Source organism: Amblyomma mixtum, chromosome 10 (assembly GCF_055824585.1).
Source record: "Amblyomma mixtum isolate Tamu chromosome 10, ASM5582458v1, whole genome shotgun sequence".
Lineage (NCBI taxonomy): Eukaryota > Metazoa > Arthropoda > Arachnida > Ixodida > Ixodidae > Amblyomma > Amblyomma mixtum.
Genome location: NC_143021.1, coordinates 149,185,540 through 149,300,939, shown reverse-complemented (window position 1 = coordinate 149,300,939; position 115,400 = coordinate 149,185,540). Strand labels below are relative to the sequence as shown.

At 48.1% G+C, this 115,400-nt stretch overlaps 15 non-coding genes and 6 pseudogenes across 15 annotated transcripts; 20 read left to right on the top strand and 1 right to left on the bottom strand.

Moving 5' to 3' along the window:
• The first annotated feature begins 9,214 nt into the window (after positions 1 to 9,214).
• Positions 9,215 to 9,285, top strand: TRNAF-GAA (transfer RNA phenylalanine (anticodon GAA)). Its single transcript has one exon. It is a non-coding gene; the product is annotated as a tRNA-Phe (tRNA).
• Positions 9,286 to 9,356: 71 nt separating this feature from the next.
• On the top strand, positions 9,357 to 9,429 carry TRNAF-GAA (transfer RNA phenylalanine (anticodon GAA)). Its single transcript has one exon. It is a non-coding gene; the product is annotated as a tRNA-Phe (tRNA).
• Positions 9,430 to 23,448: 14,019 nt separating this feature from the next.
• On the bottom strand, positions 23,449 to 27,693 carry LOC149327326 (uncharacterized; annotated as a pseudogene).
• Positions 27,694 to 32,659: 4,966 nt separating this feature from the next.
• Positions 32,660 to 33,905, top strand: LOC149327325 (uncharacterized; annotated as a pseudogene).
• Positions 33,906 to 37,374: 3,469 nt separating this feature from the next.
• TRNAF-GAA (transfer RNA phenylalanine (anticodon GAA)) lies at positions 37,375 to 37,448 on the top strand. The gene has a single exon. It is a non-coding gene; the product is annotated as a tRNA-Phe (tRNA).
• Positions 37,449 to 42,482: 5,034 nt separating this feature from the next.
• Positions 42,483 to 42,555, top strand: TRNAF-GAA (transfer RNA phenylalanine (anticodon GAA)). The gene has a single exon. It is a non-coding gene; the product is annotated as a tRNA-Phe (tRNA).
• Positions 42,556 to 42,610: 55 nt separating this feature from the next.
• On the top strand, positions 42,611 to 43,836 carry LOC149327322 (uncharacterized; annotated as a pseudogene).
• A 993-nt stretch (positions 43,837 to 44,829) lies between these two features.
• On the top strand, positions 44,830 to 47,920 carry LOC149327321 (uncharacterized; annotated as a pseudogene).
• Positions 47,921 to 53,989: 6,069 nt separating this feature from the next.
• On the top strand, positions 53,990 to 54,062 carry TRNAF-GAA (transfer RNA phenylalanine (anticodon GAA)). The gene has a single exon. It is a non-coding gene; the product is annotated as a tRNA-Phe (tRNA).
• A 70-nt stretch (positions 54,063 to 54,132) lies between these two features.
• Positions 54,133 to 54,205, top strand: TRNAF-GAA (transfer RNA phenylalanine (anticodon GAA)). The gene has a single exon. It is a non-coding gene; the product is annotated as a tRNA-Phe (tRNA).
• A 2,959-nt stretch (positions 54,206 to 57,164) lies between these two features.
• LOC149327318 (uncharacterized) lies at positions 57,165 to 62,028 on the top strand (annotated as a pseudogene).
• An 11,595-nt stretch (positions 62,029 to 73,623) lies between these two features.
• TRNAF-GAA (transfer RNA phenylalanine (anticodon GAA)) lies at positions 73,624 to 73,696 on the top strand. Its single transcript has one exon. It is a non-coding gene; the product is annotated as a tRNA-Phe (tRNA).
• Positions 73,697 to 78,692: 4,996 nt separating this feature from the next.
• Positions 78,693 to 78,776, top strand: TRNAF-GAA (transfer RNA phenylalanine (anticodon GAA)). Its single transcript has one exon. It is a non-coding gene; the product is annotated as a tRNA-Phe (tRNA).
• A 6,582-nt stretch (positions 78,777 to 85,358) lies between these two features.
• Positions 85,359 to 85,431, top strand: TRNAF-GAA (transfer RNA phenylalanine (anticodon GAA)). The gene has a single exon. It is a non-coding gene; the product is annotated as a tRNA-Phe (tRNA).
• Positions 85,432 to 85,502: 71 nt separating this feature from the next.
• On the top strand, positions 85,503 to 85,575 carry TRNAF-GAA (transfer RNA phenylalanine (anticodon GAA)). Its single transcript has one exon. It is a non-coding gene; the product is annotated as a tRNA-Phe (tRNA).
• Positions 85,576 to 85,641: 66 nt separating this feature from the next.
• On the top strand, positions 85,642 to 85,714 carry TRNAF-GAA (transfer RNA phenylalanine (anticodon GAA)). Its single transcript has one exon. It is a non-coding gene; the product is annotated as a tRNA-Phe (tRNA).
• A 71-nt stretch (positions 85,715 to 85,785) lies between these two features.
• TRNAF-GAA (transfer RNA phenylalanine (anticodon GAA)) lies at positions 85,786 to 85,858 on the top strand. Its single transcript has one exon. It is a non-coding gene; the product is annotated as a tRNA-Phe (tRNA).
• Positions 85,859 to 91,024: 5,166 nt separating this feature from the next.
• On the top strand, positions 91,025 to 91,097 carry TRNAF-GAA (transfer RNA phenylalanine (anticodon GAA)). Its single transcript has one exon. It is a non-coding gene; the product is annotated as a tRNA-Phe (tRNA).
• A 4,949-nt stretch (positions 91,098 to 96,046) lies between these two features.
• On the top strand, positions 96,047 to 96,119 carry TRNAF-GAA (transfer RNA phenylalanine (anticodon GAA)). Its single transcript has one exon. It is a non-coding gene; the product is annotated as a tRNA-Phe (tRNA).
• Positions 96,120 to 101,175: 5,056 nt separating this feature from the next.
• Positions 101,176 to 101,248, top strand: TRNAF-GAA (transfer RNA phenylalanine (anticodon GAA)). The gene has a single exon. It is a non-coding gene; the product is annotated as a tRNA-Phe (tRNA).
• A 124-nt stretch (positions 101,249 to 101,372) lies between these two features.
• Positions 101,373 to 102,563, top strand: LOC149327308 (uncharacterized; annotated as a pseudogene).
• The last annotated feature ends 12,837 nt before the right edge of the window (positions 102,564 to 115,400 follow it).

Sequence of the window (115,400 nt, the reverse complement as noted above, 5' to 3'; positions counted from 1 at the left end):
ACACCTCACGTTACCGGAAAATGTTAACGCAAGTACGTTACCCGTTACAGTTCCGAAATGGTAACGAGTACGTTACTAAGTTACCGAAAAAAGTAACGCGTTACCGGTAACGCCGTTACTTGTAACGCGTTACCGACAACACTGGCCGAGAGCAACGTAGAGACCTTTCACTGCAGCCCCTTATAGAAGCAGCAGAGGGAGGAGTAGATTCAACCCAATTTATTATCAAAGATAGTATTTTGTTCAAGAAGAACTACTCTGTCGATGGTGCTGCCCTGCTTTTGGTCGTCCCGAAAAGTCTCCAGTCGCAAGTCTTGCACGCTATGCACGATGAAATCACGTCTGGTCATCTAGGCTTCTCTCGTACCCTCCATCGAATTCGGCAGCGTTTTTCTTGGCCGCAAGTTTATAAGACCACCAAGCAGTACGTTGCGACATGTGAACAATGCCAACGCCTTAAGGCACGAACCACCACGACGGCCGGTCCTTTGCAGCCCGTCAAACCACCCACTTCCCCTTTTGAAAAGATTAGAATTTACCTGTTTGGTCCTTTCCCAAAGTCTTTAGAGCGACGCCGTTGGGTGATTGTCTGCGTGGACTATCTTACCCGATACGCCGAAACCGCTGCTCTCGCTACCGCAAAGGCTGATGATGTTTCGTCGTTTCTTCCACTCTGCTATACTTGGCCAAGGCGCACCCCGGGCTATAATAAGTGATCGTGGACGGCAATTTACTGCTGATGTCGTGGAAGAAATGCTACGGCTCTGTGGATCAGACTACCGGCACTCTACACCGTATCACCCGCAGACCAATGGTCTTACCGAACACACCTACCGCACCCTGACAACTATGTTGTCCCTGTACGTTTCGTCTGACTATCGCAACTGGGACGCCGTGTTGCCATATGTGACGTACGCTTATAACACGTCAAATCATGAGGACACACACACAGAACAGTACGCAATGGGACAGGAAGAGCGTGCCTGTTTTTCCGTGCTTTTAATTTTTTGGAATGAACAACTACGAACTCGTACTAAAATAAGAAATCTGAAGTCTTGCGGTTTATGTAATTTAAAAATGTTTCTATAAAGCTTCACCCCAATAGGGACGAAATTGATCGCTGCCGGTGTTGCATATGAGGTGGTCACCCTGGGTCGCTGTGGTTCGACGCTTTAGAAACATAAGACTGAAGATCTAAAGGTCCCTGGTTCGATCCCGGATTACGGTAATGCTTCTTTTTTCTTTTCGTTCGAACACTGAGCAGAGTACCCACACAGCCGCCAATGGGGGTGACTCCGTGCCGAAATAGCTCAGTTGGGAGATTCTACTTCCGGCCACCGTTCGGTGCGGTCGCAGAATCATGGGCTCCAGCCACTCTATCTCCGTGGCTCCAGCGGAGCGGCGACAGCAGCCCTTGCCGGCCGCGGAAACAGGCTATATGTAAAAGGTGATAACGACTACAGGATTATTTTGCCGTGACTGCCCACCGGGCGTGTTGTGTTAGACACGGTTTTCTTGCATGGTAACGTGCGTGCGAGTCCCTTTCGGGTCGAAGATTTTCGTGAAGCCTTGGTCGAGACTGGTACGCTCCCCGACGTGGTGGCTTTGGGGGCGTATCAGGGGAACCACGTCTGGGCGGTGACTCTCAGTAGCGCGGAGGCAACGAAGCGCCTTCTCGCTTTTAAGGAGGTTCAGGTGAAAGACCGTCGGTGCATCATTATCAACCGAGAAGACCAACAGGCGAGACTGCACCTGCATTGAATGTTGCATGGCATGGCAGACGAAGACATAAGGACGGCCCTCGCGGCATTCGGAACAGTTACCGAAGTTACTCGGGAGCGCTGCCGGGTTCAAGGTTTCCACCAGAAAGGGTCGACTACAAGAGCCGTGCTCATGAAGCTGAAAGCTGGCATGAAAGTGCAAATAGTCGTGTGGACGTAATTGACAAGGACAAAGCGAACGAAAAGTCGTGTGGACAAAGCGAAAAAGACCTCCCGCACCAAATCCGAGTCGCGGGAGAGCTGGCTCTCGTTGTCGTGCCCGGAAGGCCAATGCAATGTCTGCGCTGTGGAGGCAAGGTCCACGTCCGCAGGGATTGCAAGGTACCGCCATGTACACTGTGTAGACGGTAAGGTCATGTTGCGGCGGACTGCGTGCGGACCTACGAAGCGGCGACAGGGTCGACGGTAAGGGACGAGTCGGTAGACCAGCTGATGGACGTAGACGAGGCTGAAGCGGCTGCGAAGGGTTCCGGAGGTGACGAAGGGCAGGCAGCGACGAAGCATTCATCGGTGTCTATGGTGGAAGAGAGCAAGGTGACTGACAGCGCGGAGACACAGACTACGGCTGCGGTATCACCTGAGACAGCTGAAAGAGCGTCAACTGAGGGTGGGAGCTCTCAGCTTGACGAGTCGCTGAAACCAATGGACTGTGAGGCCGCGACGCGAAAGGACAACACTATCGTAGCCAGTGTCTCCGACCCCGCAAAACACTCTCTTGCACACAATGAAGAAGACAAAGCGGCCGCGACTAAAGCAGAGGAGCCGCCTGCAAAAGCACCTCCAGTACGACGACCACCTTTCAAGCCGCGGCCAAATGTCGCGACGAAAAGACGGCCGGCCGACAAACCGGCACCGTAGCAGAGTGACCCTGGTCCACCCGATGACTCAGGGGCAAAAGACGGCGTCTAGCTTCGTGCTAGGCGTGAAGGGTAAGCACCATGCTTCTGGCCTTTTCTTTTGCTACCAAAATGTATTCGGAGTCGTGCCTTAATTTCGCCACGCTTAACGTAAGGGGTATGAGCGGGAAGCGAAAGCAGAGTCAAGTGCTCCGCCTTTTGACTGACAGAGACATAGATCTGCTGACTCGAACGCTTTTTTTCATCTGTATGAAGGGCGCTTATCAACACTGAAGGGCGCTTATCAGCGCTTATCAATCAAGGTCACTGTGAAACTGAAATGAAACTGCTCTAAATCCCTGCTCCAAGCAGTTCGCAACAGTTATCAAAATGCCACCACGTATAACCGAAGCGACAAGACTCCGAATTATAGGAATGTCATTGGGCGGTTCATCGCAGGAGGTTGCTAAAGCAACTGGAGTGGCTGGGGCTTCAGTGGGCAGAATCATACGTGCCTACCGGGACGAAAAAAGGAGCGGAGAAGCTCCTCGCTACCTCAATAGGAAAACAACAGAAGAACACTTGCAGATTGTTGCCTGCGCTAGTGATAATCCTTCCATAACAGCGGGTGAAATAAGGGCTACCCTCGGTCTAAATGTGTCAGACGAGTTAATTACGCAACGACTAAAGGAAGCAGGGATTAGAAACAGGATGGCTGCACAGAAGCCTCTACTTTCCGACAGTGCCAGAGCAAAAAGGCGCGCCTTAGCTCAAGAGAATCTGCAGTGGACCGTCGACGATTGTCGAAACGTCGCGTCTACAAATTAAAGCTCTCTCTGCACTTAGTGGGAGCAGAAACAAAAGGTGTACCGTCCAGTGGCTAAAAGGTAAATAATTAGACTTTTGTCTTTTGTCGCGTGGCTTGCTTTATTATATACCATATTATTATTTTGCTACCGACTGTCATTAATTGGGATTAAATGCTTCTTTTTTAAGGTATGATCCCCGTTACGTCTAGACCGTCAAGGCAAGTGGCCGAACATCTGTGAATGTGTGGGGGGTGATTACGAAGGATGGCCTCGGGCCTCTTCACCGCATTGATGGTCGGCTGTGCTCCGAAGTGTATACTGCAATCATTGACCACCAGCTGCTCCCTCATGTGCTTGATGGACCATACAGAGATGGATATTTCCTGCTGCAGCATGATCTTTCTCTGATCCACACGGCTCACCCAGTGAACGCGCACCTTGAAAACCTTGGAGGGATGACGCTAGATTGGCCGCCCAAGGGCGCGGATATGAATGTCATAGAAAACCTTTGGGGCATTTTAAAAGCCAATATATCAAAAATGGGCCTCCATACCGCATTTTCTGATGAATTGTGGGAGGCCATCAAAAGTCAGTGTGAAGAACTGAAGGCCGACAGCGACCTTGTACCGGCGCTCTACGACTCCCTGCCATGTCGCATGTCTGCCGTCCTCGGGCTTGGCGGTTATTCCAGCCGCTACTGAACGGCCTGTGAGCGCGCATTATTGTCCACACCATTTTTTTATTTTATAACGTTTCAGCAAGCATGCAGCGCATAATAAAATGGTTTACGACCTCATTTTTTGTTGTTTCGCTCAGATGCTGGAAAAGTGCTTTAATACGTTTGACAGTAACAAGCCCAGTTTTTACTAGCTTCTCTGTGCGGTGACATCCCATTATGTTTGTCATGTGGCTTGAGGTATGCGTGGTGACATTGTCATAACTGTTCTGAACTGCCTCGAGCAGGGCTTTAAAGCAGCTTCACTTCAGTTTCACAGCGGCCTTTTAGTATTCTCGCCACGCTGAAGCATGTGGAGTGTTGATAAAGGCCGATTCACACGACGGACCGTTCGCCCGCGGCCCGCGCACTACGTGTGCATACGTCAGCACTTTGAGGGGCGCGCTGTCGGCCGCCATCCATCCATGCATCCAGCGCGCCTCTCAAAGTGCTGACGTATGCACACGTAGTGCGCGGGCCGCGGTCGAACGGTCCGTCGTGTGAATCGGCCTTAAGCGCCCTCCATACAGATGAAAAAAAGCGTTCGTGTCAGCAAGTAACAAATGAATGATCCATGTTCTCCGGGTTATCGCATGATTGGGCGTGTTCGGCCTATCGTTCAGTTTTATTTCTTCGCTTGGTTGCTACAACGCTGTTCTTCGGAACGTAAAATGCGAGCGAAACCATTCGCCTACTCACGCTGCCTGCTCGTCGAAACGCGACAATAATGGGTGACGTCCTTAAGAAGTAACAGCCTAGTAGACGACGGGCCCAGCTGAGCGTGCTTTGTGAGCATGCGCTTAGCCTCAGCCTGTTTCCAACTTCGCCCCGTCATATGGCGCTGACGCACAGAAAAGTCGCCGCTCGCGCACGCCAGCTAATGATTTGGGCGCCGGTACTATGCAATTGTGAGCCATGCGATTGGCAACTCTGCTGGGTGTGTTGTGTTTGTGAAAAAGTTGCCGGGACCCGAAATACAGGCGTATTTTCCTTGTCAATCGGGCCGCTACGTAGTATGCGATTTTTTGTACTGCAACGTTATGTGGCGTGTGTTATGCATTTATGCGCCAAACGTAGTGGAAGACAGGGCAACGTTTTTTGGAGAACCGTCAACAGTATTTTCTTTCCGACAAACAAATAGTTTTCATGGGTGACTTTATCTGTGTTTTGAGCGCTCGCGATAAGAGTAGCACCCGTGCCTTCAGGGACAGAAGTACTGAGGTTTTAAATCGAATAATAGACGAATACGCCTTGGTAGATGTTGCCGAATGCTTAGAGGGCGCACGCGATGTGCAGTACACGAACTTTCAACGTGTCAGTCACGCGCGCCTCGATCGCATTTATATCCACTTGATTTATTACCGAAATGTCATAAGTACAATGTTTTGCCTGTGTCCTACTCTGATCACTGTGTAGTCGAGTGCTCTGTAGGATCGAAGAAGCGAAATAACAGCTTTTCGTGGGACCTATGGAAACTAAACTCTAACCTGCTAAGTGACAAAACTTTCACTGATACCGTAGTAGAAAAGATTAATAAAATAGAGAGGGAGGGAAAAAACGAAGTCGGGTTGCAGTGGGGACTAGCGAAACAAGACATTAAAATGAAGGCTGTAGAACAGTCCACCTTTCTAAGGCACGAAGAACGGTTACAAGAAAGGCAGCTGAAAGTTATGCTAGAAAAATTATTAGCTCAAGAATGCAAACAACCGGGCATATGCATGGAAGACATCAAGAAAAGAAAGCAAAAGCTGGAACTTATCGAAGAAAAACGTTATCAGGGAGCGCTAGTTCGGGCGCGAGCGGCAGATTTGGTCGCGGGAGAAACGCCCACTAAGCGGGCGCTTGGAATGGAAAAGGCGCACGCTCGACGAAACCAGACTCACGAGGTAGAATGAGCAGGCACTTTAGTCACTGATAACGATAGCATACAGCTGGCCTTCTTTGAGCACTTTCAGACAACCTTTGCGCAACATGAAGTCGACTCGAATGCATTTAGAGACGAGTTTTTGGAGGATATGCCACGGCTGGATGACGAGAAAAAAGAAATTTTATAGCAGCAGATTACGCAGCAAGAAGTCGAATGCGCTATAGAAGACCAAAACCCTGGAAAGTCTCCAGGCCTGGATGGTTTAAGTGCTGTTTTTGATAAAGTGTTTAAGAGTGAATTAACGCCTTCGCTGACTACATTATTTAACGAAGCCTACATTTGTAATGCTCTGCCTCCATCCTACGGTACGTCCGACACAGTACTCTTTCCTAAAACAGATGACGCGCAGAAACTTAAACTGGTTACAGCATATAGGCCCATCTCGCTGACGAACGTCGATTAGAAAATTTTTATGAAAGTGCTAGCTGCCAGACTTCAGATGGTAATTAAAGAAATCGTTGGCCCTCATCAAACGTGAGGCATCAAGGGGCGGTCTATTGCTTATAATATTCACAAAGCAAGAAGTGTGTTGGAGTGCTGTGACGCCATTGGCGCTCGTGTGGCAGTTCTCCAACTAGATTTAGAAAAAGCTTTTGACTGTGTTGCGCATGACATATTGTTTTCTATCCTTCACCATGTTAATTTAGGCACTGTTATCACTGAGGGCGTGGCCTTGGCGTGAAGAAATTGCACTACCAGGTTAGTTGTTAATAAATCGTTGGGGACCTCATTAACGTTCAGCGTTCTGTTCGCCAGGGTTGCCCCCTCAGTCCTCTTTTATTTTGTATCTATATAGAAACTTTGTGTAAGCACATAAGAAATAATGCTGTTCAAGGATTTCGGCTACAGACGGCTGAAGTCAGGATCCTAGCATATGCTGATGATGTTGCTGTTTTTGGCGTGAGTCACGATAGCATTCGTAACGCGGTCGACGGGGTAAAGCGATTCAGCACTGTGACGGGGAGCAGGGTTAACTGGGGGAAGTGTGTGGGGTTCTGGCATGGACAGTGGCCAGTGACACCGGAAAATTTTGCTAACGTGACCTGGCACACGACCCCTGTGAAATACTTGGGTGTCCCGCTGGAAAATGATCGCGACAGCGAACCGTATTGGACACGTCAGGTGCAAGAAACACGCGAAAAGGCTGAAAAGTGGAAAGCGTCCGATCTATCTATATTCACGAGAACCACAGTCTGGAATCTGTTTTTCATCAGCAAATTGTGGTATGTGATGCGAGTGATGCATTGTTCCCGAATTAATGTGCAAATGTTTCATCGTATATTTTTGCTGGTTTTGTGTGGGCCTCTAAATGGGAGAGGTGTACGCGAACCAATTTCTTCTGAAGAGTAAGGGATGGGGGACTCGGGCTTCGACATTTATTTGCGAAGCAATTGGTCAGTAGATTCCTGTTTTTGCGCGATGTGCGTGATCCTTTTCTGCGCACAGTGTGCCAAGTAAGGCTGGGTAGGGCTTTGCTAGACTTTGTGATTTCAAGTGAGTGTATGACGGGTGGCATTTTTTGGTTTCTTCATGGATAGTTGCCAGCGTCAGATTTTGAAATGCCAGATTTTCAAAAGAATATTTGAGTGATCTGAGCCGGAAAGATTTGTACAAGGATTTGTGTGACATCCTCTTTCCAGTGCCCTTGTACAGGGCTATGTACGGTGGAGGGCCGGGCTACAACGTATTGAAAACGGTAAAGAAAACGAAGGTACCACCGGGAGTCAAGAGTTTCTTCCTTAAATTACACTGTAGAACTTTACCTGGGAAAACATTTCTTGAGGCAAAACAGATATTTCTTCCTTGGGGGTCGCATTGCATCATATGCAAAAAGCTGGAGGCAGTTGATCACGTCGTTTTGCACTGTTGGGAAGGGGTCTATTTTTGGGACGTTTTGCAGAAGACTTTAAAGAAACAGCTTCCAATCCACTCATATGGAATAAGGTTCTTGCCAACCAAAAACGAGGATGGGGTTCCGTTAGACTTAGTCATGCTGGTGGGCCTCCACAGTATATGGCGCTCCCGCATGGCAGGATATCACTGTGACCCTGACGCACGGCCAGCCCGCATGTATTTTAGAGAAAGTATGCACAAGTTTCCAGAAGAACAAAAGCTAATAGTGGAGGTTCCTGAGTGGTTACCAAGGCTGGAACCCCTCGTAACTTTCCTGGCTAACTCTGTATACTGTATGTACAGAGGGCAAAATGCATGTCTAGAACGGCCGAACTGCGTGCTCCGGGCCGCTCAGAGCTACGTGCGCGACGTCTAGCGATATAACGCTTGGTTCGAGACGACGGAGTGTGGGCATGCGTGGCCAAACTGATAGCGCTGCCTGTCTTTTCGGGGCTCACAGGCGGCCGCGCCTTTACCTCCTGCTTTTGCCTTTAGTAGCGATGATTTGCGCTACCCTCTGCGAAAGGACATACGCGGCAGAGCGCACGCCACTGGCTTGTTTTTTTTACTTTCTTTTTGTGCTACGACAGCCAACCCCACCTGAGGCCGCAGTATGATTTCAATAATCACATGCCTATTTTGTCATTTGCCGAAGAATGCAAAATGGCAAACCTCGCTTCCTTATCTAAGGCTCGTAGCCGCAATGACGATGCATTACACCGGCGCGTATGTGATGCGGTGAACTGCTCCTCGCCAGAGCTGTGCAATTGCACAAAAAGAAAGTAAAAAAAAAGAAGCCAGTGGTGTACGCTCTGCCACGTATTTGTTTCGCAGACGGTAGCGCAAATCAGCGCTACAAACGACAAAAGCACGAGGTAAAGCCGCGGCCACCTGCGAGACCCGAAAAGACGGGCAGCGCTATAAGTTTGGCCACGCATGCCCACACTCCGTCGTTTCGAACCAGGCGTTATATCGCTAGACGTCGCGCACGCAGCTCCGAGCGGCCCGGAGCACGCAGTTCGGCCGTTCTAGATATGCATTTTGCCCTCTGTACATATTGTCATTGTTCTGTTTTGTAATGTCAAAGCCCTGCAATAAAGAAAAAAAATACCTCAGTTGGGAGAGCGTTAGACTGAAGATCGAAAGGTCCCTGGTTCGATCCCGGGTTTCGGCAATGCTTCTTTTTCCTTTTCGCTCCAACACTGAGCAGAGTACCCACACAGCCGCCAATGGGGGGGGGGGGGGGATGCAGTGCCGAAATAGCTGTTGGGAGAGCGTTAGACTGAAGATCTAAAGGTCCCTGGTTCGATCCCGGGTTTCGGCAATGCTTCTTTTTCCTTTTCGCTCCAGCACTGAGCAGAGTGCCCACACAGCCGCCAATGGGGGTGATTCCGTGCCGAAATAGCTCAGTTGGGAGAGCGTTAGAATGAAGATCTAAAGGTCCCTGGCTCGATCCCGTGTTTCGGCAATGCTTCTTTTTCCTTTTCGCTTCAACATTGAGCAGAGTACTCACACAGCCGCCAATGGGGGTGACTCCGTGCCGAAATAGCTCAGATTCGACTTCCGGCCACCGAGCGTGACGGACGTGTGTATCATGGGCTCCCAAGGAGTGGATTCAGCGGCCCTGCCGGGCCGCGGTATCAGGAGTACGATCAAACCGAACGAGGACTACCAGCTGATTTTGCCGCATTTGCCAACAGGTTCGACTGTTTTGCATACTGTTTTTATGCGAAGCATATTAACGCAGGTTTCGGGCCTTCGCGCGACGCCCGGCGGTGGCCACCATTGACCTTCAAGTGACTTTAAAGTTGGTCACGTGACATGACGTCACGTGATGACGTCACACCGGCTGCAGATGGGGCCTCATATCGCGCCGTCGGTCGCCTCCCGGCGGTGGCCACCATTGACCTTGAAGTGCGATCACATGATGTGACGTCACTATGATGACGTCACACTGGCTGCAGGTGGGGCCTCATATCGCGCCGTCGGTCGCCTCCCGGCGGTGGCCACCATTGACCTTGAAGTGAGATCACATGATGTGACGTCACGTGATGACGTCACACCGGCTGCAGGTGGGGCCTCATATCGCTCCGTCGGACGTCGCCCGGCGGAGGCCTCCACGCTGCGGTTCGCGCCGTCGCGCGCGACGCGGCGGCGGCGCCACCATCGCTGCATCACGTGATATGTGACGTCACGCCAGGGATGAGGCGGCGCGCGCCCGCCGTCGCGTCAGTCTCTGTGCCCGCAACCGCGCCAGCGTCTTTGCGCCGGGCGTGTATGCGGTCAAGATGCCTCCAAACGCTAAGGACATGCTTCGCATCCACTGGGCTTAACCTTGATAAGCGTCCAATTTTTTTTTGCATGGCGCCGTCCAAGCCAGGCCATACCGTGTTGAAAACTTTCGTGACGCTCTTGAGCGTGTCATTGCTGCCGAAAGTGGTTGTCCTCGGGGCATATCAGATGGATCATGTTTGGGCCGTGACATTCTGCAATGAAGAAGGAAAAAACAAAATGCTACAGGCGGAGGCGTTCAACGTCAAGGACCACCGCTGTGTGGTCATTGACCCACGCAACCAGGGCGTCAGGCTGAAGCTGTTCTGGCTGCTACACGGCGTGCAAGATGACGACGTGAAGGCAGCTCTGGCGGCTTTTGGAAAAGTGACCGACATAACTCGGGACAAGTGAGAGTCAAAGGCTGCGTCGACAAGTCGTTTACTACGCGCTCAGTGACATTGAAGCTGAAGGTGGGCGGTACCATCGAGGACTTACCGCACCAGCTGCGTGCTGGAGAGGACGTCGCACTCATCGACGTTCCTGGCAGAGCTCCGCTCTGCCTCCGGTGCCGCGGCACCGGCCACATACGTTGGGGGTGCCGTGTGCCACGTTGCGGGCTCTGTCGTCGCTTCGGCCACGACGACGCCCAGTGCGTGCGAACATATGCTAGCGTAGCTGGTCCTGGTCGTACGGATACTACCGAGGAGCATATTATGGACGAAGTCGACGCGGTAGAGGCGACCCGTGAGAGTCGGGAAGACGCAGTACCAAAAAGCATAGCCTCAGAAAAAGCAACGCTTCCCACAGAACATGAGGCTGCCAACTCAGCAGAACCATCTGCGCCTGACACCAGAACTGAGGCGGAGGCGGGAAAAGCAGATGATGCTATGGTAGGTGCACCTGAGACGGTTTTGGAACCGACCGACGAGAAGGACATTGACACGGAGATGCCCGCGGCGTCAACTTTGCCAGCGAAGAGGACGCACGACGAAGCTGATGACAAGGCGGCGAGCTGCGACGGGACGGACCATGAGGAACCTCTTCCCAAACGCCACTGTTCGACGTGCGGCCTACAAGCCCAGGCCGAACGTCCCTCCTGATCGTAGGACTTCGTCGGCTGTCCCTCCGCCTTAGCGGAGGTGCCTTGCAGGGTCTTTGTGTGGGTAACCCGGTCTTCGATCGGGTTCAGTGCTGACACCGCCGTACGTCTTTGCAAACTGGAAGGATTTTTGATGAGGTGAGCTACAAACAGATGTCACTTCGAGAGCGGCGAATCCCAACCATTTAGATGGCGTCTCAACTAATATCTAGCTTGCGTATTGCCACACTGAACGTGAGAGGTCTTTCTGCGCGAAGGAGGCAAAATCAGCTTAAGCGTCTCTTGTTCGAAAACGAAATCGATCTGTTGGCTGTTCAAGAGACAAAAATTGAAAGCGAAGAGTTGACAGATGCGATGGCTGAAATTTACCGTGCACAGTTCAGTGTTTGCGTGTGCCATGCAAAAGGAAAGTCGGGAGGGTGTCTAATTTTAACTCGAAACTGCAAAGTCGCCGTGGGAAGTGTATTTTCCTGTGAAAGTGGCCGGATTGTAGCATGCGATTTTTTCTTTTCTGGTGTAGAGTGGAGAGCTGTGTGTGTATATGCACCTAATAGAATTCCCGAACGAGATGCCTTTTTTCGCCGTGTTCAACCTTTCCTGCTGACAGAAAAGCGTGTACTATTGCTTGGAGATTTTAACTGCGTGTGTAGACCTGAAGATAGAACAAGGAACAAAGCCCTGCAGGACACGAGGGCCGAGCTGCTGTCTGAGATGATTAATGAAGCAGAATTGGAAGACATTGGCATTATAATGCAAGGTTCAGAACGAGCACAGTACATGCATTTCCAAGGCGTTAGTCACGCAAGGCTGGACAGAATTTGTTTCTTCTGAGGTTGCGCCCTTGTGTTCCCAGTACCAGACTGTGCACGTCAGCTTCAGTGATCATTCTTTAGTCGTGGTCACACTTGGGGAGAGGAAAAGGACTGTCAAGTTTAGTTGGGAATGATGGAAATTTATTGACACATTGTTGGAGGATGAGGAGTTTAGCAAGAAACTAAAAGACTCAGTCAAAAGCTTGTTAGAGAAAGAGTCAGGCTTTATACAAACATGGGAACAATTTAAATACGACGTGAAAGTGGCCGCTATAGAAAGAGCATGTGTTTTAAAGCGTAAGGAAAAAAGCAAGAAAAGGAACTTCGTACCGAGCTTGATTTCATGCTCAGCATGGAAGGCGTCAAGCCGCGTTTGTACAGACAAGAAATAAGAGACCAAAACTAAGCTTGAACTAATAGATGAAACGAAATGTCGAGGTGCTGTGATAAGGGCGCGCAGCGAAAGATTTTGGCTTGGGGAGACGCCCACAAAAAGGGCGCTCAGCGACGAAAAACAGTATGCAGTTTCGAAAGAGATAAAGGAAATTTGTTATCGCAATGACGTAACTTCCGAATCTGAGATGATTGAAAGGGCGTTTCTGGAATATTACCAAAACTTGTTCAGCCTTAAAACGCCTGATGTTGAACATTACAAAACTGCATTCCTGTCGCTAATGCCAAGAGTCGAGGGTGACCTGGCGCACGTACTTGAGGAGCCCATAACGGCAGCAGAAATCGAAGCTGCAATACAGCAGCTGAGCTTAAACAAGTCGCCTGGGCCGGACGGCCTCGGTGCCGCACTTTACAAGGCTTTGAAAACAGAAATGGCAATAGCATTGCAGCGCGTAATAAGCGAGTGTTACGAAAGAAAGTTAACTCCGCCGTCTTTTCGAACTTCCCACGTGGTGTCGATCCCAAAATCGGACGACCCGAGTAGGTTGCAGTCAGTTGAGTGTTACCGCCCAATAAGCTTAACTAACGTAGACTACAAAATTTATATGAAAGTGCTAGCCGGACGACTCCAAACAGTAATTAAAACCCTTGTTGGCCCACACCAGACCTGTGGCATAAAAGACAGATCCATTTTTACTAACATACACGTAGCTAGGAGTGTCCTTGAATGCTGTGATGCAACGGAGGGTCCTGTCGCCATGATGCAACTGGACCTGCATAAGGCGTTTGATAAAGTTGTGCATGAAATTTTGTTCGTGCTTTTGGAACATGTGAATGTAGGATGTATCATGACTGATGGCGTGAAAATGGTTTATGATGGCTGTACATCAAGGTTCATAATTAATTACCGCCGGAGTAATAGTATTCCTGTCTTGTCGTCAGTGAGGCAGGGTTGCCCTCTTTTACAAATTAAACAATGTGATCCCCAAGGTAGAAATAACTGCTTCCTTTCCAAGAATTCCTTTACTGGTAGTGTTCCGGTATGTAATTTAAAGAAAAAAGTTTTTGCACTTGGCGGCACCTGCATCGCCTTCACACGCTTAAGTACGTCGCGTCCGAGGCCTCCATTGTATAAGGCCCTGTACATAGGTTGTGGAAGAACTACATCGCACAAATCTTTATACAACTTCTTCCTGCTAACAGAAGATAAATATTCATACGAAAATCGAACAGACAGGAATCGAACACTCGCGACAACCTCTCTAAAGTAACCAAAAATACGTCCCGAGAAACTTTCGGTTGTGACAACAAAGTCCGGCAGTGCATTTCCGAGCCTTAATTGGCACACAGTGCGCAAAAACGGATCGCTTACATCGCGCACAAAACAAAATCTGCTTACAATCTGCCGCAGAAATAAGTGTCCCAGACTCAGGCCGCCATCCTTCACCCGCCTAAACAAATTGGTCCGGCTGCAGCGTTCCCAGTCCGCAGCCCACACAAAAACGGCAAAGATCCGGTGCAGTCTCTGTACGTTCATCCTTGCACAATGCAACACTTGCATCACGTACCACAGCGTAGACATAAAAAACAGATTGCACACTGTGGCCCTTGCGAAAATTGAAAGGTGTCGCCCTTTCCACCTTTCCGCCTTTTCACGCGTGGCTTGCGTCTGTGCTTTCCAGTACGAATCGCTATCGCGATAACCGTCCAGTGGGACGCCTAAGTACTTTACTGGGGTCGTCACCCAGGACACGTTTGCAAAATTGCCGGGCTTCGTTGGCCATTCACCGTGCCAAAGCCCCAGGGACTTTGACCAATTCACTTTACTACCGGTGATCTTGGTGAATTCTTTTACGCATGCCACGGCCTCGGTTATACCTTCCCGGTTCACTGTGAACACCGCGACATCATCCGCATAAGCCAGCAGCTTAACTTCTGCCGCCTGTAGCTGGAAGCCTCGAATTTTTTCCCTTTCCATGATATTCAAACAACGCTTCAATGTAAATGCAGAATAGAAGAGGGCTGAGGGGACAACCCTGGCGCACCGAACGCTGCAGGCTAATGGGGGCCCCCAAACTCTTATTTACAATTAATCTTGTCGTGCAGCTCCGGTACGCCAAGGCCACTCCCTCGCAAATAATGGACCCTACATTCACATGGTCGAGTATGCAGAACAGGATATCGTGCGAAGCACAATCGAATGCCTTCTCAAGATCTAGCTGAAGGATGGCTACACAGCTATTTGTGTTATCACAACATTCCAGCACACACCTCGCTCTATGAATATTGGAAACAATAGAGCGTCCCTTGATCCCACACGTCTGGTGGGGACCGACTATATCCTGAATTACTGACTGTAGTCTACGGGCTAAAATCTTCATGAAAACTTTATAATCTACGTTTGTGAGGGCGATAGGACGATATGCTGTGACCTGCTTTAACTTTTCTGCGTCATCGGATTTAGGGATTAGCACTGTATGGAATTTACCATAAGACGGGGGCAATTCATTTTCTTTGTAGGCTTCTTTAAAAACTGCTATCAGTACTGGCACTATTTCGTGTTTATATGCTTTGTAAAAAGCGGCGCTTAACCCATCAGGTCCAGGAGATTTTCCCAGGTTCAAATTTTCTATCGCTTGCTCGACCTCCGACGCAGTTATCGACAGCTCCAGCCTTTCTTTCTGTTCGTCATCTAATCGCGGCAAAGCGCCAAGAAACTTTTCCTTGAATGCGCTCACATCCACTTCTTGCTTTGCAAACAGCGCCTGATAATATTCAAGAAATGCCTGCTGGATATGCCCGCTTTCTCCAGATAACGCCCCGCCCCATTCAATCTGTTCAATGTGGTTTCGTTGAGCATGCGTTTTTTCCATTCCTAGCGCTCGTTTTGAAGGTGTCTCCCCATCAGCTATATCTTGCGCCCTAGCCCGCACCAGTGCGCCACGATAGCGTTCTTCTTCAAAGAGTTCAATCTTATTTTTTATTTTCCTAATGTCATCCATCCATTTGCCAGTCTCTTCGCTTTCTCTTTCGAGAAGTCTAGCTAGTAAAGATCTTAAATTGTCCTCCTCACGCTTCTCCTCTTGTCGTATGCAGCTTGACCTTTCGACTGCTGCTATTTTTATTTGTTGTTTGCAAAGTTCCCACTGCTGCCATACTTTCAGTCCCCGCTCGGCTTTAATTTACTGATTTCTTCGTTTACTTTCCTGCTAAAGATGTCGTCTGTAATGAGCTTATTATTTAATTTCCACATCTCCCAAGAAAGCTGATTTCCTCGTTTTTTGTCCCTATCCCACACTGCACTAAACAATGATCCGAAAATGATACCGGTACTGCATTGTAGCAACTGCATTTTGAAATAACGTTCGGTGACACATAAATGCGATCTAGCCGCGCATGGCTTGACCGTTGAAAATGTGTGAGTCTCACACAACGCTCGCCCTCTAAACATTCGGCCACATCATCGAGGTTGCACGTGTCTATAATTTCTGAGAGTACTTCAGTGCTTCTGTCCCTAAATGCCCTTGCACTGGTTTTGTCACAGCCTCTCAGGACGCAATTGAAGTCACCCATGACGATCAGGCATTTCTCACAACTGAAGTGCTTTTGTACGCGTTGAAAAAACGCTGTCCTCTCATCCACCGCATTTGGGGCGTACACACAAATGATGCGCCAATATGTTTTGTCGTACAGGAGGTCAACCAAAACAAATCGACCTGAAGGACACGCCGTATATGCCTGAACCTCAAGTCCCGGTACATTCTTTACAAAGATGACACAACCCGCAGACGTTCCTACAGCGTGGGCGACAACTGCAAAAAACCTTGACGTGAAACGTCGCACCATGCTCCCGGTCTCCTCTTTCCCGTCAATTTTCGTTTCCTGCACTGCCAGGACGTCGGTGTCGTGCTCAGTTAAAAGGCGGTACACCTGGCTCTGCTTCTTCTTACTTGCCAGTCCCCTGACATTAAGTGTACCGACTTTCATGGGGAACGCATGAGCCATTTTCATGCAGAAGAAAGTGGCCGGGAACATGGTGCTTACCCTTCACGTGTAGCGCTTGGCTAGACGACATCATTGACACCAGAGCCATCCGGTGCTGGTGCCAGGCCTGGCAGCGGGGGCGGCTTGTCAAGGGCTCTCCTCTCCGTCGACACATTTGGTCGTGGCCGGATGGACGACCGCCGTCCTTGGGTCGTTTTTGCCGGCGGCTCTTCGACGCTGGGGGCTTCCGCCTTGTCGTCTTCGGTTCCGGTCTGGGCGTGTGGCCGCTTCGCTGGGGCAGGGACGCCGGTCGTGCGGGCGCCGCTCTGGTCAAGGTTCTCCTCGGTCAGAGTCGCTGGCTCGGTTTCTTGGAGCGCTGGCACGCTTACTTCACCGCTCGACGCCTCCGTCTCCTTTCTAGTAGGTTCTGCCCCTTCAGGCTTGCGTCCGGCATCGCTGCTGGAGGGTCCCGAAGAGCCCGTCGATCCTGCTTGATTTTCGGGTTCCTCTATGCCTTTCGCAGATTCTTCGGCCTCGACTACGTCCATCAGGAGTTCCGCAGAGTCGTCTTTCGACGCCCCGCCCGTAGCCACCGCGTAAGTGCGGGCACACTCATTATCCGCGTGGCCGTACCGCCGGCATTTCGTACAGCGGGGAACCTTGCATTCACGCCGCACGTGGCCTGTACCATGGCAGCGCAAGCACTGCATTGGACGCCCAGGCGCTACGACAAGAGCCAACTCTCCGGCGACACGTACCTGGTGTGGCAGGTCATCCACTTTCAAGCCGGGCTTCAACTTCAGTAGGACCGTTCTTGTCGTTGAGCTCTTGTCATTGACGCCTTGTATCCGCCACCGCTCACGCGTAACGTCGGTCACTTTGCCAAACGCCGCGATTGCCGTCCAGATGTCGTCGTCGGCCACACCGTGAAGCATCCAGTGTAGCCGCAGCTTTACCTGCTGGTCTTCCGGGTCGATATTGAGGCAGCGGCGTTTAACTTGCAGCTCGTTGAAGGCGAGCAACTTCTTTGCTGCCTCCGTGTTCCGCAGGGTAACCGCCCACACGTGGTTGATTTTGTACGCCCCCAACGCGACAACGTCGGGGAGCGTACCGGTCTCGGCCAGGGCGTCACGGAAATCCTCGACCCGGAACGGCCTCGCTCGCACGTCGCCGTGAAGAAAAACGGTGTTGAAAACAACACGTCCTGTTAGCAGTGTCGGCAAAATAATCTGGTAATCCTTATCACCGCAGTCATCGATCCTGTTTCCGCGGCCGTCAAAGGCCGCTATCGCCGCTCCGCTGGAGCCCATGACCCTGCGATCCGTTCAGCTCGGCTGCCGGAAGCAGAATGACTCCGCCATGCCAGCTCGATGGTATGGAATGGACAAAGGCGCGTCTTGTCAATACAGTGTCTTCGTTCACTCCCATCCTCGTCCCTTCCCTTCCGGCGAAGTTTAGGTGTCCACCGAGATATGAGAGGCAAATACATTTCCTTTCCTCAAAAACCAATTTACCGACGAGCGAGGCGTAGAACCGAATGGGCGATGGCGTTCTATGGACTCCCTGGCAGCGTTGCAAGAAGCTATCGCGTTTCCATCTTAGAGGCGAAGCTTAACATCTTAACCACACATCAGTGACCGCACTTTAGGTCAAAAAAGTGCACCCCCCACCTTTGAATTTTGGCGGGTGTCCACCGAGATATGTGAGACAGTTACTGCGTAATTTTCTTTCCTCAAATACAATTTTCATTTTCTTCATTACGGGCCATCTTTGTCTTTCTTCTTTCACTCCCACTTCCTCCCTTCCTCTACAGTGCGGTTCAGGTGTCCACCGAGATGACAGAGAATTACTGCGCCATTTGCTTTCCTCAAAAACCGTTGCGTTCAAATGGCAAGGCATCGCGCCGATCGGGTGGTGGCGTTACGTCGACTCCCTGGCAGCGCTACAACACGCTGTCGCGTTCCACTCCTAACGGCGAAGCTTAAGCTTAAGCTTAATTAGCAGTTAATTAGTATTGAGGCATTAATCAGTAATTAACCATTAATTAGTGATTTGTCATCACTTAGTAATTAGTACTCAATTAGATGCGACGCCACCAGTGCCACAGAAGTAGTCAAAGTGGTGCGGAAAACGCTTTCGCCTCTACGCACTTTAGACAGTTAAAGTGCCCCCTGAATTTTTTGACTATGTTGTTTACACACACCGCTATCTTTAAAAAGCGCAAAAGGTCAAAAGGAAGGATATTTAATAACTGGAAAAGTGGTTTACTTGGCTCGGTATACTTGCTTTGCGTTACAATTCGGATAGCCCGTTTTTGTAATCGCCGTATAGGATCAAGGTAAGTATTGTATGTCAAACCCCATGATTCTATACAGTATGTTAAATGACTATTAATAAGTGCAAAATAAAGGGTACGCAGTGTTTGTGTGTGAAGACAATCGCGGGCCTGTAGTAAGGCGTAAGAGCCTGAGGCCAGCTTCGAACAGACGGCGTTAATCTGGTTTTTCCAGTGAAGATGTTCATCTAGAATGACTCCGAGATACTTAAATAAGTGTGTTCGTTCAAGTGAGTGGCCATTAATAAAAATGTTAATTTGGTTGCTATGGATGACTTTTCCTCTTGAGCTAAATACTATATATTTGGTTTTGCTTGAATTAATTGTTAGCTTGTTGGTAAAAAACCAGCTTGAAATTTTTTCAATTCAGTGTTTGTTTTTGCTTCTAGATCCTCATGGTTGTCAGCTGTAACAATGATCGCAGTGTCACCTGCATACATTAAAATATCCGAGCAACTTAGGACCTTCGGCAAGTCATTCAAATATAACGAAAATAACATGGGCCCTAAAACAGATCCTTGAGGAACCCCTGTCTTTAAATATTGAAGGCATGATGTAATGTTATTCATAATTACAGCTTCTTGACGGTTTTCAATGTAACTGGAAAGTAAGCGGTAGACTTCACCGCGGAATCCATAATGGTTTAACTTGTTCAGCATAATAGCGTGATCCACGGTATCAAACGCTTTCTTTAAATCAACAAATACAACGGCGGCCAGTTTGTTTTAATGTAATGCTGTATTAATTAACTGAGTCAAACTTAGGACTGCAGATGCCGTTGAATAGTGTTTTCGAAATCCATGTTGCTGTTGACAGATTAAGTTATACTTTTCTAAAAATTTGCAAATATTGTTAGATAGAATCTTTTTGTAAGTATTATTAATAACACTTAGGACAGAAATGGGTCTGTAGCTTGACGGGTTGGTCGGTCTCCATCCTTGTATACCAGGACAACTTTGGCAATCTTTAGTACGGAGGGGTATTTTGCACATTTTAATGAATGATTAAAAAGTTTTCATAATATGGGTACCAAGATATCAGTGTTTTTCTTAAGCAAGGGTGGGTAAATTCCATCCAGTCTGGTAGATTTATTACCTGTAAGCTGAGAATAATGGATGTAATTTCATCGGGTTCGATCTCAAACATTCCAAAAGTATTGAGAACTGGACTGGATGCAGTATATTGTTGTTGCGATTCAGGAAGTTGAGCAGCTAATGACGGGCCGATATTGGTGAAAAAGGAATTGAATATTTCTGTAGTATTGCGATCTATTCTCTCCGGAAGAACCCGGCGCAAACTGGGTTTGCCAGCGACTTCATTTATTATTTTCCAGACCTTATGTGTATTGCCGGAAGCCTGTTCAACGAGACGCGTGTAATATGCTTTTTTTACGTGCCCTCATCATCGACACGGAACTATTGCGCAGGCTCTTAAATTGGTTTAGATAGTAAACGTTATCTTTGTGTTGCCTCCACTTGGGGTACCATGTATCCTTTTCTTTTAGAACGGCCAGGATTGGCTCAGTCATCCAAGGGCATAGTGGCACTTCGTAAGAGCGAACACTAATATTTCTGCTGCACTTAGTAACCATTCGAGAAAGCGTGTCTATTAGGTTACTAAATTCTGTATCAACATCATCATGGTATATTAGGCTAGGGTCGACGGCCAATAGATTTTCATGCAGTAGTGCATAATCTATTTTAGATACATACTACTTGCTCTCACGCTCTGGTTTTATATCAGTGTCGACAGTAACAAAAAGTGGAAGGTGAGCGGAGCTGGGTTCACTGTAGACCTCAGCGCGTATCCCAGTCGGTATATTTGTTAATGCGTGATCAATAATAGATGAAGAGGAGGTAGTTACACGCGTCGGTGTATTAATCATGTTTTGGAAATTGTACGACGTTAACAGGTACACGTAGTCTTTGTGGCATTCAGAATTTGTATCTATGTTGAAATCGCCAACAATAATTATGCGTTCTGAGTGTGTAGTAAACGTTTCAAAAATTCCTTCAAGTTTATCAAGAAAGGACGAAAGGCTTGAATTTGGTGGGCGGTAAATAACTCCAACAGTGAATGAATGTGGCAGTTTTATGAACAGTGTTTCTATGTCTGTATGACTGAGGGTGACTGGCGCCAAAAGCGAGAAAGGTAGACCATTTTTGACAAAAAAGGCAACACCACCACCACGGTTTTTTGATTCTCTCGGATGAGATAGCATTAACATAGTCGGGAAACATAACATTCTCATCTTTTTGCAGCCAGGTTTCTGTAAGCGCTACAATATCAAAAGATTGGGAATATCTCGTCAAAGAAGCCACTAGAAGGTTCAGGTTCTTGCGGATATTAGAGTAAAATATTGACGTACATTTGTCACTGCTTAACAGGTCATCTTCTTCTATGACCATAGACATTGCAAGAGCAAACAGGTACTAAAACACAAGAGCATTGGTAATCAAACAATTTGTTCCAGGTCATCTTCACAAGTTATGTGCATTACTTTTGAGCTTTCTGTTTTTCTCATCAAGATTTTGCCTTCAGACACCCATGCGAACTTCCAGCCTCTGTCACGTTTCTTTCCAATAGCTTTGCCGAGCAAAACCTTTTTTTCCGGGCACAAATGTTCGTTGACAAAAACAGGATCGTTCTCTGGGAAGCCAAGCACCGAAGTATTTAGCCTGTTCTTTTTCGCAGCTTGCAAGATTCTGTCACGTGGGGACCTTGACTTAAACTTTACAATTACATTGGAAGGTCCTTTCGCCTTGGTTGGAACACGGTGCATCACGTCAATTTCCTCAGGAGAAAGCTCTACCTGTAGGTAGGAAGATATCTTTGTCATGACGCTACCGAGGTTCTCGTTATCAGATTCAGGGATACCTTCCAATTCAATGTTGTTCCTTCTGCTGTATTGCTTCAGTTCAACTAGTTGTGTTTTTAGCTCCTTCAATTCGCTCGTCAGCTTCTTGTTTTCTTGCTGAATTTCCAGATTGTTCTTCTTTACTTCTGTGAGTTCTAGCCTCATCGTTTTAACTTCTGTTCTGAAGTCCTCAAAGGCAGTGTTCATGAAACCAACTGATTCCTTCACTGCTGCTATTTCAGTCTGCACAGCATCACTAGAAGAGTTCAGCTTGTTTACTGCGACCTTGATTTCAGTAATGGCCTCCATAAATTTAAAAGTTATTTCCACTAGAACTTTAGGAACTTCTTTAATGCTTTTGGGAGCCTCATCTGCGAGTGTCTTAGCAAAGTTGTCAAGTTGCGTCGCCTCGTCGTCCCCCATTTCAACAAGTTTTCCGCAGACGCGTTCACAAATAACAAGAGGGCCCAGAGCAGTGCAGCAACCGTAAAATTCAATGAAATAAACTTTCACACGAAAGTGTGTATGCCCACCTGCATGAGTACAGCGATACGGTTAGCAGTTGCACAGACGGCTGCCAGCACCGCTCTGATGTGTCCGTCACAGTCGCTGGCTCCTTTTATCGGGTTGCTGGAGGGGCTTCGTGAACCTTCCGCGCAGGCGCGAATTTCCTGGCTGATTGCTTCTGCGGCCACTCTGCGTCCACGTTCCGAAATGCAGCGTTGGTGTTGCGTTGAGTAAGGTGGTCCTGCGCCGCTCGATGGAACCGTGTCAAAATGCCTGCATGAGTACAGCGATACGGTTAGCAGTTGCACAGACGGCTGCCAGCACCGCTCTGATGGGAACGAACCTAGAGTAGTATTCGACCAGTCCCAGGAACGATCGAAGGCTGGCTGCATTGGTGGGTGCCGGTGTATCCTTGATGGAAGCAACCTTTTCCTCCAGCGGAACAATACCACTTGCTGTGATCCTGTGACCCAAAAATGAAAGTTCCTGCGTATCGAAAATACATTTGCTTTTCAGTTTGAGTCCTGCCTCTTTAATGCGTTTAAGTACTGGTGCAAGATTATTTATGTGCTCCTGCCGGCCCCGCCCGAAGACTATAATGTCATCTATATAGAAGAGCTCGCCCTTACATCCTTGCAGGACTTTGGACATCATACTCTGAAATGCAGAAGGCGTGGAAGCCAGTCCGAAGCACACTCGTTTAAAACGAAAGAGGCCTTCGTGAGTTATAAATGCGGTCAAATCGTGGCTCGCAGGGTGAAGCATGACCTGGTGGTAAGCTGATGCGAGGTCTAGCTTAGAAAAATTTGTAGCCCCCACTAAACCATGCAATAGCTCTTCTGTATGAGGAAGGGGAAAGCTGTCTATTACGACAGCTTTGTTTGCTTGTCGAAGGTCTACACAGAGGCGAATACCTCCCTCTTTCTTCTTAACGACCACAATGGGTGACACCCATTCAGATGCCGCCAATCTCTCTATCACGTCCAGATTTTCCAACCGATGGAGCTCTTCCGAGACAAATGGTCGTAGCGAGAGCGGAAGGCGCCGAAGTTTGGATCGCACTGGCTGCACCGTGGATCGCGTTTTGACGTGATGCACAAAACCTTTCGCGAGGCCAAGGCCTGGCTCGAAAACAGATCCAAACTCGCCAGCTAATTCCTTTGGGAGGTTAATATCCTGCACGGCTTTCGTCGGGTCAGGGCGCTGTTCCCTTCGAGAATTAGAAGTTAGCGTCGTTTCAAGGCATTGAAGAGATGACCCATCAATCTGTAGACCGAGGGCCTTGATGGCATCGATACCTAAGAGTGAGGTGCATTGTTCTACGACGTAGAAAAGAAGGCTTGTTGTGCTAGCTTTGTACGTAACTTCAGCGAAGAAACAGCCACGAACCGGAATTGCCTGTTTTGAATAGTCCAGTAACCAAACAGTCGGGGCCAAAAGTCAAAGTCAAAGTCATTTTATTCAGGCAGCAGTAATAGGTGCCTAGGAGGCAGACATAAAGGCAAATTAATGCCTGACTCAGTGTCGGCCCCCTTCCCCCCTTCCCAAACACATCACTCAACAGCAGGTACAGTCAGATCGTTAAACAAAGTTTCGATCAACATAAAAGGAACCCATTAATACAGCATAGCATACAGGGCTAATTCATACTGCGAGGAAACAAACAGCCAAAATAAATCGCATGTAGTAATAGGCAGAGAAAATAAAGAAGCGGGAACAATAAAACATTCACAACAAAAACCATCTGGTGTCTACTTGGAACCCAGAAAAAAAAAGGAAATAGTCAAAATTGTGTGCTCAAAAAGAAATGTGTTAATGTTTCTTTTAAAGGCTAGAGCTGAAGAACTGTCAGTAATGATATTCATAACCATGGCGTGCTTATTCAAGAAGTCAGGAATCTGATATGTTAACTTTTGTGTTCCGTAGTTTGTACGAATCCTGTCTCTGTTATAAATGGTATGCCGGAGATTGTACATGTGTTCTTTATGAAGATATTTCTCAGTGAACGATGATGCATTCTGTTTGATTTGAGTGTATATAGCTAGTGCTAGTTTTTTACATAGGATGTTTGTGATAGTCAGGATTCGGTGTTTTTGGAATAACGGTGCTGAATGAGTTCGGCGTGGGACATTTTCTATTTGGCGCAGAAAATGTTTTTGTAGTACATGTAGGTTCTCTAAATTTGTTTTTGTGGTCGTACCCCATACAAGAAGACAGTAGTGCAGACGGGAGTGTATTAGAGCATAATACAATTGCTTTTTTAACCATGGCGGTAGCAAATCCTTTAGTTTATAGGTGAGCCCAATCGTTCTTGATATATCTGTTCGAACTTTTGAGACATGTGTAGACCAGTTTAGGTGTTCCTGAAAGATTACACCTAGAAATTTATGTGATGCAACGCGTTCAATTTGCTCATTGCCGAAGCGCAGAAGAATGTCTGACATACATTTATTTTTTGGTCGAAATACAATATATTTTGTTTTGTTCGTGTTTAGGGCTAGTTTATTTACGTCAAGCCACACCGATAGGTTACACAGCCAGACATTCGCCTGCCTCTCGATATCTACAATATTCGCACCAGAAAAAAAGGCGTTAGTGTCATCAGCATACAGGATAATTTGCGGGGTTAGTGGAATATTTATAATATCATTAATATATAACAGAAACAATAATGGACCAAGTATGAACCCTTGTGGTATCCCATATGCGATAACACCAATATCTGACTGCACTTTGCCTACCGCTGTGTACTGAAATCTGTTTGACAGGTAACTCTTAATTAAGTCGAGAGCAACACCCCTAATTCCGTAGTTGGGTAACTTTTGCAGTAAGATTTCATGTTTGATAGAGTCGAATGCTTTTTTGAAATCAAGAAACAATCCTACTGTGTACAATTTATGCTCAAAGTTATCTATTATTCGATCTTTAATGTATAGAAGGGCCGTCTCCGTTGACTTAGATTTTTGGAATCCATACTGTTGTTCTACTATGACGTCGTTGTGCTGGAAGTAGTTTAGAAGGCGTGTATTTATAACTTGTTCTATTATTTTAGAAAAGATTGGCAAGACAGAGATAGGTCTGTAGTTATTAAGGCTACATTTATCACCTCCTTTATGAACAACGGATACTCTTGCAATTTTCAGTTTATCAGGAAAGACACCCGAACTTAGGATCAAATTGCATATATGCGACAAAGGGCGGCTAAAAAGATGTGCAACTGATTTTATTGGTTGCGCTTTCAAGTTATCCACTCCGCAAGCACTACTGTTATTTAGCTTTTTTACTAGCGTAAATATTTCTGCCTCTGTAGTAGGAGTCAAATAGATTGAACCCGCAACAGCTGAACCCATATATGATTTGCAGTCAAGGTTAGAGCTATCCGCGTTGTTTGTATTAAATGCTCCTGCGTTTAGGAAGTGTTCGTTGAATTTATTTGCTAGCGAGGTTCCCGTATAAGTTGTGCCTTCAATACTCAATTCCTTGAGTTCTTTCTTCTGAGTATTTGACATGAGATGGTTTGCGGTTTGCCACATTTTTCTTGGGTTGTTGATGACACCTGCAAACTTGTTTTCGTAGTAGGAATGGCGCGCTTTTTTAATGTTATGTCCTAGTTTGTTTCTTATTTTCTTATATTGATTTAAGTAGTCCAGAGCTCTAGTTCTGATAAATAGAGCGAAAAGTCTATCACGTTCCTTGATTCTGTTTAAAAGTGCTCTGTTAATCCACGGCTTTCTTACTTTCCTAGTTTTCCTGAATTCTAATACTGGAAATGATTGTTTATAAGTGTTCTCAACTTTCTCTAAAAATAAATTGTACGCCATTACTGGGTCCTCTGAACAGTAAACGTCATCCCAATTTGTTTGCGCTGTTAGTCTTTCAAATATCTTGATTGTTTCTTCATTAATAACCGTGTACTGAATCCATGTGCGCGAGGGTCGCACCGTGTGCTGTGTAAGGTGTGTTAGAAAAATAAAGATCGGTAGATGGTCGCTCAGGTCCGCTAATAAAACACCAGAGTCAATATCGGCTGAGCTACAGTTCGTGAAACAAAGATCTAACAAGGTTCCAGAATTGTTTGTTACTCTTGTTGGTACATAAATGACATTTTCATACCCGTATAAAAGAAACATATCAGTAAGTTTTTGATTATTCAAATCAGGACAAAGAATGTCTACATTGAAATCACCAATGAAAACAACCGATGAGCTATATTGTATGCAGCATTCCAACATTTCTTCGAGAAATTCAAGAAACATAGACAGTGTTCCAGATGGGGGTCGGTATACTACCACACATACTATGCTCTCGCACTTTATCATAACCGTCTCAAAATGAGTACTTATTCGGCAATATTTTGAGATAACACTGCAACTTAAATTTTCCTTGACATAAACGGTCACGCCTCCGCCTCTTGTATTAGTACGAAAGTACTTGGCCTTCAAAATACTGCTTAAAAAGATCGTGTGTAACAACGGAAACTGACGACCCAGAATCTACAAGGAAAGTTATGTCCGCACGGCCAATCGAAACTGTGACGTGAACAGCGGAGCGAGCGGCCGACGTCACAGCCAGAATGCTCAAAACTTCCTCGCTAGGAGAATCTTGGCTGTCTACCTCACGCACCGGAGCGGAGCCTCGTTTCTGGCACACAGAGCGGAAGTGACCCATGACATTGCAATGGTGACAACGCTTGCTTTTGGCTGGACAGCGAACTGATGCTGCATTGTGCTGGGATGAACCGCAGCGGTAACAATGAGACTGGCGGTTGTACGACCGCTTCGAGCTCTCGTCGGATTCTGGTGTACGCGTAGGCGTATTTCCACGAGTATTTATGCGTCCTACATCTACAGAAGGAAATTCTTGCAGATCATTGTACGCCTGCTCAAACTGCCTTGCCAGTAGTACTGCTCTAGCGAACGGGAGAGACGATCCTTCAAGCAGAAGACGCTCGCGCAAGCTCCGAGACGAAATACCAGCACGAACTGGTCACGCAGCGAATCTTCTTCGACAGGAAAAGAGCATGTAGCAGAAAGCTCCCGCAATGCAGTGATGTACTCATTCACTGATTCACCAGCTTGCTGAACTCGCCTACTGAAACGATGCCGTTCGGCAACAACATTGCTTGTTGCCGAAAAATGAGCGTGCAGCGCGGCGACTGCGATATCGTACGACGATACTTCAGGCCTTGTGTCGCCTGTGCCCTTGCTATCTTCCGACGCTTGCTGAGTAGCAGTTTGCTCGCTGAGCTTGGCGTTGTACAACGATGGAAGTGATAATGTGTAAAATATGCGCTGACCTTCTACGCCGAGGCTGTGAAGAAGTAGTGCTTTGCGACGATCCGGCGTGCAGTCAGAGGCCCCCGAAGCAAGCAGGTAGTTCTCGAAGATGCGGAACCATTGCGACCACGCAACAGCAGGTCGACCAGGCACAGGCAGGAACGGGGGCGGCGGTGCGAGTCCAGAAATGCTCATGGCGCCGGAAAGCAAGCGGCGAAAGTCACGCCCCCCGAAATGATCCCGTCCTCGTCGCCAATGTTGTAGCGGCGGGTGCCCATGGGGTGCCGCCCAAGTACACGAACTGCTAGCAACCAAACAATCCCCCTTTATTGCCACATACAGTCATATTGTTACCGATGAACTGGTTACTCAATAAGTGGGCGAATCGTGAACGAAGAAGTGGCGGTGCGCTGAACGACGACGACGTTGACAGTTGGTAGCTGGGCCCTCGGTGTCTGAGGTGAGTGCTGGCCATCTCAGAGCAGCCGCCAATATAGACTTACCGCCGTAACATCCCTGTAACATCTTTTGGTGGAGGTCGCGGGTTCGAGCCGACATGCCGACGACCCGACGAGCCGACGAGATGACGGGCCGAACCGGCGAGATGACTACCGACCCGGCCCCTCCGTCTGCGCCTTCCACGCCAACTGTCGTCGTAGCCCACCCTCGCGACCCGGGCACATTCTGCGGTACAGATGACGTGGACGTCGAGGAGTGGCTCTCGCTTTATGAGCGTGTTAGCCAGCACAGCAGGTGGGACGCCTCGCTGATGCTGACCAATGTGATAATTTATCTTGCCGGCACCGCACGCGTCTGGTTCCAAACCCACGAAGCAGAGATTGTCACGTGGGATGCCTGCAAGCAGAAGCTCCGCGACCTGTTTGGGAAACCAGTTGGCCGTCAGCTTGCTGCCAAAAAAGAACTTGCAGCTCGCGCCCAAACGGCCACTGAATCATATATTACATACATTCAAGACGTCTTGGCACTGTGCCGAAAGGTCGATCCCAACATGACCGAAGACGATAAGATAGGCCACATTCTTAAAGGCATTGCCGACGATGCCTTCCACCTTCTTGTATGCCGGGACTGCTCTACGGTTGACTCCGTTCTGCAGGTGTGTCGACGCTTCGAGCAGGGCAAGCACCGGCGCATTGCACACCGCTTTGACCACCTGCCTAACACAGCTGCCAGTTCCACGTGCGAGGATTTGCCGACACTGAGGCAGCCTTCAAACCCCGACAACGAGACTCACATCGTGCGCCGTGAACTGGAGGCCCTGGCTTCTGTTACGACCAACGCGCCCTTGTCGGACAACACCCTGGCCACAATATCCCTTATTCAAGCTGTCGTCGGCCAGGAGGTCGCCAACTTGGGCATGCCCTCCAGCCATCGTCCCGTCGAACCTCGGAGTGCGAGCCCCATCTCTCCCGTGGTCGCTACTGCTACGGCCCGCAACACCTTCGTCCCAAGTTACACAAGGTATCGCAATCCGGATGAGTGGCGTACCCCTGACGACCGGCCGATCTGCTTTACGTGCTCGCGCGTAGGCCACATCTCTCGCCACTGCCGCAGCCGTTGGTCCGCATATACACATAGCGACACTGGTGCCTCTGGCGGCAGGTGATCCCCAAACCGGAGCCGAAACCACATATACAACAAAGCCCCGCATCGATGAGGTTATTCGTTTAATGGAGGACTTTGGTTCGGTGTCAGGAAGTCGGATTAATCGCTCTAAGAGTTGCGGTCTTTGGTTTGGTAGCTGGAGTACGACACCTGCTGAATGTGCTGGTATAACATGGACATGCAGGCCACCAAAGTACCTTGGCGTCCCTTTGAGTGCCTATAAGCATAGCGCACATTATTGGAAAGCGCTATGCTCAATCGTTTGTCCCCCATGGCCTCTCAATTTTTGGCAGGGCGACCGCCTGTAATTTGTTTCTCGCCACTAAAATATATTATGTACTGCAAATTATTCATTGCGCAAGACTTCCTATCCAGCGTTTTCACAGGGTTTTCGCTACTTTTGTGTGGGATTCGTCTTTTGAATCCATGAGGCGTGATAACCTTTTTCGGCCTGTAAGCGCTGGTGGCCTTGGTCTAGTTCACCTGTATGTCCGACAGATAGTGTCACGTTTCATGTTTTTCCGTGACACTACACACCCAATAGTACGCTCATTCCTGCAAAAAAATTTAGTTCATGTTTTACCCAACCTCACTGTGTCTTCCAATGTTTGTGACCGTCCGTGTTTGTGGGGCATAATGCAAGAGGTGTATTTGGCTGTCCGTTTCCTACTTGTTCGTTTTTCTCCTGAGTTCCTTTTTTTAGAGCGCAGCTCTTTGGCGTCCGTTCCTGGGTTTCGCGTCGGCGTCGGCGTCGGCGTCGGCCTCGTAACCAGCTCCGCCCCCAATGTCATGCTTTTCAATTGGTCGAAATGCTCGTGACGTCACAGTGCGCGAATTTCAAATGGGGCCAATTGTACTTTGGCTAGTAACCATGCAACCAATCAAAGGGATCGTATAGTGATGCTGCAACTAAGTTGGACTGAGTTTAGTTAATTGCTTAATTAATCAATTAGCCTAATTAATATAGAGGAGAATGAAGAGGTCAGAAGAAAAGAAAAGAAAGACGCGCGCCGCAGCGACAACAGCGTCCGCGGAAAGAGACGCTGCTGAAAAAAAAACATAAGTACGAAGCCGCGTTCCCTCCACCACCACGCACTTCCCCACTCAGTAAGACGTTGCTCGTTTCATATACGTTGTGTCGAACATCCTAGACAGTTCCAACAATTGACAGGTTAATGACAGAACACGATGGATAGAAATGCAATAATGTAAATATGAAATAGCCTAATTAACCTTTCTAGTTAGACCGCATAAATCTATAAAACCGAGAACGAAATTGGTCGAGTTGGGGAATCGAACCAGGGTCTCCGGAGTGCGATACGAGCACGCTAACCACTCCGTAATGCCAGCTGAATGGTTTGGAATGAACAAAGGCGCGTCTAGCTAATACGGCGTCTTCGTTCACTCCCATCTTCCCCCTTCCCCTTACGGCGAGGTGCAGGTGTCCACCCAGATATGCGAGAGAGATACATTTCCTTTCCTCAAAAAATAAATTTACCGTCCAGCAAGGCGTACAGCCGAATTGGCGATGGCGTTCTGTGGACTCCCTGGCAGCGTTGCAAGACGCTGTCGCGTTCCACTCTTACAGGCGAAGCTTAACATGTTAATCACACATCAGTAACACACGCAGACAGCCAATGGACGCGTCATTCGCTGGCAGCACTTGATTCATCATTCACAACCACATTCTTAACGTACGCTCCCTTGCCGCACATGCCAAAGACGTACACCACGATCACATTCTGCGCCATTCCTCTGTACTTTGCTTTGCTGAAACCTGGATGGATCCCGAAGAGCATCTCGAAATCATAGATTTCCTATACTGCTGTGGTGCTCGCAGAGACCACAACAGAGCGGCGGGAGTCGCTATCTACTTGCGCACAGGTCTCTCTGCAATACCAGTCGAAATGTTTGGCACGTCACATGAACTTGGCGAACTGTGCGCCGCAAAGTTGCCCAACGGCTTGCTGGTAGTAGCTGCCTACTTCGCCCCTACCGCACTCACGAAAGACGTCGTGCACTTCCTGCAACTCGCATTAACCGTCCATCGATCCACACCGATGTTAGTAGTGGGGGACTTTAATGTTGACATAAGGACAAACAGCAATTTCCTAACACTTATGCGGGAGAACATCCCGTTCCTCTCGCTCGTAACGCGTCCCACGGCTGTGACAACCTCGCGAGGCACTTGTATAGATCTCGTCTTTGAGAATCAAGCATTGGTGTACCAAGTCGAACATATATCAGTCTATTTCTCCGACCACAAAGCTTCCTTCATGACTGTCAAGAACTGTTAGTGGAATCTTTGTTAAAGGAATACGTGTGAAAAATAAAAAAAAACTCTGTGATAGCGCATACATGTGTTGCTCGATTTCTTTGTCTCAATCTATCGAAAAGGTGAAACAGCTTTTTGCTGCGCTCAAATTTCGCATTAGGAAGTAACGTAATCGTCGGTAATTTTTTAGTGTCGAGGGAAAAGTTGTATAAGGATTTGATTAGTATGCTCTTCCCTCCGCCCATGTACCGCTCTCTGTATTTTGGTTTACCTGGGCATGCCGTGCTCAAAAGAGTACGTAAGATGCCAGTCTCGCCGTGTACAAAGACCCTTTTCTTTAAGTTCCACACCGGTACGTTGCCCGTTAGAACATGGTTAGAGAAAAAGGGTATTTTTGTGTCTACCGTTAATTGCCGTCTTTGTGATGAACCAGAAACAATTGAGCATTGTTTCATCAGTTGCAAAGATGCAGTACCCTTCTGGGATATCCTGCAACGCACATTTAAAAAAAAGAATTCATCTGACTCCACATTCTGTTCGCTATCTCACTGCGCTGGCATTTGTTGATGAACCCCTGGACATGTTCTTTCTTATTGGACTGCACAGCCTCTGGAAAACCCGCATGATGGACACACACTGTGAACCTGTTGTGTCTACAAATGATCACTTCAGTCGAATGGTTCATCTAAGAGACGTGTATGCCCAGACTGAGTACGAACCGGAGTGGCACTCACTATTAGTGATGTGCTCTGCATTGCCCCTTTTCTAGTGCATGGTCTTTTCAATATGTATTGTTTAACACTGTTTTCATAATGGCTTGTATATAGTTCATGTACATAGAACATTACATCACTGTAATAAATACCATGTTGAAGAAAAAAAATAGCTCAGTGGGAGAGCGTTAGACTGAAGATCTAAAGGTCCCTGGTTCGATCCCGGGTTTAGGCCGATTCACACGACGGACCGTTCACCCGCGGCCCGCGCACTACGTGTGCATGCGTCAGCACTTTGAGAGGCGCGCTGGATGCATGGTTGGATGGCGGCCGACAGCACGCCCCTCAATGTGCTGACGTATGCACCCGTAGTGCGCGGGCCGCGGGCGAACGGTCCGTCGTGTGAATCGGCCTTTTCGGGAATCCATTATTTTTCTTTTTCGCTCCAACACTGAGCAGGATACCCACACAGCCGCCAATGGAGGTGCCGCCTTGCCGAAATAGCTCAGTCATTCTACTTCCGGCCACCGAGCGTGACGGACGCAGGATCATGAGCTCCGGCGGAGCGGCGATAGCGACACTTGCTGGCCGCGGTAACAGGTTTGCTACCGACGCAGATTGGGAATACGAGATAGTTTTGCCTACCCTGCCTACAGGACGTGTTGTTCTTAACACGGTGTTTCTTCACGGCGACGTGCGAGCGAGGCCCTACAGGGTGGAAGATTTTCGGGATGCCCTGGCCAACGCTGGTGCGCTCCCCGACGTCGTGGCGTTGGGGGCGTATCAGATTAACCACGTGTGGGCGGTGACGATGAGCACCTCAGAAGCTGCGAAGAAACTTGCTGCCTGCAAAGAGCTACAAGTGAAGGGGCGCCGGTGCAATATTTTCGACCCTGAAGATCAGCAGGTAAAGCTGCGCCTGCATTGGATGCTGCACGGGGTGGCTAATGACGACATCCGGACTGCGTTCGCGGCGTTCGGCAACGTGACGGAGATGACGCGGGAGCGTTGGCGTGTCCAAGGCATGAAGCAGAAAGGCTCGACCACCAGGACTGTGCTACTGAAGTTGAAGCCGGGAATTAAGGTGGATGATTTGCCACACCAGGTCCGAGTAGCCGGTGAGCTGGCCCTCGTTGTTGTCCCTGGGCGACCTCTGCAGTGCCTGCGTTGCCACGGCACGGGTCACGTTCGCCGCGACTGCAAGGTGCCCCAGGTGTTCCCTGAGCAGGCGCTACGGACACGTGGACGCGGACTGCCTCCGTACGTACGCGTCAGCTACCGGGCTCGGAAAGGCGAACGACACTGCGGAACTCATGGACATCGCCGAGGCGGAGGAAGCAGCCACTGGTAGGGACGAGGCGGGCAAGTCGGCTTCTACGCTTGCGACGTCTGGGACTCCCAGTGACGACACCAAAGCGGCCGACGAACCAGAGAGCCAACAGCCGACGGGAGGCTCCCTCGGCGTCTCCAACGAGACGTCAGAGAACGGGGCGTGCCTATCAGAGCCCGTGGTCGACGAGGGAAAGGACCTGAACGAGGACCACCACGAGAATACCGGCGCCCGCACAACAAGCGTCACGCCCCCCGTTACTACCCCGGCGAAGCGTCCCCATGACCAGGCCAGCCCCGAAGGGGACAAAGTGGTAGCACCCGGCGTCGAGGAGCCCGGCGTTCGTCGTTCCGGCCACGAACAAACTATGCGGCCGACAAACGGTACTCCTCCGCAGACAAGGTACTACTCGAGAAGACTTGATGTTCTTGCGCCGGATGATACCGGCGGCAACAGTGGCGTCTAGCTGCGCGCTAGACGTGGAAGGTAAGCACCATGCTGTTGGTTCCTTCCTCTTGCGTAAAAATGGCTCCCGCCTCCGCCTTTAGAGTCGCTACATTGAATGTGAGGGGCCTGGCGGCAAGGACAAAACAAGGTCAGGTGTACCGACTTATTACGGAGCGCGAGATAGATGTATTGGCCGTGCAGGAGACGAAAGTGGACGGCAACGAAGGAACCGACAGCATGGTGCGAGGTTTCACGACTAGATTTTATGCTGTCGTCAGTCATGCAGTGGGAACATCGGCTGGCTCCGTGCTTTTTGTAAAGAAGATGGCGGGGCTAGAGGTGCAGGCTTATTACTCGTGTGTGTCTGGCCGGTGTATTGCGCTTGATATTTGTCTGAACGGCACTGAGTGGCGCATTGTTACCGTGTACGCGCCGAATGTGGTTGAGGAAAGGGTTGCCTTTTTCCAAAGCCTCCAAGAGCGCCTTTGCACGGAGAGGCGGCTCAGTGTATTAGGCGACTTCAATTGTGTTCTTAATGCGCGCGATAAGTCAAGCATCCGGGGGTTTCGAGACAGGAGCACTGAAGTGTTGATGCGAATGATCGAGAACGGAAACCTTGAGGATGTGGCAGAACTTATTGAGGGTGCGCGGGCAGCGCAGTTCACTCACTTCCAGGGCCATGTAAAGAATCTTTAAAAATCAATGCAATAGAAAGGGCGACATGTATCCGTTATAAAACAAGACGAAGCTGAGCTAAGGGCACTGCTTCAAACGCTGATGAAGCAGGAATGCAAAGAGCCTGGGAAATGGATAGAAGATGTCAGGAAAACAAAACAAAAGATAGAGCTTATGGAAGAACAGCGTTATCGCGGAGCACTAGTGAGGGCGAGGGCGGAAGACACAGCTTCTGGCGAAGCGCCATCGAAACGTGCTCTCGGTCTAGAAAAAGCGCGCGCTGAAAGAAATCACATCGATAAAATAATTTGGGGGGGGGGGGGGGGGGGCATCTTATCGGCATACACTGACCACATCAAAGATGCCTTTAATGAATACTACCAGAGGCTTTTTTCATCGACTCCTGTAGACGAAGTAGCTTTACGCATCAGTTTCTTGGTGCAATGCCACGGCTTGACGAAGAAAGCAAAAAGAGAATGGAACTAGCAATAACTCACAGCGAGGTAGAGCACACGATAGATCAGTTAAACCTAGGAAAATCACCAGGACCAGATGTACTCAGTGCAGCATTCTATAAATAATTTAAGCACGAAATTGCCCCAGTGCTGTGTACAATGTTCAATGAAGCCTAGGAAATAAACGTATTGCCTCCGTCTTTTGGGACCTCCCATACAGTGCTCATACCTAAAACGGATGATATAGAGAAATTACAATTGGTTACAGCGTATCGACCGATAGCACTCACTAATGTGGACTACAAAATTTTAATGAAGGTATTGGCGCGAAGACTGCAGACAGTGATTTCGGATATTGTTGGACCCCACCAGACTTGTGGAATCAAAGGGCGCTCAATTTTTTCCAACATTCTCAAAGCGCGCAGTGTGCTTGAAAGCTGTGACGACATCATTGGGCGAGTAGCGATGCTTCAGATTGATCTCGAAAAGGCATTTGATTGTGTTTCCCATGAAATTTTGTTTACCGTTTGAGACCATGTGAACGTCGGTTCAGTTATCCGTAAGGGTGTCGTATCGAAACTGCACGACAAGACTGATCGTTAACAAGAGTCTGGGGGCCCCCATTAGCGTGCAGCGTTCGGTGCGTCAGGGCTGCCCCCTCAGCCCTCTCTTGTTTTGTATTTACATCGAAACGCTGTGCATGAAAATCATAGAAAACAATAGTATTAATGGCTTTAGGTTGCAAGCAGCTGAAGGTAAGCTGGTGGCCTATGCAGATGACGTTGCAGTATTTACGGTTGGTCAGGGGAGCATAAGTGAGGCTGTCGGGTGTGTACGCGCGTTCAGCGAAGTCACAGGTAGCGGGGTTAACTGGTCCAAGTGCCTTGGGCTCTGGCATGGATGGTGGCCATCCCACCCGGACCATTTCGCCAACGTACCGTGGGCGACGATCCCGGGCAAGTATTTGGGCGTTCTGCTCGATGCTTATCGCGATAGCGAGGAGTATTGGAAAGAGCAAACTAAAGACGCACGTGACCGAGCTGAGGAATGGAAAGGCACCAGCCTTTCAATTTTCGCCAGAGCTACAGTCTGCAATCTTTTTTTTATCAGCAAACTCTGGTATGTGATGCAGGCTTTGCATTGCTCGCGTGTGAATGTTCAGAAGCTACACAGGATTTTTGCAGTTTTCATATGGGCGTCCGAATGGGAACGTTGTAGCAGAACGAACCTGTTCCGGCGGGTAAAAGACGGGGGGCTAGGGCTAGGGCACCTCTTTTTAAGGCAGCTGGTGAACCGTTTTTTATTTTTTCGCGACGTCACAGACCCGTTCTTGAGCACCGTGTGCCAAGTGAAGCTGCGGCGATTGCTGCCGGAGTTTGTGGTATCCACAGAAGAGCTCTCTGGTGGAACTTTTGGTTACTACAAAGAGATTGTAGCGAGCGTTCGGTTTCTTTCGGCACGTTTTTCCACCGATTATTTGTGGAAAAGTAAAAGGAAAAAGTTGTACAATGATCGTTGTGATATTGTTTTCCCGGAGCCCATGTACCGCGCCTTGTACAGTGGAGGCCCGGGAGGGGATGTTTTAAAAAGGGTGAAGAAAATGCAGGTGCCACCAGGAGTAAAGACTTTCTTTTTTAGGTTCCCACTGGGACGTTACCAGTTAAAAAGTTTCTAGAGGGAAAGGATTTATTTTTACCGTGGGGATCGAACTGCTTAATTTGTAAACAGCCTGAAACGATAGACCATGTTTTCTTGCATTGCTGGGAAGGGGTTTATTTTTGGGACATGTTACAAAGGACCATAAAGAAAGAGCTACCACTTGACGCGCACGGAATTCGCTATTTAAGCACTGATAATGAGGATGGGGCACATTTTGGTCTCATAATGGTCTTGGGCCTCCACTGTATAGGGCGCTCCAGAATGGCAGGCTACCATTGTGACAAAGACGCACGACCGGCCCGAATTTATTTTCGGGAAAGAATGGACTGGTTTCCTGCCATCCAAAAAGCCGCTGCGGAGCCTCCCGAGTGGCTCTCAAGACTAGAGCCGTTGCGCATGTTGCGGGAATTTTAATCTGACGAAGCCAGTCTCGTGCCGGCTGACCACGACAGTGTCGTTTGTATATAGCGTTATGTGTATTTTTGTTGTGCAATGTCATGAGCCAAAGCCAGGCAATAAAGAAAAAAAAAGCCGAAATAACTCAGTTGTAGTTCAGAATGGCGCAAAAGACACACACACAGGAAAAAAGGGGATGACACAAAGGCGCTCTTTGTGTCATCCCCTTTTTTCCTGTGTGTGTGTCTTTTGCGCCATTCTGAACTACAATCATGAACCAACTAGCCCCAAAGCAAGTTCTTCTGCAACGTAGCTCAGTTGGGAGAGCGTTAGACTGAAGATCTAAAGGTCCCTGGTTCGATCCCGGGTTTCGGCCATTCGTTTTTTTCTTTTTCGCTCCAACACTGAGCAGGGTACCCACACAGCCGCTAATGGAGGGGCCGCCGTGCCGAAATAGTTCAGTTTGGAGAACGGTAGACTGAATATCTAAAGGTCCCTGGTTCGATCCCGTGTTTCGGGAATCTATTTTTTTCTTTTTCGCTCCAACACTGAGCAGGGTACCCACACAGCCGTCTATGGGGGTGCCACTGTGCCGAAATAGCTCAAATGGCGGACGCGTTCCTCGATGTTCTCCGTACAAAAGGCTCGATCGGCCTCCGGCCGAGGTACTGCTCAGGCTTATGCCGGCATTAATGACTACTGTATTGTTCTGCCCCGACTCCCAACCGGTAAGCTTGTGACCGACTCCGTTTTTCTGCATGCAGACCTTGCCGGACGCCCGTACAGGGCACAGGATTTCAGAGACTCGCTGCGAAACGTCGTGGACCTCAAAGAAATCAGCTCCATCGGACAATTCCAGATGTCTCACGTCTGGATGGTGACATGCAAATCTACGCAATCGAAAGAAAAGCTCGTGTCGTGCGGCGATTGTTGTTGACCCAGAACCAAAGGAGGTGAAGCTGAAGCTTTTGTGGCTTCCCGAGCGCTTGGAGGATTGCTTCATCCGCGAGGCACTTCAGGCGTACGGGAAGGTGACATCTATCTCGGCGGAAAATTGGAAATTTTCAGACATGCCGTGATGTCGTCCTGTCTCTTGCTGAAGGAGTTTGGTTAGTGACGTTCCGCATCAGCTGACTGTGTGCGGCATTCAGAGCCTTGTACTAATTCCGAGCAGACCACGTTTGTGTTTACGTTGCAACCGCGTTGGCCACATTCGTCGGCACTGTCGTACGGCGCGGTGTGACGACTGCCGGCGTTTCGGCCACACAACGGAGGAGTGCGTCGTGACGTATGCTGACAAGCTGCGGCATCGTGTGCGGCCCCCTGAGCACGCTCTACAGGAGCACATCATGGACGCTACAGAAGTACTTGACGGGACTGGGGACTTGCCAGCTGCCGTTGTAGCTGAGCCTTCGAGTGTCAGTGCGCCGGTTGTTCCCCAAAGTGCTGCCGCGGAGTGTTAAGAGCCGGCGGATGACCATGCAGCGCCGCCTCGGTGTGAGGCGTCGGATTCTGCTGCTGGTGGAGAACCAGTCGCCGTCCTTGAGGCCCCTACGGATACCACAGCGGACCCTTCGCCTCCTCCTGTCAATGCTGGCGAGCAGCTTCCGGATCAAGGCCGTCTTCCAGCGGATGCGGAACCCGGTTCCGCAGACGAGCCGCTTCAGAAGCGCCGTGCGTCCTGCGCTTCCGAAACGAGTGGCGATGAGGACCCGGTGCGCAGCACTCATCGCCGTCGGCGTCGTGCGTCGAGGCACAAGGAGCAGTGCCGACGTTCGCGGTCCAGGAGGCCTGGAGGTGGTTCTCAGGCGGCTTCGCCGTCTACCGACATGGACAAGGAACTGTAGGCATAATTAGTTACAGTCATCATGGCTGCTTCCGCAGAGTTAGTATCGGAACACTGAATGTACGTGGCCTTAGGTCTCGCCAGAGGCAGGCGCAACTCCGCCGACTCTTCTGCAGCAGACACCTTGATGTTATCGCCGTCCAGGAGACGAAAATTGAAAGTGAGGAGGATACTGAGGTGGCCCTGCAGCTCTTTTTATCAGAATATAATGTCCTCGTAACGCATGCTGTAGGCTTGTCGGCGGGTTGCTGGTTGTTTCTGCGCAAGACACTCCCCTGTTCGGGCTTGACCTATAATGTCGATAATGAGGGCCGGTTGATATGCTGCGATTTTCTCCTCTATGGAAAGCCATGGCGACTAATGAATGTCTATGCATTTAATACTGTATCACAGCGCATTACTCTTTTTGAATGCATTGCCAGCTTACTGGACTGTGACCGGCACGTTGTGCTAATGGGTGACTTTAATTGTGTGTGCTACCCAGTTGATCGCGCCGGTCCTGATACACCCAGGGATAGGAGCGGTGAATTTGTTTCTTGTTACGGAAGACGCAGGGCTCATTGATACCGGAAGTTCATGTCCTGGTTTCCGCTTATTCACACGCATTCAGGGCCATTCTCAGGCTCGCCTAGATCGAATTTATGCATCTTTTTCACTTGTCTCTAGAGGATTGGTCTTTGAGACTGTAACAGTTTCGTTCTCTGATCACTGCATGGTGGTTGCTCGCCTCGGAGGCAGTGCTTGTTCAAAATTTAGGCCGAAATGGGCGCTTTGGAAGCTGAACACCTCAGTAATTAATGATGAAGATTTTGTCATTCGTGTCCGCTCGCAACTGGAATCTTGCCTCTCGAACAAGATGCCGTGGTTCGCCGCTTGGGAAATATTTAAGCAGGACGTGCGTGCTACAGCTATAGAAATAGATTCCGTGCGGTTCTTTCACAGGAAACATCAAGAGCAGACACTCAGGAAAATTTGTACAATCTGTATGAAATGGAATGCGAAGCACCTGGCTTATATACGGGTGATTTAGTTGGTATCAAAAGTGAGTTACAAAGATTTGATGCAGAACGTTACCGGGGTGCCCGTGTTCGATCTCGTACCAAGCGTGATCTGCAAAGTGAGCACCCGACACGACAGGCTTAGCTTTATGAGCGCCGTCATGCGACTGCGAAGTTTATTTCGGGGATGATGTCCAATGGCACACTAGTGTCCAGTACAAATGAGGTGATGACCGTATTTGTAGATTATTACACAGAGTTGTTTAGTGCTTCACCTGATGTGCATAATTCGGAAATTTTGGCGTATTTCAGCACCTTAGTGAGCCCTTTATCGGAAGATGATTGTTCTGTTATTAGCGGCTCTTTCACGCAGGTAGAGGTAGAACATGCAATTTATCAGTTACCTGTCTCAAAAACGCCTGGTCCTGACTGCATTTCAAGCGAATTTTACAAGGCCTTTAAATCTATTCTCACTCCTGTCCTGCCGTGGGTCTTCACAGTGGGGCTCGATATAGGAGCCCTTCCTCAGTCTTTTACAAAAAGCCACACAGTCCTAATTCCGAAAACTACTGATGAAGGAAAACTGCGCTCCGTAGAAGGCTATCGGCCCATTACAATGTCAAAAGTGGATTACAAAATTTTTGCTAAAGTCTTGTCAAATCGCCTGCAATTCGCAATGTCGGTACTCATTGGATCTCACCAGACTTGCAGTTTGAGAGGCCGCTCCATACAAAGTAATGTTCACACTGCGCGGACAATACTTGAATATTCCTCCAGCTGTCATGAGCAGCTTGCCCTGCTTCAGATTGACCTTTCGAAAGCATTTGACCGCGTTCGCCATTCATTTCTGTTTTCACTTCTAGAGCGAGCAAACGTGGGTTTTACTGTACTTAAAGGGGTGCAACTTTGCTACAGCAACTGTTCAACACGATTAATCATTAATGGCCAGCTCTCGAACCCTGTGCCAATCCGCTCTTCCGTGAAGGAAGGCTGTCCGATGTCTCCTCTGCTTTTTGCTCTTTACCTGGAACCGCTTTGTTTGAGTCTTTTGCGTAACAGTAACATCCGTGGGTTCCCAGTTTTGGGTAATGAAGTCACATTGCTAGCATTAGCTGACGACCTTGCATTTTTCTCCATTGACAAGCCCAGCATTGATGATGTGTTGTCCACATTAAATCGATTCGGCATCGTTTCTGGTGCTCAAATGAATCGCTCCAAAAGTTCTGGCCTATGGTTTGGTTCATGGGGCACAACTCCACCTCTGTACACTGGCATAGAATGGTCTTGTGTGCCTTCTAAATATCTTGGTGTTCCACTTCATGCCTACAAATCCAGTGCCCATTACTGGAGAGAGCGAGTTCCGGCTTTTGAGCGTTATGCTCAGATGTTTGTACCGCATCGCCTCTCAATTTTTGGTCGAGCACAGGCTTGCAACACCTTTCTGGCAACAAGGATTTATTACGTACTGTAGGTCCTTCACTTCGCTAGAGATTACATACAGCGTTTCCATCGTATATTTGCGACGTTCATTTGGTCTTCCAAATTTGAGCCCATGCGGCGTGATAACCTTTTCAGGCCTGTTTGTGCAGGAGGCCTGGGCCTAGAGAACCTCTATGTGAGACAGTTGGTTGCCCGTTTCTTCTTTTTTCGTGCTTGTTCCCTTCCGATTATTAGAGCATTCTTGCAGGTTAACTTCATGACTCTACTTCCGAACTTATTAGTTTCTTCCAATATCACTGAACGACCCCGTTTACTAGGCTTTATGCAGGAAGTTTATGCCTCCGTGCGTTTTTTGACAGTTCGGTTTTCAAATGAGTATATACTCTGTTTCGCGCAAACATCTGTACAGGGATTTGATATCGATGCTCTTCCCACTCCCACTGTATCGTTCCGTTTACTTTGGGCTCATGGGTCATGAGCGAGTGCGTAAAATGCTAATTTCTCCTTGCACCAAAACATTTTTCTACAAATTACACACTGAAACTCTACCTGTCAAGACGTGGCTCGATAGGAAAAACATTTTTGTGTCTTCTGTAAACTGTCGCTTGTGCAATGTGCCTGAAACAATTGAAAATTGTTTTATAGACTGCAACGACGCGATTTTGTTTTGGGATGTGTTGCAGAGGACGCTACAGAAAGATTTTCTTCTAAATTCCTACAGTGTGCGCTACCTTGTTGTTTCCCAACCTTACTCGAACCCCTATGATATGATTCTTCTGATTGGACTTCATAGCCTTTGGAAAACGCGCATGCAAGACCGCAACGTTGAACCTGTTGTTTCGCCAAGAATTCACTTCAGCCGAATGCTGCTGCAGGTAACGGACATTTACGAAAAATTAGACTTTGTACCGGATTGCTTTCCTCTCCTGATGAGCTGTATATCCTTGCCGGCCTTTTAATTCTAATATGTTAGTATTATGTTTCTGCCACGTAGCGCCTACCAAGGTGCTCTGTAAATAGTTGTTTGTGTGTGTGTGTGTGTGTGTGTGTGTGTATACACACACATATTTGTATATATGTGCTTTCTATACAAAACCATGCAAATAAATACCGTAAAGAAAAAAAAAGCCGAGATAGCTCAATTGGGAGAGCGTTAGACTGAAGATCTGAAGGTCCCTGGTTCGATCCCGGGTTTCGACAATCCATTTTTTTCTTTTTCGCTCCAACACTGAGCAGGGTACCCACACAGCCGCCCATGGTGGTGCCACCGTGCCGAAATAGCTCAGTAGGGATTCTAAGTTCCGACCGCCGTGGCGAACGGACGTGCGATCATGTGCTCCGTGGAGCGGTATCAGCGGCCCAGCTTGGCCGTGGAAACAGGTCTCATGTATCAAGCCAACAGGATTACGAAGTTATTTTGCCCCGCCTGCCAAGAGGTCGTATCGTCATGAATACGCTTTTTTTTTGCATGCCGACGTTAGAGCCAGGCCCTACAAGGTAGAGGATTTTCGCGACGCACTTGTTCGTTTGGCACTGCTCCCAGAGGTCATTGCCTTGGGGGCGTATCAAATGAACCACGTGTGGGCGGTCACGGTCAAGAGTTCTGAAGGAATGAAAAGCCTGCTTGCTGCCCGTGACGTAACAGTGAAAGATTGGGAGTGCATAATTGTCGACCCCGGGAACCAGGCAGTGAGAATGAAAATTCATTGGTTGCTTTACAACGTTCAGGATGAAGATGTGCGGGAGGCCTTAGCGCCGTACGGCACAGTGACCGACGTCAGCCGGGAATTATGGCGTGTGCAAGGCGTCACGGACAAAGGTTCGTCAACGAGATCAGTGTCTTTGAAGTTGAAGCCTGGAATCACAATTGATGACCTACCACACCAACTGCGAATCGCCGGGGAGCAGGCACTGGTCGTGGTCTCTGGCAGAGCCCCGCTCTGTCTAAAGTGCCGTACTGTGGGTCATGTGCGACGTGACTGTCGAGTCCCGCGGTGCACGCACTATCGTCGCTTTGGGCAGGACGAGTCCCAATGTGTCAGGACTTACGCAAATGTCACAGGGCCCATGAGAAGAGAGGACGAGTCCGAACTACTCATGGACGAGGCTGAAGCTGAAGAAGCAGCTGGAGGAGCAAGTGCGAAAGCGGACCATCTAGCCACTACAACTAAGAGTGTAGAGGAGAAGCTCAGCGAGGATGCAACGAAGGAACTGGAAGCAGTGGTCGCCGCAGAAACTACAATTGACGACCGCGGCAAAGGAGACAAGGTCAATGCTGCGAAAGAGCCAACAGCAGGCGGAGACGTCGAAAAAATGGAGCTTACGCAGAAAGACACAAGCAGCGCAGCGGGAAAGAGGACGCATGAAGAGAGCGTTAGCGATGGAACGCTAGCCCCTTCAAGTGCGGGAGAGCCGCCAGCTAAAACGACGGGACAACGTCGGGCATCCTTTCGCCCCGAAGCCCAACCTCCCACCGGATAAAAGGCCGGCACCGGTTACACCAACGCAGTGACGATGGCTACAGCTCGGCTGTGGCAAGGGGGGAGAAAGACGACCGAGGAAGCCAGCGAGCATCGCGACAACGTGCAACGTCGTCGCTATGCCCATGGATTTTACGCAGTAAGACTGAAGGTCACTGGATTGGTCTTTATTCCGGCTGAGCATCAAGGTGAGCACCATGCGGTTTGTCTGGGTTTATCGCGTACATGATGGCCAGCTCAGCTACGGCACTTCGGTTTGCAACTATTAACGTAAGGGGTCTAGCTGCGAGGCGACGTCAGTACCAACTGTGTCGCCTCCTTCTGGGAAATGACCTTGATGTTGTGGCAATTCAAGAAACTAAGGTGGAAAGCGAACAAACGAACCGCATGGTCGACCCCTTCAGGAGCCGATACAACGTGTGTGTTTGCCACTCTGTTGGCACTTCGGGTGGATGTGTGCTTTTAATTAGAAACTCGATAGGTGCTACAGAAGAATCGGTGATTGTTTGTAATACCGGTCGTTTTGTTCTGTGCGATTTTTCTTTCTTTAATTTACAGTGGCGTGTAATCTGTTTGTACGCACCAAACAAGGACAATGAACGCAGTGCCTTTTTTAACGTGGTGGAACCGTATGTCAGCACTCGGCGATACACAGTCCTGATGGGAGACTTTAACTGTGTGTGTTCCCCAGATGATCGAGTATCTAATACGCCCATCCGTGATCAAAGCGCAGGGCGCCTGACGGCTATTGCCCAAGAAAAATCTCTTGAGGATATAGGCAGCATTTTGTCCGACGGTAGGAGACCACAATATACACATTTTCAAGGAGCAAGTCACGCTAGACTTGATAGAGCATACGTTTCCACGAGCCTTGTGTCATTGAGCAATAATTTCAAGTTAAGAGTGTCAGTTTCAGTGACCATAGGTTAGTGATGTTTGCCGTTGGAACGAAACGGAAGCAATCTCGGTTTATTGGGACCTGTGGAAATTCAACATGAAGCTTCTAGAGGATGAAACTTTCCAGAAGGTAATTACGAACAAAATGGATAGTTTACTTTCAGTGGCGAAAGGCAACGTCATAAGAGAATGGGAACTGTTTAAAGTAGAAATCAAAATGAGCGCCATAGGACGAGCTAGCGAACTTCACCATGAACAAAATGAAGAGGAAAAGGTGTTGCAACATCGTCTTGATGTGGTCATGGCACTGGAAAGTGCAGAGCCGGGGAAGTTCACGAAAGATGCTCGGGAAATCAAAAGCAAGCTAGAGGTAATTGATAAAGAAAGATACAAGGGGGCGGCCATACGGGCACGCGCAGAAAGACTGTGGTTGGGGGAAGCGCCGACAAAGCGAGCAATCAGTGATGAAAAGAGGCACGCTACGAAAAACGAGATAAAAGAACAACGGCAGATTGGGCGAGTTGGTGTTCCATGGCGACAAGTACATATAAAGTTGGCCTTCGCCCATAACGTGTCATCCAAGGCTCAGCCTGAGGACAGAGCAAGGTGTGTATCGGAGTGTGCTGATGCCGTAGCCAGTAGCAAGTGCCTTAAAAAGCGTGAGCATAGGTTACGTCCGTTGGTGGATTTCTTGTGTCAGAGGCGTTTGCGCGTCGTCCAGTCCGACAAAGAAGGCTTCTTTGTTGTACTTTCTGAGAAGCAATTTTCAGGTAAAGCATGTGATGCCATAAGGAAACATTTTAGAGGGACTAGAAAGGATCCGGTACAGAATAAGAAAAATGCCGTTTCATTATTGAAAGGCTTTGGGCTTCAAAGTCTGGCAAATAAAGTTAAGGTTCAGCGCCGTGTTTGTCTACTCCTCTATCTCGTACTGTTGTTTAGCGCTGTTTATATGTACTTGTCGCCATGAGATAAAAGAAATTGAGTACGGGAATGAAATCGTGCGCGATAGTAAGGCTATTCAACGCGCTTTCGAAGAATATTATCACGAATTACTGGGACACGAGACAAGCGTGGAAGACGGCTTTGCAAGCGAGTTCCTTCCACTGATGCCGGTATTGGACGATGAGGAAAAACATACTCGAGGCACCGATAAGCGTAGCTGAAGTAGAGCGAGCTATTGAGTTAAGCCCTGGAAAATCGCCTGGACCGGATGGTCTTGGTGCAGGGTTTTATAAAGCGTACAAAAACATCTTAGCTCATATTTTACGCTAGGTAATGGCTGAAGCTTACGAAAGCGGTATGCTGCCTCCATCTTTCCATAAAACTCACATTGTATTGATACCGAAAAGTGACATTCCAATGAAGCGTGTGTCAGTGAAAAGTTACCGTCCTATAAGTCTCACAAATGTGGACTATAAGATTTTTATGAAGGCCCTGGCGAGTAGGATGCAGAATGTGATAAAATTGATTGTAGGTCCGCATCAAACATGCGGAATTAAGGGCCGCACGATACAGACTAACATACACGTAGCAAGAAGCGTTCTAGAATGTTGTGATGCATATGATGGGCGGGTGGCCATGTTACAACTTGACCTCAAAAAGGCCTTTGACCGTGTGGCGCACACTGTTCTCTTTTCGATACTAAAGCATGTGAAAGTGGGCCGAGTGCTCCTTCGAGGTGTGGAAATGGCGTATGCGGGCCGCAACGCGGCCATAATTGTCAATAAGGAACTGGCTGAGAGTTTCACTGTTCGATCGTCAGTAAGACAAGGTTGTCCTTTGTCCCCCTTATTATTTGCTCTGTACCTAGAACCCTTTTGTCTCAAGCTAATGTGCAATGAAAGGGTAAAGGGATTTCAGTTCTTATCAAATGAAGTCAAGGTGCTGGCTTACGCTGATGATATCGCTGTATTTTGCAGCGATAAGGAAAGTGTGTCAGAGGCGGTGAAAGACGCGGAACGGTTTTGTAAATTGTCAGGAAGCCTGATTAACTCGAACAAGTGTTTCGGTTACTGGCATGGTGACTGGGACAGAGCGCCTGCGAGCTTTGAAAATGTTGAGTGGACAACATCGCCATAAAAGTATTTAGGGGTGCCGCTAGAGCATTATCGTGAACCTGAAGACTACTGGCGGGAAGAAACCCAGCGTTCTCGTACAAATACGGACAAGTGGGGCGGCCGAGACTTTTCCATTTTCGGCCGTGCCACTGTATGCAACCTGTTTGTTGTGGCGAAAGTATGGTACGTCCTTCAAGTACTGTGCGTGGCACGGACGAGCGTCCAGAAGATGCATAGAGTCTTTGCGGTGTTTATTTGGGGGTCGGGATGGGAGCGAACAAGTCGCACAAACCTGTTTCGTACTGTGGGAAGTGGCGGGCTGGGACTGGCACATTTGTTCTTAAGGCAAGTAATTTCGAGGTTTGCCTTTCTTAGGGACCAAACGGATGGGTTTTTGCTATCTGTTATGCAAGTGAGGCTGAAGGACGCTTTGCCAGAATTTATTGTCTTCCAGCAATGTTAAAAGTGCTAGAGTGCGAGGTTTTCTCTGGGAAGTCGTCCGTGCTTTTCAAACGCTTAAGGTTCGGTTTTCAATGGAATACCTCGCCGCTGTTCCACGGAAAAGATTATATAAAGATCTTGTCGATGTTTGGTTACCTGTACCTATCTACCGCTCCATATACTGTGTAGGCTCAGAAGGAAATGTCCTTAAAAGGGTAAAGAAGATGCCGGTTAGGCCAGCACTGAAAACCTTTTTCTTCCAGTTACAGACAGGGACACTGCCAGTGAAGCCATGGCTCCAGGAGAAAGGGATATTTGTCCCGTGGTCCGTAAATTGCATAATATGTAGGAAACCGGAGACAATCGAGCATATGTTTCTTGACTGTACTGATGCAGTTTTCCACTGGGACATTCTTCAGCGGACGCTCAGCAAGCAGCTACCTGTCACCCCCTATGGTATTCGTTTCCTTCCTGTAGAAAATGAGGTCTCATATGTTCATGGCTCTGAGACTGCACAGTATATGGAAAAACCGCATGGCTTTCAGACATACTGATGAAATTGTGAAATCTGTTAGAGAGTACTTCATTGAGAGTATATTGCATTTAAGAGAAGTATTGAAGACCCAGAAGGAGCAGCCAGAGTGGATGCCAGTGCTGGATCATCTTGCAGCACTTAAGCGCTTTTAATTGAATACCGTCAGCTGAATAGAGCATCACTGGCGGATTTTATCTGTTTTGGAATGTGAATGTTACGTTGAAATTTTGTTATGTGCAAAGCAGGCAATAAAGAAAAAAAAAGAAATGGCTCAGTTGGGAGAGCGTTAGTCTGAAGATCTAAAGGTCCCTGGCGCAATCCGGGGTTTCGGCAAACCATCTTTTTCCTTTTGGCTCCAATACTGAGCAGAGTACCCACACAGCCAAAAATGGAGGTGCCGCCATGCCGAAATAGGTCAGTTGGGAGAGCGATTCTGCTTCCGGGCACGCCAGTGAACGGACGCAGGATGCAGGGCTCCGTTGGAGCGGCTTCAGTGGCCGTGTCTGGCCGCGGTAACAGGTCTGCTGAACAAGAAAGTATGTATCAGGTTGTTTTACCAGGGCTGCCTACAGGGCGTTACGTTTTGAATACAGTTTTTTTGCACGCGGATATCTCGGCCCGCCCGTATCGGATGGAAGATTTCCGGGACGCGTTGGCTCAGCATTCTTTGCTCCCGGACGTTATCGCCTTGGGGGCGTATCGCATGAGCCATGTCCGGGCCGTCACATTCAAAGAAGCCGAAACAGTGAAGAAGATTGCCAGCATCGGTGAACTTCGTGTGAAAGAACGGCGCTGCCTGGTGATTGACCCTGCGAACCAGGACGTGCGTTTGAAGCTGCACTGGCTGCTCTACAACGTGCCGGACGAGGACGTGCGTGTCGCCTTCGCGCCGTACGGAAAAGTCTCTGAAGTGGCCCGAGAGCGCTGGCGAGTACAAGGCGTGTCGGAGAAGGGCTCAACCACCAGACTCATCACACTGAAGTTAAAAGCTGGCATGAAGCTTGACGACTTTCCGTATCAGCTCAACGTCGGCGGGGAGCTAGCGCTGGTTGTCGTCCCGGGCAGGCCTCCGTTGTGCCTCCGCTGTCGAGGTACAGGCCATATCCGCAAAGAGTGTCGGGTCCCTCGGTGCGGTGCCTGCCGACGGTTCGGGCATGAAGACGGCCAGTGTGCTCGCAGTTAAGCGAGCATTGCCGGTCCCGGGAACAGTGAAGACTCATCTGAGTTGCTGATGGACGAGGCGGATGCAGAGGAGGCAGCCAGGGCAACTGGTCAAGTTTTAGCTCAAAAGGCACCTTCGCTGACGCCTCTATCGAAAAAGAGTTCGACGACGAGCAGTGCTGTAAAGCCTAGTGGAGATGTGAGCCTTGAACCGAAGCAAGGAAGTGTTGACAAGGCGGAAGACGTGACGAAAGCCACGGCCGAAGCTCCGGAGAATGTGGAGGCTATCAGCACCGATGCCATGGACTTCAGCCAGGAAGCTGCTGGTCTTCCAGCCGGGAAACGCTCCCATGATGAGAGCGTCGGAGAGAAGCCGCTGCCTTGTGTGGGTGGTGGTGAGCCGCCGGCTAAAACATCGGGGATTCGACGCTCCACGTTGAAGCCCCCGCCGAACATCTCGGCCGAACGCTGGCAGGCGGGGAAACCGCCTCCGTAGCTGCTCAATGAGGTTTCGTGTTTTGTTTTTGTTTTTTTCCTTTGTTGTGGTGGGAAGTACCCAGCAGACAGTGTGCCTTGGTCCGGAAAGGCTGGCGAGGGACATTCGTGTGGTTTCCCGACGTCAGCACTCGGATTCCTGGATCAACGACCAAGTACGCTGCACACTGTGAGTTAGAAAATGTTGGACAATTTTGTAGAGTGGGCGCTGTACCTCAATGGCATTCTATTCCAAGTGCATGGCGATGAAAATAGATAAAGCTCTGCGCGTAGCAACTTTGAACGTCAGAGGCCTTTGTGCAAGGAGGCGCCAATGCCAGCTGAATCGTCTACTTGCTGACAACGCGTTTGATATAGTAACTGTACAGGGGACGAAAATAGAAAGTGAGGAAGCTACTGATCGTATGGTGTCCCACTTTCGTCCAGTCTTCAATGTTTGTGTTTGTCATTCTGTGGCACCTCGGGCGGGTGCGTTATTTTTATGCGCAACAATCTAGGCATTATTGTAGAGTCTGTTTTCGCTTGTACTAGTGGACGTCTTCTTGTCGTTGATTTTACTTTTTCTAATGTGTGTTGGCGAGTTATCTGTGTGTATGCACCAAACGTTGAAGCCGAACGCCGAGAGTTTTTCGATCGCCTTGAATATTATTTTGTTTGTGACAGAACCTTGCTGGTGTTGGGTGATTTCAACTGTGTTTTTGTAGCGGCGGACCCTATGAAGCGCCTGCGGGTGCGCGAAAAAAGTGCTCAATTATTGAATATTTTTGTACATGACCATTGCTTAGAAGACATCGGCGAAATGTTTACTTACGGTAATAGCCCTCAATATACACATTTACAGCGTGACAGCCATGCTAGGTTGGATAGGCTGTATGTGTCTTCGGAACTCGTGCATCTCTGCATGGACTATGATGTTCAGCCTGTTGCATTCAGCGACCACTGCCTCGTAATCGCAACCTTTGGTGAAAAAAAGAAACATACGTCATTTAACTGGCACTTGTGGAAATTTAATGCTAAGCTGTTGGAAGACGAAGATTATAAATTAAACTACAAATGAACTGCACAACTTACTAGAGACGCAGACTGACAGCTTGGCTGTTCAGTGGGAAGATTTCAAAGAATGGGTGAAACGTAAAGCAATACAAAAGAGTTGTCTTAATAAGCATAAAGAGAAAGAAAATTAAACTGAATTGAATGAGCAGTTAAAATTCCTGACCTACATGGAAAGTTCTGAGCCCGGCCTTTTTTGAAAGAATTGAGAGGAGTAAACACCCAGCTTGAACAAATACACAGAAAGGTACAAAGCAGCCGTCATTCGCTCTAGGTCTGAGAAATTTTGGACTGGTGAAACGGCGACCAAACGGGCTTTGTCCGACGAAAAGCGCTACAGTCGCCAGAAAGAAATCGCGCAGATAAGACACGGGGCTGAAGTTTCTAGCGACACGAAAGTTATCCAGAAGGTTATAATGCACCACTTTAACGGCCTTCTCGGAAATAAGCGGGAGATGGATGAAGCATTTCTGGTTCATTTTTTGCCCCTATTGCCAAGGGTTGAGGATGAAGTGAAGGTGCGCCTTGAAATGCCAATTAGTGTCGGAAAAATTGAATCCGCGATAGATGAATTGCAAAACGGAAAAGCACCTGGGCCAGATGGACTAAGCGCAAGTTTCTACAAAGAATTCAAATGCATGATAGCTCCGTTTCTGCTCAATGTGCTCTCTGAGGCGTACGAGCGCAAAAAAGTTCCACTATCTTTTACTACATCACACATTGTCCTGATTCCCAAAACAGATGACCCGGAGAAGCGCTTGTTGGTGGGCTCTTATCGGCCGATAAGCCGCACCAACGTAGATTGCAAGATATATATGAAAGTTCTAGGAAAAAGATTACAGGGCGTAATCAAAACATTGGTTGGACCACACCAGACTTGTGGCATCAAATGACGGAGCATCGCGACAAACATACACGTTGCACGTAGCATACTGGAATGCTGTGACGCCCTTGGGGTGCGCATTGCAATGATTCAGTTGGATCTTGCGAAGGCCTTCGCTCGGGTTTCACATGACGTTCTTTTTTGCATTCTTGACCATTTGAACGTAGGGCGCGTGTAGCGGAAGGCGTGAGAATGGCTTATGCGAACTGCAGCACGCGAGTAATCGTAAATAGGGAGTTGACGGACAGAATAGAAGTTAATTCTTCAGTGAGGCAGGGATGCCCTCTTTCGCCCCTACTGTTCGCGACTCACATAGAGCCACTCTGCTTGGCCATAATTAACAGTAACCGTATTTCCGGCTTTCAACTGCAGTCATCCCATATGAAAGTCCTCGCCTATGCAGATGATATTGCCATTTTTTGCTCAAACAAGGACAGTGTTACTGAAGTTACCAGCCTCGTCGAAAAGTACTGTCAACAAACTGGCTGCCTGATAAACTGGGACAAGAGCTGTGGGTTTTGGCACGGTAATTGGGATGATGCACCGGAACAGTTCTGTCGGTTGCAGTGGTCAAAACTGCCAACACAGTATCTTGGCGTGCCTCTGGAATGTTATCGGGATCCCAATGACTGCTGGAACGATGAAGCGTCAAGGGCGAAGGAGAAGGCCGACTCGTGGCAAGGGAGGCAGCTATCGATGTTTTCGCGCGCCTCTGTCTGTAATATTTTCCTTGTGTCAAAGATATGGTACCTAATGAATGTATTGAGTGCATCCCGAGACAATATTCAAAGGATTCACCGTGTCTTTGCTATTTTTGTCTGGGCGCCGACATGGGAGCGAACCAGTCGCACCAATTTGTTTATTCTTGTCAAAGGTGGTGGCCTGGGTCTTGTTCATTTGTTTTTACGCCAGGTTGTATCAGGATTTATGTTCCTCCGTGACCAGTCGGACAGTTTTTTGCGGACTGTTATTCAGCTGCGATTGCAGAGACTGCTTCCTGAAATTGTTGTGTCTTCGAGTGAGAATATGCGTGGTTCCGTCGTGGGGTACATGAGAGAGGTTGTACTCTCGTTCAAGCTTCTACAAGTGCGGTTTTCTCTTGGCTACTTGAGTAAAGTTTCAAAGAAAAAGCTGTATAAGGAATTAGTGGATGTAATGATGCCAATTCCTCTTTACCGAAGCCTGCACCGGGGGAGTCCAGGGCAGGATGTTTTAAAAAGAGTTAAAAGCATGCCAGTTAACCCATCTATGAAAACGTTTTTCTACCAGTTACATTCAAATACGCTCCCAGTTAAAACATGGCTGAACGAAAAGAGGATTTTCGTCCCCTGGACAACTAACTGTATCCTATGCAAGAAACCCGAGACAATAGAACACGTATTCTTGGATTGTTGGGACCCCATCTTTCACTGGGACGTCCTCCAAAGAACTATCAAGAAAGATCTACCCCTGGACCCCTACGGTATTAGATTTTTGCCCATCCAAAATGAAACAGGAGTGCCCTATGACTTACTGATGCTGGTCAGCCTCCACAGCTTGTGGAAAACCAGAATGCAGGTGCGGCATGCAGATATAAACGTGAGGTCTGTGCGAGAAAACTTCATTGCAAGTGTCGTGTGCCTGAGAGAAGTATACCGGGCACGAGCTGAACAGCCTGACTGGCTCTCTGTACTAGATGACTTGGCTGTATTGAAAAGATTTTAATCACCCTTGTATGAGCCGCATTGGGCTGAGGTGTTTTACATTTTTTTGTAATTTTGGTTCTGTGTCAAAATCGGCAATAAAGAAAATAGCTCAGTGGGAGAGCGTTAGACTGAAGATCTAAAAGGTCCCTGGTTCGATCCCGGGTTTCGGCAAACTATCTTTTTCCTTTTGGCTCCAACACTGAGCAGAGTACCCACACAGCCACCGGTGGAGGTGCCGCCGTGCCGAAATAGCTCAGTATACAAAGCATATATATACATATGTGTGTGTGTATATACACACACAAAAACAACTATTTACAGAGCACCTAGGTAGGCGCTACGTGGCAGAAACATAATAGTAACATATTATAACTAAAAGGCCGGTAAGGATATACAGCGCATCAGGAGAGGAAACCAATCCGGTACAAAGTCCAATTTTTTGTAAATGTCCGTTACCTGCAGCAACATTCGGCAAAAGTGCATTCTGGGCGAAACAACAGGTTCAACGTTGCGATCTTTCATGCGCGTTTTCCAAAGACTATGAAGTCCAATCAGAAGAATCATATCATAAGGATTCGAGTCAGGTTGGGAAACAACAAGGTAGCGCACACTGTAGGAATTTAGGAGAAAATCTTTCTGTAGCGTCCTTTGCAACACATCCCAAAACAAAATCGCGTCTTTGCAGTCTATAAAACAATTTTCAATTGTTTCAGGCACATTGCACAAGCGACAGTTTACAGAAGACACAAAAATGTTTTTCCTATCGAGCCACGTCTTGACAGGTAGAGTTTCAGTGTGTAATTTATAGAAAAATGTTTTGGTGCAAGGAGAAATTGGCATTTTACGCACTCGCTTTAAAACATCATGACCCATGAGCCCAACGTAGACGGAACGATACAGGGGGGGCGGGAAGAGCATGTAAATAAATACCATGAAAGAAAAAAAAAGCCGAAATAGCTCAGTTGGGAGAGCGTTAGACTGAAGATCTAAAGGTCCCTGGTTCGATCCCGGGTTTCGGCAAACTATCTTTTTCCTTTTGGCTCCATAACTGAGCAGAGTACCACACAGCCACCGATGGAGGTGCCGCCGTGCCGAATTAGCTCAGTTGGGAGCGCGTTAGACTGAAGATCTAAAGGTCCCTGGTTCGATCCCGGGTTTCGGCAAACTATCTTTTTCCTTTTGGCTCCAACACTGAGCAGAGTACCCACACAGCCACCGATGGAGGTGCCGCCGTGCCGAAATAGCTCAGTTGGTTTAAGGAAAGTTAGAGAAATCATGGATATGTTTAATAATAGTGAAACAGGATGTATTGAATCTTGGGAACGCCTTAAGCAGGAGGTGAAAATCCATACCATTGAGCGTTCAACCCTAAGAAAATATGAGGAAAAAAAAGAAGAAAAGCAACTGCGTGGGCTTTTGACGAATTTAGGGCTTGAAGAGGAAAAAACGCCAGGCATGTTCATGCATAATATAAAAGGCGTCAAAGTTAGGCTAGAAGCTTTAGATGCTCAGAAGTACAGAGGGGCAGCGATAAGAGCACGCACGGAAAAGTGGCTTACTGGTGAAATGCCAACAAAACGCGCGCTCTCAGATGAAAAGCGATACGCGTGGTCAAACGAGATATCAGTTATCGAATACAAAGGACAAACCCTCAGTAAACAAAGTGGAATTTCGAGTGCATTCGTGGAACAGTACCGTGAGCTGTTTGCCCGCAAAGCACCAAGTGGAGAAGGGTTTCGGGAAAACTTTTTGCCACTTATGCCAATATTAGGAAATGAGATTACTGAAGAACTAGAAAAGGAAATAAGTATTAAGGAAATAGAGACAGCAATTGATGAATTGAATGCCAGAAAGTCGCCGGGACCTGACGGTTTGACTGCGGCCTTTTATAAGAGCTTTAAATATGACCTTGCCACTATGCTCTATAAGCTTTTCAAAGAGTGTTTTGAAGTTGGTAGGCTGCCACCTTCGTTTAGCAATGCTCATACGGTATTAATTCCTAAGACAGATGACCCTGCCAAGCTGGTAAAAGTAACAAGCTATAGACCAATAACGTTAACAAACGTTGATTATAAAATTCTGATGAAAGTGTTCGCTAAGAGATTGCAATACGTCATAAAGGATATTGTAGGACCTCACCAAACGTGTGGAATAAAAACAAGAAGCATATTTAAAAATACTCATGTAGCACGCAGCGTGCTCGAGTGCTGCGATGCTTTAAATAAGAAAGTCGCTATGGTTCAAATTGACTTTGAAAAAGCATTTGATCGGGTCTCTCGTGAAATACTCTACTGTTTGTTGGAACATATTGGTATTGGCTCGGTTGTTCTCAAAGGGGTAAAAATGGCTTATGCATGTTGCTCGACACGCCTTATTGTAAACAAAATATTATCTGAAAGAATTGATGTGAGGGCATCTGTTCGACAAGGATGTCCACTCTCCCCACTACTTTTTGCAGTTTATTTGGAGCCTTTTTGTAGGATGATAACTGCGAGCGAGCACATCCGAGGTTTTAGGTTGGGAGCCTGTGAGGTGAGAATACTGGCATATGCAAATGATGTGGCCCTCTTTTGTGAAGACCACAAAAGTATTGTAGAAGCGTTACAAGTAACCGAAAGGTTTTGCAGGCAAACTGGTAGTGCTGTTAATCTAGATAAATGCCTCGGAGTCTGGCATGGACAATGGGACTTAGAACCAGAATCGTTCTGCGGGCTTCGATGGGCTACAACTCCCGGGGTTTATTTGGGAGTCCCGCTGGACAAATATGGGGAGAATACCAATTACTGGAATGATAAACCGGTAGAAATGCGGGACCGGACCAAAGGATGGATGGGCCGTAATCTTTCTATTTTTGCGCGTGCAACTGTATGTAACACCTTTCTTGTGGCAAAGATCATGTATTTACTTCAAGTATTATATTGTGCACGAACCAATATCCAAAGGTTTCATCGGGTTTTTGCGGTTTTCATTTGGGCGTCTAATTGGGAACGAATTCGCAGAGATAATCTCTTCCGGAGAGTAAAGGTCGGGGGACTGTCTCTGATGCATCTCTATGTGCGGCAGGTTGTTTTAAGGTTTTGTTTCCTGCGTGACCAAAATGACGCCTTTCTGCGAACATTCATACAAATCATGTTATCCAGTGCACTTCCAGAATTCATTGTCTCTTCGTGCAATGCTCGGCAGTACACAGTGTCTCGCTTCCTGCGAGAGGTTGTCTGGTCGTTCAGGTTTTTGCAAGTGCGGTTCTCTCTAGAGTATTTAGCGAATGTAACGCCGAAGCGATTATACAAGGATCTTATTGAACAGTTGTTTCCAGCGCCACTGTACAGAACCTTATACTGTGAAGGCCCTGGAAAAGACGTTCTCAGGCGAGTTAAAAAGATGACTGTTGCACCTGGCGTCAAAACATTCTTTTTCAAATTGCATACAGGAACCCTACCAGTAAAAAAATGGCTAGAGAAAAAGGGCCTTTTTGTTGCTTGGGGCTCGAACTGTCTACTGTGTAGAAAACCGGAGACGGTAGAACATGTTTTTCTGGATTGTTGGGATGCAGTGTTCTACTGGGATGTTTTGCAAAGAACCCTAAAAAAGGACTTGCCATTGACACCGCGCGGAATTCGGTACCTGACCGCTGAAAGTGATGTTTTACAGTATTTCCAGATTATGTTATTGGGCCTTCACAGCATTTGGAGGAGTAGAATGGCTGTTCGACATTGTGACTTGGATGCACGATCGGTATGTGATTATTTTGTGGAACATGTGTATAAATTAAGAGAAGTCTTGAAGCAACAAGGTTACGCTGATGATATATTGAGTCTGATGGACCAACTTGTGTTAATGAAAGTCCATTAGACACGGTTGTCTGCCAAGGGGCATGACAACTACGATATTTTACTTATGTATTCATTCATGCAATAAAGAAAAAAAAAGAAATAGCTCAGTTGGGAGAGCGTTAGACTGAAGATCTAAAGGTCCCTGGTTCGATCCCGGGTTTCGACAAACTATCTTTTTCCTTTTGGCTCCAACACTTAGCAGAGTACCCCCACAGCCACCGATGGAGGTGCCGCCGTGCCGAAGGAGCTCAGTATTCCACTTCCGGCTTTCGAGCGATGCGGTCGCGGGATGGATGGCTCCCACGGAGCGGTTTTTGCGGCGCAAGCCAGGCGCGGTAACAGGTTTCTTGCTTCTGGTGCTGATGATTATCAAGTTATTCTGCCAAACAAAAAACAATCCCGCTACGTCTTCGGCTGATTCTCCTGGTGCAGTTTCCAGCGTCATCTCTGACCAGCTCAGAATTATTGAATCGCGTTGTAATGACGCGGAAAACAGGCTGAGACGCTGCAACTTGCTTTTTTTCGGCCTTTCCGATGACATATCTGAGACACGGCCAAGTGCTGAAACGAAAGTGATTGACCTGTGCAAGAATGAATTGGACATTACAGTAGATTCATCGCAAATAGAACGGGCACACCGCATTGGTAAATACGACCCGGAAAAGTGCAGGCCAGTGATGGTAAAATTCACATTGTTTAACGACAAACAACAGATCATTGGGAACGGCATCAAGCTGAAAGGAACTAACTACGCTGTGCGCGAAGATTTTTCCTTTCAGACACGACTGGCTAGAAAGAAGTTGATCGAATTTGCCAAACCACAAAAAGTTCCGTACAAGCTAAATGTCGATAAGCTGAGAATAAACGATAGTGTTTACGTGTACGACGCCGCTACTGACACCGTAAAACTATCTTCCGCATAGGTAAGGTGTTGCTCGGCTACACGTGTCATCAGGAAAGAACGAACATCTTACCGCAATAACACCGCGCAATCGCAGCTCTCCTTACTTTTCACTAACATACGCAGCATTCTTCCTAAGCGCATCGAACTTTGTTCATACCTTGACAATTGTGAATGCGACATTTTAATACTAACCGAAACGTGGCTCCATAAAGATGTTAGGAACGATGAAGTCTTGCCTGATATGGACAGTTTCACTATCTACAGAAACGATAGGAGCGACAGAAGGGGAGGAGGGGTGTTGATTGCTGCTAAAAAGCATATAACTTCTTTTCCCGTTGATATTCCTAGTAAATTAGAAATTTTGTGGGTTTGCATCACATCGCCATCTTCCAAGCATCTTCTTGGAGTTTGTTACAGACCACCAGATAGTCCGCAATCACGCAATCATTCGTCTCCGATCTACATGATAACCTAACTGAAGCAAAACCTAAATTTCCAAAAGCAAGTATTTGTCTACTAGGTGACTTCAACTTTCCCGAAATTGACTGGCCGAGCTTAAGTTCGAGAACACGTGATAGCACTAATTTTTTTCAACTAACTCTCGATTTCTCTTTGGTCCAATTAGTCGAAAAACCTACCCGAGGAAACAATAAGCTTGACCTTGTCTTCTCGTCAGTCCCAGACAATATAAGCCCTATCTCTTATTCTGATGGCTTCAGTGATCACGAACTGCTTAATTTCACGATTTCCATGCCTTCATGCGCACGTGCACAAACACATAAACGTATTTTTGATTATAACCGCGCTGACTACAATGCCATTAATACCGGGTTACAATCCTTTTGTGACACATATCTTCCGACTTTTTCTTAGCGTTCGGCCAACGATAACTGGGTTTTGTTCAAAAATAGTTTACTGGAATTAGTACACCGTCATATACCACTGCTCACCCTCCGCACGAACGCGTCTAAACCATGGTTCAACAGGATGTTACATGCATTAAAAAACAAGAAAAAGCGACTTTTCAAAGCTGCCAAACGCCTTGGCACACCGGCTTCATGGCAGAAACACAAAACCGCCGAAAAAATATATTGTAGTGCCATCCGCAAAGCAAAGCTTAAATATTATTCCCATGACCTTCAATCCCTTATGACACACAACCCTAAAAAATTTTGGAAAACGATATCACCTATTGACACTCCGGTTCTTGTTTCGTTGTTGGATAACACTGGTGCTCCAGTTATAGAAGAAGAATGCCCATTTATATTTAATAATTATTTTTCTTCAGTGTTCACACAGGAAGACCATTCCACTACTCCACCATTAGTAGATGCCGATTACCAGTACATGAGTCCCATAGAAATAAGTGTCTCCGGTATTGCAACATTAATAAACAATCTCAAGATTTCGACTTCTGCTGGTATTGATGTTATTAATACAAAAATTCTCAAAAGCACAGTGATCCATTCAAGCAATATTCTCTTCCATATCTTTCGTCAGTCGCTATCAACTGGTGAAATTCCAAGGGATTGGAAAATTGGTAAAATTATCCCCATCTTCAAATCAGGTGATAAAACGAACGCGCAAAATTATCGCCCCATATCTTTGACATCTGTCCCATGTAAGATCCTCGAACACATCATCGTATCAGCAGTGGCGCAGCATCTAGATAGTAATAATTTCTTTTTTTCTAACCAGCACGGGTTCAGGAAAGGCTTCTCTTGTGAGACTCAACTACTGGAATTTACTAACGAGCTACTACACAACATGGACGAGAACTTCCAAACAGACTGCATATTCTTAGATTTTTCAAAAGCATTCGACCGCGTTGCGCATTCACGCTTAATAGGTAAAATTACTTCCCTCAACCTAGACTCACTAACTACCTCATGGCTAAGGAATTTCTTGTCTTTTCGTAAACAGTTCACAGTTGTTAACGGCCACTCATCTCCGTTTAGCGATGTTCTATCTGGTGTTCCTCAAGGAAGCGTCCTGGGCCCGTTGCTGTTCCTGATTTACATTAATGATCTGCCATCCAATATTACATCAACCATTCGCTTGTTCGCAGATGACTGCAGAATTTACCGCAAAATCCGATCACCTGCAGATCATCTTGCACTTCAAAGGGACCTCGATCATGTAACCGCTTGGTGTTCATCATGGCAAATGTCACTTAACACTGAAAAATGGAAGTTAATGACATTCAGCCGCAAAAAATCTAACTCTTCGTTCAATTACATGCTCGATAACAGCTTAGTCTCTCAGGTGTCTTCTTACAAATACCTCGGTGTCCATTTTTCATGTAACTTGTCCTGGTCCACTCATATACAGAAAATAACAGCTAAAGCATCCCGGACCTTAGGATACCTAAAACGGAATCTTCATGGAACTCCTGCTACTACCCGTAAGCTCGCCTATCAAACATTTGTTCGTCCGCAGCTCGAGTATGCATCATCCATTTGGTCACCTCACCAGGCTTAATTAATTAACTCTCTTGAATCAGTCCAAAACCGTGCTGCGCGTTTCATCTCCAGAAACTATGACCGTCAATCAAGCGTCACAAACATTAAATTATCGCTCTGTCTTTGTACCTTGCAATCACGAAGATTAATTGCCCTTGTCTGCTTATTTCACAAGATAGTCTATAGCACTAATCATTCGACTCTCCCTCTTGCCCAACCTCACCGCACCTCGCGCCGTTTAAACAAACATCTCAGCTTCAAACGCCTTTCAGGTAAAACCGTTGCATTCAATTCATCCGCTTTGCCGCAGGCTATTGTTCACTGGAATGGTCTTCCGGAACACATCGTCAATATTCGTGATCCAGCTTCTTTTAGGACCGAAATAACAGCCATTTTTTCTAATTACTGACGCGTCAATAACTATTGTATGTTGTTCTCATTGTTTGATGGTGAGTACTAACAGTCAGTTGGCATTGTGTAATGATGTTCTTATTGTTTTATGGTGAGTACTAACAGTCAGTTGGCATTGTGTAATGATGTTCTTACTGTCTAATGAGTACTAACAGTCAATCAGCATTATATAATCATGTTATTCATGCTCCTGTTATTACCCCTATTTATGTAATCCCCCCCCCCCCCTCACACAATACTCCATGCTTGGAGCCTGTGAGGCAACGTGAATAAATAAAAATCCGCCTACCGGTCGCATCGTCGCCAACACCGTTTTTATGCACGGTGAGCCAAGGGCCCGTCCGTACCGTGTCGAAGATTACCGGGACACTTTGGCCGAGCTCGGTGCGCTCCCCGACGTTTTAGCGTTGGGGGCGTACCAGATGAACCATGTGTGGGCGGTGACGCTGACAAGCGCCGATGCTGCCCAGAAGCGACTTTCCGCCTCCGATGTCAAGGTAAAAAATTGTCGCTGTTTGCTTATCGACCCAAATAACCGGGAGGTTCGCTTGAAGCTGCATTGGCTGTTTCACGGAGTTGCAGATGAAGATGTCCGTGTGGCATTGGCGCCCTATGGGAAGGTGACGGAGGTGACGCGAAAAATGTGGCGTGCCCTAGGCGTTACGGAGAAAGGTTCGACGACACGCACAGTGGCACTAAAATTGCACGCGGGAGTCAAGATAGACGACATCCCCCACCAGCTGAAGATGCCCGGAGAGTTGACCCTTGCCGTTGTGCCGGGCCGCGCTCCGCTTTGATTGCGCTGTAAGAGCACTGGGCACATACGTCGAGATTGCCAGGTGCCGCGATGCAGGCGTTGTCGCCGCTTCGGCCACGAGGACGACCAGTGCCCCAAGACGTACGCCAGTGTCGCGGGACCAGTGGATGCAATTGATTCTTCAGATAACCTAATGGATGAGGCAGACTCGGAAGAAGCAGCAAGGGCGAGCCTCAGCTCGGCCGCCGAGAAAGGCTCATCGGACACCGGAAAAGATAAGCACGCTGTCGTCGCCGACGAACCCGTCGCCGAGCTTCGACAAGATTGCCCAGATGTAGGGGGTGAGGGAGCGCAGACCAGCAGTGCTGACAGCAGCCTTTTCAACGTACCCGCTGTGACTCACAGCGAACCGGAGCCAATGCAGGGGACCGATACGGACAGTGCCAACTCAAGTGGAAAACGAGCTCACGATGCAGTTGAAAAAGTGTCGGGCCCTGGTGCGGTCGGGACGGATGAACCACCAGCCAAAACGAGTCCTGTGCGGCGCCCTCCCTATCGTCCTCGCCCGAATACTTCGGTGGAGCGGAAGAAGGCGGAGACACCGCCTTTGCCGCCTTGAGGGATTCTTTGTGCCAAGGCACTCAGCAACACAGCCCAGTTGTGAGGTAAGCGCCATGCCTCCGGTATTTACTCCGCCTTGAAAAAAATGGCTGAGGCTTAACTTGGTTAACGCTGGTCAGATGCGAAGCGTATTGATGGCTAGGCTTGGTAATACATGGCTTTCCTTGGTTGAATACTTGGTCATTTTAATACAACCACTAAAAGCCTTCGTCGTGGGGGAAGACAACGGCATGGCTACAGCGGAACGCCGACTAACCCCGAGACGCGCGTTGGGTGAGCGCCTGGATTGCCACGGAAGCCGCGTCCGCCTGCCCGGTGGAGCGAGCGTTTCACCTACACCGAGTGTGAACGCGCGTTCGAAATGCGCGGGAATGCCGCTCGAGGACATTCCGGTGTCTGTGCGATGGCATCGTTCTCCCTCTCCCTGCGCGTGACGGCGATCTGTCGTGACGTCATGTGTCACGTGGTATATCACGTGGTGTGACGTCACTGTACCACGTGGTCTGCACGGCGTGCAACCACAGCGACGGCGCGAGGTGGACCTCCGTCTTCCTCTGTCGTGACGTCATGTGTCACATGATATGTCACGTGGTGTGACGTCACTGTACCACGTGGTGTGCACATCGTGCAACCACGGCGAAGGGCTGTAGTGTACCTCCGTCTTCCTCTGTCGTGACGTCATGTGTCACGTGGTGTGCACGGCGTGTAACCACGCGAAGGGCTGTAGTGTACCTCTAGTAATATGCTTCGCATAAAAAAAAATCGTAATGGATAAGTCAATTCGTGTCGCGACTCTAAACGTTCGTGGGCTTGCCTCTAAGAGGAAGCAGAGTCAATTGTACCTATTGGTAAGCGACTTTGACTTGGACTTTGTAGCAGCGCAGGAGACAAAGGTTGAGGGCGATGTGGAAACCGAAGGCATTATCACTGATTCCTAGCGCGATACTGCGCTGTTGTGAGCCATGCCGTGGGTACTTCTTCTGGGTGTGTGCTATTTGTGCGAGAGAGCCTTGGTCCAAAAATTGAGTCTGTAATAACTTTACCGTCAGGTCGCCTTATTATATGCGATGTTTCATTGTTTTCTTCTAAGTGGCGTGTCATTTGTTTGTACGCGCCAACTGTGGCCGAGGAAAGACGTAAATTTTTTGAGCAGCTGAAACAATATATTCGCTGTGACAGGCTCCTAATTGTTATTGGTGATTTTAACTGCGTCCTTTCAGCCCATGATAGAACTAGCACCCGCCAATACAAAGACGCTAGCACCACTCTGCTAAACGAGATAATAAGAGACTGCAATTTGGAAGATGTGGCCGAATGTCTTGGCGGTGGGAGAGCTGCACAGTATACCCATTTTCAGGCATCCAGTCACGCTCGGCTAGATAGAGCATACGTGAGCCTTGATGTAATACCACTTTGCAGGCAATATCAAGTGAGTGCTGTTTCATTTAGTGATCATTGCTTAGTCAGTTTTGTAATAGGTAGTGCAAAAGAAAGAAAAAACAGTTTCGAGTGGCAGTTGTGGAAATTAAATTCAAAGATACTCAACGACGAACAGTTCATGGCGGCTATAACTAATCAATTTCAAGAAATGAATGTGATGAATAACAAGACAAAGAGCGAAAAATGGGAGAACTTCAAGCAGGCAGTCAAGATGAAAACATTAGAGCGATCGAGCGCTATATGCAGAGAAAAGCGAGAGGAAGAAAAAGTGATGCGCAGGAACCTGGAAAAATTGATAAGCGAAGAGTGTCGAATGCCCGGCATTTTCATGGACGATATTCGAGCGCTAAAGCACAAACTAGAGCAGTTTGACGTCGAAAGATACCGTGGTGCTCTGGTCAGAGCAAGGGCTGATAGGCTGATAGCGGGAGAAGCACCTTCAAAGAGAGCGCTGAGCTCAGAGAAGTGGCATGCACGGCGCAACCAGATAACGGAAATTGAACATAATGGAAAAGTTAGCGATACGGCGGAAGACATCGAACGCGCCTTCTACGAGCACTACCGCGCTTTTTTTGCCAATTTTTCTTTCGACATAGATCGTTTCCACAACGATTTCCTGTCATTGATGCCAAGGTTAGAGGACACAACGAGAGACATATTAGAGGCACCTATTTCAGCCGAAGAAGTGCGAAGCGCTATCGAAAGCATGCATCCGGGGAAATCTCCAGGACCAGATGGTCTGACTTCAGCCTTTTACAAATGTTTAAAAGGTGCTCTTTCTCCAGTGTTGGCGGACATGTACAACGAGGCATTCGATAGAAATGTACTACGCCCTTCTTTCTCGTCTTCCCACACGGTCCTCATACCGAAGTCAGAAGATCCAGTTGTACTGCGCAGAGTGACGTCTTACCGACCCATTTGCCTCACGAATTGTGACTACAAGATAATGATGAAGGTATTGGCTGAGAGGCTGCAGACAGTTATTCACGAGTTAGTGGGGCCGCATCAAACATGCGGAATTAAAGGCCGGACGATTTCAACAAATATACACATAGCGCGAAGTATACTCGAGTGTTGCGACGCAGTGGGTACGCGTGTAGCAATGCTCCAAATAGATTTGGAGAAAGCGTTTGATAAGGTGCCTCATGATGTTCTGTTGAGTGTTTAGATTATGTAAATGTCGGTAGAATTATAAGAGACGGGGTTTCCATGACGTACCGGGATTGCTCAACGCGGCTAATTATCAACAAGGTGGTGGGAGAGCGCATCCAAGTACAGCGCTCGGTGCGCCAGGGTTGCCCCCTCTCGCCGCTGTTGTTTTGTTTGTACATTGAACCCGTTTGTTTAAGTGTCATAAAGAGTGATTGTGTACGTGGTTTCAAACTGCAGGAAGCGGAAGTCCGTCTCTTGGCTTACGCAGATGATGTAGCGATGTTCTGCGCCGACACTGATAGTGTCGCGCATGCTGTCCAATGTGTAAAAAGGTTTTGTACTGTTAGTGGTAGCGCTGTAAACTGGTCTAAGTGCCTGGGATTCTGGTACGGGGATTGGCCGGCGACTCCAGCCACTTTTGGCAACATGTCTCCGCAGGGGGGCGTCTGCAGCATGCAGACGTTGGTGAGTGGCGACACCACGGGTTTAACCCGAGCATCCGCAGGAACATCCCCGCAGGGGGATGATGGTGAACAATGCATCACCACGGACCCGAGCATCCGCGCTTAGCCGTGCGTGGCATCGCCGTGTCCGGGGAAAAGGGGATCCTGGTGGTTGAGCCGATGCCGAGCGTTTGGACCCTTAAGGCCCCTCGGCGGAGGCAACACACCACTTTGGCCCCAGCTTCCTGTATACGGCACCTCCGGCCTGACCCGACCGGGGGAAATCGGCAGTCGCCTTTTCCTATCCTCCCCTCTATCTTTCACTTTCCTATTTCCTTTCTTACAACTTTCTTGTATCCTCGTCCCTTCTTAGTTTTTTCCTCTTTTTCCTGGCGGCGATGGTTAACCGTGTGTGACCAACTACCCTGAGTTGAGTCATATTAGGTTATAGTTAAGGTGTACAGCTGGCGTGGGCAGGACTTGCTCGCAAGTTCCTGTCCCGTCCCCTTGTTGGGCTCCATGGTGGGTGGCTGGCACCGTGGCCGAAACACACACATTTTTATGGCTTCCCTTACTTCAAGTAACGATCGCACTCCAAAAAGAGTGCGGACCGAAGACCTCACAGCCCAGTGCTTCCGAAAAACGAAACAAACTTTACCCAAATACCACGTCATCCACAGCGAAACTGAAAAAACTGCCAGAAAATTGTCGCCATTCATGGTGTCCAAAAGTCTGACCGATACTTTGAGCACGGGCTACAAGTTGTAAAAAATGCCTAGCGGTGACCTGCTTCTAGAAATAAAAGACAGCAACCAGCACTCCAAACTGTCCAGCATAGTTTCAATAGGAGACATCCCTGTTGCAATAACTGCTCACCGATCCTTAAACACCGTCCGTGGAGTGATATCCGAATTTGACTTTCTCGACCTCACCGAAGATGAAATGCTTGAGGGTCTCAAAGACCAAAACGTCACAAATGTCTTTCGTATCAAAATCAGGAAAGACAACAAAGAACTACCAACCAAACATCTCGTCCTCACTTTCAACTCCAGCACACTCCCCGAGTACATTGAAGTAGGTTACCTGAAGATCAAAGTCCGACACTATATCCCAAACCCGAGAAGATGTTTCAACTGCCAGCGATATGGCCATGGGTCGCTGAGTTGCCGTGGTCGACAAACCTGCGCAAAATGCGCATCACATGAACATGTGTCTGAAAACTGTGAAGCCGCAGCTCTGTGCTGCGCAAACTGTGAAGGAGATCATCCTGCCTACTCAAGGTCCTGCCCAAGATGGAAAACTGAAAAAGAAATAATTACACTCAAAACAAAAGAAAACATTTCATTCAAAGAAGCTCGTAATCGATTGTCACACAACATCAATACATTCTCCTTCACTGCAGGAACAAATTTTGCTGATGTGGTGCGCAGGGGCGGCACACCACACCGGTTTCCGGCCAATGCCCAGGCAAAGCCTGAGGCACGGCCTTCCCCGTCCCCGGCAGGCGCAGCCAAGGCTGCCCTGCCACCTCTCAAAAAGGGTCTGCCGGCCCCTCAGTCGGCTACCCGCAAGGCTTCCCCCAGTCGGGAGAGGCCTGCAAACCACACACCCGTGGGTTCCCCGCGGGCCTCCAGAGCCTCTAGCGAGGCGATGGACACAACGCAAACCTCGCCTCCGCTTCAGCGGCGGCGCAGCTCACTTGAGCAAAAAAGAAAAGACAAGAGCCCAGTAATGGCACCCCCAAATCCTCTATCGTAGCTTCTTTACTACACTCCCATAAATCATCCAACATTGCGTTCCTTATACATTGGAACTGCCGTGGAGTACTAAATAATTATTCTGACATAAAAGAACTTCTAAACACACTTTCCCCTGTGGCTTTATGCCTACAGGAGACAAACTTAGGTCCCAAACACAAGAATATCCTAAAGAAGTATCAAGTATTTCGGTGCGACCGAGAGCAAGCCAATAGGCTCTAAGGAGGTGTATCCATTATTGTGCAGTGTGGTGTTGCAACCCATGAAATCAAGATCAAAACCAAATATGAAGCTGTTGCAGTCACCATCCTCCATTTTAAAACCATCACCATATGCTCTCTATATCTACAGCCACATCTATCAGTAACACTTCATGACTTAGAAACACTTTTACAACAGCTGCCAGAGCCATATCTGGTAGTCGGTGATTTTAATGCTCACTCTAATTTTTGGGGAAGTACACAAACAGATTCTAGGGGTTATATTTTAGAAGATTTTATTCTAGCAAATAATCTCTGCCTGCTCAATACAGGCAAAAACACATACTGTTCTCCAGGCTCGGGAAAAATGAGCTGTATAGACTTATCTTTTAGTTCACCGTCTGTTTTTATGGATTTTAAATGGGATGTCCTTGACAACCCGTACGGAAGCGATCATCTACCAGTAGTAATCAGCTTGTCGTCATCACCATCAATCATCCCAACCAAACCACGTCGCTGGAAACTTCACATAGCGGATTGGGCGCTGTTTCGGGAAAAAGCCTCTCTAGAAAAAACATTTGCGGATCACCTTAATGTAGACGAACTAAATGAAATGATCACATCCTGTATAATTTCTGCGGCACGCCTGGCTATCCCTCAGTCATCTGGGGTGGTTCGACACAAACACAAGGTGTGGTATGGCAAGGAATGTAGAGAAGCGAGGAAGGTGCAAAATAAAGCCTGGGGAATTTTTAGAAGATACCCCACACACGAGAACCTTATAAACTTTAAAAAGGCGAGAGCCAATGCAAGACGCATACGTCGTAATGCCGAGAAAGCTTTTTGGAAAAATTACATATCATCCATAAGCAATTCAATCACAAGCAAAAAAATGTGGGAGCAAGTTCGTAAATTAAATGGCGACTTCTCCCCTTTTACAGTTCCTTTTCTTAGAGCACCTGATACACAAACAAGTATAGAAGAACAAGCAGACATCCTGGGTGAATATTTCTCACGTGTTTCCAGTTCCACACACTACACAGAATATTTTTAAGATACAAAAACACAGCTGAGAAAAATAGACTTCCAACAACTGGTTGCATAACTGAACCTTTCAATAGATTAATCACAATCCAGGAAATAAACAGAGTTTTATCTGCCGGCAAACAGACTGCCCCAGGCCCCGATGAAATACACTACGAAATGCTAGCACATCTTTCACAACCTTCAATAGAAGTACTTTTGAAATTTTTTAACAAAATTTGGACAGTAGGAAAAATTCCGGAAGCTTGGAAAAAAGCAATTATAGTGCCATTCCTGAAACCTGGTAAGCAGCCAACTTCCCCTGGCAGTTATCGGCCAATAGCTCTTACCAGCTGCCTCGCCAAGTCTTTTGAAAGCATATTAAATATCCGGCTAACCTTTGTGCTTGAATCTCGGGAACTCCTTGACATTCATCAGTGCGGGTTTAAAAAGGCATGCTCCACAACAGACCACTTAGTTCGCCTCGAAAATACTGTTCGAGAGGCTTTCATACACAAACAACACTGTCTCGCTGTCTTCTTTGACCTCGAAAAGGCATACGACACCACTTGGAGGTTCGGTATCCTTCGCGATTTAGCCGAGCTTGGCATCCGGGGAAGGATGTTGAACTGCATAAAAGACTTCCTATCCAATCGTTCCTTTCACGTCCGCCTAGGCTCAACCATCTCAAAGAAGTTTGTTCAGGAGAATGGAGTACCACAGGGATGCATTTTAAGCGCTACACTCTTTGTCGTAAAAATGAATTCGTTAGCCCAAATCATCCCAAAATCAGTTATGTACTCAGTTTATATTGAATTAGAAATATTATAGCGCAAACAAAGACACGGACAAAAAAGAGAGTAAACACACACACAAGCGCTAACTGTCAACTGAATTTATTCGGTGAAAGCCACACCTTTTATAGGCCGAAGGATCGTGAGAAAAAATGACAAAAAAACAAAACAAAGGTTGAGTCAGAGCCATCAAATCGCGAGCGCATGCGCGGGTAGACAAGGGCATCACACTTCGGTTTATCTTCCATCTAAGTAGCTGCATTAAAATAGTCAATCTCAGCCTGGAACAGAGATAAAGAAGGTTCGCTGATGCACTCGCTACCAAGTTTCTGAATGTGGTAGGCTTCTAGGCTTATCCGTGCTGTCCTGTCTTTACTTTTGCCAAGAACCTTTGTCTCCTCAAACCGGGCCACGCATGCTCCACACTTACTTACATGTGCAACAAGATGCTTGTATTTATCGCTTTTATTTTCTAAATTTAGGGCGTGTTCCCCTAGACGGTCGTTGACACAACGTCCAGTTTGTGTCCCTAGGCCCCTAGCCTAGCCCCTAGGCCAGAAGTTGTGCCCTACCTCCACAAAATCTCGCACAACCTCAAAAAAGTAGCTGGCAGGCATGGAGTACCAGTTTTGTTCTCGGCTCCCAACAAGTTGGGAAAGCTCTGTCCGCGCATTTGCAGTGCAAAAAAGCGCGAGTGCCTGAAAAAGCATCAGAAGCCGTTTGTAAGGTGTTCCACTGGAGTGGTTTATTCCATTCCCCTGTCTTGTGGAAAGTTTTATGTAGGCCAAACTGGACGTTGTGTCAACGACCGTCTAGGGGAACACGCCCTAAATTTAGAAAATAAAAGCGATAAATACAAGCATCTTGTTGCACATGTAAGTAAGAGTGGAGCATGCGTGGCCCGGTTTGAGGAGACAAATGTTCTTGGCAAAAGTAAAGACAGGAGAGCACGGATAAGCCTAGAAGCCTACCACATACAGAAACTTGGCAGCGAGTGCATCAGCGAACCTTCTTTATCTCTGTTCCAGGCTAAGATTGACTATTTTAATGCAGCTACTTAGATGGAAGATAAACCGAAGTGTGATGCCCTTGTCTACCCGCGCATGCGCTCGCGATTTGATGGCTCTGACTCAACCTTTGTTTTGCTTTTTTTTGTCATTTTTTCTCACGATCCTTCGGGCTATAAAAGGTGTGGCTTTCACCGAATAAATTCAGTTGACAGTTAGCGCTTGTGTGTGTGTTTCCTCTCTTTTTTGTCCGTGTCTTTGTTTGCGCTATAATATTTCTAATTCAATATGAACTACCAACTCGCCCAACAGGAAGTTTTAACTCAGTTTATGTTGATGACCTCCAGATCGCTTGCACATCAACCAACACATCAACGTGCGAGAGACAAATACAATTGACAATAAATAAACTAGCAGCATGGGAAGACAGAAACGGATTCCAGTTCTCTCCTCAAAAAACAGTGGCCGTCATGTTCTCTCTCAAACGAGGCCTTCAGAACAATCCCGCTCTCCACCTAAAGGAAACAGAATTACCGGTAAATGAACAGCACAAATTCCTAGGTATAATTTTTGATAAAAAGCTAACATTCCTTCCTCACATTAACAACCTGAAGAAGAAAGCTTCCCGATCCTTAAATGTTCTGAAGGTGCTTTCACGTAAACGGTGGGGGTCCGACAGGGCATGCCTTTTGCACATTTACCGTGCTCTAGTACGATCCTGTCTAGATTACGGGTGCATCGTGTATGGGTCAGCGAGACCATCATACCTAAAACGACTGGACCCCGTGCATAACCTCGGTTTACGTCTCTCAACTGGCGCTTACAGAACATCCCCCATAAACAGTCCCTATGTCGAAACAAATGAACCCTCCCTTACAAATAGAAGAGCTATACTGACATCTGCATATGTACTAAAAACACGTTCATTGCCAAAGCATCTGTGCTACCCCATAGTTACAAAATGCCAATCCAGACAACTCTTTAACAACAAACCACAAGCAATCAGACCACTACTCCTCCGTTTTGAAGAAATATGTGAAGAATTAGGTGTACTGGACACACTGCCCAATATTGCCCCGAGACCCCGCCCACTGCCACCTTGGTTCATCTTTCCCTCAGTATGTGATCTTACGTTGACCCACATACACAAAAATCGAAGTCCACAAGAATATATATTGCAGGAGTTCTTGGCATTAAAAGAAAAGTACGACAACTTCACAGAATTTTACACAGATGGCTCTAAAACCGCACACTATGTTGGGAGTGCAGTAATACATGAAAAAGAAGAAAAAATAGTTAGGCTACCTGAGTGAGCATCAGTTTTCACAGCAGAAAGTTATGCCATTGCTGTGGCAGTTAAAGAAATAATCACGAAAAATATTCCAAATAGTGTCATCTACACCGACTCACTCAGCGTAATTACACCACTCAACTCCAGAAATGCAGTTCAGCCTATAATAGGAGACATAATACATAAAATAATTAAAGCAGACACACAAAGACTTGTAATAAAGTTCTGCTGGGTCCCTAGTCATGTGGGAATCATGGGGAATGAAAGGGCTGATGCATGTGCCGCACGTGCTAGTAATGTACAAATAAAACAAGTAGATATACCTTATAACGACTGCATGAAACTAGTAAAAAATAAACTTAGAGGAAAATGGCAGGCCTCTTGGGACAACGAACTTAACAACAAGCTACATTTAGTAAAGCCTGTCCTTGGTGAGTGGAAGACCTGCGGGCATCAGGAGCGTTTTATCGAAGTGATTTTATGCCGTCTGCGAATCGGACACACACACATTACACACAGCTTCCTGCTTGCAAAACAAGAAAAACCAGTGTGCGAAAAATGTGGAGACGAACTTACAATTGATCACATTTTATTCTCATGTGTGAAACTTGAAAAAATAAGAAAAAAGTACTTCACTCAATTTTACAATGAACGCATTCCTTTTCACCCTGCACTGATTTTAAGCGACAATGCAATTGTTAACATATCGTGTGTTTTTAGCTTTTTAAGAGAAGCAGGTTTTCTCGACAGACTTTAATTTCTAGCTCAGAGCTTTGCTCCACTTTTTATACACCTCAGTCGTCTTCTCATTCCCGAGAAGAATGCTGAGGTTTTTACTTGAATGGTTGGGAGCCTCGGGATCCTTGCCCAGCCAAGGATTGCCACTGAGGTTACTCGACCTTCTTTTAAAGGTTTAATTCTCACATTTCCAAAATTTTTATTCCAGCACTACAGTGTAGCAGCAAATCAATTTTTAGGCTCTTTACACCATCGATTTTTTTTCGCTTTTTAGTAAAATGCTACAGAAATCAATTTTCATACACCTTGAGCTTGGCGCATGATAGCCTTAGATGCTTATGCGCCACTAAACCCAACACAACAACTTTTGGCAACATGACCTTCGTTAGAACTCCAGTCAAATACTTGGGTGTGCCCCTCGACTGTTACAAGGATAATGAATCGTACTGGAGGAGAGAAGTGGACAATCTTCGAGATAGAGCAAATAAGTGGAATGGGTGGAATTGGTCGATGTTTGCGAAAGCCACAATTTGTAACATTTTTTTAGTTAGCAAAATTTGGTACACCCTCCAACTCTTGCATTGCTCAAGGGTAAACATACAAAAATTTCATCGCGTGTTCGCCGTTTTCATTTGGGCATCATCTCGGGAAAGAACAAGCCGCACTAATTTGTTTTTGCGAGTTCGGAATGGAGGACTTGGTTTGGCGCATTTGTTTTTGAGACAAGTGGTCAATCGCTCCTTTTTCTTCAGGGATGTGAACCATCTTTCCTTCGTACTATCTGTCAACTTCGCTTGGGGATGCAACTGCCTAATATGGTTGTGCCCGTCGAAAGTTTGCCTTGCAGCGTCCATGGCTTTCTGCGTGAAGTCGTGATTTCGTGCAGCTTTCTGTCAACACGGTTTTCACTTGAATATCTGAGCGAAGTTAATGGGAAAAAGCTCTACAAAGATCTCTGCGATGTGGTTCTGCCCGTACCGTTATATCGGTCTCTTTACAGAGCAGGCCTTGGGAAGAACGTTTTAAAGCGCGTGAAAGCAGTGTCAATCCCAGCTGGTGTAAAGTCCTTCTTTTTTAAACTCCATACGGGAACTCTCACTGTAAAACCGTGGATGGTCGACAGGGGTTTTTTTGTTCCATGGGGTACACATTGTATAATATGCAGAAAAGAAGAAACAATTGAGCATGTGTTCCTGCAGTGTTGGGATGCTGTGTTCCTCTGGGATGTGCTCCAGCGTACCATCAAAAAAGAGTTTCCACTCGACGCCTATGGAATTCGTTACTTACCAATAGAAAGTGATGACGGAACCCCTTTTGACTTGATTATGTTAATGTGCCTGCATAGTATTTGGAAATGCAGAATGGCGGTTCGGCACGCTGATCCTGATGTAAGACCTGCACGACTGTATTTTAGAGAAAGCATCAGAAACTTTTTTGAGGAGCAAAAGTTGCAGGAATGTGTCCCAGAATGGCTGTCACGTTTGGAACCGTTATTGTCGATGAAGGACTTTTAAGTACGTCCGCACAAGGTGTGCGGTCGTTTTTAACTTAGTTGGTGAGTGCGGTTTGTTTTGTATGTATATGTGAATACCGGAAATAAAGAAAAAAAAATTGCTCAGTTGGGAGAGCGCTAGACTGAAGATCTAAAGGTCCCTGCTTCGATCCCGGGTTTCGGCAAACTATCTTATTCCTTTTGGCTCCAACACTGCGCAGAGTACCCACACAGCCACCGATGGAGGTGCCGCCGTGCCGAAATAGCTCAGTTGGGAGAGCGTTAGACTGAAGATCTAAAGGTCCCTGGTTCGATCCCGGGTTTCGGCAAACTATCTTTTTCCTTTTGGCTCCAACACTGAGCAGAGTACCCACACAGCCACCGATGGAGGTGCCGCCGTGCCGAAATAGCTCAGTTGGGAGAGCGTTAGACTGAAGGATTCTACTTCCGGACGCAGAAGCGAACGGACGTGTCTCGATGGGCTCCGTCGGAGCGGGTTCAGCGGCCCAGTCGGGCTGCGGTAACAGGATTTTGGACACTGCTGACCAGGATTATCAAGTGATACTGCCGCAACTGCCATCAGGTCAGATTGTTTTGAACACAGTTTTTTAGCACGGCGATGTGAGAGCGCGGCCTTTCCGCGTCGAAGATTTCAGAGACGCCCTTGCTAATCTGGGAGCACTCCTAGATGTTATCGCCCTGGGGGCGTACCAAATGAACCATGTATGGGCGGTAACTTAAAAGACAGCGGAAGCGGTGAAGAGCATGCTCGCTAAAGGCGACATGCTGGTGAAGGAGCGTCGGTGTCTCGTTATAAACCCGAACAACCAAGACGTCAGGCTCAAGCTTCACTGGCTCCTTCATGGAGTCAGCGACGATGCTGTGCGGGCTGCGCTGGCAAATTATGGCAAGGTAACTGAAGTTACCAGGGAGAAGTGGCGTATCTACGGCATTACCGACAGGTCGTCGACGACGCGCCTCGTCGCCCTGAAGTTGAAGGCCGGTGTCAGTGTGGAAGACCTGCCCCATCAGGTTCATGTGGGCGGTGAGCTGACTTTAGTTGTGGTACCGAACCGGGCACCCTTGTGTTTGCTCTGCAACAGTAAGGGCCATATACGGCGTGATTGCAAAGTCCCACGCTGTTCTCGATGCCGGCGCTTTGGTGACAACGATACGGACTGCGTTAAAACCTGCGCAACCATCACCGGTCAGCCGAAAAAGAACGGTGTGACCGAGCTCGTTATGGATGACGAAGACGCTGAAGAGGCTTTCAGAGGGGCTGGGAATGTGTCCGTGCAGTCTCCAACGGGCGACAAGGCTGAAGCCACCGAGGACACTCAAGGCGCCGTCAGCAAAGGCGACCAACAAGATCAAGGCAACACCACCCCCTCGGGGGCGGGGACTGCGAAAGAAGACTCCGGCAAGGAGTTGGAAGTAGTGTCGACGGGGGGCTGGTGGGATGGTGAGCAAACCATGGACACCACAAGTTCAGTGCCAGGAAAAAGAGTGCACGAGGAAACAGTCGTCGCGGGCGACAACGCCGACGTGGAACCGCCTCCCAAGACGTCTGCTACTCGGCGGCCGAGTTTCAAGCCCAAGCCGAACATTCCACCCGACCGCAGAGGGGGCGGCACGGAGCCCTGGTAGCAGCGTGGGCCAGTCTTTTTCCTGCCCACGAAACTACAATTAGCGTGCATCATGGAGCTGTGTCAAGGGCCAAAACAACGACGAGGACTACTATCTTGCTGCGGGGGCGGAAAAGTCGAGTGCCGCGGTTTTCAACACCAGCGGCGTACCTCAGACTGTCGAGGTAAGCTCCGTGCGGTCCTTGAGTCCTAGTGTAAATATGGCAGCGAACTTTAAAAAATCCCTTCGTGTAGCAACATTGAATGTTCGGGGCTTGGCAAGTAGGCGAAGGCAGTGCCAGGTTAGTAGGCTACTTATCGAAAACGAGCTGGACATCGTTGCTGTGCAAGAAACGAAGGTCAGCAGCGAGGACCAAACGGACCGCATGGTGCAGCCCTTTAGAACTCATTTCAATGTTTGTATAGCTCATGCGGTTGGAACATCGGCGGGATGCGCGCTCTTTGTACGTAACAGTATTGGGATTTTGGAGGAACAAGTCACTGTTTGCGAAAGTGGCCTTTTTGGTATCCTGGATTTTTCATTCTCTGATTTATTGTGGCGTGTTGTGTGTCTTTATGCGCGTAACAAAGAAACCGACCGCAGAATTTTTTTTGAAAACCTCGAGCAGTATTTGAAAACAGAGCGACATGTTATATTTATGGGAGACTTCAATTGTGTTTGCAGGCCAGAGGACCGAGCTAAAGTCCGTACTCTAAAGGATCAAAGTGTGCATGTTCTGGATGAGCTCGTAGAGGAGTACGACTTAATAGATGTTGGCTGCATGTTATCACCCGGCAGTCAGGCACAGTTTACTCATTTCCATAGTGAAAGCCATGCCAGGCTCGATCGAATATACATATCGGTGCATCTGGCACCGCTCTGCGAAAACTACGAAGCCATTCCAGTATCCTTCTCTGACCACTGCATGGTTTCCTTCACCTTAGGATCAAAATTAAAGGAGGTGAGATTTAATTGGGATTTATGGAAATTTAATGCCAAACTTCTGGACGACAACAGCTTCGTTTGCGAGGTAAATAATTTACTGAAGTCATTGCATGTGTCTGGAGCCGAAAGCTGGTTGGAAAGGTGGGAAGGTTTCAAAAATGACGTAAAAATGAGAGCTATTGAGAGAGCAAGCATACTAAGACGCGAAGAAAAACAAAGAAAAGGAATTGCACAGCCAGTTGAAACTATTGCTGAACATAGAATCTGCGCAGCCTTGTTTATGCATGAACCAGATAAAGGAAGTTAAAAGAAAGCTAGAGCAGGCCAATGAAGATAAGTACCGAGGGGCCGTTGTGCGGGCACGCACTGAGCGATTATGGATGGGTGAGGCGCCCACTAAGCGGTCACTGAGCGATGAAAAGAGCTATGCCTCGAAAAAAGAAATACAAAAAATAATGTACAGAAATGAAAAACATCTGATCCAGACAAGATAAAACGTGCCTTTTTTGAGCAATATCAAGCTTTGCTGGGACAGGAGCAAGTGAAGAAGGACGGCTTTGAACGTGACTATTTCCGATTAATGCCCAAATTAGATGAGAGTGAGAAGGAAAGACTTGAAGCTCCAATCAGTATAACAGAAATACAGAAAGCAATTGACCAGTTAAATGCCGGGAAGTCCCCTGGGCCCGACGGCCTGGGTGCAGCTTTCTATAAAGCCTTTAAAGATGAACTAGGTCAGGTCCTGCATAGATTAGTCGAAGAAGCCTATGAAACAAAGCGATTGCCGCCATCTTTCAAAGCTGCCCATGCTGTATTGATTCCGAAGTATGAGGACTCAGCAAGGCTACTTTTGGTGGGGTCTTATCGGCCGATAAGCCTCACCAATGTAGACTACAAAATCCTTATGAAAGTTTTAGCGAGAAGGACACAGAGCGTCATTAAAGACCTAGTGGGACCCAACCAAACTTGTGGAATACAAGGACGAAGTATTACGACCAATATACATGTGGCGAGAAGTGTTTTGGAGTGTTGCGATACTTTTGATGGACGAGTTGCGATGATGCAGCTCGACCTAGCAAAAGCTTTTGATCGAGTGTGCCATGAAGTGCTTTCTAATCTCCTAGAATTTGTGGACATAGGAAGTGTTATTACAGAGGGAGTCAAAATGACTTACTCTGATTGTGCAGTGCGAATTATTATAAATAAGAATCTCACCGAAAGAGTGCCAGTGAAATCGTCTGTGAGGCAGGGCTGTCCATTATCCCCGTTGCTTTTTGCTGTATACCTAGAGCCGTTATGCTTGAGCATGATACAGAACGAAAGGATACGCGGTTTCGCGCTGGAAGCAACGGAGGTAAAAATGCTTGCGTACGCAGATGATGTCGCTATTTTTTGTAGAGATAAAGAAAGCGTTCAAGAAACTGTTAGAGTGGCGGCTGATTTCTGCGCTAAAACGGGGTGCCGTGTTAACTGGGGGAAATCATCTGGATTCTGGCACGGCGAGTGGGATCAAAAGCCTGAAGTATTTGCCAATGTGCGATGGACAGCGCTGCCCTCAAAGTACTTGGGTGTACCACTTGACCAATACAATGACACTGAGGAATACTAGAATAGTAAAATAGAGAATCTCAGAAGGAAAACGCTAGCATGGAACGGCCGGAACCTATCTATGTTCACACGAGCAACTGTTTGCAACCTTTTCTTGGTTGCAAAAGTGTGGTATGTCTTGCAGGTATTGTTCATGTCGCGCGTAACCATACAAAAAATACATCGAATCTTTGCTGTTTTCGTGTGGGGAAGCACATGGGAACGTACGAGTCGGACAAATATGTTTCTTTCGGTTCGAAAAGGGGGAGTGGGGCTTGTGCAGTTGTTTATCAGACAGATTGTGTCGCGTTTTATTTTTCTGCGAGACCAGAATGATCCCTTTTTGTGTACTTTTGTGCAAGTACGCCTGCGCAATGCTTTGCCTGAGTTTTTGGTGTCCTGTTCTGATAAAAGAACGACGGCTGTAAGAGGATTTTGGCCCGAAGTTGTACGGCTTTTAACATGCTGAAAGTGCGGTTTTCTTTAGATTATTTAAGTTATGTGTCGAGAAAGAAACTGTATAAAGATTTGTTGGATGTCATGCTGCCTGCACCAGTGTATCGACAGCTTGGTTGCGGAGGCGCAGGGGAAGATGTTCTGAAAAGGGTGAAACGTATGCCAGTAAATCCTAACGTGAAAAGTTTTTTCTTCAAACTCCTTACTAACACTCTGCCAGTTAAAACCTGGCTAGAACAAAAGGGCATTTTTGTGCCATGGACGGTTAACTGTACGCTCTGCAAAAAGCCTGAGACAGTCGAGCATGTGTGTATGGAATGTTGGGATCCGGTATTCCATTGGGACATTTTACAAAGGACAATAAAGAAAGACCTGCCAATCACGCCGTATGGAATCCGGTTCTTAGCGGTAGAAGATGACCGAGATGTACCTTATGATCTCATCATGCTACTGGGCCTCCACAGCATATGGAAAACCAGTATGTCGGTGAGAAATGCCGATGTAAACATTCGACCTGTAAGAGAAAATTTCATTGAAAGTGTTGTGCGTGTGCGGGAATGTTACCGAGCCCAATCGGAGCTACCCGAATGGCTTGGCGTGCTGGATGAACTTGCAGCCCTCAAGAAGTTTTAAACAACCACGTTGACCGTAGGCCGGTTCACTTGTTTTAGCGGTTTGTTTGTGTGTTTGTTTGTTATCATTGTCAAAACAGGCAATAAAGAAAAAAAATAGCTCAGTTGGGAGAGCGTTAGACTGAAGATATAAAGGTCCCTGGTTCGATCCCGGGTTTCGGCAATCCATCTTGTTCCTTTTCGCTCCAATACTGAGCAGAGTACCCACACAGCCACCAATGGAGGTGCGGCCGTGCCGAAATAGCTGTCATTCTACTTCCGGCCACCGAGCGTGACGGACGGAGGATCATGAGCTCCAGCGGAGCGGCGATAGCGGCCCTTTCCAGCCGCGGAAACAGGCTCGAGGACAACAAAGATAGAGAGTACCAGATTATTCTGCCAGCTTTGCCCACCGGACGCGTTGTTTTTAACACGCTTTTTTTGCTCGGCGATGTGCAGGTTAGGCCATACAGGGTCGAGGATTTCCGCGACGCCCTTGCCAACGTCGGTGCGCTCCCCGACGTTTTGGCGTTGGGGGCGTATCAGATCAACCATGTGCGGGCTGTCACGTTAACCAGCACAGAAGCAACAAAGAAGCTGGCGGCGTTCAAGGAACTGGATGTTAAAGGTCGCCGCTGCCTCATCATCGATCCCGAAGACTAACAAGTGAAGCTGCGACTCCACTGGATGTTGCACGGCGTGACAGATGATGACATCCGGACGGCTTTTGCTGCTTTTGGGAATGTGACCGAAGTGACCCGGGAGAGGTGGCGAGTTCAAGGCGTCAAGGAGAAGGGGTCCAGCACGAGGACGGTGCTCCTGAAATTGAAGCCGGGCATCAAGGTAGATGATTTACCGCACCAGCTGCGAGTCGCCGAGGAATTAGCCCTTGTCGTGGTGCCTGGGCGGGCGATGCAGTGCTTACGCTGTCGAGGCACGGGACACGTCCGCCGCGAATGTAAGGTGCCCCGATGTTCAAAATGTAGGCGCTACGAACATGAGGAGGCTGGCTGTGTGCTCACGTACGCTTCGGCCGCGGGACCTGGAACGAGGGAGCGGTCGGCGGAGCTCACTATGGATGTAGTCGAGGCAGAGGAGGCGGCAAAGGGAACCGGAGAAGCGCGTATGCAGGCACGGGAGACAGACTCGTCGGGGGACTCCGCACGAGACATCAATGCTGCCAGCGATGCGGGGAGGAGTGACGCTACACCTGACCTCCCTAGTTCAGACGAAGAGACGTCACCTCAGCCGGCAGACGACATGAAGCAGGATAACGGTGAGGAGCACCCGGACACCAGCGGTACTCGTTCGCCAAGCGTCACAGCTCCAGCCAAGCGACCCCACACACAGACCGATCTCGAAGGTGAATAGGCAGCAGCCCCCGGTGTCGACGAGCCGCTAGCAAAAACAGTCCAATCCCGGCGGTCCGCACTACGTCCGCGGCCAAACCTTTCTTCGGAGAGGCGTGCAGCGGATAAAGCGCCCCCGCTGCCAGTTCAGCCGCTCGCTCCAGACGGAGGCGATTCCAACGACGGCGTCTAGCCGCGCGCTAGACGAGGAAGGTAAGCACCATGATTTCAGTCTTTTCACTCTTTATGAAAATGGCGTCTGAAACCCCTTTGAGAGTAGCCACGTTAAATGTCAGGGGATTGGCAGCAAAAAAGAGGCAGAGCCAAGTGCACCGCCTGCTAAGTGACCATGATATCGACGTGCTTGCCGTGCAAGAAACAAAGGTTGATGGGGACGAAGAGACCGGGAGCATGGTGCAACGTTTCACGGCTAGATTTTACGCCATTGTGAGCCACGCGGTGGCTCGCAATGCCTGGACAAAAGCTGCCTGGACTGATTGTACAGGCTCACTACTCATGTCTGTCAGGACGGTGTGCTGTAGCCGATTTTGCATATTCCAATGCTGAGTGGCGCATTATTTGTGTGTATGCTCCTAACATTGTTGAGGAAAGAGCAGTGTTTTTCGAGAATTTTATGCAGCAGTTAAGTACGGAGAGGCAGGTTGTAATGCTGGGCAATTTCAACTTGTACTGAATGCTGGGGACAAAACCAGCACACGCGGCTTCAGAGACAAGAGTACTGATGTGCTGTGCCAGTTAACAAGCGAGTGGAACATGGAAGATGTGGCTGAGTACCTGGGGGGAGCGCGTGCCGTACAGTACACGCACTTCCAAGGTTCGAGCCACGCGCGCCTTGACAGAATTTACGTGTCGCTGGATTTGATTCCTGTATGCAATGAATACGAAGTTGTGCCCATGACATTCACGGATCACTGCTTAGTGAAATGCGTATTCGGCACCAAAAAACGAAGGAATGCATTTAGCTCGGAGTTATGGAAATTTAACAACAAATTGCTCAGTGATGAAGCCTTTGGACGGGTTGTACTGAATGAACTCATTAAAGTAAGGCCGGGCACATTGTACGAAATCTGGAAGCAATGGGAGATGTGCAAAGAACAGATTAAAATAAAAGCCATTGATAGGTCCAGTTGCCTGCGGTACCAGGCGAAAATTAAAGAAACGCAGCTAAAGGATTTGCTGGAAAAACTACATGAGCGAGAATGTAAGGCACCCGGCAAATGGATAGAAGATTTTCGGAAAATAAAAGAATAGCTTGCGTTGATGGAAGAAGACAGATACCGAGGAGCGTTAGGGAGGGCAAAGGCGGAAAGTTGGAACATGGGCGAGACGCCCTCGAAAAGAGCACTGGCATTGGAAAAGGCTCATGCAGAGAAAAATCACATTGATAAGATTGCACGGGGCGGCATGCTATCGTCAGATGACGAACATATCAGAAAAGGCTTCTTCCGATATTATCAGCAGCTTTTTAACAAGCAGGAGGTCGACATAAACGTGTTCAAAGAAAAGTTTCTTATGGCTATGCCACGACTAGACGAGGACACGAAGAAAAGATTAGAGATGCCAAGCACAGAACTCGAGGTCGAAAAAGCAATCGGTAGTTTAAATATGGGAAAGTCGCCTGGGCCAGACGGCTTTAGTGTAGCTTTCTATAAGGGGTTTAAGAACGAAATAGCGCCAATATTGACTGCGTTGTTCCAAGAAGCCTACGAAATAAACAGATTGCCGCTGTCATACGGGTTATCTCACACTATTCTAATTCAAAAGACAAATAACGAGGAAAAGCTCCAGCAGGTCACAGCTTACAGGCCAATTTCCTTGACTAATGTCGATTATAAAATATTAATGAAAGTGCTAGCAAGGAGACTGCAGTCAGTAATTCAGGATATTGTCGGCCCTCATCAAACGTGCGGGATAAAGGGGAGATCAATTATGACTAACATACACACGGCAAGATCGGTTCTGGAGTGTTGTGATCTGACTAATGAATGTGTGGCCATCCTCCGACTAGACCTCGAAAAAGCATTTGACTGTGTAGCCCACGAAATTTTGCTGAGTATTCTGGACCATGCGAATGTAGGTTCCGTAATTCGAGAGGGCGTGACCATGGCGTACCGCGGCTGCACTACGAGATTAATTACAAACAAGAGTCTGGGGGCCCCCATTCGGGTGCAACGTTCGCTACGCCAGGGCAGCCTCCTCAGTCCACTTTTGTTTGCCATTTACATAGAGACACTATGTTTGAACACTATTAAGAACGATGCTGTTCAAGGTTTTAGGTTGCAGGCAGCTGTAGTCAAGTTGATTGCGTACGCGGATGACCTAGCGGTGGTTGTTGTGAATCAGCAGGGCATACGGGAGGCGGTTGTGTCTGTTGACAGTTTCAGGAAGGCAACCGGAAGTAAAGTGAACTGGGCAAAGTGCCAGGGACTTTGGCATGGGGGTTGGCCATCAACCCCAGATCTTTTTGCAAATGTGACTTGGGTAACTATCCCCCCAAAATACCTAGGAGTGCCACTAAATTGCTACCGGGACAGTGATGCATATTGGAAAGAACAAGCGAACGAACTACGGGAAAAATCAGATAGATGGAAGGGGCACATTTATCAATATTTGCAAGAGCGACGGTGTGTAACTTGTTCTTTTTAAGCAAACTGTGGTACATCATGCAAGTGTTGCACTGTTCCCGGGCAAATGTACAGAAGATACATCGCATTTTTAGCTGTTTTTGTTTGGTCCTCGACCTGGGAACGGTGCCGACGGACGAATTTGTTTAGACATGTGAAAGATGGTGGCCTTGGGCTAAGACATCTGTTTCTGCGCCAGCTTGTAAACAGGTTTTTCTTTTTCGAGGTGTGCGTGAACCTTTTTGAGAACTATGTGTCAACTAAGGTTGACCCGTGTTTTGCCTGATTTTGTTGTGGGAACAAATTATTTTTCCGGAAGAACTTTAGGTTACTTCAGGGAAGTTGCTGATAGCGTTAAATTTATTGTTGTGCGTTTTTCGACAGAATATTTAAGTGACGTGAAGCGGAAAAAGCTATACGCAGATCTGTGTGATGTTGTTTTTCCAGTGCCAATGTACAGAGCTTTGTACGATGGAGGCCACGGAGGCGATGCTCTGAAAGGAGTAAAAAGAATGCAAGTACAGCCAGGAACCAAAACTTTCTTCTTAACTCTTTCCTTACCACGCCAATGTGCTTCGATCACCGGTGATCGAAAAATTCGAAGCGCTACGGCAGCGCGACCGCGGCCGCTACGGACTTGCTGAGTCATTCGGTTTGTTGTTCACACATTAAACTTCAACTTCCTGTTTAGTTTATATTTTTGCCAAAAAGCGGCAATTTTTGAGACACGCTTGAAGTTGGGTGTGCGGCGTCGGGCGCTCCGAACAAGCCGTCATCATCGGGAATGGCGCTCGCTCGAAAAAACCCGGTTCCACTCAATTCCGCTGCGTTTGCACCACATATTTTTGATGTATCGATTAGCACGGACCCTGACGACGATGCTGTATCGTCAGGTATTGTTTCGAAGCCCAAACTGGGGCAACGAGAGCCCAGAACGCTCGCCTGTGCGTTCAGATTCCTCGTTCCGGTCTGTTTGTGCGAACCGAAGCTCCTCATTGTAGCCGTTACGGTGATGTGGCGCCATCTAAGTTGTTCTCCAGAGACTACAGTTTCGGTTTCTGCGTAGAGAGCAATTTTCCCACGACGCGCGAATTTTTGAAACGCCCTTGAAGCGGAGGGTACGGCGCGGACGCTCCGTGCATGGCGTCGGGCGCGCAGACGGCGCGCGCTCGGAAAAACCTTGCTGCGCGCAATTCTACTGCGTTGACTGCAATTATTATCTATGCTACGAGTAGTAGAGTCTCTGGTGACGATGTTGCATTGTCGGATTTTGGTTCAGACGCTGTAACTGCGCAAACCGATCCCGGAACGTTGGCCTGATAGTATCGCTTTCTTTTTCCTGTCCGCTTGTGCGGGCGCATCTGGTTTGTTGTTCAGACGGTTAGTTCCATTTTCGGCCTAGTTCGTAATTTCCCCGCCAGTCGTGCATTTTTGAAGTGCCCTTGGAGCATAGGCTTATTGCGACATAATACGCGGTGAGGATGGCGTCGCGTCGAGGTCGGGCGCTTCGCGCGCTCGGAAGAGTCCCGCTGCACGTGATTCTCCAGCCTCTGCAGCTGATTTTCAAGATCCTCCGAGCAGCAGTGCCTCGGACGAAGATGTTGTAACGTCGGATTTCGATTCTGCAGCTACATCGCAGCTATACTTATCGCATACTATATATCGCAATATCACACCTATACTTGTTGTGTTTTATATATATTTTTTTAATTTTTGACGTAAATTAAATAAGTTTTGATTTGTATTTTTTAAACCACGCTTACCAAGCTTTCGTTTGGCGCATAACATTACACTTCCAATTTTTTTTTGTTGGACTGTAAAAATCATATAAAGGGCACTCTCAAACGAGCCTTTTCAAGAGGCATGAAGAAAAAAAATTCTAGCTCGAAAACTATTCAAGTTATAATTTTCAAACTTTAATGCCATATTTTAGAAAGAATTTGAATTGTTTTGTAGTTTCTAGAATTTTTTTAGTACAAGTGTTTGGAAAGTTATTCTCATATAAACACAAAACTTTTTTTCTTTTTTACTTTTTGTTGTGTTTACTGATTTTGTTTCACAGCATTTCAAGCAGAATATGTGTTCAAATAAATTTCATTATAAAGCGCATTCTATCTGAATTATTGTTATGCATTTTATATAATTTTATCTATCACATCTTTTCTAAAAAAAAATTTTGTCTGAGACATGTGAAAAATGGTCGTTTTTCCCGTGGTAAGGAAAGAGTTTTAAAGTTACATACAGAAACATTATCAGTTAAAAGGTTTTTAGAGGGATGTGGTTTATTCCTACCGTGGGGTTCGCATTGGCTAATATGCAAGTGTCCCGAAACAATAGACCATGTGTTTCTTCACTGTTGGGAGGGGGTGTTTTTTTGGGACGTTTTGCAACGAACAATTAAAAAAGAGCTGCCGCTTCATCCCCACGGTATCAGATATTTGGGAATTGAAAACCAGGACGGGTTCCCGTTTTATCAGGTGATGCTCTGGGGCCTCCATAGTATATGGCGCTCCAGAATGGCGGGGTATTACTGCGATTCTGACGCGAGACCAGGCCGCATGTATTTTCGGGAAAATGTACGTAGATTTGTGGAAGTGATGAAACTGCAAGCATGTGTACCCGATTGGCTACCCAGGATGGAAAATTTGACTCTGTTGAGAGAATTTTAAACTTGACAAGGCAATCCAGTAAGATCTGGAAGGTTGCTGGTTTTCAATGTTTTGGTGTCTGTAGTTTTTGTGTTGTTTTCTTGAAGGCAATAAAGAAAAAAAAAACGAAATAGCTCAGTTGGGAGAGCGTTGGACTGAAGATCTAAAGGTCCCTGGTTCGATCCCGGGTTTCGGCAATCCATCTTTTTCCTTTTCGCTCCAATACTGAGCAGAGCACCCACAAAGCCACCAATGGAGGTGCGGCCATGCCGAAATAGCTCAGTTGGGAGAGCGTTAGACTGAAGATCTAAAGGTCCCTGGTTCGATCCCAGGTTTCGGCCATCTTTTTCCTTTTCGCTCCAACACGGAGCAGAGCACCCACACAGCCACAATGGAGGTGCGGCCGTGCCGAAATAGCTCAGTTGGGAGAGCGTTAGACTGAAGATCTAAAGGTCCCTGGTTCGATCCCGGGTTTCGGCAATCCATCTTTTTCCTTTTCGCTCCAACACTGAGCAGAGCACCCACACAGCCACCAATGGAGGTGCGGCCGTGCCGAAATAGCTCAGTTGGGAGAGCGTTAGACTGAAGATATAAAGGTCCCTGGTTCGATCCCGGGTTTCGGCAATCCATCTTTTTCCTTTTCGCTCCAACACTGAGCAGAGCACCCACACAGCCACCAATGGAGGTGCGGCCGCGCCGAAATAGCTCAGTTGGGAGAGCGTTAGACTAATTTCATTTCCGGCCACCGAGCGTGACGGACGTGCTATCATGAGCTCCGTTGGAGCGGTGTCAGCGGCCCAGCAGGGCCGCGGAAACAGGTTTTTTGCCCAAGATTCCCAGGTTTATCAAGTTGTATGCCGCAATTGCCAACAGGTGCGTCCGTTTTGAATACCGTCTTTCTTCAGGGTGATTTGAAAGCCAGGCCTTTTCGTGTTGAAGACTTTCGCGACACGTTGGTTCGCCTCGGAATGCTCGCCGAAGTGCTAGCTCTGGGGCGTTTCAGATGAACCACGTGTGGGCGGTCACCTTCAGTAGCCCAGAAGCGACGAAGAAAATTCCGCGAGCTGGCGAAGTGAAAGTGAAGGAAAAACGATGCCTTGTCATTGACCCGACCAACCAGGATGTGCGGCTGAAGCTGCATTGGGTGCTGCATAGCGCCCCGGACGAAGATATTCGTGATGCGCTGGCCCCATACGGGAAAGTAACCGACCTGTCTCGGGAGTGCTGGCGCGTTCAGGGCATTGCTGACAAGGGCTCTTCTACCGGCACAGTCGGCTTTAAACTGAAGCCCGGACTGACCCTCGAGGACTTGCCTCATCAAGTACGTATTGCTGGAAGCAATGCCCTACTAGTTGTACCAGGTAGGCCGCCTTTATGCCTAAGGTGTCACAGTCGAGGCCACATCAGGCGAGAGTGCCGAGTGCCGCGCTGCAGCTTTTGCAAGCGCTACGGCCATGATGAGAGCAAGTGTTCTCGAACGTACGCAAACGTAACAGGACTGGGCGCAAGCAACGAAGTCCAAGCTGAGCACCTCATGGACCAGGCCGACGCTGAAGAGGCGGCTGGTGGCCCGACTGTGCCGCCTGCTCAAGACGCCACTAGACCGCTTCCTCCCGCGAAAGAAGAGGCCCAGAGTGCACCAGCAAAGGAGGCTAAGCCGGGGAGCGCTGCAACGTCCACCAACGACTGCCCCGAAAAGATGACTAGCGCCTCGCCTACTGCAACCGTCACGCAACAGGGGACTGAAGACGTTGTGATGTCGAGCGTCGGTGCCACGGCAGCGAAGCGACTTCACGACGACAGCGGCAACGAGGCGCACGAAACCAGCAAAGAAGTCGGCGGGGAGCCGCCTGTGAAAACGACGCCCACCCGACGATCAACATTGAAACCGGCACCCAAAATTCCGGCCGAGCGTCGGCCCGAGCGGATGCCGTCGGCGCTGCCGCCGACGTGACCCGCGGCCAAGTGAGTGTGTCGGGCTTGCCGGCGAGCGACAATGGCTAGTGTAGGGACGCTTTCTTGCGGCGACTTAATAAGCGCCGCCTCAATGAGCCGAAGGGCGCAAACGACTGTGCAGGTTGTTGGAAATGCGAATAGTGCCGATAGTGAAGGGGATACTGTTTGGTTCGAATGCTTCTTTAAGGAAAGATGGCAGTCAACCTAGAAACAAGTTTACACGTCGGCAGGCTCAACGTGCGCGGCTTGTCTAATCGTAGGAAACAGTACCAACTTAGCCGACTTTTTATGGAGTGCGACTTAGACATAATTGCTGTTCAAGAGACGAAAGTTGAAAGCGAAAAGGCAACGAACCGCATGGTGGAACCTTTCAGAGCGAGATATAATGTGTGCATTTCTCACGCTATTGGCACAGCGGATGGGTGTGCGTTATTTGTTAAAAATTCCATTGAAGCGATTGTAGAAAGTGTTTATGCTTGTGACAGTGGCCGCCTCATTGTGTGTGACTCTATGCTGCATGCCAATAAGTTCCGAGTTATTTGTTTATATGCTCCAAATAGTGCAAGTGAACGGAAAATGTTTTTTGAGAGTGTTGATCGGCACCTAAACAGTGATGCAAGGATTATTGTCATGTTGGGAGATTTTAACTGTGTGTGCAGTTCAGAAGATCGAGCGAGACAGGCACCCGTTCGAGATGCGAGTTCAGTGTTTCTGAGCGAGTGTGTAGAGGACCGAGCAATGGCAGATGTTGGTTACTTTATGTCGAATCCTACGTTACAGTACTTTACCTATCAGCGACGAGGCAGCCTTGCCAGATTAGACCGAATTTATGTTTCCGCAACACTGATGCCTGTGTGTACCAATTATGATGTCAAAAACGTTTCTTTTAGTGATCACAGTCTGGTCACTGTGACGTTGAGTCCGAAAAAGCCACCGAAATTCAACTGGGATCTGTGGAAGTTCAATGTACAGATTCTTGATGATGGTTATTTTCTACAGAAAATGGAAGAAAAAATGAGCGACGTGCTTGCATGCAGGATGCAAAGCTACACTGAGGCGTGGGAACTATTCAAACAAGAAGCGAAAATAACTGCCATTGAAAGAGCCAGCGTACTGCGCAAGAATAAGAGTAAAAAAGAAAATGAACTGAAGAAAAAGTTGGACTGCTATCTGAGCGAAGAAGCTTCGTCGCCGGGTCGGTTTGTTAAAGAAATAAAAGAAGTGAAGAGCGAACTTGAGATAATCGACGTAGACAGATACCGAGGAGCGGTAATACGCGCGCGTTCTGAAAGATTGTACATGGGGGAAGCCCCGACTCGACGGTCCATGTCAGACGGAAGGAGCTACGCTGCACGCAACGAAATAAGAGCGATAACGTTCAGAGAGACAGTTGTGCGAGACAGTGAATCGATAAAGTGCGCTTTCGTAGATTAATACTGTGAACTGATTGGCAAGGAACCAGAACTCGTAGAAGGATTTGAAACAGAATTCTTAAAGCTCATGCCAAAGCTAGAAGAAGAAGTGAAAGAAAGCTTAGAGGCACCAATTACCATAACAGAAATAAAAAGTGCTATTGACGAGTTAAGCACCGGAAGAGCACCAGGGCCGGACGGGCTCGGTTCGGAATTTTATAAAGCTTTTAAAGAGAAGGTTGCAATGGCACTACACTGTGTGATAGAAGAAGCATACAACAGAAAAGAATTGCCTCCGTGTTTTAGACATAGCCACGTGGTACTGATTCCCAAATCTGATGACCCTACTGCGCTGTTGTCTGTGCGCGCGTACCGACCGATAACGCTGGCCAACACAGATTATAAGATTTTCGCGAAAGTATTAGGTAAAAGACTTCAACGGGTAATACAACAGCTAGTGGGACCACACCAAACATGTGGCATTAGAGGACGTTCTATCCAAACAAATATACACGTGACCAGAACTGTTCTAGAGTGCTGTGATGCGCATTTCTGGAAGGTGGCAATTGTTCAGTTAGATTTAGAGAAAGCTTTCGATAAAGTCGCCCACAAAGTCCTTTTCAATGTCTTGAAACACGTGAACGTCGGCAAGATACTTCTAGAGGGGATAGAGCTATGTTACGCAAATAATTTTACCAGAATTATAATAAATAAGACATTAACCACTCCAATCCAAGTGAAATCGTCTGTTAGGCAAGGGTGTCCCTTGTCACCTCTATTATTTTCATTGTTTCTTGAGCCCTTTTGTTTAAGCATTATAATGGACAAGGATGTTACCAGTTATAGTTTTTGTTCAAGCGAAGTTAAGCTTTTGTCATACGCGGACGACATTTTGGTCTTCTGCGCCGACAAACCCATTGTCAGCAACGCAGTAAGAATGACAACAAAGTTCTGGAGGATGACGGGAAGCAGTGTCAACTGGAGCAAATCAGTTTGTATTTGGCACGGTGAATGGGGCGTCACGCCGGCTGTTTGAAAATATGCAATGGTCGCACTCACCAACAAAGTATCTCGGAGTGCCTCTGCAGCACTATAAAGACACCGAGGAATACTGGAAGCACGAAGCGGAACGCATTAAGGAAAAAACAGCAAAGTTCGGAGGGCGTGACCTCTCTATATTTGCGAGATCAACCGTGTGCAATCTGTTTCTTGTAGCAAAGATTTGGTATGTTCTGCAGGTCATGTGTGCGTCAAGAGCGAGCATACAAAAACTGCACAGAGTGCTTGCTGTGTGCATGTGGCGTTCAACATGGGAGCGCACGAGTCGCACCAATCTGTTTCGCGCAGTGAAGAATGGAGGGCTGGGTTTAGCCCACCTGTTTTTGAAGCAAGTCGTTTCCAGGTTTCTGTTTGTGCGAGACCAAAGCGATGGATTTCTGCGGACAGTCATTCAAACGAGACTGCGTGATCATTTGCCGTTTGTGTTGTGTCATCTACTCTGGCCAACGGGCCAAGTGTGCGCGGATTCTTACGGGAGGTTGTTTTGTCTTTCCGCTTTCTTCAGGCACGTTTTTCAGTAGAGTACCTGAACAACGTCACCCGGAAGAAACTGTACAGAGATATGGTTGATGTGTGTATGCCAGTGCCATTGTATCGTTCAGTATATCCACATGGAGGGGGTAAAGATGTTTGGAAGAGGGTAAAGCGGATGCCAGTTAGGCCATCTGTAAAAAGCTTCTTTTTTCAAGTACACACTGCGACGCTCCCGGTCAAGCCGTGGCTCGAGCAAAAAGGCATCTTCGTCCCGTGGACTGTAAACTGTTAGCACTGTAGAAGACCGGAGACCATCGACCACATTTTTTTTTAGTGTTCGGACGCGGTTTTTCTATGGGACATTCTTCAACGCACCATAAAAAAGGACTTGCCAGTCACGCCGTACGGCATCCGCTTTCTCCCTACCGCTAATGAAGGAGGGGTGCCGAATGACATGATTATGACCCTGTGCCTCCATAGCATATGGCGCACTAGGATTGCTGTGCATCATGCCGATCTGAACCCAAGACCCGCCAGAGAGTACCTTATTGAAAGTGGTGCTTTCATACGTGAAATGTGTAAAGCAAGCAGTGACCAGCCAGACTGGCTGCCGCTGTTGGACGCTCTTGTCAATTTGAAGCGCTTTTAAACACCGGCGCATGCCAAAGAACTGCAAGCGCCTTTTAAATTGTTCCATTTGTGTATGTATTGTTGCTGGCCGAAGAACAGTCAATAAAGAAAAAAAAAAGAAATAGCTCAGTTGGGAGAGTGTTAGACTGAAGATCTAAAGGTCCCTGGTTCGATCCCGGGTTTCGGCAATGCTTCTTTTTCTTTTTCGCTCCTACACTGAGCAGAGTACCCACACAGCCGCTAATGGTTGTGACTGCGTGCCGAAATAGCTCAGTTGGGAGAGCGTTAGACTGAAGATCTAAAGGTCCCTGGTTCGATCCCGGGTTTCGGCAATGCTTCTTTTTCTTTTTCGCTCCTACACTGAACAGAGTACCCACACAGCCGCCAATGGTTGTGACTGCGTGCCGAAATAGCTCCGGGATTCGACTCCCGGCCACGGAGCGTGACGGACGTGTGTATCATGGGCTCCCAAGGAGCCGATTCAGCGGCCCAGCCGGGCCGCGGTATCAGGAGTACGATCAAACCGAACGAGGACTACCAGCTGATTTTGCCGCATTTGCCAACTGGTTCGAGTGCTTTGCATACTGTTTTTTTGCATGGCGACGTCCAAGCCAGGCTATGCCGTGTTTGAAACTTTCGTGACGCTCTTGAGCGTCTGTCATTGCTGCCGGAAGCGGTTGCCCTCGGGGCATATCAGATGAATCATGTTTGGGCCGTGACATTCTGCAATGAAGAAGGAAAAAACAAAATGCTACAGGCGGAGGCGTTCAACGTCAAGGACCACCGCTGTGTGGTCATTGACCCATGCAACCAGGGCGTCAGGCTGAAGCTGTTCTGGCTGCTACACGGCGTGCACGATGACGACGTGAAGGCAGCTCTGGCGGCTTTTGGAAAAGTGACCGACATAACTCGGCACAAGAGGAGAGACAAAGGCTGCGTCGACAAGTCGTCTACTACGCGCTCAGTGACATTGAAGCTGAAGGTGGGCGTTACCATCGAGGACTTACCGCACCAGCTGCGTGTTGGACAGGACGTCGCACTCGTCCACGTTCCTGGCAGAGCTCCGCTCTGTCTCCGGTGCCGCAGCACCGGCCACATACGTCGGGAGTGCCGTGTGCCACGTGGCGGGCTCTGTTGTCGCTTCGGCCACGACGACGCCCAGTGCGTGCGAACATATGCTACCGTAGCTGGTCCTGGTCGTAGGGATACTACTGAGGAGCATATTATGGACGAAGTCGACGCGGTAGAGGCGACCCGTGAGACTCGGGAAGACGCAGTACCAAAAAGCATAGCCTCAGAAAAAGCAACGCTTCCCACGGAACATGAGGCTGCCAACTCAGCAGAACCATCTGTGCCTGACACCAGAACTGAGGCGGAGGCGGGAAAAGCAGATAATGCTACGGGAGGTGCACCTGAGACGGGTTTGGAGCCGACCGACGAGAAGGACATTGACACGGAGATGCCCGCAGCGTCAACTTTGCCAGCGAAGAGGACGCACGACGAAGCTGATGACAAGGGGACGAGCTACGACGGGACAGACCATGAGGAACCTCTTCCCAACACGCCTTCTGTTCGACGTGCGGCCTACAAGCCCAGGCCGAACGTCCCTCCTGATCGTAGGACTTCGTCGGCTGTCCCTCCGCCTTAGCGGAGGTGCCTTGCAGGGTCTTTGTGTGGGTAACCCGGTCTTCGATCGGGTTCAGTGCTGACACCGCCGTACTTCTTTGCAAACTGGAAGGATTTTTGATGAGGTGAGCTACAAACAGATGTCACTTCGAGAGCGGCGAATCCCAACCATTTAGATGGTGTCTCAACTAACATCTAGCTTGCGTATTGCCACACTGAACGTGAGAGGTCTTTCTGCGCGAAGGAGGCAAAATCAGCTTAAGCGTCTCTTGTTCGAAAACGAAATCGATCTGTTGGCTGTTCAAGAGACAAAAATTGAAAGCCTAGAGTTGACAGAAGCGATGGCTGAAATTTACCGTGCACAGTTCAGTGTTTGCGTGTGCCATGCAAAAGGAAAGTCGGGAGGGTGTCTGATTTTAACTCCAAACTGCAAAGTCGCCGTGGAAACTGTATTTTTCTGTGAAAGTGGCCGGATTGTAGCATGCGATTTTTACTTTTCTGGTGTAGAGTGGAGAGCTGTGTGTGTATATGCACCTAATAGAATTCCCGAACGAGATGCCTTTTTTCGCCGTGTTCAACCTTTCCTGCTGACAGAAAAGCGTGTACTATTGCTTGGAGATTTTAACTGCGTGTGTAGACCTGAAGATAGAACAAGAACAAAACCCTGCAGGACACGAGTGCCGAGCTGCTGTCTGAGATGATTAATGAAGCAGAATTGGAAGACATTGGCATTATAATGCAAGGTTCAGAACAAGCACAGTACACGCATTTCCAAGGCGTTAGTCACGCAAGGCTGGACAGAATTTGTTTCTTCTGAGGTTGTGCCCTTGTGTTCCCAGTACCAGACTGTGCACGTCAGCTTCAGTGTTCATTCTTTAGTCGTGGTCACACTTGGGGAGAGGAAAAGGACTGTCAAGTTTAGTTGGGAATTATGGAAATTTAATGACACATTGTTGGAAATGAGGAGTTTAGCAAGAAACTAAAAGACTCAGTCAAAAGCTTGTTAGAAAAAGAGTCAGACTTTATACAAACATGGGAAAAATTTAAATGCGACGTGAAAGTGGCCGCTATAGAAAGAGCATGTGTTTTAAAGCGTAAGGAAAAACAGCAAGAAAAGGAACTTCGTACCGAGCTTGATTTCATGCTCAGCATGGAAGGAGTCAAGCTGTTGTTGTACAGACAAGAAATAAGAGAGACCAAAACTTAGCTTGAACTAATAGATGAAACGAAATATCGAGGTGCTGTGATAAGGGGGCGCAGCGAAAGATTTTGGCTTGGGGAGACGCCCACAAAAAGGGCGCTCAGCGACGAAAAACAGTATGCAGTTTCGAGAGAGATAAAGAAAATTTGTTATCGCAATGACGTAACTTCTGAATCTGAGATGATTGAAAGGGCGTTTCTGGAATATTACCAAAACTTGTTCAGCCTTAAAACGCCTGATGTTGAACATTACAAAACTGCATTCCTGTCGCTAATGCCAAGAGTCGAGGATGACCTGGCGCACGTACTTGAGGAGCCCATAACGGCAGCAGAAATCGAAGCTGCAATACAGCAGCTGAGCTTAAACAAGTCGCCTGGGCCGGACGGCCTCGGTGCCGCACTTTACAAGGCTTTGAAAACAGAAATGGCAATAGCATTGCAGCGCGTAATAAGCGAGTGTTACGAAAGAAAGGTAACTCCGCTGTCTTTTCGAACTTCCCACGTGGTGTTGATCCCAAAATCGGACGATCCCAGTAGGTTGCAGTCAGTTGAGTGTTACCGCCCAATAAGCTTAACTAACGTAGACTACAAAATTTATATGAAAGTGCTATCCGGACGACTCCAAACAGTAATTAAAACCCTTGTTGGCCCACACCAGACCTGCGGCATAAAAGACAGATCCATTTTTACTAACATACACGTAGCTTGGAGTGTCCTTGAATGCTGTGATGCAACGGAGGGTCGTGTCGCCATGATGCAACTGGACCTGCATAAGGCGTTTGATAAAGTTGTGCATGAAATTTTGTTCGTGCCTTTGGAACATGTGAATGTAGGATGTATCATGACTGATGGCGTGAAAATGGTTTATGATGGCTGTACGTCAAGGTTCATAATTAATAACCGCCTGAGTAATAGTATTCCTGTCTTGTCGTCAGTGAGGCAGGGTTGCCCTCTTTCCCCACTGCTTTTTGCACTTTACTTGGAGCCCTTTTGTTTAAAGCTGTTAACTACGCAAACATTCGAGGTTACGCCTTTTGTCATAATGAAGTGAAGGTATTGGCATATGCAGATGATATAGCAGTGTTCTGCAGAGCCCAGGAAAGCCTGCAAGAAGTGTTGAGAGAAGCCGTAAATTTTTGTGATGCAAGTGGCTGTGCGATAAGCTGGCAGAAATGTTTTGGTTATTGGCAAAGAAAGTGGCAGGCCACGCCAGAAGTATTCTGTCGAATGAAGTGGGTAGACACGCCAGGAAAGTACTTCGGCGTGCCTCTAACCAACTACATAGAAAGCAAAGAATATTGGGCCCATGAAACCGAACGAGTCAAAGCTCAGACAAGCAAATGGGGCGGTCACAACTTTTCCATGTTTGCAAGAGCTATGGTGTGCAACATGTTTTCAATAGCGAGGATTTTTTATGTTCCGCAAGCGTTAACTTTGCCAAGGACTTTAGTGCAAAGGTTGCACAGAGTGTTTGCAACATTTATTTTGTCGTCAACATGGTAACGTACCAGCCGATGCAATCTGTTCCACAAGGTGCGCAACGGTGGGCTAGGGTTATCAAATTTATTTCTGAGACAGATAGTCACTAGATTCTTTTTCTTGCGTCAAGATAATGATTTTCTGCGAACTGTTATACAAGTGCGATTGTCAGAATCAGTGCCTGATTATGTTGTGTCATCCATGTCTGTAGGTCGGAGTGGGTTAAGGGCTTTCTTGCAAGAAGTTGTTGCAGCAGTCCGTATTCTTCGGTCAAAATTTTCCGATGAGTATCTAACCATTGTAACAAGGAAAAAGATGTACAAGGACCTGTTTGATGTGTTTCCAGTGCCTGTTTATCGCAGTGCATATCTTCTGGGTCCCGAAAGGGATGTGCTAAAAAGAGTCAAAAGTCGGTGAAGCCGTCAGTGCATTCTTTCTTTTTTCAATTGCATACTGGAACGCTCCCAGTGAAGCCATGGTTGCAAAGCAAAGGCCTTTTTGTACCTTGGTCAGTAGAGTGTCTTTTTTGCAAAAAAGTGGAAACTATAGAACATATCTTTCTCGACTGTCATGACGTTGTTTTTCTTTGGGATGTTTTGAAACGCACACTGAAAAACGATTTCCCCCTGACGCCTTTTGGAATACGCTTCCTACCATGTGCAGAACCAGGTGAAGTGCCTTGCGACCTGCTAATGTTGCTCTGCATGCACAGCCTATGACGTACGCGAATGGATGTCAGGCATGAACATGTTGTGAAACCGGCTCATCAGTATTTCATTGAGAGCATCATGTATACTCACGAAGTTTTCGGACAGCAAACTCCTCAGCCTGAGTGGCTGCCTGTCCTCGACCAACTAAAATCTTTTAACCCATTTTATCATCGTGCACTAGCTAGAAACTGACCAGTGCTTTTATTGTCATGTCATTGTATTTTTGTTTTGTTTGCCCGGCCAAGTCGGTAATAAAGAAAAAAAAAGCCGAAATAGCTGAGCTGGGAGAGCGTTAGACTGAAGATCTAAAGGTCCCTGCTTCGATCCCGGGTTTCGGCAATGCTTCTTTTTCCTTTTCGCTCCAACATTGAGCAGAGTACTCACACAGCCGCCAATGGGGGTGACTCCGTGCCGAAATAGATCAGTGATTCTGCTTCCGGCCACGCCAGTGAACGGACGCAGGATGCAGGGCTCCGTTGGAGCGGCTTCAGCGGCCGTGTCTGGCCGCGGTAACAGGTCTGCTGAACAAGAAAGTAAGCATCAGGTTGTTTTACCAGGGCTGCCTACAGGGCGTTACGTTTTGAATACAGTTTTTTTGCACGCGGATATCTCGGCCCGCCCGTCTCGGCTGGAAGATTTCCGGGACGCGTTGGCTCAGCATTCTTTGCTCCCGGACGTTATCGCCCTGGGGGCGTATCGCATGAGCCATGTCTGGGCCGTCACATTCAAAGAAGCCGAAACAGTGAAGAAGATTGCCAGCATCGGTGAACTTCGTGTGAAAGAACGGCGCTGCCTGGTGATTGACCCTGCGATCCAGGACGTGCGTTTGAAGCTGCATTGGCTGCTTTACAACGTGCCTGACGAGGACGTGCGTGTCGCCTTCGCGCCGTACGGAAAAGTCTCTGAAGTGGCCCGAGAGCGCTGGCGAGTACAAGGCGTGTCGGAGAAGGGCTCAACCACCAGACTCACCACACTGAAGTTAAAAGCTGGCGTGAAGCTTGACGACTTGCCGCATCAGCTCAACGTCGGCGGGGAGCTAGCGCTGGTTGTTGTCCCGGGCAGGCCTCCGTTGTGCCTCCGCTGTCGAGGTACAGGCCATATCCGCAGAGTGTCGGGTCCCTCGGTGCGGTGCCTGCCGACGGTTCGGGCATGAAGACGGCCAGTGTGCTCGCAGTTAAGCGAGCATTGCCGGTCCCGGGAACAGTGAAGACTCATCTGAGTTGCTGATGGACGAGGCGGATACAGAGGAGGCAGCCGGGGCAACTGACCAAGTTTTAGCCCAAAAGGCACCTTCGCTGACGCCTCTATCGAAAAAGTGTTCGACGACGAGCAGTGCTGTAAAGTCTTGTGGAGATGTGGGCCTTGAACCGAAGCAAGGAAGTGTTGACAAGGCGGAAGACGTGACGAAAGCCGCGGCCGAATCTCCGGAGAATGTGGAGGCTATCAGCACCGATGCCATGGACTTCAGCCAGGAAGCTGCCGGTCTTCCAGCCGGGAAACGCTTCCAATGATGACAGCGTCGGAGAGAAGCCGCAGCCTTGTGTGGGTGGCGATGAGCCGCCGCCTAAAACATCGGGGATTCGACGCTCCACGTTGAAGCCCCCGCCGAACATCTCGGCCGAACGCCGGCAGGCGGGGAAACCGCCTCCGTAGCTGCTCAATGAGGTTTCGTGTTTTGTTTTTGTTTTTTCCTTTGTTGTGGTGGGAAGTACCCAGCAGGCAGTGTGCCTTGGTCCGGAAAGGCTGGCGAGAGACATTCGTGCGGTTTCCCGACGTCACCACTCGGATTCCTGGGTCAATGACCATGTACACTGCACACTGTGAGTTAGAAAATGTTGCACAATTTTGTAGAGTGGGCGCTATACCTCAATGGCATTCTATTCCAAGTGCATGGCGATGATAATAGATACAGATCTGCGCGTAGCAACTTTGAACGTCAGAGGCCTTTGTGCAAGGAGGCACCAATGTCAGCTTAATCGTCTACTTGCTGACAACGCACTTGATATAGTAGCTGTCCAGAAGACGAAAATAGAAAGTGAGGAAGCTACTGATCGTATGGTGTCCCACTTTCGTCCAGTCTTCAATGTTTGTGTTTGTCATTATGCTGGCACCTCGGGCGGGTGCGTTATTTTTATGCGCAACAATCTAGGCATTATTGTAGAGTCTGTTTTCGCTTGTACCAGTGGACGTCTTCTTGTCGTTGATTTTACTTTTTCTAATGTGTGTTGGCGAGTTATCTGTGTGTATGCACCAAACGTTGAAGCCGCACGCCAAGAGTTTTTCGATCGCCTTGAATATTATTTTGTTTGGGACAGAACCTTGCTGGTGTTGGATGATTTCAACTGTGTTTGTGCAGCGGCGGACCGTATGAAGCGCCTGCCGGTGCGCGAAAAAAGTGCTCAACTATTGAATAGTATTGTACGTGACTATTGTTTAGAAGACATCGACGAAATGTTTACTTACGGTAATAGCCCTCAATATACACATTTCCAGCGTGACAGCCATGCTAGGTTGGATAGGCTGTATGTGTCTGCGGAACTCTTGCATCTCTGCACGGACTATGATGTTCAGCCTGCTGCATTCAGCGACCACTGCCTCGTAATTGCAACCTTTGGTGAAAAAAAAACATACGTCGTTTAACTGGCACTTGTGGAAATTTAATGCTAAGCTGTTGGAAGACGAAGATTTCATAAATGAAACTAAAAATGAACTGCACAGTTTACTAGAGACGCAGACTGACAGCTTGCCTGTTCAGTGGGAAGATTTCAAAGAATGGGTGAAACGTAAAGCAATAGAGAAGAGTTGTCTTAATAAGCATAAAGAGAAAGAAAAGGAAACTGAATTGAATGAGCAGTTAAAATTCCTGACCTGCATGGAAAGTTCTGAGCCCGGCCTTTTTTTGAAAGAATTGAGAGGAGTAAAAAGCCAGCTTGAACAAATAGACACAGACAAGTACAAAGCAGCTGTCATTCGCTCTAGGTCTGAGAAATTGTGGACTGGTGAAACGCCGACTAAACGGGCTTTGTCCTACGAAAAGCGTGACATTCACCAGAAAGAAATCGCGCAGATAGGACACGGGGCTGAAGTTTCTAGCGACACGAAAGTTATCCAGAAGGTTATAATGGACCACTTTAACGGCCTTCTCGGAAATAAGCGGGAGATGGATGAAGCATTTCTGGTTCATTTTTTGCCCCTTTTGCCAAGGCTTGAGGATGAAGTGAAGGTGCGCCTTGAGATGCCAATTAGTGTCGGAGAAATTGAATCCGCGGTAGATGAACTGCAAAACGGAAAAGCACTTTGCCCAGATGGACTAAGCGCCAATTTATGCAAAGATTTCAAATGCATGATAGCTCCGTTTCTGCTCAATGTGCTCTCTGAGTCGTACGAGCGCAAAAAAGTTCCACTTTCTTTTACTACATCACACATTGTCCTGATTCCCAAAACAGATGACCCGGAGAAGCGCTTGTTGGTGGGCTCTTATCGGCCGATAAGCCTCACCAACGTAGATTACAAGATATATATGAAAGTTCTAGCAAAGAGATTACAGGGCGTAATCAAAACATTGGTTGGACCACACCAGACTTGTGACATCAAAGGACGGAGCATCGTGACAAACATACACGTTGCACGTAGCATACTGGAATGCAGTGACGCCCTTGGGGTGCGCATTGCAATGATTCAGTTGGATCTTGCGAAGGCCTTCGCTCGGGTTTCACAAGACGTTCTTTTTTGCATTCTTGACCATTTGAACGTAGGGCGCGTTGTAGCGGAAGGCGTGAGAATGTCTTATGCGAACTGCAGCACGCGAGTAATCGTAAATAGGGAGTTCACAGACCGAATGGAATTTAATTCTTCAGTGAGGCAGGGATGCCCTCTTTCGCCCCTACTGTTCGCGACTTACATAGAGCCACTCTGCTTAGCCATAATTAACAGTAACCGTATTTCCGGCTTTCAACTGCAGTCATCCCATATGAAAATCCTCGCCTGTGCAGATGATGTTGCCATTTTTTGCTCAAACAAGGACAGTGTTACTGAAGTTACCAGCCTAGTCGAAAAGTACTGTCAACAAACTTGCTGCCTGATAAACTGGGACAAGAGCTGTGGGTTTTGGCACGGTAATTGGGATGATGCACCGGAACACTTCTGTCGGTTGTAGTGGTCAAAACTGCCAACGCGGTATCTTGGCGTGCCTCTCGAATGTTATCGGGATCCCAATGACTGCTGGAACGATGAAGCGTCAAGGGCGAAGGAGAAGGCTGACTCGTGGCAAGGGAGGCAGCTGTCAATGTTTTCGCGCGCCTCTGTCTGTAACATTTTCCTTGTGTCAAAGATATGGTACCTAATGAATGTATTGAGTGTATCCCGAGCCAATTTTCAAAGAATTCACCGTGTCTTTGCTGTTTTTGTTTGGGCGTCGACATGGGAGCGAATCAGTCGCACCAATTTGTTTATTCCTGTCAAAGGTGGTGGCCTTGGTCTTGTTCATTTGTTTTTACGCCAGGTTGTATCACGATTTAGGTTCCACCGTGACCAGTCGGACAGTTTTTTGCGGACTGTTATTCAGCTGCGATTGCAGAGGCTGCTTCCTGAAATTGTGGTGTCTTCGAGTGAGAATATGCGTGGTTCCGTCGTGGGGTACATGAGAGAGGTTGTACTCTCGTTCAAGCTTCTCCAAGTGCGGTTTTCTCTTGACTACTTGAGTAAAGTTTCAAAGAAAAAGCTGTATAAGGAATTAGTGGATGTAATGATGCCAATTCCTCTTTACCGAATCCTGCACCGTGGGAGTCCAGGGCAGAATGTTTTAAAAAGAGTTAAAAGCATGCCAGTTAACCCATCTATGAAAACGTTTTTCTACCAGTTACATTCAAATACGCTCCCTGTTAAAACATAGATGAACGAAAAGGGGATCTTCGTCCCCAGGACAACTAACTGTATCCTATAAAAGAAGCCCGAGAAAATAGAACACGTATTTCTGGATTGTTGGTACCCCATCTTTCCCTGGGACGTCCTCCAAAGAACTATCAAGAAAGATCTACCCCTGGACCCCTACGGTATTAGATTTTTGCCCATTCAAAATGAAACAGGAGTGCCCTATGACTTACAGATGCTGGTCAGCCTCCACAGCTTGTGGAAAACCAGAATGCAGGCGCGGCATGCAGATATAAACGTGCGGTCTGTGCGAGAAAACTTCATTGCAAGTGTCGTGTGCCTGAGAGAAGTATACCGAGCACAAACTGAACAGCCTGACTGGCTCTCTGTACTAGATGACTTGGCTGTCTTGAAAAGATTTTAATCACCCTTGTATCAGCCGCATTGGGCTGAGGTGTTTTGCATTTTTTTTTCTAATTTTGGTTCTGTGTCAAAATCGGAAATAAAGAAAAAAAACAAACAAAAAAGCGAAATAGCTCAGTTGGGAGAGCGTTAGACTGAAGATCTAAGGGTCCCTGGCTCGATCCCGGGTGTCGGCAATGCTTCTTTTTCCTTTTCGCTCCAACACTGAGCCGAGTACCCACACAGCCGCCAATGGGGGTCACTCCGTGCCGAAGTAGCTCAGTGATTCCACTTCCGGCCACCGAGCGTGACGGACGTGTAATGACTAGCTCCGTCGGAGAGGCTACAGCGGCCATGTCTGGCCGCGGAAACAGGAATTTTGGCTCGGACAGCGAGTACCAGGTTGTACTGCCTAGTTTTCCTACAGGGCGTTTTGTTTTGAACACAGTTTTCCAGCACGGGGACATCAGTGCTCGCCACTACAGGGTGAAAGATTTTCGAGATGCGCTCGCTCAAGTTTCGCTCCTGCCGGAAGTTATCGCCCTGGGGGTGTATCGCATGAGTCATGTGTGGGCCGTAACCTTCAAGGACGCCGACGCTGTGAAGAAGATTATCAACATCGGTGAGCTCAAAGTGAAAGGTGCCCGATGTCTTGTGATAGATCCTGCAAACAGGGACGTCCGAATGGAGCTACATTGGCTCCTACACAGCGTACCGGACGAAGACGTGCGGCTTGCCCTCGCTCCGTTCGGGAAGGTGACGGACGTCACAAGGGAGCGATGGCGTGCACAAGGCGTGTCGGACAAGGGTTCAACTACGAGGCTGGTGAGCCTTAAGTTGAACGCCGGCGTCAAGATGGACGACTTGCCCCACCAGGTGAGCGTAGCCGGAGAGCTTGCGCTAGTGGTCGTGTCGGGCAGGCCTCCCCTTTGCCTGCGCTGCCGCGGCACAGGCCATATTCGGCGTGAGTGCAAAATCCCACGTTGCGGTGCTTGCCGTCGTTTCGGGCACGAGGAAAGCCAGTGCGCTCGGACGTACGCCAGCGTCACCGGACCATCGACCAGTTAGGAGACGACAGAGCTGCTCATGGATGAGGCCGATGCGGAGGACGCATCGAGCGCGGCGAGCGGGCCAGTGGCGAGCGAGACCGCGTCGGCTGCTCCTCGGGAGGTTGAGTTGGAGGCGCAACTTTGCCCTGTTGACACTCCGTCGCAGTCGCCTCCAGCTCCTGCACAGGCTGACGATGTCGTGACGAGAGATGCGACTGCAAAGCCTGGGGACTCTCCGGTGAGCGCCGCCTGTGATGTGGCTGAGCCCATGGACATTCCACCAACAACCAGTGTCATGGCCGGAAAACGGGCGCATGACGACAGCGCACGCAAGGAGCCGCAGCAGGATGCCAGTCGGGGTGATGAGCCTCCCCCTAAAACGCCAGGTATGAGGCGAGCGTCCTACAAGCCGCGGCCGAACATTCCGGCCGACTCATGGCAGGCGGGGAAACCGCCTCCGTAGTTTTGCACTGTAGAACCCGAGCTGGGGCGTGGGTGGTTTGTGGTGCGGGCGTGATGATAGACACCATGCGATAAGGGCCTTTTTTTCACTCGATATGGCTATAAATCTCACGGAAGCACTGCGTGTAGCAACTCTGAATGTACGAGGCCTCGGGGCAAGAAGGCGACAATGCCAGTTGAGTCGCCTTCTTCTAGAGAACGATGTGCACTTAATACCAATTCAGGAAACTAAGATTGAAAGTGAGGAGGCGACGGATAGAATGGTGTCTGTTTTCCGTACGCATTTCGATGTATGCGTGTGTGACTCTGTTGGCGCCTCATGTGGCTGTGTTCTCTTCATTCGGAATAACATTGGTATCACTGTGCAGTCTTTGCTCTCCTGTGAAAGCGGCCGACTTCTTGTCGTTGATTTTGTGCATTGCGGCCAGAATTTCAGGGTTATTTGTGCCAGGGTGTCGAACCGGAACCGAACCCGAAACCGGAACCAAACCCGAATTTTCGCCCGGAACCGGAACCGAACCGAACCCATATTTTTTTCGCCATCTTGGAACTGAACCCGAACCGGAACGATTCAAAGGAACCGTTCCGACCCGGTTCGGGACCCGGTTCAGCCCCACTTTTTTGCATCCCGGCATACCTCATGTTTACGCACAAAATGAGATGATCTAGCGCATAGATTTACCCATCCGTAGATCTCTGCACTGGGAAGTGCGAAAATGGTACCCAGTATATGCGACAGCAAACTTACAGGAAGTCTGGTGCCTGTGAAGAAGCCTAATTGACGTTTCTGTAATGTACTACCGCCAATTCTAAAGATTTGTACGTCAGGTTTATGTGAAATCTTGAGTTACTACTCCCCTTTTACATATTTGCGTAAATATTTAATCAGATTGTTAGGACTGCTCGAACTCAATAAAGTACTACAGACACCAAATTTTTGCTTGCGTGATTTCTTCTTTCAAACAATGCGTTAGACATTGGGGTACATGGAGCACCCCGTGGTGTTCACCAAACACATAATAAATAATTTATATTTGAATTTCTTCATGACCCTGTTTCGGTTTCACCAGCATAACGGTGGCTGTGACGTGTAGTGGAAATTAGGTCGCGTGAGGTGCAATAAAACGGCAATATAACTGCTGACACGTCGTTCGTTGTAAATATAGGTCTTGGAGCCGCCGGCTGATTAAAGTCCTATAGTGAGTATAAACAACATATCAGCGTTTGTATTAGTTTTCTCGTGCCTCTCGTGACCTAATGTTGAACTCACGTCACAGCCATCATTCGGTTGATAAAACCGAAACAGCATGAGAGAAAAAATATTTTCTAAATTATTTATTGGCAGTAGGGGAATACCACACGGTGAACCATGTATTCTAAAAACTATGGCGTCATTTGAAAGGAGAAAACACGCAACAAAACTAGGTGTCTATAATCATTTCAGCACCGATTGAGAATGCCTTCATTTTATTTGCGTCATTTCCCACAAATAGATGAAATATTAGCGCGAGGACCCAACAACGTTGTGATGGTGGTTTTTGAGGAAAGGAAATGGCGTAGTAACTGTCTCACTTCTTGATGGACACCTGAACCATGGGTGAGAGTGAAAGAAGAAATAGAAACAGGCGCAGTAGGGGAGGGCTCAGCAATAATTTCTACCAGCTGGGGATCCTAAACGTGCACTGACATCGCACAGCACACGGTACCTTTTGCGTTTCGCCTCCATCGAAACGTGGCCCCCGGGTCCGGGTTCGAACCCGGGTACACCGAATAAGTAACCGAGTGCCCTAACCACTGAGCCAGCGCCGTTGGTAGTGCAACATTTACTTTTGTAGGCGCTCATTGTCTCTGACAGCAGGTTCTAAATAAAACCCCTCACGATGGGTCTGTAGGGCAATACAGGAAAAAAAATGGCTCAATGGCTGTCGAGCTCGGCTGCTGATTCGAAAAATACAAAAACCAATGAGTTCTGTCGCACGTTGTAAATCCCCAGCTGGTGTCGTCAATCTGGAGCCCGCCATAACACCTTCTATCCTATAGCCCCAATGTCTACTCGACACGTTAAACCCGAGATATTGCTACTAGTGTTAACAAAAGAAGAATGTATAAATTGGTGCAGTTTCTTTTTTTTTAGAATCCGCATATTCTTGTTTGTGCGCGACGGAAATATGCAACGAAAGGTGGCCCTTGGCAACGGTGGAGATGTACTAATAAGAAAAAAAATTAAATACCGATTGCATAAAAGGGCAATGCGGAAATACATGCGCTCGCTGGCATGCGATAGTGATTACGCCCAGAAAGATGCTGCGATGAAATGTAACTGCGATGAAGTGATTTCGTTATGCCGATTTGCTGAAATCATTCTGCTTCAAAGAAAAAAAATATCTGCCAGTCGCCAGCGCGCGGCTCAAAGCCTCATGCCAGCATAACTCCCTTTCTCCGCCCGCATATGGAAATTCCAGACGGTGCACACGTCAAGAAAGGGGAACCAATCAGGAGGTTGAACTTGCGCAGCATATTTCTCCTGCATTAAAGTGCATTGTTATCTGAACAGTGACCTCGTTGAACGCGGCGGTTCTGCGTGTTCATCCATCATGCGGGTTTTCCACACGCTAAACAGTCCTATGAACACGAAGAGTTCGCACGGAATTCCGAAGTTTTTCATCGCAGCCATAAATGTTATAATGAAATGTGTGATGTTAATGGGTTTTTTAAGAGAATGCTTAAGTATGTCTCAAAAGAACACATCATCGCGACAAAAATATCATTTTATTGCTCAAATTGATTCTCGTTGCTCGCACAGGTAGAAATCCACTCACCACAGCACAAACATCCATTTGGCGTGAAGGTACTCTCTGTTGCAAAAGTTTACAGCCCACCACACCATTGAAATAAACGGCGCGGTGGGCTGTAAACTTTTGCAACAGACGGTACGTCCTAGCATGTAAGGCCCGTGTCTGAAGCGTGAAGAAGGTTTTTGTGGCCGATTGAATCTACAGTCGAGCCCACTTCTAACGAACCTGACGGTCACGCGAGCTCAGTTCGTTATATCTGATGTTCTTAGCAAGTGGATTCTTCTTACAACAGCCAAAAACACTAAGGCCGCTAAAAGTGGCGCTTATTTCTTATAAAACTGCGGCCTACTTGTGCAAAGCAGAGCCTGTCGCAGCTCTTTCCAGGCTATCTAGGGCGGTCATTTAATCCTCGTCGAGACCTTGCTGCCAACTATCAAATTCAGGGACGGGGTATCACTAATCATGGATGAAGTGTGCATGGAAACTGGTGGCAGGTCGGCCACATAATTGAGATTCCTGGCAGTAGGGAGAGCTCGCGCTTGGTGTTCAACGTCTCCGTCAGAGCAGGAGCTTCTGCGATTTTTTGGTCCGCAGGAACATAGTTATCCGAGGAAATATCTGGTCGGCTATGGATCCACGAAGCGCGTTGCCACAAATCTGCATGTTCCTGGTCACGCGTGTTTTCGAGCTGCTTCTACCGTACCTTGGCTGATGCAGCGACGAAGTAGCGCAGCGCTTGTGGCGCAGAATGCATCCGTTGCACTGTCCGCTGTATGACAAGGCCTGCACATAGTAGCGGCGCTAAAGATGGAGACGACTGGGCAGGCTATGCATGCCACGTGACCGGCATGGCCGGTAGGGATTTCAGAATTGTGAAATCGTTGCTGTTAGTTGATCTGCGACCATGGTCAGTAGCTTCGCTTTCGACGATGCCCCTTTCTCACGCGCACCGCGCTTCTTCCATTCGGGATGTTTTGCCGAGCCAGCGAACGCGTAGGCAATGATTGCCCTCGTAGGCCATCGACGCGGGTTTGGCCGGCGTTTACTTACTATTTCAATAGAGAGTTATAGCATATCGTTACCGTGTTTACTTCACCGTTTACAGTGTTACCGGATGCCGGACTTTCCGGTTAACGCTGCGCACGCCAGTGCCCCCTTTTAATTCCATTTCTGGGTTGACATGTTCTTTCCTGGGCGGTGTCGTGAAGTTTGAGAGGCGCTATTTCATCTGTGTGCTTAGCGGAAGAACTACCTCTACAACTTCGGGGTAGTTCACCGTGCCACCTCGTTCGCTGTAACCCAGGGGTGTCGCCAGAGTTGTTCGCTGTATCTGCGACGAATTTGCGTTGCCCTTATGCATATTTTCACAGGAGCACCACACCCGCTCGTAATATGCGAGCGTTCGTTATATGTGCGGCCATTAAAGTGGGCTGCACAGTACATCCGCTCATGATACACTAGTATCAAGAAAGTCTAGGTAAGGCTGTATATCTAAGGGTAGAGGAAGTAATGACCGATCGCAATATTTGCCATCTGCCTTGTGGAGAGGCCGCACAGGTAAGTAACAGCGAAGAGTGAGAAAAGCGAATGAATCAGCACAAAGCTTTCTCGCGAGCATGTCCGGAAAGTACAGGCGAGCACTTAGTCGTCTATTAAGCACAGCTGCCAGAAAGGGGTTGTTTGTAGCTTTGAAAATAAATGGCTGAAACAAGTTGGTGGAAAAATGGTGCAGGCCAGATTAACCACTCTTTATTACTTCATCAAGGGCGCCAAAAATTCTGTTGGCACAACGGTTGCATTTGATAGCGCCCCAGGAAAAGTCCACAAACATTCTATGTAGTGCAAGTATTTCTACTTCCTCGCACAATGCTGCACTTGCAAGAATGTTGCAGCTCAACGTCGCAATGAAGATATTGCCAATTTGTGTCCGTGCAAAAACTAAGCTTTCTCAACCCATCCAAGCGTGTGTTTTTTTATAATACTCTTTTTATCAGAAAAAAAGAGGTTGACGTCACCATATTAAGCCAATGTCGTAATTTCTTATTGCATTATAGTGCGAAGCCACGATTAGCTGTGTTTTTGAAGATACTGAGCTATAGGGGCTCGGTATTCACAAAGGTGATGTCGAATAGGTGATTTAAATAAAATATATTTGCTAAGTTGTGGATCTTAGGGAGAGCCAGTGCTCCCATGAGGCTCTCGTTGGGCGGCGGATGGGCGGTGGACGGACTCTCGCACATTTTTTTACCATGCTATAGTGAAGGATGTGGGGACTGGCAAGTCGGTTTCGGGGCGACGGAAAGGTCTCTGTATGCAGGTGCCGCTGCATGACAGTTTCGTTTCTTAGTAGTGCGCGGGAACGTACAGGGCGCGTGCGGCGGCAATTTTGGGGTCCTGTAAGTACACTGCGAACAATAAGGTCCCAACTGACTCAAGCTTCAGGGGAAACCTATTACTCGCGCGACGGGGTCTCCCAAACTGCTCAAGCAGGAGGGCTTTGTAGATGCAAAATCCACCGGCTTTTCGCCTTGCACCTCATAAGGTGAATTATAGCGTATACATAGCCGATTGTCATTAATTTCAGGTTCATTTCATTTTGCGGTTGTTGCCGTAAATTCATCCTTTTGCTGTGGACCATAAAATAAAATGGGTAAATTGAGAACATCTCGCATTAAACAATTTATTCATGCTTAAGTAACGCACTAAACACGGCAAAAGGAAGGCAGGAGACGACACGAGCGCTGACTAAGAACTGGTTATTTTTTCTGGGAAAAGTATATAAAGGCGCAGGACACAGGGAACAACCCCAAAAAACAAAACAACAAAGGTTAAAACTTAAAAACCATACTGCGGATGCACGTCACATTCGAGTAATGATGTCTTTTTCAATGAAATTCGAAGACTATCTTCCATAGTAGACGGCACTCATATCTCCTGAACCTCACACAATTGCCATGAAAGCCTGACTCCTTATCTACAAAATAGATGATGAAGCAGTACACTCATCTGCTTCCTTCCTGATCATAAAGGCCTCGACCAACTCCCTACAAATGCAAACAGGGTTATTAAACAAGACACTTGTCTTCTTTACTGAGGGAAGCAATTGTGGCACTCGCGGCAATGCAAAGCCAAGTTGTACGACACCGTTGCTTTTTTCACCCATCTCTGATGTTCGAACAAATGCCCACTGCTTCCCCACTTAGAAAGACAAGTCTCCTGTTTATTCACCCTGATAGAAATTGTAGGGAGATGGTAGAGGCCTTTATGATGAGGAAGGAAGGAGATGAGCGTATTGCTTCACCATCCATCAATTTCGTAGATAAGGAGTCAGGCTTTCATGGCATCTGTGTGAGGACCAGGAGATAGAGGAGTGCCGTCTACTATGGAATATAGACTTCGAATTTTGTTGAAAAAGATGTCATGACTCGTCGACTATGATGTGCATGCGCAATATGGTTTTTTAGTTTTAATATTCGTTCTTCTGTTTTCTGGATTGTTCACTGTAACCTGCGCCTTCAGATACTTTTCCGAGAATGTAATAACCAGTTGTTAGTCAACGTCTGTGTCGTCTCCAGACTTCCTTTTGTCCTTTTTACTTAAGCATGAACCCTTACCAACTAGCCCAGTTTTATGTTCTCGTAAACAAATATTTGCATATTTTTATTTTGTATATCGATGTGCCAGGAAAAAGAAAACGCATAGCAAGGTTGACTGAAACTCACTTGCGTTCTAATTTTTTTGTCCTGAACCCGTTTGAACCCGTTTGAACCGGTTCGAGAAGTCCGAACCGGTTCGAACCGGAACGGAATGGCCCTCTGGAGCCGAACCCGGAACTGAACCCGAAAGGCGTGAACCCGAACCCGAACCGAACCCGAAAAAATCCCGGTTCGACACCCTGATTTGTGCGTATGCGCCAAATGTAGAGACCGACCGGGAAATGTTTTTTGAGCGCTTCCAGACATATTGCCACGCGCCTAACGCGCCGCTCGGCCTCCGCGCTGAGTCGAAGACGACGACGAAGCGGCGGTGGGCTCTCGTGGCGCGCTGTTCTGTTCTGTGCCGTGGAAGCTGGCTCCATAATTAAAAAGAAGGCTCCCGGTCTTGGGTTCTTCTCGACGTCTACCTTCACGGCTCTTCTGGTCGTGACACTGGTGGAGGTGCGGCCGATGCTCCCTACTCCTGAGGACGACTCGACGCGTCCGCCTCTTGTGACCACCCCTGTCCATCGTGCCAGCCGGAGGATCCGAGGCCTGTCCCCCGAGGCCCTCCCTTTTGTCGGTGAGCCCTCGACTACCCCTACACTCATGGCGACGCCAATACCCGCCCTGCCTCCGACTGTCCCTACAGCCAACCCCACCTACCTCACTCTTCAGACCCCACGAACGCCTAAGCCCTTTCACGGTGACCTGTTTGAAGATGCCGAAGATTGGTTGGCGCACTACGAACGGGTTGCGACCTTCAACTGCTGGGACGCCGCTACAAAGCTGCGTAACGTGTATTTTAGCCTTGAGGACTCTGCACGCACGTGGTTCGAAAACCATGAGGCTACTTTCTCGACGTGGCCGGACTTTCGACGTCAGCTCCTGAGTACGTACGCCAACAGCGACCGCCGGGAGAGCGCGGAGCGTACCCTGTCATCTAGAATTCAGCTCCCCAATGAGGGTGTTGCCATGTACGTCGAGGATGTGACGCGTCTTTGTCATCGCGCCGATCCGGCAATGCCTGAAGAAAAAAAGCTGCGGCACCTCATGCGCGGCGTAAAAGACCAACTCTTTTCCGGCCTTGTGCGGAACCCGCCCAACACCGTCGCAGAGTTTCTGGCCGAGGCCGTGCACATGGAGAAATTGCTGCAGCAGAGATCCCAACAGTACGCCCGGCAACTGCGTCCGTCGTCGACACTGTCAACGTTGGACCGGTTCGAACATGATCCCAGGCCGAATCCGGACTCCCTTCGTGAACTCATCCGTTCAGTGGTCCGCGAGGAGCTGCAGCACCTTCAAGGAACCTTTGCCCCTCGCGTCGATTCCGTCACCAGCGTCATCCGCGAGGAAGTCCGGCAGGCCCTCAGAGCACAAGACGCTGCAGTTGTGCCGGCGCCGCAACCGACTCCATACGATCCCGCGCCGTATCCGACTCCGGTCCAGCCAGTCACGTACGCGGACGTCGTCCGCCGCGCGGCCTCATCTCCTGGGCCTTTGCCTTACACCGCACCATTGGTCGCGGTACACTCTGCTCAGCCTACTCCTTTCTGGGCGGATCGGCGCCTGGCACCGCGGAAGACTGACCTCTGGCGCACCCCAGATCAACGACCGCTCTGCTACCACTGTGGTGAGGCCGGCCATCTCTACCGGCGGTGCCCCTATCGCGAAATGGGACTACGCGGATTTCCCGTCGACAGCCCCCGTCCACGGCCTGGAGAGCGCCCTCAAGACATCGCCGAGTACGTCACCCGCCAGCGTAGTTCACCGCCTCCTCCGCGCCGCGAGTCGCGATCGCCTTCTCCTCGCCGGTCTTCCCCCTCTGGGCTCCGTTTCGCCTCAGGACAACGCGGTTCCTCGAGCCCTCGTCGGGAAAACTAGCTCCGGCGGCCTTTAGAGGCGAGGCCGCCGAACGCCGATCCGCCGCAAAGCATCCACCGCCGCAGCAACCGAATAGCCCCGACGTCGGATGCCGCAACGCTGCACAGTTTTCCCCGACGCGCCTTCCGACTCGCCGCGATGCCGTAACCCCTATCGCCGATCCGCTTCCGCCGCCGCACCGACCCGATCGCCCCGACGCCGAACGCCGCACCGCCGAAGAGTTTTCCCAAACCCGCCGCTTGAATCGCCCCGACGACGCAACCCCAGTCGCCGACCTGTTCCCGCCGCCGCTCCGACTGAGTCATCCACAACAGCCATCGACGGGCCGCGCTGAAGGAAGGGTCTCTTTGGATATCCCTGTTCTCGTCGACACAAAGGAGGTCAGCGCGTTGGTCGATACGGGCGCAGATTACTCTATTCTTAGCGGACGGCTGGCGACGGCCCTGAAAAAAGTGACGACACCCTGGGATGGCCCCGACATACGTACGGCCGGCGGACATCTTGTCGCACCACTCGGTATGTGTGCGGCCCGGGTTACGGTCCGAGGCTGCACATTCGTTGCCACTTTTCTCGTTCTGCGCGAATGTTCTCGCGATGTCATCCTTGGCATCGACTTTCTTCGCGAGCACGGTGCTATCATAGACCTCCCGAATCGCTTGGTGACATTTTCTACCGCAATGGCCACAGAAGAACCTGCGCACCAGGGTTCTCGGTCCGCCCTGCGAGTTGCCGACGATACCGTTACGGTGCCACCACGTGCCAGCATTCTCGCAAGAGTTACCTGTGACGAGCCACATAGGGGACTGCGGGTTGTCGAGCCTAATGTCTCCCTCGTACTCACTAAGGGAGTTGCGGTGGCACGGGGCCTTGGATCCCTTCATGACGGTTGTACAGAGGTCCTTGTCACCAACTTCTGCAATGAGCATCGACATCTGTTTCGTGGCACAGCCATCGCTTACGTCGACTATGTTCAGGAAGTGGCCGAATGCTTTGCTTGCGAGGAGGGCACACCTGGAACTGACACCGAAGCGGTCACCAACGTAGACATCAATCCAGGCCTTGCACCCGCTGAAAAGAGGCAACTCCAGGACCTCTTGCGGGAGTTTGGTGCGTGTTTCACGTCGTCGTCTTTTTTCGTCGTCACAATATTTAAACTGTGACAGGGTGCTGGTATTAGCGGGCGATTTCAATTGTGTTTGTCATGCCTCGGATCGTGCAAATGGTGCTTTGGTGCGAGACAAAAGCGTGGACGTCTTGAAAGAAGTGGTCTACGACCACTATTTAGAGGATATTGGGAATGTATTCTTACATGGTACCCGTCCGCAGTATACTCATTTTCAAGGAAATAGCCATGCACGGCTAGACAGACTCTATGTGTCAGCAGAGCTGGTACCTCTATGTACAATGTACGAAGTAAAACCTATGCCCTTTAGTCGCCATTCTCTTGTAATAGAAACTTTTGGAAATAAACAAGAGAAAACTCGTTTCAACTGGCACTTGTGGAAATTTAATTCTAAATTATTGGAAGACGAGGGATTTAATAATGGAGTAACGCAAGAGCTAAAGAAGCTACTTGCAGCGCAACGGATAAACTACGCTACCGAATGGGAAGAGTTTGAACAGCTTGTCAAAATAAGAGCGATTGAAAAACCTAGCACCTTGAGGTACGCAGAGAAACAAACCGAAACACAGCTTCGCGATCAGCTTGAATTCCTGATCAGTATAGAAAGCGCTGAACCAGGAACATGTTTTAATGAGATAAGGGATGTAAAAACACAGCTTGAAAGAATAGACGCTGATAAGTACAGAGCGGCAGTTATTCGTGCACGGTCCGAGAAGCTGTGGGCAGCGGGAACGCCAACAAAGCGTGCTATGTCTGATGAGAAACGATACGCATGTCGGAAGGAAATACGACAAATAAGCACCGGCGCAGATATTTCGGCAGACAGCAGTGTTATCAAGCGCGTAATCTGTGACCACTTCAAAAACGTACTGGGTCATTCGCGAAAAGCTGAAGAAAAGTTTTACAGTGAATTTCTACCGTTCATGCCGAAACTTGACGAAGAAGTGAAAACGCGTCTTGAGCAACCGATTTCCGTGGACGAAATAGAGCACGCGATAGACACATTACCAATTGGTAAAGCTCCTGGTCCAGACGGCCTGGGGGCTGCTTTCTACAAAACATTTAGAGCTATGATAGCTCCTGTCCTGCTGAAAGTATTTGCCGAGTGTTATGAAGCAAAACGTGTTCCCATGTCCTTCACAACTTCACACATTGTGCTCATACCAAAAACTGATGATCCGGAAAAACGCCTGTTGGTGAGCTCTTATCGTCCGATAAGCTTCACCAACGGTGACTACAAAATATTCATGAAGGTGTTGGCAAAAAGATTGCAGGGAGTCATAACCATGCTGGTAGGGGAACATCAGACATGTGGCATAAAGGGGCGAAGCATCGCCACTAACATACACGTAGCGCGATCCGTGCTAGAATGCTGCGACTCTTTTGATGACCAAGTGGCGATGATGCAGCTGGATCTGGCAAAAGCCTTTGATCGTGTTTCCCATGAAGTGCTCTTGGCCATATTAGATTACTCGAATGTGGGCGAGATAATAACAGAGGGGGTGAAAATGGCCTACGCAAATTGTACAACTCGAATTGCTGTCAACGGAGACCTCACAGAGAGCCTGCAAGTGCGGTCTTCTGTGAGGCAGGGTTGTCCTTTGTCACCCTTGCTATTTGCGGCCTACCTTGAGCGACTTTGCCTGGCTATTCAGAATAACGACCGCATAATGGGCTTCAGGCTGCAGTCAGCGCAAGTGAAAATCTTGGCATATGCCGATGACATTGCAGTTTTCTGCTCAAATAGAGAGAGTGTTTGTGAAGCCACAGATGTAGTACACAAATTCTGTAGATCCACTGGGGCTCAGATCAACTGGGAAAAAAGCTACGGGTACTGGCATGGCAGTTGGGAAGTCACGCCCGACTACTATTCTCGAATGCGCTGGTCCACCATTCCGATAGTATATCTAGGAGTACCACTTGATTGTTACCGAGAGCCTGATCGGTACTGGAATGAGCAAGCAGCGAAAGTCAAGGAAAAAACCGATGCTTGGCAAGGACGACAATTGTCCATGTTCTCACGTGCCACTGTTTGTAGTATTTTCCTTGCCGCAAAGATATGGTATGTGATGAGTGTGCTGAGCGCAGCGCGGGTCACCATTAAAAAAATCCATCATGTTTTTGCCGTTTTTATTTGGTCTTCGACTTGGGAGAGGACCAGTCGAACAAATTTGTTCTTGTCCGTGAAGAAAGGTGGGCTTGGACTTGCACACTTATTTTTGAGACAAGTGGTCTCGCGTTTTACGTACCTCCGAGATCAAAACGATATGTTCCTACGCACCGTAGTGCAAACTCGGCTAGGTCTATTTCTTCCAGAGTTTCTTGTGTGTTCGTGCCAAAGCATGGGTGGGGCCGTGAGAGGGTATCTGCGAGAGGTCGTACTCGCGTATAGGATGTTGCATGTGCGATTTTCTATGGAATATTTGTGTGATGTAGGGAGGAAAAAACTGTATAAGGAATTAGTGGACATAATGCTACCTGTACCAATGTACCATTTCCCGCATCGTGGAGAAGATGCCAGTATCGCCATCAGTCAAATCCTTTTTGCTTTAAACTTCACACTAACACATTATCAGTCAAAACATGGATGCAAGATAAAGGCACCTTCATTCCCTGGTCAACTAACTGTTTTCTATGCAAGAAACCTGAAACCATAGAAGATGTTTTTTTGGACTGTTGGGACCCCATCATTTTCTTGGATGTTCTAAAAAGGACTTTAAAAAAAGACTTACCCTTAGATTCCTATGGCATAAGATTTTTACCGTTCCACGACGCAGATGGCATTCCATTGGATGCGATTACGCTCCTGGGCCTGCACAGCTTGTGGAAAACAAGAATGCAGTTCAATCATGCTGATGTAGAAGTTCGTTATGTACGGGAACATTTCATTCAAAGTGTTGTACGTTTCAGAGAAGTGTATCCGGCACTCCCTGAACAACCAGAATGGGCTGATGTGCTTGACATTTTGTCGCAAATGAAAAAAAATTATAGCATACCGTGTCAGCCAAAGCCTGGTTGACACGTTTTATCAATTGCATATTGTTGTGCACGTCGAAGTCGGCAATAAAAAAAAAGAAATAGCTCACTTGGGAGAGCGTTAGACTGAAGATCTAAAGGTCCCTGGTTCGATCCCGGGTTTCGGCAATCCATCTTTTTCCTTAAAAGGCCGCACTATCGCGACGAATGTGCACGTGGCTCGAAGCGTGCTCGAGTGTTGCGATGCGCTGGGCGATCACGTCGCGATGATGCAGCTTGACCTGGCAAAAGCCTTCGACCGTGTCTCACACAAGGCATTGCTCTGCATACTTGAACACACGAATGTGGGCAGTGTGATTAAGGAA